This window comes from Hypomesus nipponensis, chromosome 19 (genome assembly GCF_054491055.1).
Source record: "Hypomesus nipponensis isolate SF chromosome 19, ASM5449105v1, whole genome shotgun sequence".
NCBI classification, from domain to species: domain Eukaryota; kingdom Metazoa; phylum Chordata; class Actinopteri; order Osmeriformes; family Osmeridae; genus Hypomesus; species Hypomesus nipponensis.
Genome location: NC_140379.1, coordinates 15,414,890 through 15,545,000, shown reverse-complemented (window position 1 = coordinate 15,545,000; position 130,111 = coordinate 15,414,890). Strand labels below are relative to the sequence as shown.

Here is a 130,111-nt window from a genome sequence, read left to right as displayed (position 1 = left end):
GAGGAAGGCAGCCACAGCAGCTGGCTCCCATCCTGCCGCTGGTACTGGCATCCCTCCTACCCAGCTCCTCTCTGACCTCCTGCCTCTCTTCCTTCTCCTTCCCCTTCTGCTCCTGTTCCTCGCCCTGCTCCTGCTTCTGTTCCTCGCCCTGTTCCTGCTCCTGTTCCTCTCCCTGTTCCTGTTCCTCAGCCTGTTCTGCGTCTGGTTGTGTGGACGGTGACTGGTCCATTCTGGATAACAGACATGGTCAGAGTAAACTCATCTCCTCTCACCCCCGTGGCTGTTAATGTATTCATAGCAGCCTCTGGACCAGGGTTAAATATCACTGCTCAAACCAGGCCTGATGGAATGCCTGTTTCCCCTCCGCAGTACACAGCTAGCCACTGTATCTGCCCCTCAATCCTCTCTTTGTCCTCCTCGCTTTCATCCAGTGCTCTGCTTTAACCTCCACTCTGTCCTGTGGGCCACCAACAAAACCTAATGTGTTCTTAAACCCTAATGACCTCATCAGTCATCATGGATGTGACGGCGACATGGCAGTGCTGTTTGAGGCCTTGTGTTCCTGTACAGGCAATCACACAGCTGGGGGGAAAGATGAATGGCCGTAACGGCAGACCTGAACAGGCGTTCAGACATGAAACCATTGTGTGATCGTGCGTGTGCGTGTATATGGGGTGGCGTGGGAAGTGTTGACAAACCAGTTCATGTAAATGTACTGTCCTGCCATAAAGATAGACAAGCAGCTAAACATATGAAGTCATATCTTTCAGAAGGGTATATCAGTTTCAAAGCCACTGTCTCCGGCCAGGTATTCAGAGCACTGCTAACTGCCTCTACATCCACAGGATAAATGATTCATGCTGCAGGTAGAGAAGAAGAGTGCTGGAGGACGGAAAAACCCCACCGCACACAGGCTCCGCTGCAGCCAAAACAAGGAGTCATTAAGAAGTCTTGTCACAGCTTAAGGCTTCTGCCACCGTCTTTACCTCTGCTGCATAATCACCCCTCCCCCCCCACCCCCGCCACACACACACACACAAATGTTTCTGCGTGTGTGGCATCCCTATTTAATCATGTAACGATTAGTACACAAGAGACGCATGGATCGGTCCGTGGCATTTTTGCATGAAAGAAATCCCTACACAGATATTTGTAATGTCATATTATACACACATTCCGAACAACACTTTAGAGATGAGAGACACATCACAGCTGTTTTGATCTCAAGTTGACAATGGCTGAGGAAGCATCAACCTGTAGGTGGGGTTATTTGGGCGGGGTGGGGGGGGGGGTAGCAACAGGCATGGAGCTGAACAGAAGTTCAGTGCCTAGAACAGACGAAGAGAAAAGCTATAAAAGAGAAAAGCTTACAGAGAGTTTGGACAGCTTGAGATGCAGGCTGGAATGAATGGATGAGGGAGGGATGGAAAGATGAGGAGGTAGGAGGACTGGAGGGATGAGGAGGGATGAGGAGGGATAGAAGAGGGGTGAAGGAGGAGGGATATAGGGATGGGGAGGAAGGGAGAGACGTGGGCGGGGAGAAGGGACTGAATCCTCTCAGAATACGTAATATCAGGTGGTCACTGCTTGGTCTCAGCAAACAGCTGAAAGAGGAGCAGTCTGCTGTTTGCACAAGTTTGTGTCGCTCATGTTTACAATTAACACTCCATTACCTATCCAGTAGCATACTGTACTGTGGCGCTAAACCGAAACATGTATTGGATTAATAACCTCCTGGTTAGACGAGATGTTTACACAGTGGCCTCTGTGTGAACCTGTCTGTTGGGGGAGAAGCAGTGTTGGAACAACTAGGAGCAGCTGCTTGAATACAGCTCTGCTACCTCATCTTCATTTTATCGTGGCTGAGACTGAGAGAAAGAAAAAGAGAGAGGAGAGAGAAAGAGAGCGGGAGCGGGGAAGAGAGGCAAAGAAAAAAAGACGGAGGGAGAGAGCAAAAGAGAAAGAGACAAAAAGAGAGACAAAAAGAAACAGAGATAGAAAGTCACAGAGAGAGAGAGAGCCAGAGAGAGAGAGAGAGTGAGGGAGAGATTAGTAGAATGATTGTGTGTGATTGGTATTCACTAGCATGTTCCCCATCACATGCCCCCTGAGCATCTCTTCTGGTACTTGAGACAGACATATCTGATATCCAATCAATTCCCATCCTCTACTCAGGTCCTTGAAGCAAACATGGGGATATTGAGCAAATCCAATACTGTCCACACCATCCTACCTGTATGTTCACTCGGAGGATATTACGTCTGTGTAGGAAACCAAGCTGTTGCATTGTGTGTGATTATATGTTGATCAAAAGTAACATGAGTCACAACACTGTTTGATAAGAAGATCTTCTTTAAAAAGGAATATTTCCTGTCTACCAGGATCTATCTGTCAGGAATGAATTTAATGACGAAGAAATAGATGACAGCAAAGGACAATATGGAGACATAAACTTCCTTTCAACTTTCCGAAAGACTCAACACACTTCATTTCTGCCTCGGTGCCGTCGAGATGAAAACAGTTGGGATGCTCTTGTAAAGAGGACACTTCATACGCTTCTCTTTAGTTTGGCAACTTTTCACACTCCAATCCACTGGGGTCAAGCTACCCCACTAAAAGTGGAGATCTACAAAGGACCTCAAAAGTTCCTAATTATTCCAGTACATTTCCAGAACATTTTGAAAGTTGGTAGTGACTTTAAAAGATTTGTTTTTGACAGCTCCCCTTTGGTTAAAAACAGAATCTTACGCATTAAAAACCCCAGGTTTGGACTTGAGTTCCACTTGAGGATTGTAGGAGTAGCAAGGAAGAGACACCAGCCTCCACTGAGCAACAGTATTCCATAATCCAACACCAAACTCCCTTCAGATGAAGGAGCTCTCAGCATACAGGGGTCAGGGGTCACCTGTAAGTGCGGCGGGGTTCCTGTGTAACCTTGTCTGACTGGACGGTTGAAGATATGCATTCAAGCATTAGTGACGGAGGCGAATCTGCTCAGTCTGCAGAAACAGGGAGCTTCATTAGAGGGAACCCCAGAGATAAACGCCTGTAGGGGAAAAAAAACTGAACTGGCTTTAATCTCCATTTAAAGTGTTTTGCTTCAACACTTCTAAAACATCTTACGGCTAATTAACTCATTGTGCCCTGAGCCCAGAGTTACCAGAGAGCATACAATGCCAATTAGAAACCCAGTGGGAAGGAAGCGGTTTGGAAGGCAGAATAAACCCAGTTATTTCCTTGGAGATCTGCGAGAAATTATAAAATATAGATATAACTATTAAAATCAAGAAAAAAGAAAAAACTGAATCACAACAGGAGATGATATGAGGAGGTCTGAGGTCTGTGTGTGTGCGTGCGCATGCATATGTGTGAGTAGAAGTATGTGTCTATAGTATCATGGATATCCCACACTTCCCTTCCCAAACTCACAGGCTTGCAAACCCAAACCACAATGTGAACAGTGTCCCAACAGGACACCATTGTACCTCAATGGGATTATTTCTACCCTGAGGGAGCTATAGAGTTGCACTTCTCCAATGCACAATCACTGGCCCAGCACTCCATGTGCAGGGCTGGGGGTGGGGGAGGTCGGATGGCCTGAGAAACTCATTTTTCACAAGCTCCACGCACCTCCATATAGAAACTAAATGTACTCTTCATGACAGGGGATATGACTGTGATCTTCTCATAATGACATAAGGTTCTTATTATGATTCTATCACAGGAGCAGGTACCATGCCAGACAGCCCTGAGAGAGAGGTTAGGTGAGAGCAAGGTCCCTAAGACTGCAGCCTGGATGTAAATGACTACGGGCCTGAGTTATACGACAGCCTCGCTCGCTCGCCGCCCCAACAATCCCTCCTTTGTACTCCGCCACTGCTGGTTTCCACCGGCAACCGGCAGCACAACCAGCCGACCGTTGTCACGGTAGCGCCATGTGGATTCTGGATTCAGCTCAGCCTGTCACAGCAAGCTCCCAGGGGTGGTAGAGTGGGGGCAAGCAAAACCCGAAAACTCCGACAGTGAGAAATAGTCCAATGACTAGGACTTGGACTGAGACATGACTAAGGACATTGGTCATACAGTACAAACACCAGCTCCAGTAAAACCAAGTGCCATGGTTTTGAGAGACTGGAGCAGTGATGAAGCAAAGCAGCACTGGCTCCCCTCAGCGTGCTTAATTAGCTGAGTGCTATAGGGACTGGCCAGGTGGACCATGCATTCAACGACCCTCCCATAATTACCTAAAAGACACACGGGACAAATGTTGGGAAGCTTGGAGAGTCAATGACCGCCTGCTGTAAATCAAATAGACCTCCAATGTAGATGGCCCACTATGCAGTTTCTAACAGCACACCATTAACCGAAGATAATAACAAGTACATCAGCACAATTGAAGCATTCCCCAGTGAGGTGTAATGAGAAGGACAGCCCTATCACAAGGGCAAGCTCCACATCAATCAACAGCGCCTTCGAGTAGCTCACAAGCATTCACACTTGAAGGCATTTAAGACATCCTTGCCCCGTCTCCCTTTTCATTCAAGTTACCGCGTGAATCTAGGTGCCTCTGCGGGGGCTCTCAAGTGGGCACTTGGTCACAACCCAAATCTATGGAATCTAGTTATCTTTTATTGGAATTCTGTTTTTGCTTGGCCTGCCTCATAAAACCGTATTCACCAGTGCCAAGAGCATGGGCCTATTCTGTGGTCTCTCAGTTCTGTTGGGAACTGACTCTCGGACAGTAGCGCAGATGCAACAAAGACACAATGTCCACCGCCAGGAAAACAAGACCAACAACAGGATCCTTCCATCAAGTTGTCGAGGATACAAACAAGGGATTGACTTCACAGCCGTGACATTTAGGGAAACTATGCATCCCTCAACTTCACTGCTTTTCTCTTTGTTCTTGTCATGCCAGAGAGAAAGAGACACACAATGACCCACTTCATGGCACCACACAGTAAAAGTGTCAACGATAACAAATTTCTGATTATGTTTTTTTTATGTGCCTCTTTCGAAACCCAACCCATCTGGCGCCAGTTTATTGCCTCACTTTTCCAGAAGTTTCTACAGTATGGTGTGTCTTTCTTGTGTTACAATGTAGCACGACTAAAATACAACAAGGAAGTCTCCCTGGCATTTGCATACGGGCTTAGCGCGGATGCGAGCTTGAAAGCGTGTTTGTCTGCATTATCCGTTCACGTATAATCTCAAAGTAAAAGCCTCCTTCACAAGCCATCTTCACAAACATGATTACAAGCATGGGAGTACAATGCAGCGTGGCAGGCCCTCTGTCTGGGGCAAGTGGGGCAAACTAAAAGGGGCATGGAAGGGGACAGTGGGTGCAAGCCCAACCAACTTCAGTCTCCCTCCCAGGGGGGAGGAGGAGTCCTAGCACTCGGTCACAATGAGGAACCAAAGCTAAGGCATTTCTAATTGCGTCGCTCTGTTTTACAGTGGAGCTGGAAGTTCATCAGTGTTATCTTGATTTATCTGTTGGGTTTCAGTGTGGTCTGTGTGTCATACTGTGATAAATATGTTTGTCTTAGTACCGAGCCACCTGTCTGTGTGTCAGTTTACCTGCCTGTCTGCCTGCCTGCCTGCCTGCCTGCCTGCCTGCCTGCCTGCCTGCCTGCCTGCCTGCCTGTCTGCCTGTCTGCCTGCCTGCCCCCCCCACAGGCTCCCTGCAGACAGGCATGGTGTGACACGCTGCGTACTGTGGAACCACACAGCAGATGCAGGTGGCCCAACATAAGTGTCTGGATAAAACAAATCATAGAAAGTAGCCAGAGTGGTTTTATTGTGCTTTCTGTTGTGTCACGCAACACTGGCTATTGAAGCTGCCATGAGGGAGGAGAGTGGACACAGAACCAGCCCGGTTGCCGTGGTAGCCAGCACAAGGATTGGTTTGTTGTTAACGCTAAAAAACCCATTCTCCATGGGAATAAACACAAAGAGAACGACTTTGAAAATGTCTCTGCTTCAAAACTGCAATCATGCCATTCGTCTCTGTCACCATGGGAGCGTACCATCCTGCCTCTCTCCCTCCTCTGTGTTCCTCTCCCTCGCTCCCCACTTCTCCCACACGAACAACAAACATGCACGCACACACACCAACACACACCAACACACACTCAGCTAGCTAATGGAGAGAGTAGAGAGTAGATGTCCTGCATATTGGAGAGTGTGAGCTGAATTTCAATAGCTTTCCTCTGTCCTGCTGGGAGTTGCCCTTACCCTCAAAAAGTAGGAGGGCAGATGACATGAGTTAATTGGTATCTACTCTTCAACAATGCTATAATATGCCCAAAACATCTTTCTTCAGGTCAGGTCAACCTGATGTGTATTTCATACTGAAAACAAGTTTATTTGTAGGCTATCTAAAACATATATAATTATTTCCACAGTAAAGTGCATTGGGAAAGATGTCATGGTATATTTTAGTCATAATATAGGATAGCCTATGAAGCCTAGAGGCTGCATACTAAATGCATCAACATGTAGGCTACTGTAGTCCGTTTCTGTACAGAGACGTACCAAATATCAATAGGCTATAAAGCAGCCACATTACAGAATGTTTGACGTTAACTTGGCATCATAACAAGACACCCTAAATCCTGATGCAGCGAGAGTAAAAGGCATGCATGCGACGTCATCACGGCTCAGCCCGCCGCAACAGGACATATTTAAAAGGCATCGTTTTATCCAAAGCCCTGCGCCTCGAAAGTAATCGTCTCAACAGTATCGGGCAGTGTAAAACACTTGAGAATGAAAGTTTGAGTCTTAAATTATCACGGTCCATGTTGCACTTCCCATTAAGCAGACAGAAGCGCCGCACTCACTTGATGAAGTAGCTGGCTCCTTCCTCTGTGAAACCTTCTTCCCATCCTCGAGGTAAATCTAGACCATAAACACAAGGCTGAATGAATAAGATCATTTTCACAGTCAGTGTTTGGAAAAATAGTTTTACTGATGGTTTCGGCGTAAAGACAAGGCTACCTGATCGTATCATGTGTCCGGAGTTGACAGGTTCACCCGTACGAGGATGGAGCCAAGTAGTGATGTGAGTTTTATCACTGAAAAAAGACACCTGTTACTGAATGAGGAAAAGCATGATCTAATTCCGTATATTAATCTGATTGAGCAATGCGATCTAAACTGATAAAAGACAGCAGATTCTCACTTGATGAAGAAGACCCTGCCATCTCGACAGACTCCGTACGACCAGTGGTCAGGTAGAGTGTCCCGCCCGAGCGGTGCCGCCATGATCCCTGTTTCTCGTGCAGCTAGTGCATTCTCTTCTCCGCAGAGTTTCCTGAGGATCCGGATAGACTCCAGTGATCACCGCTAGGGCTGCAGCTTTTTAAAGGGGAAGAAATAAACTTGTAGAGAGTCGCCTGCTGCGCTACAGCCAGCGCGTCTTTGTCCTACCTTCAGCCGACAATAAAGTGTAAAAACTAAGTGTGCGTTCAGGGATGGGGTTGTTGCGCTTAACTCTATTTTAGGCGCACTGAATTGACTTCGTTGGGTCTCATTTAAGTTAAGGAATGTGTTCGAAAGGTTTCATAATTTACGCCTATTTAAATAGCTTAACATTCCTATAAGACGGACTTCGTCACACGCACATTCCGAAGGAAAACGGTGCATTTTCGTGTTGAGGAAGCTTAGCAGTTCTCGTGGCAGGTGGAGCCAATAGGCAACACAAACTAGGCCGTCTTGCAACAGACCATCCTTCTCCGTTGTAGCCTACAGTTCACGTGAGGGCGGGACCTCTCCGACAAGAGTACAAACATGTTTCTATCAGGCTACAAGGTCCAAGACTTGTGTGAAAACGTTTAAACATAATGGCCCTAGTAACTCAAAACACTTGCATGGCAATATTGTGTTGATCTCCAGAGCAGAGCAGTAAACAAACAACCTAATGAAAATAAAGAAGCACAACACGCCATTGTTGTTGAAAGGGCAGCGTGATGGTAAGTTTTTTTTTTTTTACGTCACAGGTTTGATTACGTTTGTAAAAACGTATCACCCCTGGGTGCATCTGAATCTATTAAGAAAGCATATCCCAAACAAGCTCTCAAAACTGTATAGCTGTGCAGGGCAATACACTTGAAGAGAGTGTGTGTGTAGATCTGTCAGCCTCACCTCTTACTGCAGCTAGGCCTTGAGGACAGAGTTTTCCCAAGCATGACACATTACAATAATGCTTACATTGCATCAAAAGGAGCTGCCCAATTTCCTGATGCTGCCCATAAATTTAACCTGGGGGCGTGAGAGGCAAAGCTCAAAGTCACAGTGCAGAGGAAAAGGGCTGTATCATTGGACAACAAACAGCAAGATAGCTCCCTGATTCCCAATGGCCTCCCTCGCATAAACGTACGTTTTGCCATCTGATTCCGGCCATTCTGATTTTTTGAGTTATGGCATGTGAGTTAAGAAATATGTATACATCTCCACGAACACAGGGTACACAGATAGTGTCCCTCCTTTAACCTGACCTAATGCAGGGTTTTAGCAGTCCTTGCTGCACAAGTGGTGTCCCAATACATTCAGCTACCAGCTCCTAGATAAATGGTATGACTCCCCTAAATAATGGGCTGGAGAGTGAAAGGTTATTCATCTCTTTTGTGAAACACCAAAACATTACCCAGAGTGCCCTCCCCTCAGCTAGCAGGGGGCATGAAACCCCCCCGTCTGCATGATAAATATTTGATCGGTGAATCCCTTTGGAGAAGGCTTTGTTGTGTCATCCTGTTTGCTTGGTGCACTTCCTCATGAAAGATGTGTGTGATCAAACTGGATTCCTTCAGCCGCGCCATTTGAGATGGTGTGTGTCCAAGCCAGCTCTTTTTGAAAACTGTCTTTGTATCCTGCGGTTAGGAGTAAGTCAGAGGTTGAGTGGACAAAAAATGTCAGGAGGTTTTGGCATATATGGACAGCGTTGGTCCTATGGTGGTCAATGCTGACACAAGCCATGCAACTCACGTAGCCAAATTAGTCCTGAGACTGCAAACATTCAGGAGGGGAGTTTTCAGTGTTGTGTTTGCTAAATTGGTTTAGAAAATCATGAAAAGAGAGAAGGAAGGATAGAGATTTTTACATGTGAGGAAAATGAAATGAGTGACAGGTTTTGTGGTATAAATGTGAAATGAGTGATTCTGGACCAGGCTGCTGAGGGAACAGTAGGATTGACAGCACTGGTGCCCAAGGGGCATACTGGACATCCAGCCATGAGACTGGTGTGCTGTGACTTAGCTCTGCTCCTTTAACCACATCTCAACACAAATCCAGTTGAAAATGCAAGATCGCAAGAAAGTATATAATCCACCCTGTAATCCATTACAGTGTAGGAAGAAATCCACTTTTCCTTGCTGCTCTAGTGCATTTCTCTCAACGAAAATACCAGCTGTGAACCTGGGACACACACACACTGCAGTGCAATCACACCATGTCCCCAGTCCAGTTAATTGCTCTTATTTGACTTTGCCTCACAATTCATTTCCCCCTTCCCTCCTCCCACTCTCCCCGGCTGCTCCTTTCACTCACTCCATCAATTGGACTTCCTCACGCGCGCGCCGACGATGCGCAGCCCGCTGCAGCTCTGCAGCTGTATCACCTCCTCTGCAGTGTGGGCTCTGCTGAGGATTGCTGCCTCTCCGCTGCCAGAGGCTCACAATGCAGCAAGGTGACTCAATGTTATCGTCCTCTCTGAGGAGAGCCTGCCCCGGCTCGGGCTGAATCACTGTTGACTGAGTGAGGCTCTGCAGCAGACACAATAAAGAACTCCTTTGGTTATCTCACCTGCCAATCTGAACTCACTTGTACATTACGTTTCACCCGCGACGTGATTTTCTACAAATATGTCTGGGTATGAAATCAATATCAGACAGATGCAGGGTTTATACATGCTACTTCATTAATATTGTGTGTGTCGTCCATTATTTTAGTTTCCCAATGGATATTACGAGGAAAAGATTCACATAAATCAATACCTATCCATTACCGGAACATTGATCATGAATCCACCTGATGACAAAACTTCACTTTCATGAAGTACAGTGGTTTGTATGATCTGTAGATCCACCACTAAATAAAGGTAAGGTTGAGTAGTCTCTGGCAGGTGTGTTGCTCCTTAAGGGATGTGGGTGGTAAGTACAGCTTCCAGGTCCTGCTCCTGATCTCCCCCTGAGAGCCCAGTGAAGAGAGCTGGAGGGTGAGAGGTGGGCTGCGGCCCATTAATCACACTGTCTCCTCTCCTGGAGGAACTAGACTGAAGGATGGGTCTGGAGAACACTCGTGATGACTAAACGTCCCTATCCTCTACTGATTGTGTAAGATTGAAGCGCACCTACATAATTACATTTCAAGAAGCACCAAACAGAAAGTGACTCACTGGGAAAGGAACATTAAAAAGTTGTGAATACGTGAAAAGGTAAAACTGCAAGAGCAATTGTTTTATTCAAGGGCATCTAGCCATGTGGTTCAGCATCTTATGGAGCAGTTAAATACTGACCTCTTGTGGCTAACAGTGTTCATAAAGAAGCTCAGTCAGTGTTGTCAAGATCAGTTAATGTACAAGGTCATACCCAGAAACATGCAGAAGAACAGGATTGTGTGTACAAGTATATGTAAGGACTTAAAAAAAATGTTTTACCTTACACACATTTACCTTCAATTGTACAAGTATACCATGCACCCTCCAGTCTACAATTAGACAAACACACACACACACACACAAGTTCCTTCGAAACGTTCCTTTAATGCAAAAATACGTTTATGCCACCAAGGCAGAAGCGGTGGAAGATTCGCTGTGGAGAAAGAAAAAAAAAGGGATTATAAGATTAAGATGACGTTGGCCTTAAAGGCAACATCCAGATGGCAGACTGCTGGTGATCACTTGCCCCCTGTGGAGGCACAGGAGAACCAGCGAGTCGCAGTGAGACATGTGTGAAGGGGACTGGCAGGGTCGACACTGACAAGCCACTCTGCTAATTTACCTTCAATTTCATCTAGCACATCAGAAATATCTCAACTCTTAGGAGGGGAAGAACAGGACAATGAAATGTGCCACGATGTAACATTAAATGTCACAATAAATAGCTTGAAAATAATAATACTTACTACTTCCAGTTTGGTGCCAAGACTCTCTTGGTCTTGTAGTAGCGGGCCAGGCGGTGGATTCTGCTTTCGGTCAAAATCAGACGGAATTTGGCGTCTTTATCCTGCATTAAAAAGGGAGGGGATTTTACACAAACACGTTCCTTCACATTGACCTATCAATATCAAATGTAGACAAACAGTAATGTGTGTAAAAAGGGATGTTAAACTATTCACAGCACTGTTGGCCTCCCTAACCCCAGTCAGTGGTCTCTAGAGAAAACTGTTACTGTGCAGGTCTAAGCTCCAACAGGCAGCTACATGATCCATTCAAAAGTATCAGGTCTCAGCTTGTCCATTTGACTCCATATGGTTGCATGTCCATGAATCTACTACTCAAGTACAAAGGTAACAGGTGGAATCATCTTCCCAACTCCAGAGATACTGACACTACGCCTTCAAGACAAGGCTAAAGACGCACTTGTTCCGGGAGTACGGTACTTAAGAAAGATTTGTTACATCAGATGTTACTTTATTTCCTCCAGGAACACAATGACACTTATTGAGGGACTTGTTGCACTTGTTGGTTAGTTGTAACTGATTTAACTACGTGTACTCACTGTGAATTATATTATTGTTGCTTGCTTTCCTCCAGGTACACTAGCACTTTCAAGGATCAGGTTGTTTAATTGTAATTTGTTTAAACACGTGCTTTTCTGGTTCTACCCATTGGCTCTTATTTGCTTTTCACAATGTATGCTTCATGTTTTGGCTACCCGCAATGTTTTTCGGGCCATCTCGTTGTTTATGATCATTGACCTATGCACTTTTTGTAAAGCTCTTTCTCGTAAGTCGCTTTGGATAAAAGTGTCTGCTAAATGACTACATGTAAATCTAATGTAACAGGTGGATACCTTTCGGTTCCTCTCCAAGTGCTTCCTGATAGCCACAGCCTTCTTGATGAGGTGGTACAGGTCCTCGGGCAGGTCAGGGGCCAGGCCTTTGGACTTGAGGATCCTCAGGATCTTGTTGCCTGTCACGAAGCGTACCTGGGCCACACCATGAGAGTCCCTCAAGATCACACCTGGTCAGAGGAGGCAGGGCAGTCAGCCACTTCTAACCATGGCTGACATATCTCCCTTGGGACTGCAGTTAGGGAATCCAACGAACATGGGAAGGAGGTCCTTCTTACCAATCTGAGAGGGTGTCAGACCCTTCTTGGCCAGTTTAAAGATCTGCTCTTTCACATCATCAGACGCCAGTTTCAGCCACTGTGAAAACAAAGTTTCTCATTTAAAGTATGTGAACGGGAAAAGGCTGAATACCACACATGCACCACCAAAGCATCCAAGTCAAGCAGCTAACGTAATACTTACTGTGGGAACACTGCGTCTGTATGGGAGCGCTGACTGGGACAGGCCCTTACTGAAAAACAAAGACAAGTCATCAAGCTAGGAGCCCGTAAATCAGGCTGGAGACTCAAAACTGACAACGGACAACAATCTTCAATAGTTGTCGAGACACTAATATAGGCGGAGGCTTGATGGGTGGGTGAAAACGTAAACTGGCTTGCTCTGTGGCGCGGCTAAGCGTTTCGCAGACTCTTGCTCGTTGATTGGAGTCACTAATAGCATATTACACACTTACATAATGTTCAAATATTTTAAAATACATAGTTAACTACAGCAAATTAAAGGATATATATACTTTATGCGCTTACCCCGGAGCATGCATACGACCCATGGTGGCGTTGTAGAGAAAAAGAATAATGGCGTCGACGTACGGAAGTAAAGGCCATGTTGGGAAGTGACGTATCTCAGGAACATACTTGATCAGGCTATTAGTTTATTTCAATAATTGAGACACGTGAAATAAATGAATTTTTGCCTTTCTATATTGAAATATATTTAGTTTTTCATCACGTTCAATGAAGACTCGCCAATTATTTATTCTAGATGGGAGGCGAAACGTCCATTCGCCACGTACAATTCGGTGCAACGCATCTTGATAAAGCGTTCTGTCGTTTGACAGACAGCAAAATTACCCAATCGGACATCCATGCGCGTATTTAGAAAATGGGGTGGCAAATTGTATCCAATCGCTACTTACCACTATAATTCTGTTGGCTACTGTAATGTATTCTGCCATCCGATCCTGAAGAGGAACAGCCACCGCTAAAGCGGCACAACAGGCAATTACCTTAACGAACATTCACAAGCCCCAACGTGAGTCTTGTTGGACGTAATATGGACCTACTTACTGTCTGTTTGGTTTTGAATGACAATACAAAGTGTTAGCACTGCTTATAGCTGACACAGCAACTTTAAGTTCTAATCAGACAGCTGTGCATCATTCTAGCATCATCCGAGCTAGCCAAATGACGTTTAGGTATCATGTAACGTTAACATATCCTAGCATTCGTATCTTTGTGTTATTAGCTAGTTCTAGTAGGAATTTAAAATGATGAGAACCCAACAATGAATCAGGTGTTGTTGCTTTATTGCTTAGTACCATGTTGAGTAACATGTTGCCTTTTCTATGTGCAGATGTCCCGTAACTGGGCTTTCCTGTCCAGCTGTCTTGCTGTTGCCGTCCATCTGCTGTGTCTAGAGGCAGTGCCAATTAGTATGGACAAGACTAAAATTGAGCCACTGGAAGAGAAAGTTCAAGATCCTCCGCCTAGTGTTGTAAGTCTCAACTTCTTCAAGCCTGTTAATAGTCATTGTTAATAGACAACGAAGAAACTGTAATAATAGTAGCAATAGATCTAGTACAGCATATTTCCTTGTTCCTTGAATATCTATATTTTCGTATTGGAGAATACGGCTTGATGTTCTGCTGTTTGTGGTGTAACAGGACACTGGACTCCACTATGACCGATACCTCAGGGAAGTCATCGATTTCTTGGAGAAAGATCCACATTTTAGAGAGAAGCTTCACAACACTGACATGGAGGACATCAAGGTATTAGTCCCATCTAAGTCTCATCATTTCTCATGACAAATGTGTTGTTGTTGAGCAACGTTGCAATGTTTGTCTTCAACTAGCAAGGGAAGCTGGCTAACGAGCTCGACTTTGTCGGCCACCACATCAGAACCAAACTGGACGAGCTGAAAAGACAGGAGGTCAACCGTCTACGGACGCTCATCAAAGCCAAGCAAGATGTGGAAGGAGGGAACGGTAGGCCTCCGCCCGGTGATTCATGGTCAACTCTAGGAAGCCCTGAGTCTGAGCTGCACATGTTTGCGTCATCTAGTTGCTTCATATTGCATTACTCAAGTGTAACAGAAAGGTGTGGGATCCTTCTATCTTGTTGAGACTCACATGTGAAACATAAGTAAGTGTACATTGTGAGCCGCAGAATTCCAACACAACAGCAATGGTATGTTACTCTTATCACTAGCACTATCACTACCAGCATAGATGTTAGTCACCAGCATAATTGAGCTTTGACCCACAACTCACTTTAGTACTCTATATTACAGAAACACTATCAGAAATGTTTCTTTTACACTGTTCTTGACAGTTTTCTTGCAATAACCACAAAATAATTAATGTGTCTTGCGCAGTCGTAACTGATGCACAGATGAACAAATTGATGTGTAATTCCTGTCAACATTCTCCAGACATGGTAGTGGACCACCAGGCCCTGTTGAAACAGTTTGAGTACCTGAACCACATGAATCCGCACACCTTTGTAGTGGATGACCTGGATCGACTGATCAAATCTGTAAGTCTCTGCCAGCAGACTAACTGAACATGGCTTGTTAAATACATGTAATAATGTATGGAAAATGGAAGGGAACAGTCACCCTTCCCTGTCTACACAAAGAAGCAACATGTTGTCCTTCTTTTCACAAGGCCACAAATGACCTGGAAAACTTTGACAAGGAGCGCCATGAGGAGTTTAAGAAATACGAGATGATGAAGGAGCACGATAGACAGGAACACCTGAAGACTCTGGACGATGAAGGAAGGAAGAAGGAGGAGGAGCATTACGAGGAGATGAAGAAGAAACATGCCGACCATCCCAAAGTCAACCATCCAGTAGGTCTCCATCGCAGGGTTCAGCCTAAGAGCCATGCAGCTGTGTCTTCACCGGGGCCCAGTACAGTACACTGGAGAACCTCATACTGGAAGACCTCATACTGTGCTATTTCATATCATTGACATGATATATCCTTCACTGTGTTCATATCAGAACATGTAAGCTACTTCTTCTCTGTACAGGGTAGTGAGAATCAGTTGAAAGAGGTGTGGGAGGAAGGTGATGGTCTGGACCCGGAGGATTTCGACCCCAAAACCTTTTTCAACCTGCACGGTAAGCCCTTCTTGGGGGAGAATCACCCAAATGGGCCAGAAGAATAAGATCTAATAAGATCTATCTAACAAGCTTCACCGGTGCATTTATGTTTCCCTTGGTCTTTCACAGATACCAATGGAGACGGTTTCTTTGACGAACAAGAGTTGGAGGCTTTGTTCACTAAAGAGGTAAAGCGCCGCCATGTCTCCCGACGTGCCCGTCGCGTCTCGGAGCGTTTGACAGACGACCTCTGCTTCTTCCCTCCCCAGCTGGAGAAGATCTACGACCCGACCAACGAGGAGGACGACATGGTGGAGATGGAGGAGGAGCGGCTCCGGATGAGGGAACATGTCATGAACGAGGTACGCTGCCCTCCCTCCCCGGGCCATGGAACACTCGTCCACAAAGTGCTTCCACACAGGACCCACGTGTTATACTCTCATCACACAGGTGGACTCAAACAAAGACAGACTGGTGTCGCTCGAGGAGTTCTTGGTCGCCACAAAGAAAAAGGAATTCCTGGAGCCGGACAGCTGGGAGGTGAGGCCCCGTCGTTTCTCAGCTCAGACCTGTTGCGCGTACCGACGCACCGTTAGAAACATCCTATCCGTAACAATACGTAGTCCTCGAAGACGCACTGCGACAGCAGCATGAGGGTTCTGAGGTGAACGGGCCGCCCCGGCGACACGAATAAAGGTTCCCCTGTGTTCCCCTGTCAGACGCTTGAGCAGAACCAGGCCTACACGGACGAGGAGATGAGGGAGTTTGAGGAGCACCTGGTCCGCCAGGAGCAGGACCTGAACCAGAAAGCTGCAGACCTGCAGAAACAGAAGGAGGAGCTGGAGAAGCAGCAGGAGCAGCTCAACGCCCAGAAAGTGGAGCTGCAGCAGGTGAGGGACACGGCCTGGGGACAGTCAGTATGACTGGACGGACCCACACACCCTGGGAGCACACACACACCCTGGGAGCCTAGCAACAAGGCTCCTTGGATGTGTTTGGCATTAGGAGTGACCGTCGCGCTGTCGTGTTTGGCGTCGTGTGTTTTGTGTGTTTGTTCTACCCTTGTCTGTCTTGTTTCAGGCAGTAGAGCACATGGAGCGATTGAAAATCCAGAATGTGGAGGCCCCTCCTGAGGTTCATAGTAAGTGAGCCTTCCTCTCACTCACATCCCCACAAGCCATTTTCTCAGAAAGACAATAGTTTTACATCTATGGTCATTCACTCATTCCGCTGCCTCATAACCATGTCCTCTCACACACAAAAAAAACCGTAACAAATATTCTTCTCTGGTTCCAGTTGAGGGAAATGCCGTCCCTGACCAACAGGTGCATGACAATGTTCTGGCTCCAGGCCACCAAGCTCTGCACCAGGATCCTCCCCAGGACCATCACGAAGAACCCCCCAAAAGTCCAGATTTGCCTCCAGCTCACAGCGATCTACCCCCAGTCCATGAAGCAGTTCCAGAAGCCTTGCATGACCTGCCGTAGGGCTGCAACCCCCCTCCTCCCTCCAGCTGTCTCATAGACTGGTGCTACTTGTGGACACACCTGTGGCGTCATGAAACCACCTCAGCAGACTTCTGACACCACCTCAGCAGACTTCTGTACAGTCCTTACAGCCATGCCCCTGAGTACCAAGGTGGCCCTTGTTGTCTATGTTTGGCTCCTGGTCTCCTCACGTTAGAGGCAGGGATGGAGAACCCACCAGTGTCTCTCTCTTTTCTTGAGGTCACAGAAATAGAATCCCAAAATGTTATGTCGAGAGCTTTTGAATTGTTTTACGTTAGACTGTCAGGGTCAGGGAATTAGGATTTGACCTCCATCAAATCGGCAACGTCATCAATTTCAAATACTTGAAGCATGCTTGATTTAGCCTGCTTGCCCAAGAAAGTGGGCATAGTTTGCACTTCTGAGATTATTTAGATATATGTCTAAATAAATATTGTGACTCAGGTCTGTAGACTAGCCTACATCTGCACAAATTGTTGTTTAAATTATTTTTAAATGTTCATAAATGTAACGATCCGAAACAATGGTCAAGACTTGTGGTAATATGGTTTTAGTATTTTGATACATTTGTTGCCTGATTTGGGAATTCTTACGTGTCAGTGAGTGCAGTTGTGTGTTGAAAGGCTCAGATATGTTTCAGGCCTTTGTTATGAAGAGGGACAATGGAATCATCTTCTTGGTGGACTGTGGTGTTTTGAGGTTATGCTGATCTCAAATAGGTTGCAGTGGTAGGTAGACTGCAACCGCAAAACGAGGATCTATTCCATCTGCAGACCAGTGACAGTCCATTTTTCTTTGTGTTTTCTAGTCATGGTTGCTGTGTGTTTGAAATGCTGCTGGTTTCCTACTGGTATCTCAGTATCCCGACCTCTTCATATCTGGAACTTGAACTCTAGTGGTCTCTAGTTGGAACACAGAAGAGATATGACTGCTAGTGACTGTGCCTACTTAAATACCAGGGGGAATGTTCACATGCTGGTCTGCAACCTACCAGCTGAAGTCCACTTTCCCCCTATTGGCCCGTAGAGAAAAGCATTGACCTCAGACACGTGCCATATCTTCTTTCAAGAAAAAATGTCCCATTTTATTTTGCACAATCGGGTATGCTTTCTCCCAAGATCATGAAAGAAATTAGAAATGTCCTGTACTGGAAGAATTAAAAGCTTTTTTAATTGACTCTTTCGTGTGCATTAGTTGGTGACTGGTGAATGGCAGAGAGCATGTCTGAAAACACAGGCCAGACTACAGAAGAACTGCATATTTATTCAGTGCATCATATATGACAAAGCTACAGTATGACCATAGCACAATGTTCACAGGTATTATTTTATTTTAGCGAAACAGTCCTTTATATGCTTTGTGTCTGTTGTCATTCAATCGCTCAACCTCTGATAAAAGTGTGTTTTAGATCAACAGTCAAAAATGCTCATTTCTTTCCCATAGGCACCAGGACTTCACCAGACTAAATGTCACAACATATTGTTCACATTGGGACTAACAGTCCAACACATGGTCACACTGTGATTCTAGCTTGATTGATTCATCTTGCTCTTTTTCCATACACCTTGTCCTTTTGCAAATGACTTCCTGACAAGGTCCAAACAAACAGTCTACCAGCAAAGGCACACACGTTAGTTTTAAGGCTAGGAGACAGCACATGATTCTGAAGCTTCCAACTGGTCTGAGGGTCACACCACTGGAACCAATCCAGCGTCGGCCAATGAAGATTAGGCCAATGATGAAAGAGTTGGGTTGGCGGTCCAGAAGTCGGAGGGAGGGAGGATAGATGGATTCTCTAGGAGGGTGAGTGAGGAGAGGGTGAGACAGGGGCACACTGGGCCCGACGTCTCCAGGGTTAGATGGCTTGCTGTGCTGTCATGTGACTCGTTCCCACTCGGCCTGCAAGCGCCAAGCAAACATAATCAAGAGTCAGCTTGTCCCTGCTTGTAAAGCAGTATTATTGATGTGTGGCTGAAGGCATGAACTGTATTTAAAATCTTTATCCCTAGCTTACCATTAGAGGCTGATGTAAAGTTCATGCTGGTTCAGTTCTACTTAATAAAGCCGTGGCCAAAAGTATTGGGAGCAACATACAAAAAAGCTTAATGAAATGTGTCTTATTGTAATTCCAGTCTTCTATAGAAACAGGTGAAAACATTTCTCAAATACTGAACCAGCAAACTTTGCAAAACACATTTACCACACACGTTACCAACACTTATGGCCACGACTGTACACACACACACACACACTACTCACAATTCAAAGCATTCCCATTCAGCAACTCATAAGACACATTAAGACTTTCACGATCAATTTGTCAATATAAAAGGACCCATAAGTGCTTAATTTTATTGGGGAGATTTTAGTCAGCCCGTGCAGAGTGGTGTCTTTTGCCAGATGGAGCCAAAGGCAAGAGCATCTGTTGCCAAGGATTTGGAAATAACACCACAGGATTACTTCAAGAGAATTAAAGCTCAACACAGCCTTCTCAGAACAGTAACATGAATGTGTACAGTCCCATTTTTGTCTGTTTGAGAAAAGCAAACATCAACCGCATAAACCCTTCGACCCCAAAAGAGCAGTTCCATCTTCCACCTGAACACAGAGCGAGGAGGGTGACAGAAGCATTCAGAAAGCATTGGAGCAAAGCAGGAGAAAATCCCACTGCCCCAGTGACCCCCAGACCACACTGCTCAGGATCTGGGACCAAGCAAAAGAACGTAGCGCCAGACAGCAGGTAATACAACACATCTTTATTGAAACAGTCTCTCAACGAGTAACATCAGCTTACAAAGAGGAGATGGGAGAGAGTCAGGACGAAAAAATAAAAGAAATGCTATGAGAACCAAAAGCATCGTAAAAGAAACGCAGTAGACGGGGCGGGGCAGTGACAGAAAATATAAAAGATTCTCATGGTTTGGACCAACAGTGGCAGGTTTTTCTTCATTTATTTTGTACAAAAAATAAATTAATGAAATCTTTCAAGTTTACAGGAGTATCTATTTTTTGTTTAAAACACAGACTTGCTTTTCGCTCTGAACATATAGTTCAGCATTGCGTGCCCTACAACAGTAAGAATACCTCAGACATACCAATGTAGGCTTTACTCTGAAAGAACAGAAGAGGAAAGGGAAGAAAAAAAAAAAAGAAAAAAAACTTCACTGATGAGAAACAAACCATATTCGTTTTCTTTTTTTTCTTATAAAAGTGAGCTGGGGCTAACATTCATAGTATCTGAATGTTCAGTGTGGGGGAAGTGGACAGTCCATAAGCGTTTTTAGGATCGCATGGCTTGAGCATTACCTCGAGAGATACCTCGAGGCCCCTGGGCCGCTCCCCGCTTGTACCCCGGCTGGTAGCCCTCCTGCGGGGGAGAGACAGGGGCTTGTTACTGTACCCATGAAGACCAGAGAGACCCCTCTTTAGGGTTACAATACAACAGACTGTCAAGACAATAAGAATAAACAGTTCCGGACATCGAAAACCCCATATTGGGGTTAGAAAATTAAGAGAGCGTTACCCAACAGATCACCTCAGAAATCAATACTTGACTGCACTGCTGCTATGACTAAGTGGTGATGTCATGATGTAGGGGGTAGAAGGTGAGTAGTTGGGTTTCCAGGGAGAGAACTCACCCTCTGGTAGGTGGTGTTTGAGTAGTCCCGGGGCGTGGTGAACTGGGTCTGCCCGTAACCGCTGTTAGGAGTGTTGGAGAATGGAGGGCGGTAGCCGTCATAACCCCCTGAAATAAGGAAAGAAGGAAATGAGTGCACAATTCCAATCACACAGGAAAACCGAGCGATGCCTCTAGGTATAACAGTTGGCTCCGTAAACCAAAAGATGAGATTCGAGACAGCATCACCTTAGGGTGTGTCTGTAATCATACACCAACATTTTCCAAACACTTCCGCATGTGTGGAGCCACCAGGTCCTAACCGCTGACTTGATCTTCTAAGGAGCCCCCAACAGATCCTACCTCTGAATCCTAACGCCTGACTTGATCATCTAAGAGCCCCCCAACAGATCCTACCTCTGAATCCTAATGCCTGACTTGATCATCTAAGAGCCCCCAACAGATCCTACCTCTGAATCCTAACTGCTGACTTGATCTTCTAAGGAGCCCCCAACAGATCCTACCTCTGAATCCTAACGCCTGACTTGATCATCTAAGAGGAGCCCCCAACAGATCCTACCTCTGAATCCTAACGCCTGACTTGATCTTCTAAGGAGCCCCCAACAGATCCTACCTCTGAATCCGTTGGAGCCCCGGTAGCCGTTGAGGACTCCGCGGGCATTCCTGGGCCCCCCGCGCGGCGCCGCGCGGCTGTTGTAGAAGGCCTGGCCGTTCCTGCCAAACCCGGAGGCCTGCTGGGAGCCCTGCTGGTGGCCCCCTGCCTGCTCCTGAGGGAGGAACCCAGGAACTACTGGGGGGGAACCCAGGAACACAGACCATTAGGACTGCACTGACAGACCAGCAGCTGCTACACTGATTTAGTCTGGACTTAACCTTGTAACACTGCACGGAATGAAGCCGCCAAAAGCTCTTCACCATGCCTGATAATCCTATTCTTCAAAATGTATTAAAAAAAAAACTTTAAAAAAAAAAAAAATTTTACTGTTGGCCACTCGATGACCAGCCCAGCCCAGGCCCCTCACCTGACTGGAGTGCTTCCTGTTGGTTGTCGGGCTGCTCTACAGTGAGTTCCGATTGGCTGTTGAAGCTCTGGCTGTAGCCACTGGGGAACTGGCTGGAGTGCTTCAGAGAGTCTCCGTCGTTGGTGGGGGGCACTGGGGCGTTCATGTTGAACACCTGAAAGGAATATTAGCAGCCGTTACAGATCTGTCCAGTAACTCAGGGCTCAAAGGAGTATTTGTTACAGCCTGTAATTACATCACAATGTCTTCAAATGCAGTTAGCTGTGGTTATAAAGCATGCCATACAAACAAGTTCATTGTTTGCTAACTAAATCTCTAGCGAATGAGCTTAGGAGTTAGCTATGAAGGATTGCGTCGACGGGATGGGGGGAGGAGTTATGCGGAGGGGGGAGATGGAGGTGAGGTGGGGAGTGACTACTGTGGGCAAAGCAAAAGAAAGACTTCAAGAACGTCGTTTCATTTCTAATTCAAGCCTTTCCCCCGGTGCTATCGTGAAAATGGACCAGCGCTATCACAAAGTTACACAAAAAGAACCGGCTGCGGCCCGTCTAAGTAGCGCCAGGGGCTGTATGAAGAATGCATGACAACGTGTGCTGTTGCTCCATTGAAAGCCTACCGCTTGCATGGACTGGAATGGTGCTGCGTTGACATTGATGCCTCCGCTGTGGGGAGGTTTGGAGACAGGCGGGAAGGCAGAGGGCAGGGAGGACGGGGCGGGGGGCTGCTCGGACGACAGGGACATCGAGGCCTTGGGAGGGAGTGGGACGGGACGGAGACAGAGACCACACACACACACACACACACACACGTCAATGGGTTTCAGACACACTTTGGGGGGTGGGGAGGGGGCATGATGAGTGTTTGCAGGCATCTCAATCACCTATACACACACACACACGCCCAGAGGGATGTGTCTTGGACAGGGTGGGGGGGGGATTACCTGGAAGGGGGGGGGGGGGTTGAGTCTGTCTAGGGGGGAGGGGGTTCTGCTGAGGGGAAGGGCTGGTAGAAGGGGGAGGTGGAGGAGACCAGTGGGGCCAGAGGAGGGACAGGGGGAGGAGGGGAGGGGGGAGGAGGGTAACACCTAAGGCTGCCTTCATTTGGTGCAAGGCGGTGGTGTACGTTGAGGTAAGCCTCAAGATAGGGTTTTGTTGAAGCTCAATTTGTCAAGGATGTGGCCCCCAGCAGTACTCAGAGACTGTTTTTACGTACTTGCGTGGGTTCGGGTTGTCCTGGAACTGTGCCTGTCTGAGGAATTCTGGACTCTGTGTGGACTGCACAAACAGACAAACAACAGATCATTAGTATGGAAAGCACAGATGTCGGTCTTACACCAGAACCCCCCTGATGAGCCAGACTGTGAGGGGTGTTGCATGGTGGAGAGGAGCTGGTGTTCACCTGGGACACAGGCCAGCTGCTGCAGATCCACAGTGTGGCCAGGCTTCATGGGCTGGGCCGACACAATGGCCGGGTCCAGGGCCTGCCCATCAAACTCCAGCATGGAGTCCTGCACAGCCAAACACCACACATGAGCTCAGACTGTCTGCGACGCCAAAATAAGACTTGAGAGCCGGGACCTCAGAGGACTCAAACAAGAAGAGGTACTTGCTAAGCCTAATCACATTAAATGGCAGAAGGAGGGGGCCTCTGACCTGCATGAAGTTGTATGTGCCCTGCATCTGGGCCATGAGGTCTTGGACGGCCTGCTTCCTGACCACAGGGTCCGGGGTGGAGGCGGGGGACGGGGAGTTCACAGTGTGGGGGGGCTCCTGGGCCAGGGCCTGCTGCTGGAGGGAGCTCACTACCTGCTCACACAAGAGGGACACACACACACCCACCATGTCAACATATGGACTACTGCAACAGGACGATGGCTCCTGAATGGGAGTTGTTCCTTCTCTGCCCATGTGTGGCCTGTTTGTTCTTGAACATACCTGGGCCTCGGCTGCCCACTCCTCTACTTGGTCTTTTTCAGTGCTGCTGTACGTGCTGTCTGGAATGAACTGTCTGTTTACGAACTGCAAGAGACAGACAAAACACATGGATGATTACCACACCTGGGAAGGCTCTATATCTCGCCGTCCCAGCTTAAACGGCTGGAAGTGTCAGCAGTCTCACCTCTGTGGCCTCCACCTCTATGGTCTCTGTGTATTCTTCAGTCACTGTTCCCTCTGGGAAACAATACAATGAGTCACACAACAACATGACATGCCCTGGCTCTGACTGGCTTCTTGGCTACATGGGTGTGACGGTCGTTATGACAATGGTTACCGGGTTCTGCAGGCTGGTCTCCTGCCTCCGACTCGTCGGGCGCTACAGCTTCTTCTTCCTCCTCCTGCTCCTCCTCGTCTTCCTCCTCCTCTTCTTCCTCCTCGCACAGTCCGTTCTGATGCGGCTGTACTCGGTCGAAGTAGTCACTCAGCAGAACCTTGTCCAGGGTCTCCTTCAGTGCCTTGTCTGATTGGGAACAGGAGGTCAGAGGGAGTCAGGTGGCTGAGCCGTTAGGGAATTGGGCTAGTAATCTCAAGGTTGCCAGTTCAATCCAAATGACGTTGTGTCCTTGCGAAAGGCACTAAATGTCCCTGTACTTTAAGTCGCTCTGGATAGGAGCGTCTACTAAATGTAAACCAAGACAGAAGGTCGAGCAACGTCTCACGTCAAATCTATACATTGAAACTACCGAACTGCATAATTAAGTGGTTACTCCTTTAAGGGAATAGCTGCATCCGAGCTTGTCCGATACCATCGTAAGCAGAAACCGTAGCATAATGCTGCAATGCCGTTTGTGGGACCTGCTAACACGTTTCTGCAGGGTGCAATCACAGCTGTGCCCCATTCCACTACCCAGTGCTGTGCCAGAAACCAGCAGCTGCCAACTACTGTAAGCACTTTCAATATAAATACTTGGAAGTTACTGTATCCAATGTTGCCATATGATCAGATGGGGTGTGTGTGTGTGTGTGTGTGTGTGTCTGAGTGCAGGGCCAGGGAGTGTCCTGACTTGCCCTCATCATCAGGGTTGATATGGAGGTCCTGAACACCATCCCTCTACTCCCCCTCCCTAGGCTGCCTGAGAGAAGGGCTCCAGCTAACGGCTTGTGCTCACATGGCTTGGCAGACCAGCCTGCTCTCTTTACTCTGGGGGCTCGGTGATGGATGATTCCAGTCCTTGCAGGGAGGCCAGCTCAGCAAAAAGTACAAGACTGTGCTGCTTAGAGAAGTTTCTAAGGTTTCCTCAAGCCCTTTCTCCGAGTCCCTTTATTTAGAAACGTTAAACAGCCATCAACGTCTCAACGATAAAACAACTTACACGTGGTCCCGGCCACAGCCTTGTCCCTGCCCTCCAGCAGCTCCCACAGGTGCAGTGAGGCTTCCTCATACTGGTCTGTCAACCTAGAAAACATACAACGCTTACTACCACGCAATGTCAACCACAGTAAGCAGCAACACAACCCATAGGTTAAGTGAACTGCACAGAAACATTTGCAACAGAAAATGTGTATACTAATTAGTCGGGAATTTCTCCGCAAAAGAATAGAACACGACAAGGAAGCATACATTCGGAGGACAGGAAACGCAAGATCCTAAATTGTTTTCCTGTACTGGGAGCGTATTCAACACAGAGAGAGACAGAGGGAGAGAGAGAGAGAGAGAGGGAGAGAGAGGGGCGCACCTGACGTCATGGTCCCGTTCAGGCCCCACCAGCTTGTAGAAGTGGTCCAGGGCCGTGAGGTCGGCCTCACTGAGCAGGGGGCTGCCCGAGGCGTCGGTCCTCTTCAGGTCCTGCCTCACCGTGTCGTCCCCCAGCCGGTCCAGCAGGAACTGCAGCTCCAGCACCGTCTTCAGCCTCCGCTGCTCCGTCTCCTCGCGCTGCAGCTGCTCCCGCCGCGCAGACTTCTTCACCGCCTTCTGGATCTGCGAGGGAGGAGGTCGGGGGACAGGGAAGGAGAGGCAATGACTCTGGTGGTTTAGATGTCTGGAAATAAACGCGTCGACGAGTGTCGACCTGTGATTCTGCGGATGTGCGATCACTGAGATTACTGAACTCACGTCTTGTCCCAAAGTCAAGAAGCTCTTCTGTAGCTCCCGGGCAAACTCCAAGTTGTTGGTGATCTCTTGGAACTTGGACAGGGCATCCTTCAGAGAAAAAACAATGGAAATAGACAAAGTCAGCAATGATGACGAGCTTGGAATCTCAAACAATGTATTTATGACTTTTCTGCATGTACATCATATAAATGAGAATGAATCATTGCATTAACAGAACAGGGAAAACACGAAAATTAGGTTTTGAGAGAGTCTTCCATGACTATGGGAATCCTGATTCAAGCACAGCAGCAATGTTGTCCAAAGTGTTACATGCTACTTACCAGCTGATCCTGATTCAGCCGATCTCCTTTATTCTTCTTGGCCTGGTAATCGTCCAATTTACCCTGGATGGAGAAAGGAAAACACAGCACGGTTAACAATGCACTGAAATATAGCTGATCTGGTGGGAGTGCAGCCACAATAGAACATATGATATGAGGTGTCTGGCTAAACTCTTATGGACACAATTAATGAATACGACACTCTACACCATGATTTTTGTGTTTGAAGGTTATGTGACCTAGGTTAATGTCTGTTGATGATGAATGTCATTTATACTAGGCTAGAACGAAGTTTTTATGTTTGGGTGAGACAGAGGGACCTAACTACCTTTTTCTTTTCCATGTTGCGGACCTTCTTGTCGATAAAGCCCAAAACTTGCTTCATGACCTCAGAATGGTTTCCAGATCCCAATTCTGGACTGGCGGACTGAACAGCATTGTTGCCAACCATCGCTGAAGGCATCTGCAGGAGAGGGTTAGCAGCTCTTCACATCTAGTTGTAGGAGTTGGTGAGCTTCATAGTATATGGTGTTTCACAAATGACAACGAGACTGCTTTCCTTTGACTACTATATTACTTAATGAGTTAGTGTGAGAGTTCTTCGTCTTAACGTGATTAAATTTGATTCAAATCATGTGTATATCATGAGATATGCACATTATTGAGTATGATTCACATCATAAGATATTCACATTAAGGCCAGTGCTATGGGGCTGTCCTTAATAGGTCGTTTTGTTAACTCTGAAACTCAGGACAGTCTGCGTAATTTGCGATTTAAGTAACAAAATGTATCACTAAACTTCAACCACCACAGCTTAACGATGCTCCTCTTCATTGAAGACTACAACAAAGAAAGATCAATGTGGATTTTTAGCTATAGCTAACTAGCTACCGAGTAGCTAACAACGATTTCGACCTGATCAGTACTTTAAAATAAACCAGGCTTAACATTACTGCTGACTAGCTTGTGTATTAAATACGAACATTGTTGTGTGGTATTGAGCATAAACATTAACGCTAACCTGTGTAAACAGTAGACTAGTAGCTAGCTGACACTTGCTAGCAATACTACTCAAAAGAGATGGTCTTCAAATTAGGCTTGGCTAGGTAGCCTAGCTACAACGGCGCTACTACAACTACTATTCGCCCGGCATTGGACGAAAGCTAACTAACTAGCCTAAACTTATCCCCCCTAGCTCCATGCCCATGGATTGTCCAGGGCCATTGTGGTAGCTAGCATTTAGCCATCTACTGCTAGGCTCAGGTCTCTCAGCCAGCTACCAGGTAGCTAGGTTAGCTAGTACCACACCATCATTTCGCATTGTTTCGCTGGCTAACACGATTGACTGTATCTTATCGGTCTTCTGTTTCTACCCTTATTTGACGAAAGCTAAACACCTAGCTAAGCTTTAAGGCACGTGCGGTGTCAGCTGTGCAAATAAAGCGTGTAGTTTCATCTAACCATTTTGGGGATGACTGGACATAAGCCATGCCTGACTCTTCTTGGCTAGTTTATTAGCAAACTGGTGCGAGTTAGCCAGACTGTAAGGAAGCAACCTAGCTTGTTAGCCACCGACGTCGACTTTAATGTCGCGCATGTCGTTTCTTACCTTTAGTCTCTTGTTGTTCGAATATATCTTCTTCAGATGTAGCTACTATGGGTTTTTTATGTTTTGTGCAATGTAAATGGTAGTCTTGTCTTGTATAAAGGATGCCACAGCCTCACCGGCCTCACCGACAACTGCGCCGCTTCTACAAAGCTGAATGATGCTGCTGTTTGCAAGCTTGGATTGAGCTTTAGGTCAACTCGTTCCTGGAAAAATAGAAAATTCCCATCACGTGCTCAGCCGAGCGTTGCTTTGGAGTACATGAGTGGACCATCGGATTTAATTCAGTCAGCAGCAAACACCGATTGACAATCTGTTAAAACGTTTGTGCTTTGTCCAATTGTTGGTTGTCCCAAAATAGTTTGATTCAAGGTAGTTAGGATTCCCCCGTCAGGAGGAAGTCTATTGTAATTATTAGTATTCTTCAATATTATTCTAGTAACCTATTCCGCCCAAAGAACTCAAGCTCTCAATGGTAAAAAGTTTTTATGTACCATATTTCTTTGAATAAACGCCGCCCTCGAATAAACGCCGCCCTCGAATAAACGCCGCACCAAAAATGAAGGTTATTCAATAAACGCCGCAGTGTTTAGTCGAAGAAGTACGGTAATTGTTATTATTCTTCATTATTGTAACCTATTCCGCCCAACAACTCAAGCTCTCTTTGGATAAATGGCCCACATTAGACCTTAGGGGGCGCCACAGGCCACGCCCAAATGTCAAATGTTCAAAGTGATGGCTTTTCCACCCACATTCTCAAATTCTTATGTAACTTGGTGTACATGACTCAGGACCCATAAGGTTAACCATGATGTATTTTGCGTTACAGTGACAATTTGGGAAAAACTAATTATTTTTCTTTTGAACCGTAGGTCGAATTTACTTGACATTTCGTACAGATGTGTAGAATTTATGTCTTTCCTTGTTTTACCTATTAAATTCTAGAGTGTTTGAAAAGTAATTGAACACATAACAAACGTGTCATTTACCGTTAAAAAGTTGTGGTTGTGTACACGAAAAAAGATAATGCTGATGAGTTATGATCATTCATTACATGCAGAGAGGAATTGTTAAGTGCTGAGTTCACAATAGCAAATCTCTCTCCACATCATAGTAGTAGGCTACCACTAGAAGGCGTAAGCGCATAGTTTATAACTGATAACACGCAGGGCATGCATGTATTCTTCATACATGCACATGTACACGTTTTGCAGGCACTGTTCTAGAGACTGTGGTCTTGCAATGTGGATTGGAGTAGCTAAATGTCTCTTTTGTCAACTTTTAATTTATGTGCTTGTTATTCTTCAGTGTAGCGTGGTTTGGCGCAAAGCTTCTCACCATCTCATTTGTAAGATTGATGGCTTCAGATATGTGAGACTGTGTGAGATCTGTTTCATAACCCAACCCCCTTCTTTTATTGATGAAAAATATACTCACTGAGTGCATTTTTGAACAGCAACAATCTGCCAACGTCAAACTGACATTACTAACACATTTACGCTTTCGGACGTCTGAGAACTGTTCAGAAAAGCTTAATTAATGATCTGAATACTGTCCTCTGACAGTAAAAGCTTGCACAACCTTTGAGCTGTGCTTTGGGAGACTATTTATGGCTGTTGGCTGCTGCTGTATGGTGGTGGGGTGGTGGGGGGGACACACATCTGAGAAGAGAATTCAGTGTGTCTTGTGGTCAGAAGGACTTTCATGTAGAATAAAGATGAGGCTAAAATCATCCTCTGTGACCTTTTCCCCAGTCGTGCCTGTCATAGCGCCATCTCCTTGTGAGCCCCCTGCCGTCTGTTCCCCTGACAGCTCCTAAAGACCCAGCTCCTGATACACACACACACACACACACAGACACGAGTAATCCCTGATGTCTGAGAGCTCATCAGGAGGAGGCTGTGGCCCTCTCTCTGATGCAGCGTTGCTGAGAGATAGATAATTGCCCCCATGACGGCCATATTCTTTGAATTTGTGAGGTCCCAGAAAAAGAGTTTAAATCTGTCGTAATCGGGAGGAGTTGGAGGAGCGGGAGTAACTGACACAAACAAATGGTTAGTGCTTGGATTGTGAAAGGATCGCAGCCACATGAGAGGGGATGATGTCCCCTCAGTGTGGAAAGCAGGGAGGGGACAGAATGATTGAATGAGTTCTGATCGTGCTCCAAAATAAACGGGTCCAATATTCTGTCTCGCTCTTCACGCACAATGAGGGCCCATGTCTTGGATATACTGTGTACATACAAACATAGTGGTATACAAAGCTCAGCTCACATCGACCATACACAAGGCCTTGAAAGATGTTTGCAAAATGGAAGAGGCCAAAAACCCACACAGTCTCCCAGGTGATTGATTGTATCTCCCAATCCTGAACAGGGCATTGTGTGACCTGCATGTGTGAGTGTGTGTCAGGGTACCCAAGCCAGCCCCAGGCTGAAACACCTGTCTTCAGTCGGGCCGTTGAACAAGTGCACAGGGCTGACTGACGTCTGCCCCGAATCAACCCTTTCTCTGTCGCTGGAGTCCATCAGGCTTGGAATGGGAAAGCCAGGATCGACGGCTGTTTTCATCATAGCATCCAGAGTATAAACAGAATGTAAACCTCTAATAAACTATACAAAGTGTCTGGTTCCAATCCTGGGTCTTTATACCCAGAGTGGCATAGGAGCCTGGAAGACAGAGAGACTGCATGAGCTGGCTGATAAACAGAGCTCACTGCTGAGTTCATGTCTGTGACATCACACTCGTCCATAAGCCAGCAACATGGGGCCAAGAGTGTTAACACAGGGTGATGGAGTCAGTTGTATGGAAAAACAAAGTAAAGGAGAAAGGATTTGTGAGTTTGGATGTTGTTTGGCAGAGGGAAATAGGAAGCTGCAGCATCCGTAAGGGGCAGAAGATGGCGCTAACCACTGATTTGACGTTCCTCATCAAGAGCCAGGTCTACCTCATTGAAACTGTATCAGCTAAGATAATGATTTAATGAGAATTATGGTTTAAATAGCATTTTAGAATGTATAACTTGGAACCAGTATCATGTTTTTGTTCTGACAATACTTACAAAACAGGCATTTTTTAAGTAAAGAATTGACAAATTATGAAAATGTTACCATTAAGAAGTTCCAACAGTTGAGGATGGATTTAATTGTTTACTGTAATCTCAGTGAATACCCCTTAGTATCACGGCAGACTGACTGTCTGGACAGACACATTTAATGACTGTCACTCTGGAGCTCTGAGTGAATGACCTGTGAGTGTATGGAGCTGTTCAGAGTTCCAGACCTCTTCACACCTCTGTGATCCAAGCGGCTGGCCCTTTGTCTCGGGCCCTGGCCTGGGCCTGGACCCATGGTGCGAGGGGAGGCGGGGCCGTATGAGGATCCCCGCTTTCCCCTCTCATGTGGGCGGCTGAGTAATGGCCGCACATCCTTCAGCGCTCCTCCACTGCTGCACATTCGGACTGGATTCAATACGTGCTGAGGATTTATTGGCTGGAAAACCACAGGGGCCCCACAAACACTTCAGTCCAGCTCCACGTCCCATACGGGTGCAGGAATTCAACAGCTGCCCCATCGGACACTCCTCTCGCCTCGTCCTCTCCTCCCCTTCCAGATCTGCCTCTGTTATCTTGTCTCCATGTACTGGATACCTCTCTCCTCTTTCCTTCCTGACATCAAGCAGGGCCTCAGGTTGTCCTGTCAGCCTGTCGTGCTTTGTTGGTCTTGTACGTTCCTGTCACTTTCCACATATATGCATGAGTTATGGACATGCTCATTCTAGCCAATGCTACCTTAATCACAGATAGAGGGTGTTATCACCATCATGCAGAAATTGTGAGGTTTTTTATCGTTTGGATTTAGCCTTTAGTTGAAGCTACATCAAGAGGATGTAGCAACAAGCTATGGCACGGGGAATGTGGATGTGTTCAGTGTGTGCTATAGGCATTGAATCTCACCCCCCACCAGGAGAGAAACCAATGGCCAGTCATAACAGAACACAATGAGTTCACATATACCCCACTCTGGGGTAGAATCCCCTCTCTGTCTGTTGGTGGTGCGTGCCGATCCCTTGGCCTTGCTGTTGAGATGGCGTCCATTAAGGGGACGGGCAGGATAATCCCTGCTGGTAATTACTTCAGACATCCTTCACAGGACACATACATCCATGTGGAGTCTGGGGATAAGACTGTGGTAGGCCTACCAGTACACACAGACACAGTCTCTTTCACTCTCTCACCCCCTCCCAGTCTCTCTCCCCCCTGTCTCTTTGTCTATCTCTCCCTCTTTCTCTTTCTTATTCTATCTCTTTTACTGTTCTTCGCTTTCTCCCCCCCTCTCCCAATAACTCTAAATTTTTCACTCCCCTTCACCCCTTCTGACAGACTTTGTGGGGATTCGAGAATAGCAGCCCAGATGGGGGACGGCAGCAGCATTTGGTGCCAAGATGAAATCAAAAAATGGAATATTCGCTCACCACGGGGGAAAGAGAGTGAGAGTGGATGAGAGATGAGTTCTATGGATAGGGGGATCTGAGGGTTTGTTGGTGTGTGTGTGTGTGTGTGGGGGGGGGGGGGGAGTGGGAGGGTCTGTTCACCAGCTGCGTTGTACGAGATGAGGTGGTGCTGGTGGTGGCGGGGGGAGGTCCTTCTTCTTCCACAGCATCATGGGGGTGTCCGCCTCTGAAGTTTGGAGTGGGCTCCGTTGACCTGGTCAGCTGGCTCGGCTGACTCTGACTCTGACTGTGAATGTCCCTCAACCAGTAGAAGACCCCACAGAGCGCCCTGGCTTCAACCGTGTGAGCTAAGAGCTTGTTTATCAACTATCCGATTAAAGGGCATTGATATACAGCTTACATGCACACCATCTGTCATGCATACTGCCGATCCACAGTGAGCATTGTACTCTCTGTGGTGCATCGCTGAAAGAGTCGTTTCGACAAAACAGGATATAAGTTTATTCATAGAACATGGATTCATGACATGCTATTGTAAAAATGGAATCACATAGTAGAAGTTGCATTATGTAGTTAATAAGTAGTCCGCTCTGGCATGCCCAGCCCCTCTAGTTCCCAAAGAGCCAGGAGCCAGTAAACACCCTCAACTGGCTGTGAACTGGACACCTGGAACAGACAGTGTTTCCTGATGACACCCATGGTGATCCGGGTCTGCTCTGATCTGCACCGCTTTCTCTGGGTCGAAATGAGCGGGCATTACTTTTCGACATATTCCATACACACAGGCTCTGTGACGCTTCGGGTCGGAACCACTGCGGTACGCTGCTCTTCTCGATGCTGCTCACATCCTCTCTAATGCTGCCCTGGCAGAGCGTCAGAGGTCGGGATCAATACGAGCTCTCGACATGCGAGGAACAAGACTGAAATGGATATGACAATAGCATTGTTGGTACAGTACATTGCTCTCAGGATTTTCTGGGAGCGTCGAGGAGGAGGACAGAGTCACGTTGGGTAAATAAAGCAGCCGAAGGAGAGAGCCAACGTTGACCTGGCTTCCTGTCCTTTCCTGGTTGCGTGACTGGCTTTGGCTCCTGAACCCCAAAACCCAGGCCTCCGCAGCTGCTCCGGAGGGGTCAGCCCTAACCAGCTCTGGTCAGGGAGAGGAATCCACACACGCGAGGATCTTATCTGGCAGCGTGAAACCAGAGCAGGCCCGGTGTGCCGGTCCAGCCCAGCCAGGCCCAGAGGGCATCATGGGAGCTTCTGGGATGACTGCCCAGGGAGGAGAACCGTACGCAGGTCCAGAGGTATGTGACGGCCTCCCAGACTAGGTTTATGAAACCATCTGTCAGTCGGGATTGCCCCTTGTCCAGGTGCAATTGTGTCTTCAGCGAGAAAGCAGTGAGTGCATTTAAAGCACTGTGAATTCCAGGGGATTGTTGGATGAATGTAACATATACTGACAGTCGACAATTATATATATAAATATATATATATTTTGAAAATGTTGTAAGGAATTATGTAATGATATCGATACTGACATTGGTCATTTCATTTGACCTCCTTTTAAACCATACTGCCTATTTCATTTCTATTTGTAGATCTGTTTCTACTGCATCTTCATGTCACTATATTTCTCAATGTCTCTCCTTCTCTTTCTCTCTCACACACACATACCCTTCATCTCAGATCTAGTTCTGGACACACACATTGAGGGGTCAGAGAGTATAGAGGTTGTCTGTGGCCTCTGGCTCTAAACAGAAAGATTCTATCTTGACGGGCATCAAAGCCCTGAAATGTTTAGAAACCTGTGCAACCAATGAAATCCCATGGGCCACACAAAGAACAACAACAGGAGGATTCTTCATATTCTCAAAGAGGACAGCGATGAGTGGAACAGAAATATGTAACTCTATATTTCGAAATAACATTCTGAGGCTTTCAGCAAAACGTTCATTTTGGCATAAAGGCAGATGGAGTATGTCATGTTTACTCTGAGTTCAGAGATGGGAATCTTTTTTGATGGAAATCTGAACCTAAACTGGGAGCTGGATGGCCTGGGCCGCAGGTCTGTGTTTGTTCTTGAGCTTTATGGAGGTTTTAGACTACTTTTACCTCGGGTGAAATCAATCCATACTGGAGAACCAAAACAAAACTGATGTGGAGATAACAGAAATGGACTTTTCATTGAAACAAGTTCAATGAGAAACATGTTAGGATGTGGGTACCTAACGTTCATGTTGCTGCTCTCAGCTCATGAAAAACACTTTTTGCAGCAATACAACAAAATGCAGCAGGAGACTTGTAAGTACTGACCTGCACAGTTTTCTTAGCATTTCTACTATATATATTATAAATACTCACATTGTGTTTTATAGCTGTGGTGATGAGTTTGAGAGAACAGGCGTAAGTTTAATGGCCGCATTTCCCAGATTCGTTAAGTTCTTAATGCTTAGAGCTTCTTAGGAGCGTTCTAAGAGCGTTCTAGAGCATTTTTAGAACGCTCCTAAGAAGCTCTTAGCGTTAAGAGCTTCTTAACAAATCTGGGAAACATGGCCAATAACATTACACACAAATAGAGGAAGAGGACAAAGTAAGGAGGAAGAGAGTAATAAAAAGTGAGACAAATGTGTCAGGACGAAGAGCAGGAGCCAGGAGAGGATTGCAAAAAGAAGCCTCACGGACTGTTTGAAAGATGGAACATGTCTATAGCAGGGGTTGAAACTCTGGTCAAAGACGCCTACAGTAGGACCTATTCCATGGCAATTCAATAGGAGTAATTGAATGTGCATCAGGAGATGTGCTATAAAAAAATGATTCAATTCAAATGGGATCCTAAGGAAATTGTTCAGGTAAATCTGGAAGGAATAACAGTAAAAGAACATCTGAAACCAGAAGGTTCTGTCCATGACAACAGAGCATTGAACAGAACCGAGCCTTGTTCGTGAGGGTTTCTGATGAGTGAGCTAACAGCAGCAGGACACACAGACCTGGGTCTGCTTCCTATCCTCCCAAAGACCAACGTATCGTGACTCCCATGTATCCCAGAATTCCCTGGGCCTCTGCGGTGTCCCTGTGAGCAGTCTGGACAGAAGAGAGGAGATCTGGAACGTGTCAGGATATCCTCAGAAGGAGACTGCAGTCATACAGACAGGCTTAATTCAATCAACTTTGCTTGTTATTCTGAAAAACATGAATAACATCAACCCCTCCCTTTCACTGCCCTAGTTCTGCAGGGAAGGCTCTCCTGGGCTCCTGAGTAGCAGGACCCTGCGCAGACCAGGATATTGCCCAGCTGAGTGGGTGCTGTGTGGGGACCAAGGACTGAGATGGCAGGGCTCTGTAGATGATCTGGGCTTGGAGTGGAGATTGAGACTGATGGGCTGTTGAGACAGAGTTAGGATTGATGTTAAGTGGTGGGTATGTGTCAGCAGGGTTGGGTCTCTCAACCCAGAGTACCAAGACGCCATGCTAGGAATACACACTGGCAGGCGAGGGTAATGGTTAAGAACAACATGGACATTGCCCACAAGAGCCTATGGAATTGAGTGTAGAGACAGTACAAACAGCTAGCTTCATGGTGCAGATCCACCTTGTTGTGAACGCAGAAGAAAATCAACTGTTTGGCCTTCGTTTGCATCTCTCCGTGTGTTTGTGTGTGTAAGAATGTGACCTCAATCATTTGTGGGCTGTATGTAAATGTTGGAGTGAGTTTGCATGTGTGAATGTGTTTACGTGTCTGTGTTACAGACCAACATCTGAGTCAAGACGGTTCATTATGTAGTTAGAGTTGTTTCACAACTGCTGGTGATGTGACCATGCATTCATTGTTGATGACTGGCCTGGCCCTGTGTTAGTTCAGGTAAAAGTGGAAAACAAGGACTTGGAACTTGGCAAACCTCCCCACTTGATTTTATTCAAAAGTACCACACTAGTAACTGTTAAGCAGTCCTTATTTCTGGTCTTAAAACGGTCAAATTGAGCCCACAGCCAAATGGAGCATGGTTGTCTGGCTGTTTCTGATGCAGAAAGTCTTTAACGAAAAACAAAAAGATCACCACCACTTATCTCATTTTATGCTGTCCGATACAACAGAACGGTACAATAGAATAGTTCTGACACATTGGTTTTCTCAGAATGTAATGTAAAATAAACCTGATACTACCACTTAACCTAAAGCAGTCAAAACAGAAAACACTTCATGTAGACAGTGTGTCACTGTAACATCAATTTGATTTCGTTTTAAGAGTAAAATGACGTGAGAAACTCCACTGTAGTATGGTATAACTGATAGTAATCTGGAATGAAAACAAATTCATTTGAGAAGACAAACCCAGTTTGCACATCACGACCCAACTATGACAACACCAAGCCACACAACCACAGTGTGACCCCTCCCTATCTATGAGGCGACACTATGGATCACAGTAGATCAGTGTTTAGAAACACTTTATACAGACCATCCCCATGTGGTTCGGACCACTTTTTAAAGACCAGCCCCATTTTGACTCCTACTGACGACATACCTGTCAACATTACCAACAATCAGATGCATGTATGAAAGGATGCTGTGTGGGGGAACAGCAGTACATTCAACATGCATCAACCTGTTACCAGCAAATGAATGGACAGATAGCAGGTCAGCCAGAGTCTTGAGGAGAGGGAGAGAGAGAGGTAAAAAAAAAGAGATCAATTTGTGGTTCTGAACAGAGTAACAGGTAGCAGGGGAGTGAGGGGGATGTGTTGGACGGGAGACCATGGGCAGCGTAAACACACCACTTCCTCCTTGTCCTCATTCCCAGCAGCATCCTCCCCCTCTCTGGGCCTTCTCAGGGCTTCACTTCACCTGCCCACAACCAACACACACACACACACAAACCGACACATACCGACACACATACACATACACACATTCTCAGTCTCTTCCTTCCTCTCGCACACAATCGCACGTCCACAAACGTGCACAAACACATAAACAAACACCACACATAGTCCTTTCCTTTTCCTAACACATGACCTTGCTTTTCCCCCAAAGCCTCACTGGCCAAGCTCAGTACACATTACAGTGTTCATCCCATCCATGTGACTCTACAATAATGTTTATCTCCATTGTAAATCAGTTGCAATGCATACCCAATATCCATGTGTGTAATCCATGTGTATTCCAAGATGGGCAAGGACAAACTGATGATCATGGCCTTACAAATGCAATCAAGAGCCCAGCTTCCTCCAGCACTTTTCCTCTCTCTGTTCTTAAGCTCATGTGTTTCGCTGCTTGTTCTACAACACAAACAGAGACGTGCAGTTGAAGCAGTGATTACAGAAATCAAACAAATCCTCCACAGGACGTGAGCGCATGGGCCTCCGGGCTGGATCAGCTTCTAGGGAGAGGGTGAGTCAGGCGGGCAGGGTGGACGGCGGTGAGGGGCTGAGCCGGGTGGGGGTGCTGGGGTCTGTGGGTGTGAGGTAGGGTCCCCCTTCATGAGAGGTGTCAACCCTGGACAAGTGGTGTCACCTCTCAAGCCTGCAGTGCAGACCGGCTCATTTTGGTTCCATGTCTGTCATGGGAACGTTGGCAATATTTTCTTTTCATTACAGGACCAATCCCTCTGCAATCTTTCCAAACAACGGTGGAATAACAGATTATTTGCTCTGTGTGGCCTTAGAGGAGGGCGGAGTGATTGTAGTGGCGCTGAGGTCGGCCGGATCCTCTTTGTTGTTACGCTTGGTCCTCGGCAAAGGTGGAAACAATCTTTCCTCTCAGTGTAAACTTAATCAGTGGGAAATTGGTGAACCATTACAAATGTAATTTTTCCCACGCCAATAAGCAGGCCGGTGCATTCTGCAGGCTGGTTCATGACCTGCCTGCTCACACAGGTTCATAGATGTACATAGATCAAATTTAGAGTTCACCGAAACGGATAATAGACATAAAGATATAATTCGGTGATCTGTCTAAAAAGAGGGGAAATCAAATGAATGCAGATAGGAATAAGTAAATGTGGGGAAATAAGGACTGTGTGACTGAATGAAACGGACAGCTGACATATGATTTGCCTCGACTCTTCCTTTGATAGACTCGCTCTCCGCTTGGGTGGAGCGGAAGAGGACGAATCAAAAAGGAACAGATTCCCTTTGGTGCTTTGCTTTAAAAAGAAAAGGAAAGAAAAAGAGCACAATTAAAGTTGATTTTGAAAACGCCATCAGTTGGAAAACATGAGCAGATGTTGCCCTGTCGAGGACTGTTAGGCAGCGCAGGTGAGTGATGGAGAGTGGCATGGCCTGGCACGCCCACGCCAGCCTGGGCACCATCTACTTCTAACTGGCCTTCCCACACACAGAAGTCTGCTTCAGATCACAACTGACAGTGTGTGTGGGTGGGGTGCATGTGGGTCTGCAGAAAGCTGGATACACTTGTATGCCCTATTTGTAGGTCCGTGCGTGTCTGTGTGTGTGTAGACAACTGTGTCTGTCTCTGTGTGTGTGTGTGTGTGTAGCAGGCAATCCAGGGTAAGGCTCTACATACATGTAAAACAGTCCAGGATCTGTTTAGTGTTTCCCTGAGCATCGGTTTATGATCCATTTAACTCCGCTAAAGGGTTTGGCTCACATACCTGGCAACGCAGGCACGGGTCAATTGAAAGAAGATGATGATGACATGATATCTGTTACAGAAGAGATAGCACCACAGAGGAAGCCAGGCCTTGAGGTAAGAGCCACTGGACTCACTGCCAGCATGGATCAGTGATGGTTTAATCTCTCAAAATAGACCCTGTATTGTGTAAAACGTATTTCATGCCTGACTTCCAAATTCAACCCAATTTCTGGGATACACCTGTGGTCCATAATCATGGTGTTACAGGTCAAGGCAAACCGTCTCTTCCCGACCACGCTACAGTCAGTCAAGGGTCAATGTTTACCAGATCAGGTCTGCTAGAAGGCAGGGGACCAGCGCAACCTTGAGACAGTTTACAGCCTAAATGAAATGTGTGAACAAGACTAAAATAAAGATGAACCTATCATTAACAGCAATTGTTAACACCAAAGAAAAGCTGGAAAACGTCTCAGTTTTGACAAAGATAATCCCGGACTTTTTTTCTTAGGGAATCAAAGAGGGAACATTTTGACCATTATCGAGGCCATTGAAGTTGGTGCATGACTCTATTCTCCAGATATTCATCCTCGTCTTTTGAAATGGTCAGACACTCTATGTAGCCTTTTCTCCTTGGCTTAGCTTTTAACGTAGCTGTGCTCAACCACAACAAGATTTTTGAGGCCCAGCGTTCATCCCTCAAAATCCCGCTGAACGTGAGTAGTTTTGGAATTCCGGAGCATCATGCCAACCGTGAAGCCTCCCTGCCTCTCACCCGGCGCTGCACGGAGAGGCAATTTTCCCCCGGCTGAGCTTCCCAAAGCTGCCTCACCTGGAACCAATCTGTAACACAATCGAAGGGTCCTGACTTGAAAGGCTGTTCCCTGGCTTTGATAGTCTCCTCCTGGTAGGCTGCATGGCGCTGGAAACAGTCCTTTTGTAATCTGCAGATAGAACAGTCAGGGGGGACGGGGGGGATCCAGCCATCAAAGTCAATTATGCAAATAGGACAGAAACAAAGCTCAGATACTCCTTGTATTTCCTGGGACGGAAAGAAAAAATGGGGACATTTTTAAAATAAGGACATCCACGATTCCATCCTTGGTTTCTTTTATTGTTCTCTGTTGGTTAAGAGTCATAGTCTGAGTGTAGATAAATCTCTTCATCCTCATGTTGACCTCTGGCAGGTATGAGGTCAGGACAGGATCCTCATCTGATCTGTCAGGGATGTACTAAGCTGTGAACAGGGGTCACATTAAACACATTTCCTTCCCCGGTAGCTCTCCAATTTACCCCTCCAGAGCTCTGAGGACTCCCCAGATAGGCGAGGCCGACAATTAAACTTTAATAGCTGTCCACTGAGGGTTCCTGGGGGACGTAGTCCTGAGTCAACATGCCAGACCACATTTCCCCTTCCTCACGTCTTCATCTGAAAGCAATCTTTCTCTCCCTCTGCAGATTAGTCTAGGCCCGGCCCAGCAATTCAATATTTAGGCTTGTACTGTAGGGGGTTGAGAAGCCCAGAGAAGGCCAGAGAGAAGGCCAGAGAGAAGGCCAGAGAGAAGGCCAGATTCTGGGTAGACTGGAAAACAGAATGGGAACAGTGGCAGATGGAAATGTTCAAACCTGATGGTAACTAGGTCTATATATTGAGTAGGAAAGACAAGAAAAACAATGTATGTTGTTCTTCTCTATGAAGTGGACCAAATTATCTTTGCACAAATGTCAACATGAGAAGGACATCGGGCTGTTTGAGATGATTGGGCCAGTGAAGCCCTGCCAGAAGTCAATTCTCTCAGCCAGACATTTTGATGGTGGAAAAAAACAAATGAGTTATTTTGGAGTTGAGGACCTCAAGAGAGGGTTATTTACTTGGCCCTACTGCATGTGATTTGAATTGAGTAATTAGCTGTAATTGAATCAGAGGCATAAGGGCAGAGCGTATGGATGGAAGGCCCGGAATAAAAACACAGACTTCTGAGGGAGGCTTTTGTGTGCCAGCTCAGACCCAGCCCAGCCCAGCCATGGACCCCACCTCAGACTGCCAGGCAGTCACAAGTCCATCTTGGAACGTGGCCAACTGACCTTCTGGTCTGGACCACTGCACTGTCCAGAAGCACAGTCACAGTGATCTATGACACCCTAATTCACTTAGTCCCCCTGCTCTGCAGTACACTTCATAGATTCTCCTCTCACATGCACACACACACACACACATAAATACTGGCATGTGTGTTTCTTTAATCTTGTTTCATATCCCTTAAAGCCACGAGAGAAATTCTGGACCAACATTCGATTAACATAGATAAACTGTCATCTTCTACAAAATGTTCAGAGAAACAAATATGGCCTAAATTGTGTAGGAAAAGTTGTTACCTACTTGAGTGAACAATAAACCAACGCGCTACAGTCACACCCCTATGAATTTGATATACACATAGTAACATACCTACATAGACTTACTTACTGAACCTACAGAGTTGAATGAGTAATTGTAATGGTCAAATGTATCAGCATGCCTAGCCTACCGTATGGTGCCACCATTTTGGGAATTTGCCAACGTTAATACAATTGCTACGTTATGCCGTTTTAGAAAATCATCAAATGTTATGGAAAAAACATATGTTTCCAGTAATCCAAAGGCTGTTAGCTCTGAACAGAGCCTGAAAGCACAGCGCCGAACATCCAGTCCTGTGGAGTCTGCTGTTGCTGATTGGTTGTTAAGTTTTATTTCAAATCACAGCTTCTGATTCCCCAGGTAGGGTGTGAGGGTTTACCACCATGACAGAAGGCACCAAGACCCAACTCCACTATTAGTCTACCACATGCTGCTGCCCCCTTTCACTACCTATTTGCTCAGCACAGCACACATACCCATTGTCCCAGTCAAGGTAAACATTGCTTATCATGATTGACTGCCCTTTTTGAGCTTTGTGCAAACACGTTTCTCACAAAATGTAACATCTTTATATTTTAAAAGACCCTTGAACTTCCTACGAGGCATGGCTGCCCGTTTGAAAGGAATGTCATTCAAAGCAAATTCACTTTAGTCCATAAAGTAGTTGTTACAGTAATACAACAATAACATTGTCATTGCACAGGCAGTAAAGCAACTCTGTGTGACCCAAACTGGAACAGGATGGAGAGGGCAGAACGTGGCGGTGGGTGTGCTGGAGGAGGACAGAGCAGGGACTGAGGACTGGAGACCAGGCATCTGTGGCCTCCATTGTGAGTGTAGAGGCTGGCCTGAGGCAGGACAAACCTAGACCCAGCTTCCACTTCCTAAACTCCCCCCCCCCCTCCCCTCCGGTTCACCTCACCCTCTCACTCTGCGGATGTCTTAATATACTACAGCTAATGGATTATCCTTGCCTTCTTGCTGCTTATCTCCATGTGAATCTGATGCATCGCATGATTTTGCCAGACCGTGCTGTATATATCTGGAGCATTTTTATGTCTTCTGGAGGATGAGGGGGTGGGGGGGGGGGATCCTTGAGTCAAAAGTGATTCTTTTGTTCAAATGTACTTGCATCAGTTGGCTGAGAGACAGCGTAGAAGAGAGAGGACCCAGTTCAGAAGGAATCTCCACCAGCAACATCAGACTCCCTCATGTGAGACCTGTGTGACCCCAGCCTCAGTTAACAGCACACGTAGCAGTAATTGAAATCACTTGCACCTCCCGGGCAGGATGAACAGGGCTTTGTTGCCAATATGGCAACATCCCCCGGAACCCCAGACCCTGCTCTTTCAGAAGGCTCACCACACCACATGGCCTGCTGAACAACCCACTGAAGCTTAGTTTAACCTTGCCCATGTTCTCACAGGTCATCTTTGTTTTGCAGTTAAATGTTGGGTTGCATGGAATGTAAACATTCAGCTGCTGACCTCACAACATTGGGAGAACATTTCATATCAAACTCAGGATTCGTTCACCTAGCGGTATATAAGGGTGGTCTACTTTTTTAGGATAGTAGCCAATGGAACACTTTAACACCTAATGGTATCACTAAATCGCTTGCTCAGCCGTCAGAAAAAAACCTGCTAGACGGAGAGGCAGACAAACAGACAGGCAAACAGATGCATGCAGACAGGCGGACAGACAGATGCAGACAGATAGATACAGACAGGCAGATACAGACAGGCAGACAGGCAGACAGACAGACAGACAGACAGTCTGACAGGCAGGCAGGCAGGCAGGCAGGCAGGCAGATGCAGACAGACAGACAGATAGACAAAGACTAAGCAGTCATTCTTGTGTTCCTCAGACCTAAGTCTCGGAATGACAGAGATGTGAACAATGGGCATCTTCTTCTGTCCAAGTGTCCCTACAAATTAAATAAGGAATATGACTCCGATTAGGACCCTGGTTGAAAGGCGTCCTTTCTCATAGCTTCCAGAACATTCCAAGGTATTAGGCCCATAAGGGTCCACTCTGTTTATTCCTCACAACGACCTCAGCCTTAGAGGTCAGCTGTTTCACCATACCTGACAGTTTTGTTGCGTGGACACGCAAAATACACATGGAATACATGCAAAACACAAGCAAAACACGTGCAACACACACAACCACTGTCAAGATCAACCGAGTCTGCCTTATCAGGATGAAAGACAAAAGATAAAGACAGAACTCAATGATGTCTGACTATGATGTTCACATCCGTCAGAGCCAAAGGCCTTTGATCCTCATGTTCTGCTAAGGAGACTTGTTTCAGTCTTGTTACATCGAGTCCTTGAATTGCACTCCCTGTCAGAGACGTATAATAATATCATTGAAAGGACATTTCGTCAGGGTATGATTATTACATCTCTTGGAGGACTTTGACATTTCCGTCAATTTTCTCATTCAAGGATGTTCCTCAGAAATATCGCACAAAATCCTGACCAAGTACAGATCTTTTTTCACCAAGGTTGAGAACGTCGGTGTAGGATTTCGAAGGCAGCTCAACTCCAACATTGAGCCAAACGAGAGCAGACATTTTTATGACACAGCTACAGACCCAACGACTGCAACTACTTAGCAAGATGGGCTACTGGCCCCTATTTACACCAAGGACATAGGGATGGCTCTGTGATGTTACCAACCCTGAGCCTGATTCTGTCCATAACAATAACAGTTTCAGAGTGTAAAAATTCCCTTTTGGCTCTCTGTGAGGAAACCTCTCAGAGTAGTAATGTCTGTGCATCTTCACAGTGGTGGCACTGGAGAGGTATGGAGTCTTTGAAGCAGACGCGTCGAAACGACCAGCCAGTTTGACTCCGACTGCCCCAAGAGAAGTAGCAGAAGAGAGACGGAGGGAGAGAGACGGGGGATTTATCACCCAAAAAATATAGTTTCAGAGGGAGAGCATCCCAAAACAGGATTTGATATTTTAAAAAGAAGCATCGTTTCTGACTGCCAGAGACTGGGAGGGAGGGAGAGTCAGATGGCTGAGTGGTTAGGGAATCGGGCTAGCAATCAGAAGGTTGCAGGTTTGATTCCCGTCAAATGACGTTGTGTCCTCGGGCACTTCACCCTACTTGCCTCTGGGGAATGTCCCTGTACTTTCTGTTAGTCGCACTGGATAAGAGCTTCTGCTAAATGTAAATGACAGTAGAGTGACGTGGTTCAAGAGAGTTTAGTCTTGTGCAGTGTGTTTGTTTGAGGGAAGTTTTCGGAAAATTTCAGATTTATCTGGTGCAAGTCCATTGAAATTAGGCACTCTGTATACCAGTATTCATGTTGTTTCACTATAAACTGTGTGTTGTGGTGTCATTCATGTTGAAAGTGGTAATGTGCTCCACTATGAGCTGTCTAGCCAGAATCACATCATCACATGCCTTTGATAAATTCTGAACCCTCTCTGTGGCATCACACAAGAGTATTTTATTCGGAAACCCATGAAAGATGAGCTCGCCATCCAGACTATTTACTACTGATGGTCTTTTTCCAAATAAATAATTTTAAGCTCTTCTGGTTACGATAACTGTCAATATGAAGATGACTGACACAAGGGAAAGCAAAGAAATGGACACAATGTCTCATGATAATCAATAATAAACAAACAAATGTACAAAACAATTAACATTGTCCATCACCCAGATGTATCTTCTTCTCCCCATTCAGCACACTGTAAGTCAGTGTGTGTGCTGTGTACTCTCAGATCCCCAGTTGGATCAAAGTTATACTCCTGGCTTACATTCTACAAAGACTGTTGTCTTGGTGCAGATTTGACAAATTGGAGACAGATGACTTATTAGTGCTGAAAGCCCCTGTTCCCTCTCAGTCCAACAAGTGTACAGTCAACCACACAGGGCTATTATATAACATATAATTGTTCTCTGTGTTGCCATTACAATGATTAAGACACTTTAAAGGAGGTCATTTAAACATGTCTAATGGAGAACAAAGCACTCTGAAACCTCAAACATGACACTATTTATCGGATGGAAATGCCTGTTATTACATTCTGCTGAAACGTTACAATTGCTCAAAGCCCATCCTTGACATGTCTTTTTTTTAATATGTAGTTTCCAATTTTTTCCCAACACTTTCCAATGCTGTCTTCTTTTGATAAAAACTTGAAATGTTCTCCCGAGAATATCAGTATCACTCTTAGTTTGGACCCAGATGAACTCCATGCCCATGACAGTTTTCATCTCAAACGTGGCTGAATGAGCTGCCTCAGGTGACACATCGCTGGAAGACCTCCTCTCACCTGCCTCTGATCTGCCGGCTCCCCCCCTCAACTCCTAAATGACACCAGTGGGATGTCGGAGGGCCTAAATGAGGAGTTGAACACCCTAACTCCAAAGTCATTTTTCAAGTTGATTCTCAGGGACAGTGTTTGTTTGCAAAAAAGGCCAAACCTCTCTCGAAGCAGACAGGAAGAAAAGAAGACAGGATGAGAGAGAATTGGAGAGGAGAGAGAGAGAGACAGAAAGCATGAGGACGTGTATGAAATGTCGTACCGTGTCTGCCAGCTGCTGAGTGACAACCCAATTTCAGCTGTGTTTGTTTGACCTTTCCCCTATCTCAGAACCAAATGAAGGCCAGCAGCGTTGAATACAGTTTCAATGAGACGACACGGGCAGGATCCCAGCCAAGATGTCTCTGCTGACAAGTACACCACACCCCTCTTCAATGATAATGACAGCTTTATATCAGCCAAATATCAGTCCTGCCTGCTCAAACTCAACATTATGTGAAAAGAAGAGTTTCTCTAATGGAGCTAATGTACTGCAGCCTCGCACTGCATCAGACAGATAAAACAAGCACTGCTAATCTGGGAGCCGTCCAGGCCGACATGAAGTCGGCTTTCAGGAAGTCCAAACCACACATCAAGCCAACGGTTCATCTAACGCATTGCAGTAATGCCAGTAATGAAGAGAGAGAGTTCCACTTCCTGCCACATGTGCACCATGGGCCAGCATCCCTGACCCCTGACCTCTCAGTGAGTGTCCAAGGGTCTCCTGCGGCCCTCTCCTCTGGAGTCCTGGGGATGGCCAGCGGCCGGGGTCAGGGGTCACAGCGATGACAGCGAGCACCTTGCTGCGAAAGTCCTGCCCGCCCCGCAAACCAAACAAATGAGGGTTAGGGTTCGGGTATGGCCGACCCCTCCTCCCCACCCCCTGTCCTGCTCCAGCCCAACCTGGCAGATAAAACGCCCAGGATCCAGCCTCCTCTTATCAAAACACTGGAGAGGTCAGGGGTCAACCTGGGAGATCACGGTACACTTTCATCCCTGCGACGTGCTTCCAGGGAATGTGGCTTCACCCTGGCCAAAAGAGAGTTTTCTGTTTTCCTAGACCAGGCCCTGTCTGCCTCTAGAACATTTTTGCACAATACAACACAGTGTTTGAGAGATCCACTGTGTTAATCGAGTTTGAAATATCCTTCATATTATTGCATTCATGCCTCAGGACCCTTAAAAAATAAGATGACTCATCTCAAAGGGATTTCACCCCACAAAACAACCTGAATAGCAAAGGATAAAACATGACCGTTTTTATGGTCTTGGGAGAGAAATAAAAAGACTTGTGTAGTGCAGAGGGTGGGAGCCCAGATCCAGATCTACAACTCTGAACTTCACATAGCCTACTACTTCACAGTTCAAACCTTAGGGGAACCATCCACACAGATTGCTTCTCACACATACCAAGACAACTGGTTTGTGCATGTGTGCGTGTGTGAGTGTGCGTTTGTGTGACTACACATGATTCCCAGGACACTACAAAACTACATAAATACAAGCTGGCCAGTCCAACACGCTCTCTATCCTCCTTCCACTCTCCCCAACACACGTACCACAAAGCTTCCTGTGACAGGAGAGAAGAACAGGTGTGTCAGGGTTGTGTATTAGCATAGGACGTCCTCTTGTCATTAAATCCATGACCCGAAGAGACAGAACAATGTTTATACAACAGCTACTGGTAACTGTATCCCTGTGGTTGGGTGCCAGGTTGAGAGAGAGACACCTGTGTACTGATGACCACTGCTCACCAGACAAACGGCTACTTGGAAAGCTCTGGCTATAAATAGTGTTGTCAAGGCATTCTGATTTGTACCTCATTTTCCTTACAAGTGCTTCCATATGGTAGTCACTTGCAGAAGGGAGAGGGAGCGAAGAAGAAGAGAGACGACTATCCTCTCCTCCCTGAATTCTTCTCTCCTCCTCCTGTGCTTCTGGGAGCTAAAACACACACACACACAGTAAGAGTTGTGAAATTCTGATCTTGAAGGGGACATTACATTTACGATAAGGTGCTACTATTACACTCACTTTCCCCTTCTGTTCAGCCAAATTCAAATATCCAGTTTAGTTAAGTATGCATTTGTGTTTAGCAAGAAAAAGGAGTTGCCATTTTAAAGTTAGTTGCAGAGTCACGCCGAATGATTGAAGATTGAAGAATATTTATTTTCACCCCAAAACAAGGAAACTTAGCATGTGAGTGGCAGAACAAAATGCGAAACAAAACAAGTAAAACCTTAAATACGACATACCCACGCACAGACGCGCCCCTCCCCCCCTTCCAACAATTAGTAGGCACACAGTCCATCGCACCATCACAGTCACTAAACTACTTAACTACAGCATCCATATTGCATACTCACACAATACATTATTAACTAGAATAACTATATCCACAATTATTCCCTGTCTGACAACACAATTATAAATGTATTCCAAACACATGTCAGAACATTGTTGCTGTAGCCGTGGAAACAAAGGGCGATGTTAGGAAAGGGACAGAAGCTTCCATATTTGGAGTCAACAGTGCTGAAAATAGCTACATCAAGCTGGGAGGCCCAATACTGCTCTGTGTGCTACGTTCACATTGTAGTCATTTGGCTTCCCATTAGCTGTGCTTCATCGTAGCTTCAGAGACTTATGAGCCCTACTGTTTTTTTTAGGGGGGGCAACTTGGCCTTTAAGTACCCTTGTGTGTCTCTAACCTACACTAGTATGCACTTGAATTGTTTCCCAATGCTCATGTACATATGGGGAAGGGAGGGGGGGCAGTGGATGTGTGTGTTTGTGTGTGTGCGGGTGAGTGTGTGGGTGCACACAACCAAATTGCTGATCATTTGTGTAATTTATTCAGAATGCACTGGCATTTAAATTGCGGCCTGTAACCTATTTGCACAGCATTATCAGTAAGAACTGGTTGTGGAGAGTCTGGATGGCCTGGTCTGTGAGGTGTTGCTCAAGCATTCAGTTCTTGATCTCTCCCTCGCCGAGAAGAAGATCTCCCAGTCCTTGCACATCTCTAACCCACCATCTTGTGTTAAACGAAGGAGAACATGCCAGTTAACCAGCATCATTTCAGTCCCTGATAAATACATAAAACCTACACATCCATACCACTCTGGCATCCACATTTGATAATTGACTTGTGCCTGATGCCTCAGTTGGTGGGTGTTTGTATTCGCTGACAACCCCCCTTCGGGGTAAAACACAGAGGGAGTCCACAGGCTGTTATCTAATGAGGAGCCATGTCGACATAGCTGTGGCTCTGGGCTCCTGGGACTGTGGCTCTGTCCTCAGGGCCTTCCCAACAGCCCCTCTGACCCATGTGACCAGAACGGCCGCTCATGAGTGCTAAATTATAGGTAGGGACCAATACTACGCTCCCTCAGCCAGCCAAGCATGTGCGGCATTAGTTCTGTACATACCAGTGGGTGACTGTTAAACTCTTCAGAGTATGATTAATGGTTGTCCTGCCCACATTTTCTGTGACGGCTGGGGCCTTTATGTGTCATGCGAGTTTCAAGATTTTGAAAAGATGGGTCGGATACGCACACGCACACACACGTAGACACACACACACACACACACACACACACACAGTGCATGCTGTGACTACTTTGAATGAATGCAGACTGGAGAGACACCTTCTTGTTGTTTCCCCTCAGACCTAGGCTCCACCCAGGCCTCTTAGATAACAGATTATGATGAGGTATTATGACCACATCTAGGTTCATCTCATGACTCACATTGACACCGCTGAATGGCATATTGTTCCTGGTTTGACCGGCAATGCCTCCCAGCTGTAGCCAGCTCCAGCCTTGAGTCGAGGCTCACGGATGGGGCTCCAGTGTGCCACAATGCCCCCCCCCCATCCCCTCCACCCCCTCCCCACCTCAACCCTGTGTGCAGCCGGGTGTGCTCTGAATTTGATGAAGTGGGATAATTCACCCAACTGATCATATCACTAAAGGAGGAATCCCAAGATCAAGAACAGACAGCCACGCCAGTCACATATGGGATGGATTTTTCCAAATCCTAATAAACTTTCATCTGCCGATTGTGAGGGGCGGGGTGGGAGTGGGCCTAGTGGATGGTGGGCATCAGCTCCAGCCCCCTAGGAGGTCTGCAGGCCAGGATGGACGAGGTGTCTGAGATAGAGGGGAGATAAAACAAATAAAGTGGGACTGATCCACGGCCAAATCCCAACCTAGACAGTACACTCTGTCTCTCATCCAGTGAAGGATAAATATATACAGTTTATATACATATATAAAAAGGAATCATCAAAATGACAACACACAAATGAGAATTTCAACAAATCCATTAGAGAAAATGACCTACTACCATGGTTTATTGAGAACCGGTGATGCTACAAGGGAAGTTTACCTGTTCCATCTTTTGAGCCCACATGCTGCGTAGGAGAGCCAGATGTGAGTCCCGTGGCCCAGAGGAGTCAAGCACATGTTTCTCTGTTGCTGCGATGGAGGTGCTCAACATGCCTCACTCTACTGCTGTACCATGAGGGGAAAACCTACTGTGACCACAACCAGAAAGCATATAGATCTTAGATCACGGTGACAGAAGACACCGAAGATTCGTCTTCCTCCCTCCTTGGTCCTGTTGTTTGAATTAAAGATCAGTACAACCACCGACTCTGTTTTTTTTACCGTCTTTTTCGGGTTTAATTTGATCAGAAAATCTGCTGACGGAGGCCGCCCCATCGCTCATGTGAAACCAATTTCGGCGGCACATAAAACTGTGGTGCTGCTGCTGTTTCTCCAAACAGGCAAGAGCACATCCTCACCCCAGAGACACTGATACGTCTGGGGATGTCCCGGCACTCTGTAGCAGGGTCCAGAGGACCAGGGCTTACAGGCCAACCCCTTCGCACATGGTCATGGGGGAAACAAAGACAAGCGAAATTGACCTGGGTGGTGACACATCTTGAGGAAAAAAACGTCAGTATTTGGTGGACAGAAATACGCATGACGGCACGCCAATGCACGGCACGCAGGGTGGGATGTACATGGCTGGAGTGACGGCTGTGTTTCCTGCGTCATGCAATCAGGACCGCAGAGTGACTATGGTAAGGCTCACCATCTGGTTAGTGTGGTGAGGGGAGGGCAGGATCTCCAGTCTTCCAGCGCCTTCACAAACATCCCATAGTCACACACACATAGACTGTTCTGTATACTGTATAAACACCATGCAAAGAAACCAGAGGATCGACTATTGTCCAAAAATCTGCAAGAGACAGAGAATCAGAACAAACTGGGCGCAGATGCAAAACATTTTCCGTGGACAGTGGGCGACACAACCCAAACGACTACTTTAGACATATTCAGTACGTGAACAATGAGTTGATAACTGCCACTACGATCTCTGAATCGGTCAGGTACACCACTGCATGTGGCACACAGACAGAGCCCCCTGTAACAGCATGTGGCGCTCTCATCTGGACAGTGTAGTGGATGTCATCTGTGATCAAGACTAATTACTAGTGTTTACGTCCAGGCCAGGGCTGGTTTCACCTCCACTCCTCACAGACCCGCCTGACATGTAAACCAAGCTCACAGGATAGAGAGTCCAGCTGAACCTCAAACCCAAACACAGACTGTGAAGGAGAAAAGATAATCCACCCTCTTCCATAAAATGGAGCAATTCTATAATGTCCATCAATTTGGCTCAAACCACCAGCAACATGACTGTATGAAAGCAGATTAAATACTAAAAATGTTGACCAACAAAAGAGGATTGGATGTAGTCTTGGCACAGTACGTGATTCTCAAATAGTCTCTTCCTACTTGGAATCTCTCCTTAATGTCAAATGAAATGAAATCCAAATTCATGACTTCAGCTATTCCTGTTCCTTTGTCCGTTTACGTCTGTTAGCCTATGTTGAACAAAGCTGTCAGTTATTACTCTCTCACCACGCTTGGTTACGGCCCGTCAAATCAAGCTGCCTCGCCACAGGCTAGAAACCAAAATGGCAGAGCGAGTGAGGAAGTGGGATGTTGTCTCATCCATGTCCCTGGGTTGTCTCTTAACTTCCCCTCTTACAAATAGCGTTGACTCGTCCGGTTTACTGGAAGTAGGCACTAAAATACAGCAAACAGAAGTGGCAGTGTGACAGTCTCTCCCCTTGTGTCACAGAGACAATGTCAGGGATGTTACCCTGGGGTAGGAATAGTAAAAATAATGACTTCATTATAGAGGACTAAAATGGTAAATTCCCTCCATTCTATCATAGATTCGGCCACAGAGACTGCTCTATGAGAGTACGAAATTACTACACAGAAAGGTATTTGCTGTTTTTTGTCTATTTTCATTTGTTCTCTTTCTCTCTCTCTTTCTGTTTCTCTGTGTGTGTGTGTGTGTGTGTGTGTGTGTGTGGGGGGGTGTGTGTGTGTGTGTGTGTGTGTGTGTGTGTGTGTGTGTGTGTGGGGGGGGGGGTGCATGTGTGTGTGTGTTTGTTTCTTTATTCAGTCATACAGCTCATAACAGGTCATTAACATTACTCAGTACATAAAGGACTCAACCCTTTCTCTAAATGAGCTAAAGTTCAAAATGTTCTACATAATAGGAATCAGGCTGATCGTAAAGTGCAATACATGTCTTAACCTTTTTATGCCTTTTATATCTCATTCCTTATGTCTCTGCTATTCTATTGATGTGAATTGAGTATTATATTTCATTGAAAACACAGGAACGGTTAGCTATAATAAAGTTTTAATAAATCAGTAAATTGTGAACATATCACACGCTTTGCAATTTCAAGAGCCAGTGTTATGTGGACTGTGAGACAATAAGTCAGAGAGAAATGTGTTGGACCATCCTCAATGTGCTGGGAACAGAAGCAATCATCCCTTTCAAACAAGTATTAATTACACATATCAAACAGAAACTGTGATAGTTCAAACAACACAATGGGAAGAATTTGATTAATCCGATTATTTCATTGATAAGCTATGGTTAAGTGTGTGTTGATGTGTATTTAAATAGAATCAAATGGCCTAGTTAGCAGATTCCTACAAAGTACATCATACGTATGGTCTGTCATCAGGGAGGTAGAGACACATGCTCTGAGGCTCCTACTGGAAGAGTGACAGAGCATTCCCTCAGTAACACAATATCACAACTTAAACACATTCTGTCCATTAGAAACCTACCAATTAAGACTGAAATGTTAACACACATGTGACACTCTACTGCTGTAATTATACATTTGGAGCGTTTGAGTGCCCTTCAATCATACTCAGGGATGTTGTTGCAAAATGAAGAGTTACTACATGACTGTGGACTAGCGTGAAACCTTGTAAAAACATGAATGTGTATTCCTTGCAAGAACCACAGCGCTCTCGTTTCGAAATGACATGGTGATACATCGTGGCAAGTGTTTCTGTTCTTTGTGTGTATATACTTTCTGTTTTATTAAAATGCCACACTCAATATCCAGGCTGCCTTATTCGATGCAGGTGGGCTTGTGGTCTAAGGGAAGCTTTCAATAGTTCTGCCAGAAAGCTGACACGTTAATAACTTTTCAATTGCCAGGAGTGAAATCTCTCGCTGGAGTCATCCACGCTGGCATGGTTTTTATAATAAAACAATTACAATACGTGAGACTGGACTTTTCCCTCTGAAAGAAAAGGGTAGAAATGACGCTTGTGGTCAAAGCATGAGCCATGCTGTAAACATGCCAATGGAAATAGAGAATCTATACTGATGGTGCCTTCTCTTCCCTCTTCCTGCTAGAAGAGCATGTTGCTGCTGCCTGCTTCATTTCTACAGTTTTGCAACAGGTAAGCTTTTAGCTGCTGAGAGCTTGGCCGACTAAATGTAATCATCCCTGACATGTAGGGACAGCTATACATAAATAAACAGGCACCTTTTAGCTGACGAGCTGGCCTTCAAATCCACTCAGGTGAATTTGTGTGTTTGTGTGTGTGTGTGTGTGGCAGTGCTGTTTTGCATTTGTTCCGCTCCAACTTTAGATCTTCCACTCTCTCTCACTTAGTGTGCCATTTATACATACCTCTGGAGCCCATAGCCCAGCTTCCTGCCACCCAGGGTACCAGCCGCAGATCTGGAACCCAACTTGAGCCCTGACAGCAGGACAAATACAGAGTGTGACATCATGTCTACAGGCAGCTCCATCTCACCTGGCCAGGATAGCAGGAAGGCAGGCAGAAAGATAGACTGAGAGACAGGCCAGCAGGCTGGCAGGCAAGCAGGCAGGTAGGTTAGTGTCTGCAGAAGTGAAGGGGGGGCCCTCTCAATTCTAAATTCAGAGCATTTAAACTTGATAGAATTGTGTGACTTCCCTGAATTATACAAATAACAAGTTCCTGGGTGTATTATTTAAATAAGGATGTATATATTTGATCAGATTTCCTTGCTCTAGCAATGTTTATCAACTGAAACTTTACCTAACAAATAAATACTTATAATCAATGTACTATTTTATTATACCGCATAATACAATTATATTTAAAACACATAGAAAACTATATTACGTGAATTTTGAAAAAACAAAGAAAAAAGTAGAAATTGTGTACGTGTGAGTATTTCTCAAGAGTGTTATATGCAGTGAAAAAACTATTAGGCTTTAAAATACCTAAATAGCCTACATGTAGCCTGTCATATTCCTATAATATTCAGTACGCACCAATATACCCTTTCACCGTTTGAAAATAAAATGATCTATTTTGTCTTCAAGCCTTGTGAAATTATGTTCATTGTTCAATCTCTGGGAAACTATTTTACCAAATGTCACTGATACTCGTGAGACTCAAGTACTGTATGTTCCGCAAATGAGAGGCAATATGGAGATATGCTCTGTTTACTTTTATATGGAAGGCTTTGGTTAAACGTGTTTTACAGTGTCATTTAGGTCTCGTTTGCCTCCGTTTTTATTATTGACGAATGGCATTACTGTTGACGGTCAATCTAGCGGTTTAGATTGGAACCAGGATTGATGTTCATTAAAAAAGAAAATATATTTTAAAAACATCTCTCCCTACGAATCACTTGCATACAAACAGTGAGCACCCGGAGAGAGTCCTTAGGTGTAAGTTTATGGTAATTTCTGTAAAGGCTTCTGATGAAGAATTTAACAACTTTTTTTACTAGGCTGTATTCCCATAATATAACAACTCACCAACAATTTGAACATTCTAAAACGAAAGAAAATCAATTCAAATTTAAAGACTTCGAATGACTTGAGCTTTCAAAAATATTTTCAAGATTCATATGGATTGGATTCAAATAATGTTGTTTGATTGCCTGAAATTGAATAAATAAATAATAAGTAAATAGGATACAGCCTGTTGTGAATATGATATAGCCTATATAATTAGGACCCAATACATGTACACTGATTCCACACATACAGTCAGTCTCGGCCAACAATTTATAATTTATTGTTTAAGTCTCTGCCGATTCATAAATTATTGTTAATTTGGAAATCGCCCTAAACAACGAACACGTACACACCGTATTACACGTACCACTGATTTGGCCTGATTCTGTACTGAATATTGTGGGCCACTGCCAAAATCACCTTATTTTTTTCTGCTCGTATAGGTTTCACTGTGAAACCTACGAGTGACGCCTGGGTGCTATTACAGCTTATGGACCGCTATTAATAAATCAGTGATGTAGCATATGGGAATAGGTAAAGCTCATTGGAAGAGCATTTGGATAGCTTAGATCAAGAGGTCACACGTTAAAATCCCCCTGTAAGTCCCTCTGGATAAAAACGTATACTAAATAAAATACAGCATGCAGGTGGATGAACGTTGTTGTTATAGAAGAGAAATGGTAGGCTAGCCTACTCTGACGCAAAAAGTTATGATCTACACAAAATTACACAAATGCCAATATTAAAGGACTGAGACATATACCCCAATTCATGCACGACACTTCATGACAAATTTCTTTAATTTTCCAATGTGATCAATACAACCATTTCCTATTTATCAAGCCCTTGAGAGTTTGCTATTCAATTTCAAGCAACTTAATGAAGAAAAGGAAATCACAACATAGGCCTATGATTACAGGTCAGGGTTCAGAAGTTGTGTCGGCCAATTGTTATAGGCTATTTGGGGTTTACTTCGTGCCTACATTTGATGTGTTTTTAATATGCAATTAAGTCTCACAAAGAAGTCTCCCGATATTGGCTGAAAGATTCAGAAGTTTGTGTCCTGTGAAATGTGTCTTGAATGAAGTCCCCTTGGCGAACCATTGCAAATCATCCATGAAATCGCCCCCTCGATGCTGTCCTTCACTTGACATGGGTTATATATTCATCCCTAATTACATCAATGTCATGTGTTAAGTCCCCCCACATATTTTCAACAAAAAAAATTATTCTGAACAAAGCTCTGACCTCACCCATTCATTTCATCTACTTAATCAGTGGAGAGGTCTTGATTTAGTCCGCTGTACCCTGAGTAGTTGGCTACATTAGATAGATTTGGGTAGCATCTTAAGAAATAGCCTACACAATTTAGTTTTTCTTTTTGACTGGAGTTTTTTTTAAGGTTTTGGTCAGCGAGAATTGTTACTGGAAGACATCTGAATCGTTTTATAACCAAACCCAGCTGCATCGCCATTGCTTGTGTGTAGTGTGTGTGTATGTGTGTGACTGTGTAGCCTATGTGTGGGTTCATCTGCGTGTGGACGAGACAGACAGAGAGAGAGAGAGAGAGAGAGAGAGTGAGAGTGTCTGTTTGCCTCCCTTTCCGAAAAGGAAAGAACCAAAAAAACTATTGGACGTATTTTTTGCCGTGCAACTTTTTTTAGGAATGAACGCAGAGACGTGCGTTTCATACTGCGATATGACATCCATGGATTCATATTATAGTCCTTCTGCACCCCAAGGTAGGGATCACCCGACGAACCCTTTTAGGACATTCCAAGCGAGTGACACCAAATACAGCTCCACTTTCCTGCCCAACAAAGGTCAGGCTTACGGAGAAAAGTCACGGAGCCCATTCCAACAGGAGTGCCAGTCATTGGATCCCATAGCTGGTGAAGGCACCTTTAACAAATATCACCTCTACATGCAGAGGTCCTCTTGTAAAACTCCCCCCGAAGGCGGTAAACTGCACCAGGAAAGCGGACACAACGGAGCGCTCATCCCTTGCTATGGTGAGTATAAACACTTTCGATAAGTCATATTTCTAGTGTATGACTCCGACAAAAAACAATGGGTGACAGAAAACGATTGAACATTCCTGTCATGTGGTGAATCTTCTTAAATGTCTCGTAATATTTATTATGAATTGTTCGTTGTCCTTGAAATATTTTGCTTGTAGCGTGGAGCTTGGCTATCAATATTGCTATTTCTCTGTGTTCCCGGACGTTTCAAGTAGCTTCTAAACAAAACGAAATCCGTAGCACATCAAGGGACAGTCTCCGTGGTGTTAGAATGACTATAGCCACACAGGAACATTTGCCTCTTCAAGGGTATTTAAAAAATGAATGTGCTGGACTTCACAACTTACTACCAATATTATAGACACACAACTATCCCTGTAACACAATTACTGGGAGGCATAACCCTCCCGTCTATCAAATTTTCCCTTTGACGATTGAGTTAGGCTATATTTAATGCGATAATCTGCATTACAATCCTTAATATTGGAACTGAATCGGACAATTAAATTAACAGGTTTTCAGCATGAATAATAACCGAGCACCAAATTAATAGGGAACATTTAGGCTAACTGGAAAATGTCTTAGGCCAATCCGGCAGCAAATGGATAGGCTAATTGATACGTTGTTTTGGAAATAGGCCGCCTTGTGCAACAATGTTGATTGAAGATTTTCACAAAATAAAATAGGCCTACGTTAATAGGTCCGAGGAGTGTTCAAATGTTTTGACAATAAAGTCACTTTGAAAAGGTAGGCTATGAGTGAGAGGGGAAATTATTCGACTAAGATTTAGGAGCATCCCCATCTCCTTGCTCGGAATGCATTTGAGACGCACTCACACACACACGAATCTTTGGTCAGAATATGATTGCAAATCTCATCGATACCCCTTAATCTAATAGGCCCCTATGGCAACACGTTTTCTTTAACACAATGTTAATAGCCGGACTTACTGAACGGAACAAGTGCAAATAAAATGTTGACCGGATATTTGCCAAGTTTTTCATTTTACAATTGACTTGTTTACTTCGACCTGTTTGAATTATTGCATGAACAAGGACAATCAAAGGGAGGTCGAAAACAGGCCAAATCCCCAATCCTGTATTTTGTGTAAATAAATAGCCAAAAAAAAAAAAAAAAAATAAAAGGCTACAGTAATCTACTTGTTGAGGGTTCTGCAGAGGCCACATCTTGAGAGCAGGGGAAAATCCACCCAAGCTATAAATTTAACACAAATACCGCAAAATCCATCGCTTTCTCCAGCCATGTGCGAGCAGCTTCGGGGTGAGATCAAAAAGAATGCGTGAGATAATTTAGAGAAGGCCTGAAAATGTTTCAATATTGTGCCTGAGAGGTAGCCTAATATTTGGAGCATCGTAATAATAATAATTTTACAACTTAAAAATTCTACAAAAGCATTGTAGTGCTTATTTTTCTTTTGACATTAACTGTGGCAACTTTCTGCTATACGCATAGCTTTATGCACAGACACTATGACACATTTCGTATTGATTGTTAATGCAGAGAAACGGATTCAGTAAATGCATTCTTCGTAGGTTGCACTACTCATTGTAGCTATAAATAGGCTAATAACGTAGGCTATCAATAGGCCTACATGAGTAAAAGTTGTCATTTAAGTGATGGCAGAATTCAGTGTCGGCCCTATTATATCAACCTGTAGGCTATTCGGGATCCATAAACTTTGGGTATTCTATCTCATTTCTAAACAGGATAGCCTATACTTTTTACAAGACGTGATTTTGTTATGAGTGTAGAGTCGTGCCGCGTGTTTTATGAGGATGTGTGTGTGTGTGTGTGTGTGTGTGTGTGTGTGTGTGTGTGTGTGTGTGTGTGTGTGTGTGTGTGTGTGTGTGTGTGTGTGTGTGTGTGAGTGAGAGAGAGAGAGAGAGACATGACCAAAGAGAATGGCCTGAGACAGAGTTGAGACGTCAATAGAAAAGAAGAAGCATATAACGAATGCTGTCAGGGAGAAGACATTGATAAATGATTTTGTCTTGCGGGCCAACACACTAGAAAATAGATAGGTCAGTCATGAAAAACCGATTAAGTTGTTTCAAGTTAAACGATGCCATATTTACAACCGAGCATACAGCTTATAATATTGATAACCATATATGATGATGGTTATTTAGGCTATTGTTGTTGATATGATCATTTAATAATCGAAAAGCAGCCGCACAGAACCAATTAGGCCTAGTTGAAGCATAAATCAAACATGAAAGACGGATTCAAGCAAACCTGCCAAATTAGGATTCGTATAAATCCAAATGAAAGCACATAAAGCAATCAGTTCTTTCCGAGTGGTGTAATTAGTTAAAGCGGATGACGTGGGCCATTGTAACTTAGCCATCAATATAGATTTAATGACGGTCTGTTACGCAGATGTTATCAAATCTTTTTGGTTTAATCAAATACCTTATTGGCCACAATGCCCAAACTTGAACTTTTAATCACTATATTTGTCACTTGATTTTCAAATGTGTAGGCTTATTGATAATCTCAAAACTATATAGGCCTAACTGCCATAGCCTAATGGATTTGTAATGACATAGCGTAGTCTTTATGATATTAAAAAGATGAATTATTGGCTACAACTACTACAACAATTATGTATTTATTTAAATCAGGCACCTGGTCCATATGATAAACCATAAAGTAGGCCGATAAAATAATTTAGAACATACATTTTAATTCCGATTTTTATTGTAGCCTATTGACTAACCCCAATAAGCCTATCTGAGCACTTGTAGGCCTATTGAAAAGGGATTTTAAAACCCAACATAATGTCAATCGAATATGTTTTAATCCTTTAGATTACTTAAACACATTAATATAGGCCTGTTAATCTGTTTTTGTGATGTAGCCTAGGTATTGTTCTATGTTGCCTTCTGTAGTCTAGCCTACATTGCTAAACTGGTCCTGCACTCCACATGCGGATGGCATGCCAATTACCGCACATGAAAACCTTCTAAATGTCTAATCAACGAGAGTCATTTTGCCGTTTTTATTTTAGACGGTAGCCTATCTTTTTATGTTCAGACTTGGAAAAAAGCACTTAAGGCCTTGCATGACAGAAAGACATGGGGGGTGAAGGGCGGTTGGGGGATGGGTGGATGATGGTGAATTAGGCCTGCTTCAAATCTGTCCGGCTTGCTGGAGCCCTACAATATTTGTGTTTACAATATTCCACCTCGACACGAACGGTACTCTTTTTAGATTAAACTTTTTGTTTTATTGAATTGAGTGACCCAAAACCGCACCGCATTCCAAATTAAAACTATTCCCGTCAATTCCGTACACACTTATCAACGGTTAAGTGAAGCCGTCGGCAAATTCACAATTTCGCTTATTAAAGCAAGACACGAAACTGCAGTATTTATTAACTGCCCTGCTTACTTATCACACGATCAAACTGTCTGATGACATTTTTAGATAAACTATAGGCAAAGGTCATGTCACGTGAAGTCAATTAATTTATCAGCAGAGTGCCAAGATTGACTGGCGATATATTTAATAAACACATTTTTATTATTGCGCCAGACCGTTACAGAAGGTCGCCTGACCACAGGTATGACTGACATCCTTTATCGAAATGAGCGAGCGAGCGTTAAAGGAAAGGCAGGAAAGCTTGCCTCTGTAGGGGACCACGCCATTAATGCAACTCAGATGTACAAAAGCAGCTCCTTCAGTTATTTTCATTCTTTCAAAGACCATCTCCTTAAGATCACATCGAGTTCTAGAGTGACCAGAGATGACCAGTTTGTCTAACCTTGGTCAATAGATGCCTCATACAAACACAGTGTCAACAATGAACGTTGTTTAACATGGTAATATGTTAAACATAATTCAGTCGCTAGTAAATAATTGCACGCTGACCATGCGCTGTGAAAGTAATATGTACAATGTTTATACTAAAACTTTCTATCCAAAGCCTTCCTTCCAATACTCGCTTTCTCATTTAGACTTGCACTTTTATTTCAGTGTAAACGAGGAAGCAAGTATTAAATTGAGAGGCAGTATGTCAGTGGATATTCTAATATTGAGCCTAACATTGGCTTCTACTGTTTCATTTTTTCTGTAGGCTACACTTGAATACCTTTCACAGGACATCAACGTATTGCAAACAAGTCATGTTTTCTCATCTTAGTTGGTAGTCCTCCCTGAGGACAAGCAAGATATCTCTAACTTTGCTTTCTTGTCCTACACTTTTTTGAGGAAACTGGTCATAGTGAGGTGATCCCACGAGAGAATATATTTAAAAGGGGAACCCCAGCATATATTAGCACTCCTGTTGCACTCCTATGGAGTTCCTTTACATTTCAGACATTACCTGACTGACACAGGTCCGTCAGAGAACATATAAACAGTACTTTTCTATCGTACTGAACTCATAACTGGCAGAATGAAGCCTGAATCACCGTGTGTTGCACATCTTTACTACATTGTTGTGGTTACAGTTCACGGTTTTCACTCATGAGCAGTCAAGGTGTGAATCAACTGTCCTGATAGATCCTCTCATGCCGTTCCAAAGCCTTTGATATTCCCCATCATGGTCTGTCTGTTCTAACTGTCTTTTGTAGAGCATAGCCATTTCAGCCTGCCTTTATGACCATATCTGCTGATTGAGTTGAGCAGTGTAGTAATGGAAACCATCCAAGAGAGGGCTGTGCTATGGGCAGGAGAGGACCGGAGCAGCCTAGAGAGGGCTAGCGAAGGCTGGGGAAGCAGGGCACACTTCGGCAGCAAGCTGCTGACATGACTGGAGGTGACAAGGACCCAGTATCAGTTTACTAGTTAGCTCACATTTTGGCACAGCAATTTCCATTAGGCTCAATCTACATGTGGGAGCCCGACAGGGCCACAGAGAGGCCCGTTCTCCAGGCTGTGTTTCAGGACGGCCCTGTGTAGAGTAATACAAGCCACCATGGATAAAGCTATAGGAGAGAACAAATACTTTCTCTGATGACTACTGTAGGCCTGGTAATATCTATCATGTTTGTAGGGGTGCTTCAAACGGTGTAACTTGTAAATGCAATATTCAGAAAAGAAATGTATATTTTGGGAAATTCTGAAATACATTTATTTATGTATGAGAATTTAAAACATTTTGAAACTATTTTGTGGATATAAAATGTATATGTTGATGTGGTACTATTTTGTTTGACGGTTTTGACTATTTCCTTTAGTACTTGGGTATTTGTTTGAAAACAATAATGAAGTCTGTCAGTTACAGGATGGAGAACTCTTGAAGCAGTAGAAGGATGTATTTCCTCAGTATTGTTCATGTGGTTTTATTCTTAGATTCCTTTTACTTCAGGGTATGTGTGTGGGATCCACATTATCCTAAGATGACAGGGACCAACTCAAGCTTTTTTACCATGAGCTTTCCCTGTGAAACAAGTGTTTGTCTCATTGTGGTTTTAACCCCCCCAGAGAGGCCGAGACCTCAGTAGGATGAGAGGATGGACACACAACAACAACCACATCAACTCAGAATCTCCCAGTAAAACGTGAGAGTTCAACTGTAGACGTAGACACAAGACTAAATCTTGTCTTGTATCTACCCGACTCAAACCCAAATGTATTACAATCATTTTCCTTCCATTTTTCAGTTCAATGTTATTTTTGGTTTAAATATAAAACATTCTCTAATAGTTTTTGGATTGTGTTGAAATACCAGCTGTGGCAAGCAGAGAACGTGAAAGGGAAAAAAGGTAATTTATCTTATGTGGGTCTTTGTGGATTCTCTACCATAGCAGTTGTTTTTTCACGCAGCGTGTGCACTTTACAGCAGCCCGCTGAGATGATTCATGTCTCTGCTCAGCCCGTGGAAATGGACTTCAAAGTCCATGGCAACCTATCAGAGATGGTAGCACAAACAGAAGGCCTACTGTAGTTCATGGTTATTTACAAGGTGCTGACTGGTGTGAAGTTATGGCTTAAACATGCTCTTGTTAACTCCCCTGCACATTTTTAAGACTTTTGACTGGTGTAAATACAGTAGAGGGCATGTTATAACAATCCAATACCTACAAATTCATACATTTTTGATAGTGTGCTTGCACCTGTTCATACAGGTAGACCCTAAAGGGGATTATAAAGTATGTGTGTGTGTGTGTGTGTTTGAGATTGGGTGCTTATACTTGGATACATACAATACATTTGACATTTAATTTAATAGATACTGTTATCCAAAACCATGTACAAATAGTGAATATATTCAAAAAATCTGAAGTGGATAGTTCCATATAACAGTACTTTGGTGGTCAAGGTAAAGGAACAATCTATTTTTAGCCAGTACAAGTCTGTGTTACTATTTGTCAGTTCTGTCTAACCTTGAACGGCCCGATGACTGCAACTGACACCGTACGGTCTCCACACTGTCATGCTATTCATGGAGATGTCATTGTGCTCTCCATTGGAAACAAGGTCATTTAGCTGAATCTCGAGAGCTGAGCCGGTGAACTCATCAGTCTCTGGGTAGCAGATTAAGTCTGGTTTTGAGAATTGGTAGCCCAGGCCTGCTAACAAGGCTATCCCAGTACATGTCTGTTTTCACAGTTACCAGCAGTTGTTTTCTTTCTCTCAGTATCAGTTTCTCAATATCAATTTTAGTTGTCAGTTTTGACAGTTATATCTCAACATGAAAATCACTTTGTCCATTTATTGTTTTATCTGCAAAACACTCCTCACATACTGGAGACTGCGTATTGACTCCAAAACAGGAATCATCAGTTTTGGCTGAACTTCACAGAAACTCCCCGATTACGGTCCAATCCATATTTTAACTAGGGAAAATAAACCAAATTAGAGTTACAAATAAATGTTAGCAGAGAAAACAGCTTATACTAATTTCCTCCGCTTCCAGCGTCCAGTCAAAACAAGTATCTATGAAAGCCAGACTACTTACACTCCATCTCTGTTATTTATGTTTTCTAATATTTGGGATATTATTGTTCAGGTCTTGGGATATTTTGCCATTAGTCCCCCTTGGCCACTGCAGGCAGTCTATTTTATAGTGTTTCTCTTGAATGCTGTGAGCTGACCTCAGCCATCCCGTTCAATAAAAAGCCAGGAGAGGCGCCCTGTCGCTTTACAGCCAGTTAAATTACACTTTGATGTCCCCCCTTCGTTTTCAACAGCGACTTAACGGCAGTCCCCACTGAAGGCTTGACCTTGCCAACTTTAAGAGGTCTGACACGGATATCTTGGAGGGGAGAGCTATTGTCTTCTATCCCACTTAAAATAGCCAATGGTGAGGCCATACCTGCCCTGTGCTACTTCACTAACATGCTTCTGCTCTCTGGTGTGTCTATAATCATAGAAATGCGCATTAATATGAAATATGAACAGTTTGGGATACATGTTTAGGGGTAAATGTAGACACTGTTAAAATGGGTTTACAAGACCCTTTCTTGCTCTGCAGGCAGGTGTGAATACTCTTAGGGTTAAACTGCCAATTAGTTCTTCAGTTGAACCTCACCTCTTTTCTTACCCACTGGTGAACTCCACCCAGCCCCAATCGTTTCAGGTACTTCTGGTCTAAGTGCTTAATGTGGTTCTCAATCTTATTAGCTGACACAATTGAGCTTTTACCTTCCCTGAACCATTCATCTAATAATTTAGCAGACACTCTTATCCAGAGCGACTTACAGTAAGTACAGGGACATTCCCCCGAGGCAAGTAGGGTGAAGTGCCTAGCCTAAGAACGTAATTTCTGGGGGAATCGAACCGGCAACCTTCTGACTAATAGCCCAATTCCCTACTGCTCAGCCATCTGACTCCCTATGAACCCAGAACACAGAACAGTGACAGACTCTGTTCCATGGATATAAGATGAGAACCTGGTGCTTTTCGAATGACAGTGAAGAAGTGCTAGTGTTTTGTCTGATAACAAGCCAGGGGCCTACAGTAGAGGTGAAGTGTGAAACTGAGCACGGTTTCCTGTGTCTTCGACTTGGCACATATCCTGGAGATAGGGGTGGGAAGCTAACAGGTTGGACTTCCCCCCTCTGGGACAAGCACCATAATGATGAAAGAAAGTCAGTCTTTTTAATCAGTTTACAAAGTATCTAGATATTTATCCAGACAGGAGTGATTTATGATGACTGATAAGATTTTCCTTTCTGTGTCATGAAGGAAGATATTTATTCCTCGGTTGGAAGAGCAGATCTTTGCGTCAGATCTCACCTCTCCATTTTCAAATTCTTCTGGTGATCTCAGTCTAAAAACCCTTTCTCGCTGGAATCCTCCCTAATCCAGCCATGTAACCTTAACAGGAACAACTCTGCCCTTCCATGTCCCCCCAGAGGCTACGCTCTCACAGCCCCCCCCCCCCCCCCTCTCCAACCCCGCCGTTCTCCTGGCTGACATGGTTTTGCATTGAGGCTTTCTCATGTTCCTGCTCCATATGGCAGGACCTGCGGGAGGCCCCGTCTCTGTTCACCTTGGGCAGACGAGAGCCCCGGGGGCCGGGCCGGGCCTGCGCACACGCAGGAGAAGCGGGAGACTGTCACAATACCCCATGCCTGCCAAAAACCATCAATGACACAGGGTATAAACAAGAGGCTTTGATCAGTAAGAAACGCTTGTGTTTCAACCAGCCTGACAGCCTCGCCTTGTAGGGACCCTGGGTGAAAGCATATAAGGGAATAACTCAAAAATATTTACGTTGGGGTGAGCCCACTCGCTCCTCTCGAGACTGATTGGACGTGTCAGTTGTGAGCAGTAAGCAGGCAATGTGGGAGCCATTACCCCCCCAGACAGACCCAGGTCCCAACACCGGCCCTGCCTGAGATCTCGGCCCAGCTAAGGCCCAGCCAAGGCCTACAGGCCCACATGCCTCCAGCCTCAGTCCTGGCCTCATCACGGTTGTCTCACTGACCTTGGGGACCCCCGGTTGGAAAACTCACATAGTAAAAAACGTTGTACTGAGAGTGTCTGAAACTAGTCAACAATATCTGACAGCTCACATTCGCAACTTATTTGGGAGGACTTTCCCAGTATGTGGGCCACAGAGTAAACAAACCTTTCAGCGCTAGGCCTGTTTCCCAGGTGTCATGCACTGCCTTCAGGCTTACGGTTGGCATGGTTTCCTGAACCCTAGTCCTTGAAGGGTTAGTGTGTAGCACGATGTGTGTGTATTGCATGTGTGTGTGTGTGAGATTGGAAGAGTGTCTGTGTGCCACTAGATGCTCTATCAGGTACACTCACTGTGCAGTCCATGACCCAACATGGTAGTGTCTGTATCGCTGTCATGCTGGGAGCAGTATCTACCCCAGAAGCTCACAAGAACACATACCCCCCCTGGCTCTAACGTGACAAGGCTTTAACCAAGCCCTGGATAAGAAATGAGCACATCTCAACCCCCGGTTCCCTAAAATAACCACCCATCTCTCGGAAACCATGAAACCATCTGAGCAGAGGTGCAGTGCCTAGAATCACCACTAGACTGGGCCAAAGGAGACCCAACTAAGCGGGGGGGGGGGGGGCGGGGGAATGGGATTGATGTATGGGAGCTGTTTCCTTTTTGTCTCCGGGCCAGATGCTGGAGAAGCTTAAAAATCACTATATGCTTTTCTAATGGGGAGATTTTTGAATTCATTACAGTGTGTGTGAGAGGCCCTAGTCATTACAGAGCTACGTACTGAGGCTGGAATGGAGAAGGTTTAATGAGCCGCAGGGATCAGGGCATGAGACAGAAAGGTGAGGGCTTACAGTGTTGGCATGGCAAAATAACGAATGCCATACTAGAACAGGCTAGCTCTAAGGGAATTTATGATCAGTAAGCTGACTGAGGTTTCACGGCTAGTCGGCAGTATGTGTGTGTGTGCGCGCGCGCGTGTTTGTGTGTGTCTGTATGTATTTTCTTCCCCTGGCTACAAATTAATGGCCAGCAAATTGCCACTGACAGTCTTGTTGCCAGGTTAGTATAGTCATGTGCCTAAATGAGCGTCACTTCGCAGCCACAACACACACCACACCCATGCCGGCTGTTGAAGACCTGAGCTCTCCAGATTAGATGGGGAGGTGTTTTGTGTGAGAGATTGTTTATGTGTGTGTCTGTGTGTAATATGGAGAGACATTGACATAGAGAAAGAGAGAGAGAGAGAGAGAGAGAGAGAGAGAGAGAGAGAGAGAGAGAGAGAGAGAGAGAGAGAGAGAGAGAGAGAGAGAAAGGCATAGTGAAAAGCTATAATTTTCTAACCGTATGTGATTATGGACTGAATGTCTGTTAACCGTGACATTAGAGAGGGATTTATGGTCAGACACTGGCAGCAGTAGCCAAGGAGATTTGTCACAAAGATAGATTATACATGCTACATACTTATAAGGACACATTTTCTCAAAGTTTCAGATTGTGGCCAAAAAACATATTTTGTCCTTAACAAACAAAACAACCGTCAGTTCTAATGGATTCTTCATCTATTGGTCTGGTGTCTCTTCCCCTCCAGGTAAAGACAGCTCAGGGCTGACCGATTCTGACCTGCCCCCAACCTCTGACGCCTCTGTGATGGACGGCAGTTACCTGGGTGTGAAGGACCAGGGAGTAAAGGGACCCTCCGACAGGCCCGGCAGTGACCTGGCCAGCGCCATGGACAAGGGCGAGGGCGAGAGCAACAAAGGCAAGAAGCGACGCAACCGCACCACCTTCACCTCCTACCAGCTGGAGGAGCTGGAGAAGGTGTTCCAGAAGACGCACTACCCCGACGTGTACGCCCGCGAGCAGCTGGCGCTCAGGACCGACCTCACGGAGGCACGCGTACAGGTGAGGCGTTTACCCCGCGCTCCGTTTGTTTAACCCTCCTTAGCGAGTTCCATTGACAAGCTTGGCGTGAGCCCCGATTAAGGTACCCAAACGGCGACCTCCAAGAACAGGCTGACTTCACTGACTTGGCCTTATCCTGTCAGATTGATACTTTTCCACTCGAGGACGAGTGGACACAGCTTGCGGACGGCGTCACATCAATCCCTCCACATCTGCAGCTAGAGATAACGTCACCCTGCTCCCAGGGGTAGAAATGTATCTGGTCGTGTGGGAGGACGAATGGGAGCAGGGGAGCGGGGGAGTGAGGGAGGTGCGTGGAGGAGTAGGGGCCAACGCAGGGCAGGGGGCCTGCCTGCCCGCCTGCCTGAGCCTCACATGCTCACTGTCGGGGGAGTAGACTTTCATCAACATATGAGGAGACACGCTCTGCTCCTCTGATCTTCACTGCTCAGCTCAGCTGTGCTCCTCTACCCGGACTCTGAACCCTGGCTCTGCTAGCGGCTAGTCAGGCCCGAGGCTCAAACCCCACAGACCTGGAACCTTCCTGTGACCTTCCGGGCTGATTTGCATATAATCCTTCCATGACCACTGCTGCATTCCTGCTTTGGTGGATAGACTACGACGCGGCCCTTGCGCCCGTATACACACACACACACACGTATACACACATGCATACACACACGTGTGCCCATAGAAAGTCTAGAAAAAGCCCCTGGATTCATTCTGTTTTTCTTTCATTAACATCCTGTTCAGGGAAGAATGTGTCCCTCCTGTGCTCTCCAGCAGAGGTGTGAAATCCTTCCCATGAGCCTCTAGCTCTACTCCGGGGGTCAACATTGGACCAGCTTTGTTGATTTAATTGATTCAATGCTATACTCTGTCTCGCTCCTTTAGCATATTTATATGATCCATAAAAGCTCAAAAACGGTGATTGAGAGGCCCCCAAACACACTGTTGTCAGTAAACAGCAGCTTCATGTTGAAATGAGTTAGCGTTGTTTACCACTGTGAGAGTCTGGATGAAAGATTCTGAGGGATGAGATCAGCTCCAGCCTTTTACATGACATGTGCTGAAGCAGTGGCCAGAAACCTTGCAGTGAAATACAGGAAGTCCCTAGAGCCAGAGGGTTATAACTCAGCCTGGAGGTTCTGGAGGTATGCTGCTCCCCTGCTCTCTCTCTCTCTCTCTCTCTCTCTCTCTGTCTCTCTCTCTCTCTCTCTCTCTCTCTCTCTCTCTCTCCCTGTCTCTCTGTCTCTCTGTGTCTCTGTCTCTCTCTCACAGGGGCCTGGGTCTGCCCCAGCCTCAGTCTAGTCTCAGCTGGGCCCTTTACAGCCCCCAGCTCTCCCTGAGGCCCTCTTAAAGCACTCGAGTTAAAAGATAAAAGACTCAAGATGCCTCGTCAGTCAGAGAAACAGACTTGACACTCTTTATCCAGGTCACTTACACAAGAAAGGAACTCACAGCTCGTGAATTCTGGATCTTAAGTGGACAAACAGGCTTGGACAAACCCCACAACCCTATTTCCCGTTTCATATGCAGCTCTGAGTGGAAGGTTGCTATTGTTAATCCATTGGCATGCTGTTGAAACCTTTGTCTGACTGTTTTTAACATCTGTGAACAATGCCAAATAGATTCCTTTGTCAATTGATGCACCACCGATGATAAATCCTGATATATTTATGGCTATTTATTTCTTATATGAAGCAATTGAAAACCACATCAAAGTGGAAACAATGGATTTAAGCATGGTCTATTCAAAATGTCAATATCCTGCAACTATCTCCACCCTCCCTGTCCACTTAAAACTGACGAAACAAGAGGAGCTTGTAAAGAGGCCTAACTATAAACGTGAGCCTGGGAGATGTTTGCTTTTCTAGTCTACTGGTTTCAAAGGGAGGAAGTCAGTTTAGCCCTGAGTCATATGCACCCCAGATACATGGTCGGATCAGGGGTCAGTGGGTTTCAAAAACACCACGTCCCTCCTCTCTGACTGGTCCTTTTGTCATTCTGAAGCTCTGTGGTTACAGGGCAGTGTTGGAAATGGAAGATGGAAATACCGGGAGAGATAGTTTGCCAGTGTTACACCTGGGTGAGGTTCATACTAAATACGTTGCTTCCTTATTGTGCTGGTTCATTGTGCAGGCTGTGTGTTTTTTCTAGAATGGCGGGGGACAGAAGAGCCAGTTCAGATCCTGTCAGCTGGTTTCAGACTTCAAAGTCTCTGTCTGCCCGGCTCCCCTGCTAGGGCCCGTTTGGCGTTTCCCTGCTCTTTCTCTCTCTCGCCAGAACATAAATAAAACATCATAGTCCATTTCTAAGCTAGTTTAGCTGTCACGTCTTTACCAATTACTGTCACTCCTGGCCAGCGTGCACAGCAGAGATTGGTTTTAGGCTCTGCAGAACTACAGCCAGAGCAGGATCTGGACACTGCACAGGTCACCAGGCTTGACTGAATGACAGAGATACGGTATGGCTCAAGATATGACATGTAACAGTCCCTTCTGATTGTCCCTGTGACCATGTGGTTGAACACCGGAGAGACGACAGGGACATGGTGACGTGAAAGGGATGACATCAGCAAAAAGAGAAGGTGGGCGTGCAGAGCTGTCTCTCTCGTCTGCGCGTCTCCCTCAGGTCGGGGGAGGGCGGCATCAGGAAAGCCAGGGCTTTAGGCGTCAGGAAATTAAACACGAAATGAAAACAAGGTTGAGTTGGAACGTTTTCCCATCTCACTTTTCAATTTCCCAAATTCCCTACCTAAGATTTATAGAAAGTAGGATGAGTGTGAGTCAAGAAATCCAAAATTCACAAACGAGGAGCGAGAGATAACGTCAGCGGCGGGACGTACAGGGAAACGTTTGGCAACGCACGGAGACACAGCTATTCAATAGGACAACACAAAAAGCCCTCTTATATCACAGCGCACACTAAATCACCCATGTGTTCTCTGACCACGTATTTATCTGCACAATCAGTTAGCAAAGCTTTCCAAACAGATGATGTGAAGACCAGGGACAGTACTCTGGGCTCTGACATTCACTGCAATCACAGCCAGCCGGGCCTATCGTGTTACCCCGCTCTGAGATAGCAAGCTGGGCCTGAACACTGACACGGTGCAGAGGTGGGCGCCAGAGCTAAGCTCTTCAGAGACTGGCTGTATTTACATGCCTTTCACCCTCTTTGATGGAAATTCAAACACAATAATGCTTTCAATAAACAACTGTTTTAGGCTCCGATGTCAGAGGTGATTACGGCACACTTTGGTCAGGAGAAGATTGCCCTATTTTTTGTCCGAAAACAAAGGAGAGAGGCGGAGAGGGTCTGTAAACGTTTTGTTTTGAGGACTCTCCACTACTTGTTGTCTGTAATGGAGGCCATCCTTGTCTTTTTTCTTTTTTCTTCTGATTGCCTGTTCAGCCATAAGGTTCGGCGCTTTGTAAATTCAATCTCTTGTTTCTCTTGAACGTCGGTGCGTGTTTGATGGGTGTTTGTGTGTGTGTGCACGTAGGTGAATGATATGTGTGTGACCATGAGTTTGTGAGTTTCTGTGTGTAAATGTGTGCGATATATAATCCAGCATCCATACTATGTGCTTTGATTGGGAAATTTCCCATCAGTATCTGGGCAAACCACAGACTGATTGACCAAAGGCTCATCCTTCGAACCAAGTTCAAACTGTGACGAATCAAGATTGCAAAACAAAGGAGATTCTCCCTGTGAAAAGGCCCCCCTCTTCCCTGAATCAATAAATAAATAGAGTTAAGCTGAGACGAAGAATAGATCACAGGAAATGGAATGTCTCCCTGCTTCTGAGACAGTGAGTCTAACATCTCCCTTTATCTGCCATGAAGCACACAGTTCTGCTTTCCACTGTTTCAGATCTGTATTAATGTGCTGAAGTTATCAGATATGTTTTGGCTGAAGTGCTTGGTATCATTTTTCAACTGAAAATAATCATGTTATTTGTAACTAAAGAAGAGGTGAATTCGAAAACGACTTGATGAAGCGTTGTTATTCAAAGCCACAGGCTTCTAGGGGTTTGAGCTACCTCCTACCCCCATGTGTACTTCACACCACACACACACACACACACACATTCGCACATGTACACACACACACTCCAACCTCCTGCTGCTGATCGTACTGATAGGAGGGGAACTCAGAGGAGGCCTTCGCAGGACCTGTCAACTCCCCCAGAACATCAAAACTCCTTCCAGCTCTCAACTCTCTCTGTTCCCTAAGCTGCGCACACTAACATAACAGCACACAGCCAAAAAGGCCAAGACCAGAATCTATACTGACAGTGGTACAAAGGCCCAGGTCCAGGGACATACCCAGACCTAGACCTAAACCTGAACCCTGTCAGCAACCCAAAACCCAAATCCAGACTTAACCCCAACCCCAAACGCCAGCCCCTATGTTTCTTAGTCTTGACCTTGCCCTCCCCCCCCCCCCTTCCCGCCCCACAGGTGTGGTTCCAGAACCGCAGAGCTAAATGGAGGAAGAGAGAGCGTTTCGGGCAGATGCAGCAGGTCCGAACACACTTCTCCACAGCGTACGAACTGCCTCTGCTCACCCGGCCGGAGAACTATGCACAGGTAGGCTTGGGGAGCAGCAGTACAGGGGGAGACAGCCTCAGCATGTGGGAAGGCCTTTCCCAGCTCTCGCTCCCTCTCCCTCCCTTACTGTCGTTGTCTGTTATCTAATGACAGACCAGTGGGTTCAGAGGAGAAAGAAATCCGACCCCCTTGGAGAGTAAGGTTGACAGGCCAGACACACCCTCACAGGGACCTGGAGAGCACCCCCAATTTATTATTAGTCTGTGCAGAGGGTCAAAGGGTGAGGGTGTGTGTGTGTGTGTTTGTGTGTGTGTGTGTTTGCGTTTGTATGTGTGTGTATGTGTTTGTGTGAGAGAGAGAGACGCTGTGGAATGCAGTTTTGTGCACATCTGGCTCCTCAACTCCACTACTCATCTCATACACTCCCACACACACACACACCTCCCTATCAGCTCCCTGAACAATGCTGCCCTATGTGGAGGGGGAGACAGGAAGTAGGGATTTTAGGGGAGCCAGTCAAGGTGGTGGAAAGATGCCTTCTCCTTGATCTAATGCTCTCTCTCTCTGGTATTTGAAGTAACCATCTCTCCTCTCCTCTCCTCTCCTCTCCTCTCCTCTCCTCTCCTCTCCTCTCCTCTCCTCTCCTCTCCTCTCCTCTCCTCTCCTCTCCTCTCCTCTCCTCTCCTCTCCTCTCCTCTCTCTCTCTCTCTCTCTCTCTCTCTCTCTCTCTCTCTCTCTCTCTCATTCTCTCTCTCTCATTCTCTCACTCTCTCACTCTCACTCTCACTCTCTCACTTCTGCATCTTTATTTCTCTCACCCTCTTCTTCTCCTTTCTCTTTTACTCACTCTCTCTGTCCCTCCCTCTCTCTTTCGCTTTTCCCTCCCCCTTTCAGATCCAGAACCCATCGTGGATTGGTGGCAGCAGTGCTGCTTCCCCCGTCCCGGGCTGTGTGGTGCCCTGTGACACTGTCACCTCCTGCATGACCCCTCACCCCCACGCCAGCAGCGCCGTGTCTGACTTCCTGGGCGTGCCCAGCCCTGGGGGCCACATGGGACAGACACACATGGGCAGCCTGTTCGGGGGGCCCCAGGGGGTGGGCGCGGGCATCAACGGATACGACCTCAACATGGACCCTGACCGCAAGTCCTCCAGCATCGCCGCTCTGCGCATGAAGGCCAAAGAGCACAGCGCTGCCATCTCCTGGGCAACATGATGCCCCGGAGCGGGAAGGACAGGGGCCCCTTGGAGCCTCCGGAGCCCCAGAGTCCAGACCAACCCATCCACAACAGAGATAGGTGGGGATCTGTGTGCCACTGTAACAGCAATAGTGATGACCTAGAATAATGATGACAAAAAGCCATAGAAAAGCCCATAGCCAACTGCTGGGTGCTGCAACTAACTGAAGAGGAATGGACAAGCCTCTGGCCTCATTGCCTTATGAATTTACACAGTGGACTGGTCGTGTGAGGGACGACAATTACAGTTTAAGTAGGAATCTTTCCATCAGAAGACAAACGGATTGGTGGCTTGCTGGGAACAACTTGTGGTACAGTGATCATAATTTCAACTAAGGAAAACCAAAGGAAAAAAGTTGATTCAAACCAATCCCTGCACTTATTCACAACATACAGGAAATGCTGTAACACACATATTATTGAGTGCTGAGATGGCTTTTCTGTTCAGGTGTTGTTATATTTGATTGTTCTTTTCTAGTATTTAAGTTTCAAGTGTGTTTTTCTCTGGATAATTTAGCTTTTGGTTTTGTCACAGATTCTATCCTCCCTCAAAGCACATACATATTAATGCAGGACTTATGCAGGATATCTCAACACAAACTTTGGACTAGAACAGATTGAACTAACATCTCCACAATGTCTTGGTAACAGTCAAATACAAAATAAAGCACAGACTACTTTTTCGTAGGAAAAATATTTGAAAATGTCAGAACTTTCCATGAGAGATGAAGAGCATTGTTTATTTTCAGTGTTTGGGACACAGACAGACAGACAGACAGACAGACAGACAGAAAGACACAGAGACAGCCAGACAGACCCTTGACAGACAGACTGCCCCTTTGACTTGACCAGCCTGTTACAGGGTTGCAGTAGCCTGAAGTGGTGAGGTGGGGAGAGGAGGAGGAAATGGTGTGTGTGGGGGTGTGCGAGGGAGAGAGAGAGAGGGGTTGGTTGAGAGGGCGGGGGTGGCTCAGCAGGCCTGCTGCGCACTGGGCTGTGGGGGCCTGGGAGCCACACAGGCCTACCTCTGTCTGCACAAGGACACTCCTGCGCTTACCATTTCCTGACCTGGCTTTTTCTCACCTCACATTTCCACTTTCAGGACGTCCAGGAGAAAAGGCCGTTAGTGAAACATCCAGAAATAACACCTCAGTCCAGCAGCGAGCAGTCTTGGGCCGTGTGCAGGCTACACTGACGCTACCGAAGAAAGATTTAAACCCAGAAAGGAAATCAGTGGTCAGCAAGTGTTTGATCCTTGCATGTCATCAGCTCTGACTCAGTCTAGCTGTTAGGTCCGAGTGGTAAAGGATATCCCTGTGGGTTGCCACCGACTGGGCATAATCTAGCTTTCTCTATAGCTGTCAGTCTGTTTAAGACCGGAAAAGCCCGGTTCCTTTCCACCGGGAGGAAGCTTTTGAAGTGAATCCCATTGAGGACAACTTGGCACTGGCCACACCTCGAAGAACCAGAGCAAATGTTTGTACAAAACTGTACAGTTTTCCTTAATCTCTCACCTGTTTATGTTCCTGTTGGAGAGAGTAATCACAAGGTACTTAGCAGCTCTACCCTACTCCTAAACCTAACCCTGTACAACCCCTTCCAGACTGCTATGTGCCTTATGTCAGTAGGCTGAGTCAGGGTGGACATGGACTGCATATTCAGCGTGCGGCCCAGGTTGCTGATAGGTCTCCATGTGCGAGGTGTTAGAGAATGTGACCAAGGAGGATGGAGATAGAACAGAACCCAAACACAGAGCTGGGGAACAGCATATGTCCAGAGCCTAACTCAGGAGTCAGTCATCAAGACGTTATTGCAATGTTGCAGCAACATGAGAACAGCAGAAGTGGTGATACAGCTATGTTGTCAGAATGTTCCATCCTCTCCAGGCCGGTCTCAGGACAGCTTCAGCACGGGGAGTGGGCTTGAGCAGGATGTAGTTTGAGACCAGCTTCATTAATTAGTTGGCTCAGAGTCAGAGCAGGATCACTCCAACACAAACCAGCAGCATGCCAGTATGGAGATCAGATTCCCTGTCCTTCTCTTTCTAAACCCTCCTGGCTACAACTAGACACACACACGCAGACACGCACACACACACACATGAACACACACACACACACACATGAACACACACACACACACACACAGGCCTTTGGGGGAATGGGAAGTTGGGGGAGAAGGAGGAGTACAAACCAACATCTGTGCCTTCAATTGTTCTGTGTCACGATGTGCAGCTGTGACAGACATAGAAAGTGTGCTCCACCATGTTCTGTATTACAGGCGCTCTGTTTCTCCAAGGTCCGATTTTGATCAAGTCAAAGCAAAAAGCTTTTTTAGATCTGGTATGGAACCTGATACCCACAAGCACCTCAAGCTGAGGGACCATCTCTAATTTCTTAACCTGAACCACATTGAGGGCCCTATCTACCTCCAGGTAGTTATGAGTTTGAACCAGGATGTTGAGTTTGACCTGTCAGAATATCAGTACAAGGACGGGCCATAATTCTTTCACATTAATTACAGATTCAAGTTGGTTTTACATGACAATCAGATATAATATTTGCCCATGCTGCTGACTCGACTACAGAGACTGACTCTAAGACCCGAGGGGGGGGGGGGGCTTCTTCCTGAGGTCTGGACACTGAGGCCCTGGCCCCGGCCGCGCTGAGAGGTTGCTGAGAGGTTGCTGAGAGGTTGCTGAGAGGTTGCTGGGAGGACGAGCTGTGGTTGGGCCTCAGCGTTCCGGCGTTCTGGGAAAAGGACAGTCCACACAGCTGTGCTCGGGGGGGTAAATGCAAAACAAACATGCCTCGCATACGCTTCCCCTCAGCTGTCAGGGCTCCGCTTTCAAAGAAGCCCCCTCACTGAACAGGGCTCTCTACCGCAGGCTGGCTCAGCCTCTCTCCCCCGGCCCTCGGCCTCTGTCCCGGGCCCCAAGACCCCCAGGCCCTGAGGCCTGCAGGCACAGCCGCATGGACAGTCCACTAGCTAGGCTTTTTAATGAACGCAGACATCTGTGGGCTGAGGGAATGTGGGATTGTGTGACAGAATAGACAGACGGCTGTGACTGGTGCTTGTTGGCCTGTCTGTTTTTGATTGTCTGACTGACCGGTTGAGTTAATAATTTGATGACCGACTAGAAAGAGCTAACCGAAGACTTCACGGCTCAGGTTGACATTCAGATTCTCTTTATAGTTCTCACTCCTGTTTGCATACTTTTCTGTTCTCGCATGCATTTGTGTACGTTTTATTTATGGACTTAATCTCTCATTGTTTGTAGGCAGTCCGGGGCTTATTGAATATGCTAACGGATTACATAAAGCTCAAGGTTTTCAGAGGCAGAAAAAAGCGATCTGATGCAAAGTCTTCAAGGAGACCAACAGACTGACATGTACATATATTTTTGTAACTCTCTACCTACCATATATCAAGACATAGCTAGGGCCTGAGGGCCTGAATGATCAAATTGTTCTAAGAAGCAGTATTGAGAAGCAGTCATGTACATAGGCTCTCCTTGCTGTAGCCTGCAAGGCTCCATCCCTCAATGATGATGTCACACCACCCTCTTTCATTTTCGAATACTACTGAAGCAGGGCAATTGAAGTAAAATGATAATTATAATATAAATGTTTTTTTGTTGTTTTTTTTGTTGTGTGTGCATGTAAAATTCTATGTAAATTGGACTGATTTACAATGTTAAGACCTTTGCAAATGTTACTAATTTGATGAAAATAATTGTTTTTGTGTTTTTGAGTTAGCTATGAACCAGTTTATGTAGTTTTTTCAGAGGTTTCAATTAGCTTAAAGCTACATTGTACGGCTTTTTGACATTGATATACTTTTACTCGTGTTCCATATCTCATGTATTTTTGTGTGCTATTAAAGTAAAGTAAGTTATTGCACTTACACTGCATTGGAATCTTTTTTTCATTTCTACTTGCTTACACCTAGCACACCTCACAGTTAATGTGTCACTCCTGTTTAGGCCCATTTATAAATCCTTCTGTATGTCAGTTCCTTTGAAGGGACACGAGTGCTGAAATGAGATCGCAAAACCCACAAGAATGTTCCCCTAATTGAAGTGGACAAAAATACTAACAGCGCCCTTTTGAACCGCTGACATTGTGCAGAGTGGATTAGGGAGTGGATATTAACAACAGGTGACAGGCCAGGCTAAACAGTGGAGCAGCACACCAGCAGCTTGGCCGATAGGGATGTCGGACCTGGCCAACACGCCACCCTCCCAGGGTATCAGCAGGGCACACCATGTCCTTCGGTCTTTCTCACCCAAACACACAACGCACTGCTTGATACCCCAAGCCCATGAGTGAGATAACAAGACGCCCCTTTACGGTGGCCACAAACACCATGGTCTTTATTCATCTGTATTCAGACCATTTCTTTACAAAGTCCTCGTGTTTTACAATAGATCTTTATTTTGAAGCCTCATTTTTCATCACAGCCATTGTTCCTTAGGAAAGTAAAAAAAGGGAAATAAAAACAATGACATCCTTTAAAAAAAATAAACATGGTATCACAAGACCTAGAAAATACTACTCGAAACCATACAAAAGTTTAAAATGAAAGGAAAACAACAATGTTGTTATGGAACGCCCTGTTACCAGTGAGTCAGAAAGGTCCAGTCTTGGTAGTGATCCCACAGTAGTGCACCTGGATAGTGAGCGGGACAAGCAGAGGCATCGCAATAAAACGCTCCAGTAATCATTTAGAGGAAATCGCAAACAATGCGCCAAGTTCCTTTCAACAACCAGATACCAAGTGGTTCTCGTCAAAGAGCATTACTTTGCAGAAACATACTCAAGCCCCAGTAATGAAGTCCTCCAATTCGAGACCAAGTTGACAGTACACTTGTGTGCAGCAAGCACACGACATATCCCCTGAAATAACCCAATTGACTTGTCAAGTGTTTAGCTTTACAAAATACATTAAAAGAAATGCTGGCTTGTCGTCAGCTTTACAAAATACATTAAAAGAAATGCTGATACAGTTAGTGATAAATGACTCGGGCTATAGCATCTCTACAGGTTGTCAAAACGTCACACAAACATTGAAGCTAGCGCTTCTGTACACTAACCTGAACAAGGCTGTGTGGTTGCCTCTCCCCATGCTACAGTAGGCCAGCCAACATCATTGGGATCAATATACACACATCCCAGTACAGCCAAGTAGCCCATAGGGCCTTAGGCAGAAGGGGGGCTGGAGGGTACCTCCTATTACTATGAGTGGACCTACAAGGATAAGATGCATACAAGCATGGTAGTAACCTACATTAGCCAAGAGGAGGCTAACAGCTGTACAGTTGAATCCAATCCAATTAGATCTACACAAGTGCCGATAGCGTAGCCAGGATTCAAGGCCAGTGTCTGCTCAGTCATTCCATCCCTCAGCAACAACACGACCCTACAAGCTCCCGCCAGTCCAAACCCACCAGCCCCGGCGGTGACTCCAGGGAGGGTCAGTGGCCCTGGGGAGTCTGAGTCTTGGAAAGGAGATCATTATATACAGTATGTACGCCTGTCTGGTTGTCAGGGGGAACGGTCCGCGGCGGTGCCCGGTCACAGGCTGCCGATGTTGGGGAAGCTCTTGAGCTTCTCTGGGAAGTCGTCCTTGTAGAGGACCGGGTCGGCCCGGTGCTCCACCACCTTCAGGGGCATGGTGGCAAACACCGACGCAAACTTGTTGATGCACTCGGACCTGGGGAGAGGGACGGAGCAAATCCAACGTTTGGATCAACGTTTGTCCATCGCACGCATAGAATACAGGATGATCACTTAGCAGGGGAAATGCTCGCTTCGGAACGCCTTCGGAACACGACAGTAAAAGGTATTTACGAAAATGGAAAAACAACACTGTGAACAGAAGTAAAAGAATGTACGAAATAAGTCCCCTGTACACTGCAATCGACCAAACCTCAGCACACTGGAACCTGTCTCATAGAGAACCCCCTCTGACAGAGTCCTGCACACAGCCTGAGCCGACGTCCTGAGAGGACAGTACACCCCATGATGTCCACGGTGTCAGTGAAGGTGTGCGCGAGTGCGTGGGTCCTACCTCTCCACCATGTGTGTCTGGTCCAGTGACAGCCCATCGATGGCTGTGCACTCTGGGCACTTGAACTTCTTCCTGGGCGTCACCTGACAGGACGGTAAGAGCACATGTTACAGTCTGGCTTGTCGCCCGGCCTGGCAATTCATGTTCCCAGCGGAGAAACTTCATTTCCTGCAGTCCGAGGTCATCTCTGTGTGCTGATGTATGTGGGGTGATGCGGAGACGTGTCTAAATAACTAATGCCCCTACAACAGTCCAGTGCTGATGCTGGTCAAAGCTCAATGAAGGTGGGGTGGAGGGGGAGGCTGGAAGCTCATTAAAAGGGGTGATGTATGGCTTTCCTCTGTCTTACTCCCCCTTGCCTCCGCCAGTAGCTAACCACATGCAGAAGACTACAGACCTCTGTGTGTGTGTCTGAGATGTGTGTATGTGGGGTCGGGGGTGGGCGACGGGGGGGTGCCTGTGCATGCCCCGGGGAAGCGAGTAGGCGAGGGTGATGTCTTAAAAGCAGTGTGTGTGTGTGTACGTGTGTGAGCCCTGGTGAGCCTAGGAAAACATAGTGGGAGTGGGAGTGGCAGTGAGTGACACCCAGATAAGGGAGGTTAAGGCTGGGCTTTGGCTGCTGCCTCTGCACCTGGACATGGTCAGTCTGAGGGGAGGCTCTGGGGGTGGGGGGGACACTGCCGGGTGAGAACTGATCTAAGACAGGCGCTCGAGCGGTCAGAGCAGCCGCGCTCTGCCCCGTCTCCTGCTCTACTGTTAAGAAGTCTTGGCATTCTCTCCCCCCCCCCCCGCTGATGTATGCACGGTGAAAACCCGTGGCTTGGGGCTTCCAGTTTTCGGTTCTGTGCGACTGTACGGTGAGCGGTACCTTAATTGGGGCTTTGCCGGTGATGTTGGCAACCAGGAAGTTCATTGCGATGTCTTCGCAGTTCATATGAGCGTCCACCCAGTTCTTGATGTCTCCCGGCATCTTATATGTGTAGAGGTGGTTGAAGTACTGGGAGGGGAGAAGAAAAACAAGATCGTATCAATAACCAGAAGCGGAGGTCGTCGCCGTGCGGACAAAACATAACCAAAAACGCAGATTCAACAAACTCGGGGTACATTTGCTGCGCCAAAACATGTTAACTAACCTAGCAAGCTCTGCCATGGTCAAATATCCCTTTGAAGTAAGCATCCCTGAGATTCGCTTTGTGTCGGCGTACGGGCAGTTGGGAGACAATGAGATAACCTTTCACCTTTGACTGAACTCCTGCTCCTCCTCCCCTCTCATCTATCCTCTTAGTCTGTGCTACAGAGCCCCCCCCCCCCCCCCCCCGACACACACACACACACACAGAGGCCCCTCGTCAGAGACGAAGCGAGGAAGAAGCTCCCGGCGTACCTTGTGGTAGAAGGCGGCACCAGTCAGCACCATGGAGACCTCGTTGGTCCACTCCGACTCATACTTCCATTTGCCCATCTCGTGGTCCCACAGGTGCAGGCGGCCCGGGTAGCCCACCAGCCTGTCCGGGAACTCCCTCCACACCTGCAGGGGGCGGCAGAGGGACAGGTCAGGGCCAACACAGGCCAGACGAAAACCCGAGGAGAACCTCGGCCACATGGACCCGAGTTGGCCAGGAGACAGAACCGCCATGCAGAGCCGTCATCGTAACCTTCATTCGTAGACATGAAAGCAGGCGCGGAATGATCCCGGGGAATCATAGCTAATCATAAGAGCTACAGGCTCTCTGTTCGTCTGGGATCTCTCAGGGAGACCGGCTGGGATACCGGAGCTCAGACTCCGGCAGCCAGCCCAGAGACTCCTTCACGCACGGCCAGACAGCCTTCTCCACAGCAGCCTGCCTCCCATTTGATGTCATTATCTTCAAAACGCTCCTCAATTGCCTCAATTGGCTCTAAATGGCTCTTCAGGTGAGTGGCGGACCAGGCCGAAGGCATGGACAACCTCAGCTCAGAGCTGTCACCATCCCTCACACATCAAACACCTCGCCACCACCAGGCAGCCCTCCGCCGCAAGGCTGGGGCCTAATCGGCTGGGATGACTTTAAACTGGGGTGGGGGGGGGGATCAGCTCTAAGTGGCCCGGAATTACCTTCCGTCAGAGGGAGAAGATGAATGGAAAGTGATCGTTTGTCATCGTCAAGGCAGAATTTTCTTTTTTTTTGGGGGGGGGGGGGGGGGGGGATTTCTCACCTCGTATCCAAACTGCAGCTCGTCGGACGTCAGCATGATGATGTCGTCGTCTATGGCCAGCACGGCCTCCGTCTCGATCTCGTCGTAGGGGAAGAAGCGGTTGCTCAGCTTGTTCTCCTTGGTGCGCACCACCTTGAGGGGCACGGCGATCTTGGGCCAGGCAGACTCTGAGGAGACCATGAGGAGGAGGCGTTACGGCATGACTCACAGCACTGACTCACTGGGGGCAATTACCGGCGACCGACTTTTAGAAGGTCAAACATTTCACTGCACTGTTCGGGAGCCCTCGCGAGTCGACTTTCGAACCCGAGGGAGGGAGACATTTGAAGATGGCGTCCTCTATGGAAAACTCTCGCAGTAAAACGTTCACGTCTGACCACAGTGGCATTCTTGTCGAGGCAGAGCAACAGAGTCGGCTTTTTCAGAGCCGAGTTTTAGGAGCTTGGGACGGGTCCACAGCACGGAGAGACAGATGGCACGAGATGTGTCACCCTCGTTCAGCCTGGAGCTGGGGCCCGCGAAGCTGTCTGACAGGGCTGAAGACTCAACTGTCATCCCAAGACTGGAGTAATATGTGTGTGGATCTTCTTTTTCTGTTCTCCCTGCAACGGTTTTCTTCCAGAAAACAACGTCTTAGGAGAACACAGCGGGGGAGAGCTCTCTTACGACGCACAAAACGAGTACAAAGAAAAAAACCCCGTCGGACCAAACAGAGTGGTCCACACACAGAGCGCACACCCAAAGAAAAAGAGAAAATAAATAAATACAAATAATGGGAGACTCCTTGATGCCGGCAGCACCTTGTTAAACTGTCAAACAGGCAGACCTGTTTGAGGACGAGGCGGCTCCCAGAGTCGAGTCAGGCAGCGTCGAGGATGAGGAGGAAGTCCTGGGCCAGAGCGGCCTCCACTCACCCCCCCCCCCCTCCTCACCCCCAGCCCCAGCCTCCGCCCGGCTCCTTGTTAACTCTAATGGTTCACAAAGCTCAAGCCAGGCTGGGCTCACGCCTCTAATCAAAAGGCTAGGCTGGGGCCATTAGAGGCCACTTCAAACAGGCCCGAGCGCTTTGTTCCATTAGCAGCCTCGTCCGCTGAGGGAGGAGAGATCCCTTCGCAGAGCTGTCAGTGCTAAGGGCCTCCATAAACAGCCCCCCAGCTAATCGCCTCGTTAGGGGGAGTCGTTAGAGCCCAGGACATGGTTAATAGCGGTTCATATTAGGGCGAGTCTGCCACATCCCTAATGGGCTTTAAATGACCCTTCAGAGAAGAGATGGAGCAGGCTGATGGACAGAGAGGTAAAGAGGACGGGCTGGTGCCGTTGGCGTTGTGCATCGTCTTCGCCGATTAATCTGGCTGGGCGAAACTGAGCGACAGAGAGACAGAGAGAGGTAGAGAGACAGAGAGTGAGAGGTAGAGAGAGTGTTGTTGACATGTCCAGGTGAGGTGAATTGACTACACTGCGAAGGGGGTAGCTCTCCACCGATACTAACGTTACCATTTCACGGTGCTGTGTTTTCCATTTTCCTACTGACAGCCACTTGCCACACTGAGCTACTCTGGTTTCATCCTATTCCTCAGGCCAGAGCAGAGTCAGTCAGGGGAGATTTGGCTGCAGAGTGGAGCACGTCAGGCCTTTTCACTGTCTAACCTTCTGGAAAGAGAGAGATGGAGACAGAGAGTGTGAGAGACAGAAAGAGAGAGAGGTGGACAGTGCAAGAGTGAGAATGAGAGATAGTGTGAGGTAGAGGGTGCGAGAGAGAGAGGTAGAGAGAGAGAGAGTGAGGTAGAAAGAGTGAGTGAAGTGAGTGAGTGAGTGAGAGAGGTTTGGCTCGTCTCTCTGTTATCACTCATCTGTTGTGCATCAGGAGCTGCTCTAGGCGCTAAAAACCACCATGGCATAAAAGAGAAAAATAAAAACTTGACAAGGACCATTCAGCCACTTTCCCTACTGTGTGTGTGTGTGTGTGTGTGTGTGTGTGTGTGAGTATGGTTCTGCCAACTCTCTCTACACAGAGAAGAAAAACGACTGAAGGAGCACATATTCAACGTGGCATGAGAGTCTTCCTAGGTAAGTAGCCAGTCAGAGGCCAACACTGAAACTGGGTTCTCTCCCAGCTGAGACTGGGCAGGAGGGGGGAGGGAAGGGGGGGTTGCTGGTCTATAGTGTTTGAAGATCACCTTCTGGAGGACTCTTGTTCTGGTTGTTCCACACCACCAGCAGCTTGGCCAGACTGGGCACCTTGGAGATCTCCGTGATGACCCTGAAGAGGCTCTCGATGCGGTCGTAGGTCAGCACCACGGCCGTGAACCCCGGCTGCCTCGGCGGGATGAGGGGCAGGAAGAGGGGGCTGTTGACACTCGACCACTTCTGCAGACAACCAAACACACAAACAGGACGGGTCAGCCCGCAGGTTCCACACCACACGCTCCCTCTTCCACAGGTCTCACATCGACGCCATCCCCGGCGTGGGCTTTTTTCAGTGATTTAAGCGAGCGGCGAGGCGGCCCGTGGTGACTTCCAGGCGAGGGGTTTTACGAGGGAGCAGGGATCACTTCTTCATGCCTTTCAAAAGATTCACAGTCAGACACGGAGATGCCAGGCCCCCAGAGAGAAGTGACCTGAAACACCATGCACACCGTAAAAACCCAACAGCAGTAGCCGTAACTTGAAAGAGAGATAGAGGGAGAGAAAGAGCAAGAGAGAGAGAGCGAGAGAGACGGAAAAACGGACAGAAAGCGACAGAGAGAGAGACGAAAAAGGAGCAAAGAGGAGGCCGATCGAGAGAGAGGCTAGGCTGCAGGCCGGCTCCCCACAGGCAGGCAGGCTGGCAGGCCAGGGGAGTGCTGGGTCCTGACTCAGATAAGGGAGCTGTGGAGGGAGGGCTCTCCTCAGAGTCCGTCACGGTGCCTCTGGCTGCTCGGGGGGGGGGGGGGGGGGGTGTTGTAAAGAGTGGTGCTCCATCGCAGAGCTGTGGAACTGGTCAGAGCCATCGACAGCAGGGGTCCAGATGAGCACTGAGACAGGGAGAGGGAACAGGGGGGAGGGGAGAGGGGGAAGATAGGAGGATGGAAGGGGAGAGAGGGGGAAGGGAGAGTGATGGAGGGGGGAGGGAGGGAGTGGGATAGGGGGAGCTTGGCTCCTAGTCCTGGCCATCTTTCTTTCTTTTCTTTTTTTAAACGGTCCATAAACTCTGGAAGATGCACATGAGCTGAGCGTAGATCAAGTAACACTGTAAAAGAAATACTGGCAGTGCCGAGAGCTCTCTGATGCTGGACGACACACGGTCGCACACACACAGTCGCACACACACGGTCACACACAGGGTCACACACACGGTCACACACACGGTCGCACACACACAGTCGCACACACAGTCACACACAAGGTCACACACAGTCACACACACACGGTCACACACACGGTCACACACACGGTCACACACACGGTCACACACACACGTTCACACACACACACGTTCACACACACAAACACAGGAATTTTAAAGGCACATAAAAACCTCAGGCCAGGTCTTGGGGCTAACATAATACACAGCAATATTATAGTGCAGCTACCTAAACATGTATTTTGCACACATTGATAACAACAAAATGGCAAAACTCTTTACCTCTGGAGCAGTAGTGGGCTAGCGGATGGGACAAACTGGTTTTACACCCTTCGTTAACGACTGAGCTCAACAAAAGTAATATCAACTAATAAACCAAACCCAGTGTTGGCTTCATCCACGGTCTCAAAGACCCCCCACACGCCACAGAACACAAACACGCTCGGCTTTCTGCAGCAGGTTTTTCCACGCGTAAATGTAAACCTGCGGCCGCCTTGAAGTAAGCCCTCGTCTGTGCTCCCGCCCAGCTGTGTCAGGTGACCACAGACAGGCCTGGTGGCTCGCTGGCGGCCGTCCGTCAACGCGGGCCCACGCGCTGTTCCCCTGAACACCCGACATCAGTCGGGCCTCAGCCAGTAAAAAGCCTCTTTACTGGCAAGTGGAAACTTCCTTGTGGTTGTTCTGACACTGACATACAAGCAGAGGGGGGGGGGAAATAATTAAACTAACACGGTGACACACAGTGGCGAGAGACATAAAAGGAGGACAGGCACCACTTAAGTCATTTGTCTGGCGGAGGGAAGGAGATGAAAGAAAAGCCACCACTTCGATGTTAATTAGTTCGAACCAGTTCGCCGGTTGGTTGCGTTTCCCTCTGTACAGCAAACGGGAAGGTGGAGCCACTTGGGGCTCCACACTACAGTGGTGTTGTTATTACAGTAAGACACACACACACACCTCTGTAAACTCTGTGGCGCCTTAAGAATCATGTGAGGGGCCGGGTTTCAAAACCTATCGATTGTAAACAGTAAATATGTCTGTGAGAATTGTGAGAACTGGTGGATTCTTACTGTGTGCAGTTCTCTTATCCGTCACTGCGATGATTTATCGGAAGCCCTGCGTCATTAGCTAGCTGCGGAAAAAAAAGACCACAACAGCGGAATGCAGGCTAATGACTGCATACCTGCCAGCTCTGCCCACCTCTGCTGCTAAACAACAAGCAGCCTGTCCCTTCTGCCTCGGCAGACCATCTCCAGGCACCAGCGGAGCCTGTGTGAAATGTGCTTCCAATTACAACCCTGAAGGACACAGAACAGGAGAGCGGGAGGGGGGAATGGGGGTAGGCTTGATTTATATAGTGCTCCGTTCCAATTCCTCCTGACGTCTTTCCACTGGATACGTCGAGAGAAGCATTTCATCTCCCCGCAAAGGGTGGAGCGGCCGAAGCCGTGCGTCCGCCCGGCCAATCCCGCTCCTGAGGGCCTGGTCCCAGCCAGAGCCAGAGCCAGGAGCCCTGAGTGATGCTGACGGCTGTCAAGTGGAGCCCTCTGTACCTGCTCAGACAACGAGTGACACCTGCTTTGAGCCACGGGCTGGCCTGGCGTGCCGTTAAGACCTGGAACCCTGCACTGCTTTGAGTTCGACTGAAACCCCCATATGTCAGGCACCCTATGGAAGACAGACTGCAAGAGGTTCAGACGAGCAGAGCCCGACTCCCTTTGCATGCCTAATGCCCTCCACACACACACACACACAGTTCCTTTGGGGAAGAAGGCAGGGCTGATTAACAGCCCCTGAGAGGTGGCCACTCAGCCAGGCTGTCTGCGTCCCCACACACTGCACCAACCACAGGCACACTGCACACAACCACACACACCCCCTTCCAAGACTATTCCGACACAAAAACAGCAACACACACAGAATGATTGAAACACGCAGGAACAGATTTTTCACCACACTGGAGGCATCCTCCCAGTGAGAAATCTGCTGACTGGGACTCTTTGGCCGTTTCAGAGCAGGGTGTTTACTGAGGCGAGGCGAGGCAGGGTTAGAGGCAGGCCCGGCCTGCTATGCTCCCTCAGAACAATCTAATCCAAATCCTAACAGCCTTTTATCCAACACAGAGTACAGCACAGGGGGAGATGTTGAACCCGCAACCCCTTGATCCGCAGTGCTCTAACCACTGAGCTATACCCGTCCCCTTTAAGAACGATAAGGAAACTGTCATACCCGTCACTGAGCGAGTGCGTGGTCAACGCTATATTCAGGGCGGATCCATACTGCCGACCAGGTCCATACCAGACTGCAGACCAGCTACACTACCATAAACACAGCTCCCGTCTCCACCAGGACTGAGCGGTTCACCACAGTCAAATCCATAACCACGCTGTCACAGGCGGAGCCAAAAGGCAAGAGGCCAGGCCAGGGCCCGCGTTGACATTTGCCTGAGCGTGATAGACATGGTAGGTAGGCGAATTTCATCCGTCTGACGTGTTTGAGGCGGCTGGGCGGGGGAGTACGAACCACGACAGGAGGGTTGTTCCACTCCTCGTAGGTGCGGGCCGCGTACGGGTAGATGCGGTCGTTGATGATCTGGAGCGTCGTCATGCCGATGGCCTTCATGGAGCTGAAGTACGCGTCCCAGAACCACCGCGCCTGAGGAGAAAGAAAAACACTGTGGTTGCCACACACTCAAAAAAGCAATTCCCAGGAAACCTTGTAATAACATGATCTGGAATTGGAACGAGACAGGGGAGAATAGCTTTGGCCAGGTGAGAGGAGTAACTCCTCGCAAACTTGACCAGAACAGAGGTGGAGGCCCTGGCCCTGAACCATCCTTCATGCAGGCGTCACGACCATACTACAACCCCAGCAGAAGACACCTCCACATCTGGCCACCACAACCAGGCCCAGCCCAGGGCCCAGCCCCAACTCCGGTCCAGCCCCCTGACCCCCCAGCCTCCCGGCCCTGCCATCCGGCTCCCTGAGGGAACTTCAAGGACTGGTGGAAGGGGGAGAGAGAGAGGAGCCTGTAAGAGTTAATGATCCCTGAAACAGCCCCATCTCCAACCAGGAGGCGCCATGCCACTGTGACCTGCCCAGCAGCCTCCTCTCTCCAGCAGCTTCTGACCGGGCCCACGACGCCCCGCCTCTCGGATGTGTTTGATGGGCAGAGAGCCGGGCCAGCTCCAGGGAAGACCAGGCCAGGCCAAATACTGTGGGAAGTCGGCAAAGGGTGTCTTTATTCGAGAGCCACAAGCTGACGCAGCTGGGCTTTGCGCCTGCTAAAGCCTGCTGCAAGGCTGGGATTGGAGAGAGGACCGTGCCCTCAGCGTGAGACCAAAACACCCCCCTCGCCCCCCCCCCACCCTGCCCCGCCCCACCCTCCCCACGACCCCCTTTAACACCGGAGAAATACAACAACACAAAAACAGCTTGTAGTTTTATGGAAGGGGGTGAGGAGTATTCGGAGAGACTTTCTAATCTCGGGGGGATCCCGGCGGCCCATAAATCAGCCGGCGATGAAAGTTTCCTTTCCGACCGGGATGAGGCAGAAAGCAAACGGCTCCGGCTCCAGAGGCCCGCCCCCCCCCCCCCCCCGCCTTCTCCCAGCGCCTGCAGGAATTTTTATGAGGAGGGAAGAGGAGACCGAGTGGCCGCGGAGGAAGAGGACGGGCTGAACCACGCCGCTGCTCCTCCTCCTGCTCACTGGCAACCCATACAAGGACTCAGTCCACATCACCTACTGATTGCTGAGGTGACAATTAGCCATGGACAACGCTGATTCCATTGGTCACAATAAGTAACAACTATTGCAGACTCATCGACTTGCATCTGCAGACAGCTTACTACGTAAAGATATTTAAATAAACGTGCACTGGAGTACTGGTCGACACTTTTCCTGGCTTTCCCACATATTAGGCTGGGTTCAGACAAGCTTCCAGGAGCTCACAGCCAGCCCTGGGATTGCAAAGGACTGACTGGGGCCCTGCTGATAGATAAAGGACTGTCTTCTATGGAGAGGGTTTGAGCCAAACAGGGTAGGACAGGATTCAGGAGCCTGTGTTCACCACCACCACCACCTAGCAGCTGCTTAGCACACAGCTCACAATGTAGAACCTTAATGAATGCTACCACATCCATATTTTGTTCTTCTTCAATGAGTCTTCCTGACGTTTTGTAGGCAGCTGATGGCTGGGGTAACTGCCCTGATGACCTAATCCTCTGCAGGTCTGGGATCGTCCGTCTCCTCCTATAGTCACCCAGCCCTCTGGCCTTGCAATGTTGTGTGTCAAGAGTGTTGGATAGGCATTTCTTCATCAGTGAGGGCAAACTGGCCTGATAACGGTTGGGAGATAATAGTCTGCACCACTTATGAAGCAACAACAGAGCCCTCTATTGGTCGACGTGTGTAAAAGCATCAAGGGTTCCTCATTTTCAGGTTTCAAACGTTCCAAAACAGAAACAGGCTGAAATTGTGAGCACGTTCGGAGTGCACATGTTCCAGAGACAACACACGTATCTAAACATAGACTGGTTCCAGTTGATTTGGTATGGCATTTGTATTTCAGTTGGCGTGGTTGTCACTGACTCCATGAAATGAATAACTTCTGCAAAAACAAATTGGGGTTGGGTTGCATCCACACAGACACACAAGGCCTTATTGACAGGACTTTGACGCCTGACCAGACTGTAGAGGGAGGCCAGGCAAGGCCTCTGGAGGGCTAGCTGTTCTGTCATCTCACTGTTCAGACAAGGGGATGTGTCAGGGTGGGATGTTGGGGGTCCCCCCTCCAGATGTGTGCAGGCGAGGCCTGACATGGAATGGACCCAGCACCACCCCATAAATCCTGGAGGAGATGCAGGGCCTGTGTGCAGACGTGTCCGCCCCACCCTCACAGACACCGGGCTGGGCTGAGGCTCGACATCCCCCTCCCGTCAGTCCTGGGGGGGCCAGGGGCACGCAATCCCAGGCCTCACCGGCCCACACGGACCCACCCCACGACCAATCTCAGGCCTCACCGGCCCAGACACCTCACTAGACACCCCCCTACCCCAAGAGAAGACAGAGTAGACCAGGGAAATCAAGATCCAGCCCTAGCAGCATCCAGACAAGGGATCCATGTTTAAGGCTTGGCTGGTGCAACCCACCCCCTGGTGGGTCTCTCAGCTATGGGTCTAACAAGTCTGTTTGGCAAGTCTAATTGGTAAATTGACCAGCGTTGATACAAGGAATGAGAAACAGCTTGAACTAGGGCCGCTCTCTCGGTGGTGCCTTCACCTCGGTTTAAAGTGGCTCCATCCAGCTATTGAGGGAACAAGGAGAGGAAGAGAGAACGAACTAGAATCAACACGGCACAATCTCCGTAAGAGTATTTTTCATCGGGATCGGGTGAATAAATGGTCAGTCGTAAAAAGAAAAGAGCGTCCGTTTGGTCGGGCGAGGAGGGGGGGTGGGGGGGGAGAGAATGTCTTGAGGTAATGGCGCTGTAACGTGAGTGTTTGTGTCTCCGCTCCTCTGACCTGCTCGTCACACCACGTTAACCTGACAGAGCAGGGCCCCCCCGTTCTCCCAACGCTGATTCAGACGGACGTGGCAGGCGGCGCCGGCAGCACAAAGAGAGTAGAGAACTCTACGGTATGGTGTCAGTCACCAAGGCAGCATGAGGGCCTGTTCCCAGGATGCTGGGCGTGCGTCTTATCCCCGTCGCATTTACATTTTCCATATTGATGCCTTCGCCTGAAGTCGCATACATAGAGAGCATTACCTGTCTCTGCATCTCCTCCACCTGCTTGTGAGGTATACTCTTCAGAATGGTGTACATCTCTGGTAACTTCTCCTCTGGAATGACCACCGAAGCCCTGTACGGAGAAAGACAAACCATTTCTCCCACAGAGAAAATCTGGATCCTAATCAACAACAGCCAACCTGTTCCACTTCAGTCCAGTTTCAGAGCAATGCGTTTGGGAGGCAAGTGGCCTGGGCTGGATGGGGGCGAACCTCTTCCAGTCCAGGACCTCAGAGAAGGGCAGGATGTAGGAGTCGGCCAGGATGACGGGCACGCAGCCGGCCTGCAGCACGTCGCTCAGGGTGGCCTGGCCCAGACGAGCCCCGCGCAGCACCACGCAGAACGACGACTCCTACAACACACGCACACACACACGTTTAGTTTAGCCATCTCAGAAATAACCTGTGCACACAACCTAATCTATTTCAACTGGCTTTGCACTCCGTGACACCGTTACAACTGACTGACAGCACCCCCCCCCGGCCCCTCCCTCTCTCCCCCTGGACCTCCGGCCCCCGAGGCACCACGGTGGGACGCATCCCAGATGTGCACCCCCTCCAACACCAGGCCCCGTTGATAAGCCTACTTCCTGTCTAGACAAGGCATGAACGGGCTTGGAGATGAGCTCCGAGTGCATAGTAGCTGACGCAGCCGTGGTCTAGCGCCACACACACACACACACACACACACACACACACAATTTGAGTGGAGATTCTCTTCCAAGCTGCACTGCGGTCTTGCGGATGGACCGCAGGAGAGGATTGGCTCTGGCGTGTGTGCGCGTGGGCCGGTACCTGAAGGATGTGGGGGTAGTCGAAGGCGTGTCCCTTGGAGCAGCGCTTGCGGGCGGGGGCCGAGGCGGAGGACGCCCCCTGGGAGAGGTCGCTGCACTTGTCCAGCAGGAGCACGGCCTCCCCGTTCTCCTCCTTCAGCCTCTCCAGCTCGGCGCGGTACTCGCGGTGGATGGCCGTCTGAGACGACAGGACGAAGTAGCGCCGAGGCCTAACAGGGGAGGCCGAATGGGGGATTATGGGGGGTAAACAGGTGAGATCCAGACCACCAGATGGGGGAGAGACGCGGCGGGGATGGGACTGGACCACTGTCTAGGGACGAGCTGGCCGTGTGCTGTGGAGACCTGGACTGACTAGCCCCACCACACGAGGCGATGAGTGGGGACATGCTTTGAGTCGAGCTTACCCTGGCTGTCTCTCAGGCAGCTCCACATCTGCTGACAGCGGGCTGTAGACTGGGATGCTGACATCATAACCCTGTCGGTAGGTCCATGTAGAGAAGCCTCCACCGGCAAGAAGCGCCCTGAAAGACACGCACACACACATACTTATAGGAGAACCTCGCAATTCTCATTGTGTCTTCCCTGCATGTAAGTACAGAGTCTCTCACTCGCTGATCATAAAGTGCCTGGAACATAAATACACACACAGCTGGTTCTGATGAGGCTGTGCGCCAAATGGACCCCAGCTGGACGAGCCCAGGAAATTCCCTTCAGCTTCAGATAAGTGTTCACGGTCTCGGTGCTCTGTGTTCGTAAAAACCCACCTTTTCCACCCGGGAGCAGAGAGCAGCCAAGAGCCAAGCTGGGAAACATGCACTCTGAGCAGATAGCCCGCAGCATGCCTTTCTGCTCAATGGAGGCCACTACAGGTTTGGTCATCTTATTCATAAGCAATGCTCATCGTGATCACATATTCAAGAAACCGTTCATGGATATTTGGTTGCCTAAAGCCTTTTGGTTCTTGGCAAAAAAAACTGATTGTATTTGAATCTGATTATCTAGTATCAGAAAATATCTGTTAAAAAGGTAAAAACATTATAAACTCAATCTACAACCCATGAAACCAGCCTATATTGAAAGAGCAGTTGAGACTAAATCCTTAAGTATGCTTCCCTCTAGTGGTTTGAATGCAGTCTCTGTGATTTGTATATTTTTTGACAAATGTAAGTGACCAATACCTTTTTCCAAAAACAACTAATGTTTTATCGTCCCAATTTCAAATCAAAAGAGACATACATTCTTAATTGTTTTAGCTTAGCACATGAATTAGCACATGAATGCAGAGAAAAAAAGAGTTTTACATGCATAAAAAAAAAAAACGTTTTTCAAGACGGATACTGCAGTCTAAGTAGCACATATTCCCATGTCAAATCGTGACTTGGTTGTTGATGCAGATGCATTCATCATTTACTTGGAGGCATCAGCAGTCAGGTCAACCAGATCACTTCAGATCATTTGACATGCATGCAGCATGTGGGTGATTGTACCTGTCTCGAGGCACATCCAATGCTGTGTTGTAGTCGGGAGGTCCTCCAGGTAACATGTTGAAAAGCAGGTGGTTCATGCCTTTGTCCCACCTGACAGCAAACAAACACGGGTATCAAGGCTTGGATGGAATCCCAATGTACCTCATGTGAGAGGGGAGCAGTAGTGTTTCAGTACAATAAAACATCTTAATCCTGTCTATTTAAGCCACATGTAGGAGTGAGTCTAACCCTTCTTCATGCCCTTCACTGTCACTAACGACAAACTAAAGAAGATAAAGCTATGCAGGGCATGAGGCTTTACCGAGGCAGCATGGCCAGAGCCTGGGCCGTCTCCCGGATGCGCAAGGAGTTCTGGTTGAGCACGTCGATGGAGGGGACAAACAGACACGCCCTAGTGACATCATCGGTGTAGAAGTCGCTGTCCGAGATGGCGGTAAGCAGCTCATTGTACTCCCGGGAGAGGCCTGTGCTGCTGATGGGAACCCCCATATCGTCCACGAAACGCTGCAAGGGGTAGATATACACCTGCCAGACACGGGAAAGAACAGTGTTTAAAATGTCGGCCTACTTTATCTTCTAGCTGGTGGTCCCGCCCACAGAGTATTCTTAAAACCATAAGCCAAAACACTGATCCCACCTTGATTCTGTTCTTGGGGTTGTAGCCACATCGATACACGTCAAAGCAGGTGTGCATGCGGCAGCTGAGGTCCCCTCTCTCCGGGATGGGGCAGGAGATGGGCAGCTGGACCAGGGGCGAGTCATGGACGCTGCGCTTGTCCAGGCTCCAGTCTGCAGACGACTCGATGGAATGCGGCCAGAACTGGAACATGCCAGTAGCAATGAGGCCCAGGAGAACCAGGGAGAAGAGGGTGATGTAGTAGATACGGTGCTTGGTCTTCATTCGCGGGATCAAGGCGGGACCCCGTGAACTGTATTTTCCAGAGGCACACATGCTGAGTCTGACTTCACTCCAATCAACCACTAAGAGAACAGAAAACATTTTAGTTGAGTTTTGATATGAGATAAGAGTATTGTGCTTTTCTTTGATTGGTTGCCCTCGCCTTTATACTGCTCCGGTATGAAGATACAAGCTAACTTACAAACTACAACCACAATAACAGGCCTATTCGAAATGACAATCCCTTTACTTACATGCTAAGGCCATTTCAAATCAAAAGCTAGCTAAGACTGTTATGGTTAGTGACAGCTGACAACACAGCAGCCGAGCTACTGACCAGACTGTGCTAGCTATCTAATCAAGCTATCGTTAGCTTGTCATGGTTATCGTTATAGGTCATGGTTGTTTGTACAACAATTTTCAAGCGAGCAAGATAAAAGTGACGTTCAGGTGACATAAAACCAATTGGCTAGGTATTTCAAGGACACATCGTTTCTATTCAATCTAGAAACGTGTTCAAATATTCAGCACGGATGCCTCTATTAGCAAGGAAGCTTGTGCTGGCTTGCTAGCATTACAGTTAGCCACTCGCTACCCCTAACAGTGATGAGCAATCTCAGCTACACAGTTTAATCTGAAGTGTGTCTTACCTTCACGTTTGACCGGTGAGAAGTCGACTACAATATATCAATTCATACCCACTTAATTGACAATGAGAAATTCCTGATGATTCATAGACTGGCTAAAATATGTTTTCGTGTCGATGAGATTAGCGGAACTGACTGACTTCTTCGCATACTGTTGTGAGGCGCTACTGTGCACGTTGATTAGTGCCTCTAGTGGATAGCGAAATATTCCACAACTGTATTTATTTATTAATTCATCTTGATTTATATTGTTGCTCACGGGGTATGTGGGTGTGTCGACTTCACTTGTTTGGCATATTCGTTTTTATACATATCTATATACACAAAATATTGCTAAAACGTTAAATGAAAATATGTCGGTACAGCCGGGCAACCCGGGAATAAAAAACAGATCCACATTAAGTGAGGTCAGTCTGTCAGCTGATCTTTGAAACCAGGATTGTTGGCGTAGCACGATTGGACTAAAGCTAGCACATTCCAGACTGTTCAGTTGTTTACATTGGTAGCAGGTCAATTGCATCAACATTTACAATCAAAAGGGATATTCGGTTTTAGGGTTTTGACATTAAAACACGTCTGAACGTCATGGCAACTACCATTAGCACCCAGCGAGGACAGGTATGTTACTAAAAAGGATGACAAGAAGTTGTGTGGACTCCGATGCGTAAGCTTCCGAGTTCTGTTAGTGCTAGTTGTAGCTATCTGAAGATCATGTCTACTTTGTGGCTAACTCGAGTGACTAATCTAAACCCCTTTACAGCCATCTATAAACTAACAATCTTTCCCTATGTATACACTAGTTGAATAATTGGTAGTTATCATACTATTTAATCGTTCGGCTAGCTAGCTTCGAACCTTACGACAGATTTGTACTATGCTGGCTAGCTAGGTACTAAATATACCGTAATAAGGAAGTAGCTAGCTAAATTAGCACTAGCTAACTAACTAACTAGATTATTTTTGCTAATCGGGGGATTATTGATCCGGGTTGACAGGATATATTTACCATTTCGAGCCAAATATATATATGTGTATATAATAATATATAGTTAGATGAAAACATGAATTGCGCTGTTATATATTTTGGAATGGTTTTAAAGCCATTACTAATTAACACAATTTACTAGTAGTCCTACATGGCTCGTTTTTAACTGTGTCACCATCAGGTGTACATCGGAGAGCTGCCCCAGGATTTCCTGCGTATCACTCCGACTCATCAGCAGCAGCTGGTGCACATGGACGCCCAGGCTGCTCAACAGCTGCAGTATGGCGGGTCGATAGGCACCGTGGGACGGCTCAGCATCACCGTGGTGCAGGTATGGAGACCCGGGGATTGCTAGGGCCTTATTTACAAAATGTACAACATATTCCAGGGAATCGTAGACAGAGAGCTCTGGTTGTACTCAAGTCAAATGTATTAGCCGTCCTCTGAGTATATCCTGAACCACCCCTCTCTTTCCCCCAGGCCAAGCTGGCTAAGAACTACGGAATGACCCGTATGGACCCATACTGTAGGCTCCGCCTGGGCTATGCCGTCTATGAGACTCCCACTGCCCACAATGGGGCCAAGAACCCCCGCTGGAACAAGGTGATCCAGTGTACGGTACCCCCAGGGGTGGACTCTTTCTACCTGGAGATCTTTGATGAGGTGAGGCCTGGCGGGGAGAGGGAAGGTTGTTTGTCTTTGGGGATTCTTCTGGAACAGCTCATTTGCTAGTCACTGGTCCCTGAACAGGGAAGTGGACGTGTTGTGTGGTGTTCTGTAACAGTAGAGAAATGGATACAGCTGACGCCATTGGTGTTCTGTGCTATTCCAGCGGGCGTTTTCAATGGACGACAGGATAGCATGGACACATGTGACCATCCCTGAGGGCTTGCGGGAGGGCAGTGTTGTCGATGAGTGGTTCAGCCTCAGTGGTCGCCAGGGAGACGACAAGGAGGGCATGATCAACCTCGTCATGACCTTTGCTGTGAGTTCACCAAACAGTCACGCGCCTAAACGCCAGATGTGCCTGGACTTCTGAAAAACGTATACTAATCCATACCCTCTCTCTCCCCCTCTCTCACTGTCATATTGCCAGTCCGTGCCAGCTGGTATGATGTCTCAGCCTGTCGTTCTTATGCCCACTGTCTACCAGCAGGGGGTCGGATATGTACCCATATCAGGTGACATGAACGCACACGCACACACACAAAGTTTATAGACCACATGCTCTTTTTCACGGGTAACACACTCCTCCATATTGCCCTTGCCACATCGTTATGGACCAGCACCTTTCCTGTATAAACACGTAAGCACTGTACATGCAAATCCACACAACCAAAGCTAACCCTTTATTCACTCAACCCTTCCTCTCAGGAGTCCCCACAGTGTACAACCAGGGCATGGGGATGCCCATGGGGGTGCCCATGGGGATGCCTGCAGTTCCCAGTGTAACTCCACAAGGCGCCCCGGTCAGTGAAGAGGATCTGAAGGCTCTGCAGGATATGTTTCCCAACTTGGACCCTGAGGTGATTCGCACCGTCATTGAGGCTCAGCAGGGTAACAAAGACGCCGCGATCAACTCTCTTCTGCAGATGACTGAGGAGCTGTAGTGGTACTGCTGTAGGGTGGTGCCATCTACTGGTCACAACTGCATAGCGCAGGCAGGAGTCTACAGCTGACCAGAACATTTGCCCATCACTGAACTACCATCCCCAGCACCTACAGACTGTACATACACACTCAGACCTGCTAGCTCTCAACTGTCCCACACTCACTCAGCTACAAAATACTGTTGGCTATATCTGAATTGTCACGCATTATTACTATATCTGGTAGAAATCATTCACATCCCCATCATTCAGCACACAGATTAGAGCCCATTTCCACATGTAATGTGTGACAGACCCAGACTCAAACCCCAAGTTGGGTTGACGCACGAAGGTTTGTGACATCTTAACAGCCTCTCAGTGTTTCATTCCACTGAACCAGACGGTGTGAAAGGTTATCTGGTCATTGCTTGGTCATGCAGGAGAAAGCCCAGTTGGTCTTTAACCAGTTGGGAGCTCATCTCTGTGTACTTGTGTTTGACGTAATCTGTATAAATTTATAGTTCTATATATTGAAAGAAATATTATAAATGATTATGAAGATATGAGATTTATGTCCTACATCGGGAGGGGAAAGAGGATGTTTATATGCAGATGTGCTCAGTCACTCATTCCCCAAAGGCAACAACCTACCCCAGATCAGCAGTGCATAGCCTGTTTGGTAGTATACAATTATTGGATACTGTTGTGGAAATGTAACCACATCACTCCATTTCTATTGATTGAAATAGCTAGGGCCTCAAACGGCAAATACAGTTTAGACGGGTACTCATTAATGTTCATAAACAGGAAGGAATTGCTTCCCACCAAGCTCTTGGGCGTGTCTCCAAAAGTAACAGTAATTCCCCCAAATCTTTTATACCTGGTGTGATATCAATGAGACATGTTGTGAATGACATGAGCACTAATCTGTAGGAGGAGAATTTACCAGAGAGGTAAGACATCCTCATGTTCCCTGTTTGTCTCAGAGTGTGTTGGCTTCGCCTTGTGAGCTGTAATATACTGCTGTTGGTGTGGTATGCCTCAACGCAGCCCTGACACAAATGATGTCTGTTCATATAATGAAAAGCTGTCACCTTTCCCCGAGGAGACTCTCATCTGCTAATATGAGGTATTGAATGTTGCCGTTAGCCAAAGGTCTGATTCTGGTTTTGATTTGATATTTATATTTGCTTAATCTTCAAAGATGTGCATATATTTTTCCAAGGAAATATCCTGTGCTGTTATCAGTGTGATTCCTAAGTAGTAGTGAAGATTCTACTGTCTCTAAGCCATGATGTTCCATGTGTCAGATGTACAGACACTGCAGTTTGTTGGGCATAGGATATTAGCCTAGAGAAAAATCGACAAACCTGTTGTTTTGTTTCCTGAGACGCAAGCACTTTTAATTTAGTCAAACTGTCTGTCCCCTAACGTATATCATGTCACACTCTTGTTGGATGTATGTTACAGATGTGTGTCCTGTTTTTTGGGTGTGCTTGAAATGTGGTAATATACCTGAGTGAAGGAACTGCATCCCTTGGTATGCACTGTTCAGTTGTCTAATCGCTGTCATGATCATGTGATTCCATGGCATGCTCTGTAGAGATGTGGCCCAGTCGTCTGCATCACATGACCAGTGTCATGTGCTACAACAGTTCTAAAATATGGCTCATATCTGTACAGCAACCCATTGACACTGAACTGTTTAAGTATGATTGGTTTTCTTTCAAATGTGGAAATAAAGTGTTTATCTACAAAGTTTGTCTGTGTTTTGTCTATACAAAAATATCAACCCTATTTTATCCATATTGTATTGAGTGTGACAATGTTGAATCAACGGCAGCCGAAGGAAACAAGCAACAGGACACATTTGGAGTTTATGTTGCTATTATTTATTCAAGCCTACAATTCTATACTACACTGTTAAGACAATATATCCTACATACTTTAACATAGATGGTATAAGACTAGTTTATACCAGAAAAACCTCTGCGAAGTTGTCGAAATGTGGATGGGTTTAAATAAACACTTGGTCAGGGAAATAAAAGGTCAAAAGTCCCAAATCTGTTCTCAGCGTCTCCTCCGGCGCTGCTTTGAGGATGTCGGGGCGGCCGTCGCCCCCTGCTGGCAGTCTGTGACGTGGCAGGAGCAGGTGTTGATGTGGATGTATGTGTGTGTGACGGTGGAGCCATCCCCACACTTCAGCTCCACCTGCCTCTGACTGGTGCTGGCCTCCTGGCAACAGGAGCACTGGTGCGTCACCACGTTGGCTTCCATAGAGTAACTGCTCACACGCCACAAACACAAGCGCAGGAGACAGAGGAAGGGTTGTTAAATCGACAGTGGAGCAGCAGTTGTGTGCATTATATTTCGTATTCCCCAGCCGTCCATTATGAGGTATAATGGAGGACTCACATGGACGATGTTTGACAGGCTCCAGCACAGGAAGTGATCTCCACAGGCAGGGTGGAGTTACAGCCCTTCATCACCAGATGGGCGGAGCTTGTCTGAACCTCACACACACTGCGGGGTGTGCCTGAGACAGAGCATAGAACACAGGTTAGGAATCAGTCGGCACATGCTCAGCTTCTATTTACTGATGTCTTCTTGTTCTAGACATTAACTTACAAGTTCTACAGCAACCGTTTGCATCAGTGGTCTCTGTGCCCTGGTTACGGAAAGAGGATAAAAAGATTTAGCTCTGACAGATGATACTGTTAAATCAAAGCGTCTTAGAAGAATTGTACTCCACAAAAGAGTAAGAATGAATCAGATTCTCACTGGGATACAGTTCTCTGGGGTGAAGGCAGGACACAATGTTTCCGTCATCTTTGGAACGTATTGGCCGTTGTTGATCTCACATGTGTACTTCAAACATTTATCATTAGGTGGCGACCATGTCTCGTTCATCTGAAAGACACACAAAAGCGAAATCAGGTCTCCAGAACACATACAGGCAACACAAACACACCCACACATACACACATTGTCACACACTTACTGACCTGAACAATGTGTGTGGTGTTGTCGGAGAGCATGACCACACAGCTGGTCTGAACACATTTCCCGCAACACTGACCAACCACAGTCTGGTATTCATAGCCCTGTGGAGGGTGGGGGGAAGAGGCTTACGTCAGTGAGAGTGAGTGAACAGATAGAAAAATGACTAGATGTGAAATACAAGTGACAGGTAACTCGCTGCTCGCTGAACGTGACTGGTTGTTACCTGAGAACAGTTGGTTTGGCATGTAATGGGGGTACAGGTGATAATGTTCAACTGGGTCATGGGGTCCACGGTAGAGCCACAGGTACACTCCTCACATGACTTACTAGGCACCTTGGAACCTGGCTGCAGACACACACACACACACACACACGTTGGAGTACACAACTTCATATTATAGTTGTACATCTAAGGAAGATGGTACCTTCAACAAATGCAGGTCTGCAGCTGGACTTTTCATGTCACATGATGTCTCTTACCTTGTACTCTACGTCGTTGTAGACACACACACCCTTGGGAACTGCAGAGGGAAGAACAGAGATGAATTAGACTGCCTACCAAATACCATCCCATGTGACTTGCTTTTGTCATCTAGACGAGGTCACCTACGCCTCCTGAGGTAGATGCACTGGACTTACCACACTGGGTGGTAGGACAGCAGGTGGTGTCAGTGGAGATGATAGCCTCAAAGCCTGGTTTGCAGACCACCGTGGATGCAGGGCACAGCAAGATGTCACACTCTGTTGAAGAGAGAAAACAAAACAGTTGTTCATATTGTTAGGGGCAACCCCAACCCAATGTTGCCTGGTATATGACCCTGACCCAAACATAACTCTCACCCTCTATCCCATTCACCTAGAGGTTTTGTATCTTACCACATGTGTAATTCAGGCAGCAGTCAACTGTCTTAGTGACCAGTTTAAATCCAGGCTCTGAGCAGGTGATGTTGGTGGTTGGGGGGCATGGGATTGGCTGGCACTGAACACTCATGGATCCCTTGTCACATGTGCACTGTTTACAGCCACTCGTCCACGTTTCACCATACTGGATGGAGAATAAGGACAGTCCAGTGTAAGGATGAGGTCTGTACAATGGAGTCCTGATTCAATACTATAGGAGTACAGTTGGTTGATTTGACAACAAATGTGAGTTTTGTATGATAATGCTAATGCAGTTTGATGTGTTACTTTGATGTTTCGATAGCATAAGATCGATACTGGAGGGAGCGCTGCTTACCTGTTTAGGTTGGCCATCAGGACCAGTGCAATCTAGGAAATTGCCACAAAGAATGATGAATGTGAGATGGAAAGAATAGGGTTGACTTTTAGTTCCATTACAAATAAAACCCTACTAGTGAAAACATTGATTCAAACGTGATGTTATGACAGGTTTTTGGAAACCCATTTCCTATTCTTTTCTTTTGACGGGACTAGTCCTATGTTTAGGTGGAGGTCAAATAACTGGATACCTAGTCTGAGAATAGGCCTACTGAACCAGCCTTACCACAGGAGGGGACACAAGTGTCAGAGTAGCTACTGAAGAGGATAGTTCCAGATGGGCAGAAGCAACCTTCCGTGGTCGCGGAAGAGGCGTTTGTGGACAGGAGCTGCAACCTGTGTGAATAAACGACAAATATTTCCCATGCAGTACAAGTGTTTCGTAAAAGGTCCCTACATGTTTATAGCTTATTCTATATAGGTCAGAGACAGAGGAATGTTGTTTACCTGCTGCTACAGGTTGGTTGAACTACTGGACCACATGGCATGTAAACTTTAGCGTTGGGGCAGATATGAGCTGTATGGAAGAGTAGAAAAATATTCATTTCAAATCTGTCATTCTGAATTAGTTTAACGTCAGTGGGGCCAGATGCTCATGCTGAGCTGCTTACCACACTGTCCGTTGGTGGCATTCCTCCAGTCAATGCAGATACCAGCCTTGGAACATTCAGAGGCGTAGGCCTCCAAGCTGGAACAGCTGTTGTTTGCCCCACTGCACACATCTGAGCGACATGCCTCAATGAAGGCGTTGGGGGGCACAGATGTGTGGCACGGCTCAAACACCCTGCAAAGGACAGGGACAGGCTTGGAATGGAGCAAGACTGGATGGTCTGCACTGTACACAGACTGGAATTGAACAGCAGTGTGGTTTATCTGGAAAATGTAAGGTTTTCTAACAACTCTCAGGATTTGGTGCAGGTCATACAGAGGGCAACAACGGAGCAAGGCATGTTTTTACAGTTTCCTTACTTGCTGTTCATGATGTCACAGATGGCTGGTCTGCAAGGAGCAGGGGTGGATCCCGAGCCAGCGCTAGTGCTGGATGGGGCGGAGGTGGTAGGAGGCACCGTTGTGGGAGGTGTAAGACAGTCTCTGTCGCTGACTTGCCACTCAGGAGCAGATGTGCCACAGTTTTGCATCTGTCCGTTAGGTGATCGGCAGTCGTTGTCCTTGGAGTTGTCACATGTACCTGGGAGTGGAGGAGGAAAAATGTACAATAAGTTGAGTAGACGTACAGGGGTTAAATCTGTAGTTTAGTTTTCAGATTGTAGAAGGGCTAGTATTTGGTGTGGTGGTTAAACAACTCACCACACTGTCCCTCTGTTTTGCCATGGAAGAGGGAGTAAGGCAGGTTGATACTGAAGGAGCCCTTGTAGACCACCTGGGCAAGGATCGCTGGGATGCCCAAGGTCAGCTCCATGCCAGTACTGGTCAGGTCAAGGCCGTCTTTAGAGTAGGGTGGGTAAACTCTCTTCTGGTTTACATAAGCCTGGAGGTTACATAGCCAACCCGACAGAAAAAGGGAGGTTTGGGGTCAATAAGCTTTCTGTTACCATCTTTAATGCAACAATGTTTTTTTTTTTAAGCATCTGGTTCCCAAGATCTGTTTGATTTGAATAAGGTAACCAAGCTGCTGGAGTAACATGTTACAAACAGTATCCTCATACAGCATACATGGATAGATTTATATCCATGCTGACAGTCATGCAAGCAGAGGTGTGTCGAATGTGTACAAACCACATTGGTGATTGTGTTGTCAGAGTTCAGCTGTGTCATGACAATCTGGGAGGACTGGTAAGAGATGATCAGGGACTGAGGACAGAAGGAGCTGCCAGATGCTGCACAGTAGTTGTTATCAACAACAATGCTCAGGTTGTATTTAGGGAGGATCTCCTTGACCAGATAGTAGGAGCAGTTTTGTTGGAAGTTGTAGGATTGTCCATCGAATGTAAGGTAGTGGCTCTCTCCCCACACGCTGCAGACACCTGTGCAAGAAGAATTGAAACATTTTTGTACTTAGAACAGGCAGAAGAAAACAATTTTCCAAATTCTAATTACAAAATGTAATTACAAAATGTACCATATTTTCTGAATTAAAAAAGAACTTGCACCAATCCTAGTGTTGAGATGGTGACTTACATTCACATTCATATTGATAGCAACATCCTGTTGCATCAAAGTTTTTGACAGGTGGCCGTCCATTCTCACAGCTTGGGGTTGTCACTGGTGGGCAAGAAACTGGTAACTCAATAACCTTGCCACCGACGCAAGTTGCCGAGGTACATTTGTTCACCTCCCAAACGTCTCCTTCCTGTTAAAAACATATTATTAGCAAAGGAAATGGCATTTGCTAAGTGTTTTTTTATTTATTTGCTTATTCAACATAGAACAGGTGGACGACCATTAAATTAGGCAGGACATCAAAATAAGTTGTATGTTTTGTAGACAATAAGGTTGCATAGTCTCAAACCTTTCTTGGTGGCTGCAACTTGGAGCAGTCGAAAGTATTTAAAGGTGTGCTGCTGGCTGGGGATGTTGGTTTAACTTCTGATGGGGTTGTGGGCAGGGTCTCAGATGATGCACTGTACTGAGTAGTAGTTGACGTGGGTGGAGCAGTGGAAGGACATGGAGTTGATTTGACTTCCACTTGGCAGGAAGAGTTGCAGTGAGCGGTGTAGCACCAGCCAGCTTCATCAGTTACATTATACACAAGGTCACCTTATAAGAAAAAAAAAGGAAAAAAGAGAGAGGTGAGCAAGACAAAACAAACTTCATTTCCTTGTGTAATATTCAACATGTTTTACTATACTATTTAATAGGAACAGCAGACAAATTAATTACCTTGTTGATATATTTTGCCGTCAGCAATGCAGAAGCACTTGGTTGTGGTTTGTGCAGCTGTTGATGTGACTGTTGTTGGTTGGGCAGTTGAACTAAGCTGACCAGATGTTTTGGGAGGTGCGGCTGTTGATCCAGTCTCAACCAGCAGAGTTGTAGCTGCAGTTGTAGGGCCTGTGGTCTCTACTTTAGGAGGCACTGTGGATGTTGATACAATAGCCTCAGTTGTGGTTTCCGCCTGTGTTGTAGTTTCACCTACGATGGTAGTTGTTCCCAAGGTAGATGTAGATGGTACACTGGTCGTTGTAGTAACTGTAGTTGGTTCAGCAGTAGAGACAACCTGTCCAGTTGTTGATGGACTTGCTGTTGAGGGCTGTTCTGTAGATGAAGTCTCAACCACCACCGTTGTAGCTGCAGTTGTAGGGCCTGTGGTCTCTACTTTAGGAGGCACTGTGGATGTTGATACAATAGCCTCCGTTGTGGTTTCTGCCTGTGTTGTAGTTTCAACCACGATGGTAGTTGTTCCCAAAGTAGATGTAGATGGTACACTGGTCGTTGTAGTAACTGTAGTTGGTTTAGCAGTAGAAACAACATGTCCAGTTGTTGATGGACTTGCTGTTGAGGGCTGTTCTGTAGATGAAGTCTCAACCACCACCGTTGTAGCTGCTGTTGTAGGGCCTGTAGTCTCTACTTTAGGAGGCACTGTGGATGTTGATACAATAGCCTCAGTTGTGGTTTCTGCCTGTGTTGTAGTTTCAACCACGATGGTAGTTGTTCCCAAGGTAGATGTAGATGGTACACTGGTCGTTGTAGTAACTGTAGTTGGTTTAGCAGTAGAAACAACCTGTCCAGTTGTTGATGGACTTGCTGTTGAGGGCTGTTCTGTAGATGAAGTCTCAACCACCAACGTTGTAGCTGCAGTTGTAGGGCCTGTGGTCTCTACTTTAGGAGGCACTGTGGATGTTGATACAATAGCCTCAGTTGTGGTTTCTGCCTGTGTTGTAGTTTCAACCACGATGGTAGTTGTTCCCAAAGTAGACGTAGATGGTACACTGGTCGTTGTAGTAACTGTAGTTGGTTTAGCAGTAGACACAACCTGTCCAGTTGTTGATGGACTTGCTGTTGAGGGCTGTTCTGTAGATGAAGTCTCAACCACCACCGTTGTAGCTGCAGTTGTAGGGCCTGTGGTCTCTACTTTAGGAGGCACTGTGGATGTTGATACAATAGCCTCAGTTGTGGTTTCTGCCTGTGTTGTAGTTTCAACCACGATGGTAGTTGTTCCCAAAGTAGACGTAGATGGTACACTGGTCGTTGTAGTAACTGTAGTTGGTTTAGCAGTAGACACAACCTGTCCAGTTGTTGATGGACTTGCTGTTGAGGGCTGTTCTGTAGATGAAGTCTCAACCACCACCGTTGTAGCTGCAGTTGCAGGGCCTGTGGTCTCTACTTTAGGAGGCACTGTGGATGTTGATACAATAGCCTCAGTTGTGGTTTCTGCCTTTGTTGTAGTTTCAACCACGATGGTAGTTGTTCCCAAAGTAGATGTAGATGGTACACTGGTCGTTGTAGTAACTGTAGTTGGTTTAGCAGTAGAAACAACCTGTCCAGTTGTTGATGGACTTGCTGTTGAGGGCTTTTCTGTAGATGAAGTCTCAACCACCACCGTTGTAGCTGCAGTTGTAGGGCCTGTGGTCTCTACTTTAGGAGGCACTATGGATGTTGATACAATAGCCTCAGTTGTGGTTTCTGCCTGTGTTGTAGTTTCAACCACGATGGTAGTTGTTCCCAAAGTAGACGTAGATGGTACACTGGTCGTTGTAGTAACTGTAGTTGGTTTAGCAGTAGACACAACCTGTCCAGTTGTTGATGGACTTGCTGTTGAGGGCTGTTCTGTAGATGAAGTCTCAACCACCACCGTTGTAGCTGCAGTTGTAGGGCCTGTGGTCTCTACTTTAGGAGGCACTGTGGATGTTGATACAATAGCCTCAGTTGTGGTTTCTGCCTGTGTTGTAGTTTCAACCACGATGGTAGTTGTTCCCAAAGTAGATGTAGATGGTACACTGGTCGTTGTAGTAACTGTAGTTGGTTCAGCAGTAGACACAACCTGTCCAGTTGTTGATGGACTTGCTGTTGAGGGCTGTTCTGTAGATGAAGTCTCAACCACCACCGTTGTAGCTGCAGTTGTAGGGCCTGTGGTCTCTACTTTAGGAGGCACTGTGGATGTTGATACAATAGCCTCCGTTGTGGTTTCTGCCTGTGTTGTAGTTTCAACCACGATGGTAGTTGTTCCCAAAGTAGATGTAGATGGTACACTGGTCGTTGTAGTAACTGTAGTTGGTTTAGCAGTAGAAACAACATGTCCAGTTGTTGATGGACTTGCTGTTGAGGGCTGTTCTGTAGATGAAGTCTCAACCACCACCGTTGTAGCTGCTGTTGTAGGGCCTGTAGTCTCTACTTTAGGAGGCACTGTGGATGTTGATACAATAGCCTCAGTTGTGGTTTCTGCCTGTGTTGTAGTTTCAACCACGATGGTAGTTGTTCCCAAGGTAGATGTAGATGGTACACTGGTCGTTGTAGTAACTGTAGTTGGTTTAGCAGTAGAAACAACCTGTCCAGTTGTTGATGGACTTGCTGTTGAGGGCTGTTCTGTAGATGAAGTCTCAACCACCAACGTTGTAGCTGCAGTTGTAGGGCCTGTGGTCTCTACTTTAGGAGGCACTGTGGATGTTGATACAATAGCCTCAGTTGTGGTTTCTGCCTGTGTTGTAGTTTCAACCACGATGGTAGTTGTTCCCAAAGTAGACGTAGATGGTACACTGGTCGTTGTAGTAACTGTAGTTGGTTTAGCAGTAGACACAACCTGTCCAGTTGTTGATGGACTTGCTGTTGAGGGCTGTTCTGTAGATGAAGTCTCAACCACCACCGTTGTAGCTGCAGTTGTAGGGCCTGTGGTCTCTACTTTAGGAGGCACTGTGGATGTTGATACAATAGCCTCAGTTGTGGTTTCTGCCTGTGTTGTAGTTTCAACCACGATGGTAGTTGTTCCCAAAGTAGACGTAGATGGTACACTGGTCGTTGTAGTAACTGTAGTTGGTTTAGCAGTAGACACAACCTGTCCAGTTGTTGATGGACTTGCTGTTGAGGGCTGTTCTGTAGATGAAGTCTCAACCACCACCGTTGTAGCTGCAGTTGTAGGGCCTGTGGTCTCTACTTTAGGAGGCACTGTGGATGTTGATAAAATAGCCTCAGTTGTGGTTTCTGCCTTTGTTGTAGTTTCAACCACGATGGTAGTTGTTCCCAAAGTAGATGTAGATGGTACACTGGTCGTTGTAGTAACTGTAGTTGGTTTAGCAGTAGAAACAACCTGTCCAGTTGTTGATGGACTTGCTGTTGAGGGCTTTTCTGTAGATGAAGTCTCAACCACCACCGTTGTAGCTGCAGTTGTAGGGCCTGTGGTCTCTACTTTAGGAGGCACTGTGGATGTTGATACAATAGCCTCAGTTGTGGTTTCTGCCTGTGTTGTAGTTTCAACCACGATGGTAGTTGTTCCCAAAGTAGACGTAGATGGTACACTGGTCGTTGTAGTAACTGTAGTTGGTTTAGCAGTAGACACAACCTGTCCAGTTGTTGATGGACTTGCTGTTGAGGGCTGTTCTGTAGATGAAGTCTCAACCACCACCGTTGTAGCTGCAGTTGTAGGGCCTGTGGTCTCTACTTTAGGAGGCACTGTGGATGTTGATACAATAGCCTCAGTTGTGGTTTCTGCCTGTGTTGTAGTTTCAACCACGATGGTAGTTGTTCCCAAAGTAGATGTAGATGGTACACTGGTCGTTGTAGTAACTGTAGTTGGTTCAGCAGTAGACACAACCTGTCCAGTTGTTGATGGACTTGCTGTTGAGGGCTGTTCTGTAGATGAAGTCTCAACCACCACCGTTGTAGCTGCAGTTGTAGGGCCTGTGGTCTCTACTTTAGGAGGCACTGTGGATGTTGATACAATAGCCTCAGTTGTGGTTTCTGCCTGTGTTGTAGTTTCAACCACAATGGTAGTTGTTCCCAAAGTAGATGTAGATGGTACACTGGTTGTTGTAGTAACTGTAGTTGGTTCAGCAGTAGAGACAACCTGTCCAGTTGTTGATGGACTTGCTGTTGAGGGCTGTTCTGTAGATAACGTCTCGACCACCACCGTTGTAGCTGTAGTTGTAGGGCCTGTGGTCTCTACTTTAGGAGGCACTGTGGACGTTGATACAATAGCCTCAGTTGTGGTTTCTGCCTGTGTTGTAGTTTCAACCACGATGGTAGTTGTTCCCAAAGTAGATGTAGATGGTACACTGGTCGTTGTAGTAACTGTAGTTGGTTCAGCAGTAGACACAACCTGTCCAGTTGTTGATGGACTTGCTGTTGAGGGCTGTTCTGTAGATGAAGTCTCAACCACCACCGTTGTAGCTGCAGTTGTAGGGCCTGTGGTCTCTACTTTAGGAGGCACTGTGGATGTTGATACAATAGCCTCCGTTGTGGTTTCTGCCTGTGTTGTAGTTTCAACCACGATGGTAGTTGTTCCCAAAGTAGATGTAGATGGTACACTGGTCGTTGTAGTAACTGTAGTTGGTTTAGCAGTAGAAACAACCTGTCCAGTTGTTGATGGACTTGCTGTTGAGGGCTTTTCTGTAGATGAAGTCTCAACCACCACCGTTGTAGCTGCAGTTGTAGGGCCTGTGGTCTCTACTTTAGGAGGCACTGTGGATGTTGATACAATAGCCTCAGTTGTGGTTTCTGCCTGTGTTGTAGTTTCAACCACGATGGTAGTTGTTCCCAAAGTAGACGTAGATGGTACACTGGTCGTTGTAGTAACTGTAGTTGGTTTAGCAGTAGACACAACCTGTCCAGTTGTTGATGGACTTGCTGTTGAGGGCTGTTCTGTAGATGAAGTCTCAACCACCACCGTTGTAGCTGCAGTTGTAGGGCCTGTGGTCTCTACTTTAGGAGGCACTGTGGATGTTGATACAATAGCCTCAGTTGTGGTTTCTGCCTGTGTTGTAGTTTCAACCACGATGGTAGTTGTTCCCAAAGTAGATGTAGATGGTACACTGGTCGTTGTAGTAACTGTAGTTGGTTCAGCAGTAGACACAACCTGTCCAGTTGTTGATGGACTTGCTGTTGAGGGCTGTTCTGTAGATGAAGTCTCAACCACCACCGTTGTAGCTGCAGTTGTAGGGCCTGTGGTCTCTACTTTAGGAGGCACTGTGGATGTTGATACAATAGCCTCCGTTGTGGTTTCTGCCTGTGTTGTAGTTTCAACCACGATGGTAGTTGTTCCCAAAGTAGATGTAGATGGTACACTGGTCGTTGTAGTAACTGTAGTTGGTTTAGCAGTAGAAACAACATGTCCAGTTGTTGATGGACTTGCTGTTGAGGGCTGTTCTGTAGATGAAGTCTCAACCACCACCGTTGTAGCTGCTGTTGTAGGGCCTGTAGTCTCTACTTTAGGAGGCACTGTGGATGTTGATACAATAGCCTCAGTTGTGGTTTCTGCCTGTGTTGTAGTTTCAACCACGATGGTAGTTGTTCCCAAGGTAGATGTAGATGGTACACTGGTCGTTGTAGTAACTGTAGTTGGTTTAGCAGTAGAAACAACCTGTCCAGTTGTTGATGGACTTGCTGTTGAGGGCTGTTCTGTAGATGAAGTCTCAACCACCAACGTTGTAGCTGCAGTTGTAGGGCCTGTGGTCTCTACTTTAGGAGGCACTGTGGATGTTGATACAATAGCCTCAGTTGTGGTTTCTGCCTGTGTTGTAGTTTCAACCACGATGGTAGTTGTTCCCAAAGTAGACGTAGATGGTACACTGGTCGTTGTAGTAACTGTAGTTGGTTTAGCAGTAGACACAACCTGTCCAGTTGTTGATGGACTTGCTGTTGAGGGCTGTTCTGTAGATGAAGTCTCAACCACCACCGTTGTAGCTGCAGTTGTAGGGCCTGTGGTCTCTACTTTAGGAGGCACTGTGGATGTTGATACAATAGCCTCAGTTGTGGTTTCTGCCTGTGTTGTAGTTTCAACCACGATGGTAGTTGTTCCCAAAGTAGACGTAGATGGTACACTGGTCGTTGTAGTAACTGTAGTTGGTTTAGCAGTAGACACAACCTGTCCAGTTGTTGATGGACTTGCTGTTGAGGGCTGTTCTGTAGATGAAGTCTCAACCACCACCGTTGTAGCTGCAGTTGTAGGGCCTGTGGTCTCTACTTTAGGAGGCACTGTGGATGTTGATAAAATAGCCTCAGTTGTGGTTTCTGCCTTTGTTGTAGTTTCAACCACGATGGTAGTTGTTCCCAAAGTAGATGTAGATGGTACACTGGTCGTTGTAGTAACTGTAGTTGGTTTAGCAGTAGAAACAACCTGTCCAGTTGTTGATGGACTTGCTGTTGAGGGCTTTTCTGTAGATGAAGTCTCAACCACCACCGTTGTAGCTGCAGTTGTAGGGCCTGTGGTCTCTACTTTAGGAGGCACTGTGGATGTTGATACAATAGCCTCAGTTGTGGTTTCTGCCTGTGTTGTAGTTTCAACCACGATGGTAGTTGTTCCCAAAGTAGACGTAGATGGTACACTGGTCGTTGTAGTAACTGTAGTTGGTTTAGCAGTAGACACAACCTGTCCAGTTGTTGATGGACTTGCTGTTGAGGGCTGTTCTGTAGATGAAGTCTCAACCACCACCGTTGTAGCTGCAGTTGTAGGGCCTGTGGTCTCTACTTTAGGAGGCACTGTGGATGTTGATACAATAGCCTCAGTTGTGGTTTCTGCCTGTGTTGTAGTTTCAACCACGATGGTAGTTGTTCCCAAAGTAGATGTAGATGGTACACTGGTCGTTGTAGTAACTGTAGTTGGTTCAGCAGTAGACACAACCTGTCCAGTTGTTGATGGACTTGCTGTTGAGGGCTGTTCTGTAGATGAAGTCTCAACCACCACCGTTGTAGCTGCAGTTGTAGGGCCTGTGGTCTCTACTTTAGGAGGCACTGTGGATGTTGATACAATAGCCTCAGTTGTGGTTTCTGCCTGTGTTGTAGTTTCAACCACAATGGTAGTTGTTCCCAAAGTAGATGTAGATGGTACACTGGTTGTTGTAGTAACTGTAGTTGGTTCAGCAGTAGAGACAACCTGTCCAGTTGTTGATGGACTTGCTGTTGAGGGCTGTTCTGTAGATAACGTCTCGACCACCACCGTTGTAGCTGTAGTTGTAGGGCCTGTGGTCTCTACTTTAGGAGGCACTGTGGACGTTGATACAATAGCCTCAGTTGTGGTTTCTGCCTGTGTTGTAGTTTCAACCACGATGGTAGTTGTTCCCAAAGTAGATGTAGATGGTACACTGGTCGTTGTAGTAACTGTAGTTGGTTCAGCAGTAGACACAACCTGTCCAGTTGTTGATGGACTTGCTGTTGAGGGCTGTTCTGTAGATGAAGTCTCAACCACCACCGTTGTAGCTGCAGTTGTAGGGCCTGTGGTCTCTACTTTAGGAGGCACTGTGGATGTTGATACAATAGCCTCCGTTGTGGTTTCTGCCTGTGTTGTAGTTTCAACCACGATGGTAGTTGTTCCCAAAGTAGATGTAGATGGTACACTGGTCGTTGTAGTAACTGTAGTTGGTTCAGCAGTAGACACAACCTGTCCAGTTGTTGATGGACTTGCTGTTGAGGGCTGTTCTGTAGATGAAGTCTCAACCACCACCGTTGTAGCTGCAGTTGTAGGGCCTGTGGTCTCTACTTTAGGAGGCACTGTGGATGTTGATACAATAGCCTCAGTTGTGGTTTCTGCCTGTGTTGTAGTTTCAACCACGATGGTAGTTGTTCCCAAAGTAGATGTAGATGGTACACTGGTTGTTGTAGTAACTGTAGTTGGTTCAGCAGTAGACACAACCTGTCCAGTTGTTGATGGACTTGCTGTTGAGGGCTGTTCTGTAGATGAAGTTTCAACCACCACCGTTGTAGCTGCAGTTGTAGGGCCTGTGGTCTCTACTTTAGGAGGCACTGTGGATGTTGATACAATAGCCTCAGTTGTGGTTTCTGCCTGTGTTGTAGTTTCAACCACGATGGTAGTTGTTCCCAAAGTAGATGTAGATGGTACACTGGTCGTTGTAGTAACTGTAGTTGGTTCAGCAGTCGAGACAACCTGTCCAGTTGTTGATGGACTTGCTGTTGAGGGCTGTTCTGTAGATGAAGTCTCAACCACCACCGTTGTAGCTGCAGTTGTAGGGCCTGTGGTCTCTACTTTAGGAGGCACTGTGGATGTTGATACAATAGCTTCAGTTGTGGTTTCTGCCTGTGTTGTAGTTTCAACCACGATGGTAGTTGTTCCCAAAGTAGATGTAGATGGTACACTGGTCGTTGTAGTAACTGTAGTTGGTTTAGCAGTAGAAACAACCTGTCCAGTTGTTGATGGACTTGCTGTTGAGGGCTGTTCTGTAGATAAAGTCTCAACCACCACCGTTGTAGCTGCTGTTGTAGGCCCTGTGGTCTCTACTTTAGGAGGCACTCTGGATGTTGATACAAGAAACTCAGTTGTGGTTTTTGCCTGTGTTGTAGTTTCAACCACGATGCTAGTTGTTCCCAAAGTAGATGTAGATGGTACACTGGTCGTTGTAGTAACTGTAGTTGGTTCAGCAGTAGAGACAACCTGTCCAGTTGTTGATGGACTTGCTGTTGAGGGCTGTTCTGTAGATGAAGTCTCAACCACCACCGTTGTAGCTGCAGTTGTAGGGCCTGTGGTCTCTACTTTAGGAGGCACTGTGGATGTTGATACAATAGCTTCAGTTGTGGTTTCTGCCTGTGTTGTAGTTTCAACCACGATGGTAGTTGTTCCCAAAGTAGATGTAGATGGTACACTGGTCGTTGTAGTAACTGTAGTTGGTTCAGCAGTAGACACAACCTGTCCAGTTGTTGATGGACTTGCTGTTGAGGGCTGTTCTGTAGATGAAGTCTCAACCACCACCGTTGTAGCTGCAGTTGTAGGGCCTGTGGTCTCTACTTTAGGAGGCACTGTGGACGTTGATACAATAGCCTCAGTTGTGGTTTCTGCCTGTGTTGTAGTTTCAACCACGATGGTAGTTTTTCCCAAAGTAGATGTAGATGGTACACTGGTTGTTGTAGTAACTGTAGTTGGTTCAGCAGTAGACACAACCTGTCCAGTTGTTGATGGACTTGCTGTTGAGGGCTGTTCTGTAGATGAAGTCTCAACCACCACCGTTGTAGCTGCAGTTGTAGGGCCTGTGGTCTCTACTTTAGGAGGCACTGTGGATGTTGATACAATAGCCTCAGTTGTGGTTTCTGCCTGTGTTGTAGTTTCAACCACGATGGTAGTTGTTCCCAAAGTAGATGTAGATGGTACACTGGTCGTTGTAGTAACTGTAGTTGGTTCAGCAGTAGAGACAACCTGTTTAGTTGTTGATGGACTTGCTGTTGAGGGCTGTTCTGTAGATGAAGTCTCAACCACCACCGTTGTAGCTGCAGTTGTAGGGCCTGTGGTCTCTACTTTAGGAGGCACTGTGGATGTTGATACAATAGCCTCAGTTGTGGTTTCTGCCTGTGTTGTAGTTTCAACCACGATGGTAGTTGTTCCCAAAGTAGATGTAGATGGTACACTGGTCGTTGTAGTAACTGTAGTTGGTTCAGCAGTAGAGACAACCTGTCCAGTTGTTGATGGACTTGCTGTTGAGGGCTGTTCTGTAGATGAAGTCTCAACCACCACCGTTGTAGCTGCAGTTGTAGGGCCTGTGGTCTCTACTTTAGGAGGCACTGTGGATGTTGATACAATAGCCTCAGTTGTGGTTTCTGCCTGTGTTGTAGTTTCAACCACGATGGTAGTTGTTCCCAAAGTAGATGTAGATGGTACACTGGTCGTTGTAGTAACTGTAGTTGGTTCAGCAGTAGACACAACCTGTCCAGTTGTTGATGGACTTGCTGTTGAGGGCTGTTCTGTAGATGAAGTCTCAACCACCACCGTTGTAGCTGCAGTTGTAGGGCCTGTGGTCTCTACTTTAGGAGGCACTGTGGATGTTGATACAATAGCCTCAGTTGTGGTTTCTGCCTGTGTTGTAGTTTCAACCACGATGGTAGTTGTTCCCAAAGTAGATGTAGATGGTACACTGGTCGTTGTAGTAACTGTAGTTGGTTCAGCAGTAGACACAACCTGTCCAGTTGTTGATGGACTTGCTGTTGAGGGCTGTTCTGTAGATGAAGTCTCAACCACCACCGTTGTAGCTGCAGTTGTAGGGCCTGTGGTCTCTACTTTAGGAGGCACTGTGGATGTTGATACAATAGCCTCAGTTGTGGTTTCTGCCTGTGTTGTAGTTTCAACCACGATGGTAGTTGTTCCCAAAGTAGATGTAGATGGTACACTGGTCGTTGTAGTAACTGTAGTTGGTTCAGCAGTAGACACAACCTGTCCAGTTGTTGATGGACTTGCTGTTGAGGGCTGTTCTGTAGATGAAGTCTCAACCACCACCGTTGTAGCTGCAGTTGTAGGGCCTGTGGTCTCTACTTTAGGAGGCACTGTGGATGTTGATACAATAGCCTCAGTTGTGGTTTCTGCCTGTGTTGTAGTTTCAACCACGATGGTAGTTGTTCCCAAAGTAGATGTAGATGGTACACTGGTCGTTGTAGTAACTGTAGTTGGTTCAGCAGTAGACACAACCTGTCCAGTTGTTGATGGACTTGCTGTTGAGGGCTGTTCTGTAGATGAAGTCTCAACCACCACCGTTGTAGCCGCTGTTGTAGGGCCTGTGGTCTCTACTTTAGGAGGCACTGTGGATGTTGATACAATAGCCTCCGTTGTGGTTTCTGCCTGTGTTGGGGAATTTGTTGGCAGTGTTCCTGTAATATAAGGCAAGGTTTTTGTTATAGGTGCAATTGAAGTTGGAGGGAAAGTAGTTGTGAAGAAAAGTGTTGTGAATCCAGTATTTGTTGATGTTGGCAAAGTGCTTGTTGATGTGACCGTTGTTGGTTGGGCAGTTGAACTAAGCTGACCAGATGTTTTGGGAGTTGCGGCTGTTGACCCAGTCTCAACCAGCAGAGTTGTAGCTGCAGTTGTAGGGCCTGTGGTCTCTACTTTAGGAGGCACTGTGGATGTTGATACAATAGCCTCCGTTGTGGTTTCTGCCTGTGTTGTAGTTTCAACCACGATGGTAGTTGTTCCCAAAGTAGATGTAGATGGTACACTGGTCGTTGTAGTAACTGTAGTTGGTTCAGCAGTAGAGACAACCTGTCCAGTTGTTGATGGACTTGCTGTTGAGGGCTGTTCTGTAGATGAAGTCTCAACCACCACCGTTGTAGCTGCAGTTGTAGGGCCTGTGGTCTCTACTTTAGGAGGCACTGTGGATGTTGATACAATAGCCTCAGTTGTGGTTTCTGCCTGTGTTGTAGTTTCAACCACGATGGTAGTTGTTCCCAAAGTAGATGTAGATGGTACACTGGTCGTTGTAGTAACTGTAGTTGGTTCAGCAGTAGAGACAACCTGTCCAGTTGTTGATGGACTTGCTGTTGAGGGCTGTTCTGTAGATGAAGTCTCAACCACCACCGTTGTAGCTGCAGTTGTAGGGCCTGTGGTCTCTACTTTAGGAGGCACTGTGGATGTTGATACAATAGCCTCAGTTGTGGTTTCTGCCTGTGTTGTAGTTTCAACCACGATGGTAGTTGTTCCCAAAGTAGATGTAGATGGTACACTGGTCGTTGTAGTAACTGTAGTTGGTTCAGGAGTAGAGACAACCTGTCCAGTTGTTGATGGACTTGCTGTTGAGGGCTGTTCTGTAGATGATGTAATATCTGTAAACAAGAAAACACTGAGTCTGAAGACTGAATTTTGAGGTAATGCCTGTCACTGTTAATACTCATTCATAAGAACAGTTATCCTAACAATTGCAGTGTCCCACATAATGGGAGTAGTAGGATAAAGTAACTTTAAAACCAATTTCGGAAAGGTAATCTATTCCTTTAATTGCCTTACTAGGTGTTGAGAATGTAAAGACAGTTGTGGGTCTCAAGGTAGTGGACACTGTAGGTGTTGAGCTGGCTGTGGTTATGGTCACCGGAGTGGTTGATGTTGGTGGTGCAGTTGTTGTCTGACAAGGGTACAAATTCCTTGTAATTTCCCCATTGACTCCACAAACAGCTTCGATGCAGTTCCCAATGCCATCCGTGGTATTGTAGATTGTCGATCCATATGGGTAGGTTTTACCATTGTACAGACATGTACAAGCTGAAGGAAATACATGTAATTTGTCAGATGATCAATCACTGTGAACTGTTACAATTTTTAAATCTTTTTATTCCGATATCTGGGCTTGTTTGTCTTACCTTTAACATCGTAGCTGCAGCTTACTCCACTCATCGTACAGTAGCTATAACAAAACAGATTGATCATTGTAGTATATAACTGTATATTGCATTCATGTATTACAGATTTTTGTCAGCAAGACCATATATAACAACTTACCAAGTGTAACAGTTTTGTTCTAAAGTTGGAACTCGGGCTCCATTGCTGTAATGGTTTCCCTGGTAGTCATAACAGCCACACTGGTCAAGAGGCACACATGTCATACTATCCTGGTTGAAGTAGGCTTTGGAAGGTGGGCAACTGGGATAGCAACCTATAGCACACAAAGAGTACGTATGAGCATTGTGATTATCCTGCAATACAAAGCAACATTAGCTTCATACAAATCCATGTACACCTCCAAACTCTGTGGTTGAACGGGAGTATTGAGGAAAGCAGGTCAAACAAGCCTTTCAGCGCAGTCGGTTTATTGTGTTCTGATGAACATTGCCAGAAACGTCTTACTGCAATTCCCACACAGTCTTGATTTATGTTGGGTAAGCTATGCACTTACCCTCCAGAGCAGGGATGAGGCTAGAGCAGTTTCCAGAGGGGTTCCTGCAGGTCTTCATACAGGGAGCTCCACATGGCTTGTAATGCCACTCACATCCATCAGGAGCATTGTAATAGTCGCAAAACAAGGCTGCAATAGATGACACAATGAAGTATGCAATAACACACTGTTCTAGAATGAATAGATCTGCTGATTGACAGTTTATTAGGACATGACAGCAGTGATTGGGAACCTCAAGCAGATCCACCTAATAGGGCCCTATTTTAACGATCTGAAACACAAGTATCAAAATGCAAAGCGCAAGTAACTTTGTGGGCGGGACTCCGGCTCGGTTGCTATTTTGCCAGCGGGATAAATGACTGCGCCTGGCGCAAATCTAAAATGGGCAGGTCCGAAGTAGCTACATTAGTAATGGGTGTGGTTTGGGTGTCACGTGAAATAAACCAATCAGTGTCATCTCACATTCCCTTTAAGAGCAGCGCTTGTTCCATGGCGAATTGCTATAATAACGGCGGATTTGCCAGGCGCACGCCAGGAGTGGTTCACAGCCGAGGAGACCGACGTTCTCGTCAGGGCCGTAAAAGATAGAGACATGACATTGTATGGGAAAGGCAGAGCAGTTTTCTCATTACATTAAATTATCTTTTAAATTGTTAGGCTATATTTTTTAATTGCTTAGTTCTTAGAATTATTTAAGCTATTGTACTTTTTTAACTTAATTTAAGACCAGTAGGCCCAATATGTTTATTGTTTGCGCCTTCCTGCCACAGTCAATTCCGTGTTTGGGTAACAGGCTACATGGCGAATAAACCGAATTCTGATTCTGATCCTAATGGAGATGGGAGAAGAAACCCACCCAAATTAGCTTCGGTTAAACAGGGGTGGGAGGAAATTGCCACAATTGTTACTAATCAGGTTCACATACGTAGAAATTTCTTATGAAAATCTTTTTATAATCATTGAAGAAATGTAAGAAGCCATAATTCAAAACAATGTAAGGTAGCTTCGCTGAAAGAAGACCCTGGCCTCGCCAGCAGTGCGCACGGAGCTTGCGCCCTTAAAATAGCATCTGAATAATGCGCCATTGACTTAAGACCACGTTTTTCCTGGTCAGTAGCGGAAGTTTTTCGGAAACTGCAAGATAGCACCACGGAACGTTTACGCCAGAACACGCCTCCGTTTTCGCTGAACCGCCAACGGGAGCGCAAGGTCATTTCAACTTGCATCTTTAGAGGGAATAGTCGCCTTTGTGTCGAGTGCGAACTAAGATTGACACTTGCGTCGTCAAGATCGGGCCCTTAGTCTCTCTCTGTTTATAAGTGAGGCTGATTTTGAACAAACGTACGGCATATCTGTGGTGTTCTCCAGGACACACACGCTCCAGCTTCGTTGCAGGCCTCGGCATAAGCAGCCACAGCGGTACAGAAACATTCACAGTCTCCTCCGCTGTCACAAGCACACGAGTCTCGGACGCAAGCTTCATAATATGGAGTTGGATCCACCTTTGGGACAAAATGTTAAACACAAGGTTAACAAACCAAATGAGCATGCTACTAAGTATACGTATTTCAACATTCCCGATCTGTTCCTGTCATGAACTCACCTGAGAGTGACATGCTTGGAAGACTTTACTCTGGAGGATACTGCACTTCTTTAAAGACCAAGCTTGTCTGTAGGGGTTGGTGGTACAGGCCGGTTTGCTGGACACAGCGTTAGGGCAGGTGGGGTTGTTCTTCCAGCTGTTTCCAAAGTCCAGTGGGTCCACCACTGTCTCTTGATTTCTAGTGGTTAAGTCGTTCTGTCCGTTGCCATCATAGTTACCACACAGACCGCAGACCTGTCCCTGAAGTCAACAAACAATGGAGAATTCATGAAGTTCCTATAACAAACTTTTAAAGATAGCTTTTAGTGAATTGACAGAAGAATGACAGAAGAATAACAGTAAAATACTGAAGAATGGCATTTAAAACCAGTGGCTTTGTGTAAGTGTGTGTCTATTACTACTGTCTAAATGTAATGTAATGTATTACATGTGTGTACCTTAAACAATGGGCTCATCTTGATGAACAAGCTTGTCTTTGTGTCCCACATCAGGATGAGTCCAGGCTGCACCTCAATGACCAAATATATTCCCATCTTACTTATTTGCTGGGGAAATGATCCTCCATTTTCTCGAATGACCTGGTACCCATTGTCGGTCAGCAGCAGTTCATTAGCCTGACATAAACACAAAAACACACCCATAAAAACACACACACACAGAAATACAGACAGTCAGTCTGCAATGAAATCCCACGGTAGATGACTTTGGACATGTTTGTCTGCCAGACAGAACGGTTGTGCATACCCCCATGTAGAGCTTGATGTTTTTAGAGCAGGTGGTCCCTGTGGTACCGCAGGGCACATTTTCGGTGTTAATTCTGAAGCTGTTTGAGGTGAGATTGCCACTGCAGGAGTTCTGGTGAAGACATACACAAGCGTCAAGACCAGATGATCAAAAGCATACGCAGAATTGGGCATAATCTGACTGCTTACACCACACAAACACTGGCCACCAACAGAGACACATACCTGTAGCAGAGTGTATTCACATCCTCCATTGAAAGTGTACCGTACATTGTCAAAGCTTATATAATTTCCATCTCCGTACATGGAACATACTTGGTCACACTCCTTTGTAGTGCACTCCCATTTCCTGGCCTTGCATGTGCTGTAAACAACATGTAACAGACACACACACACATACAGTACAGATAGTCAGGTACTGGAACGTTGGTTAGCGTTTGCGATGTCTGCGAGGTACCAGCTGTGGAGATGCATGAGGGCAGCTGTAGACATACCAGGTGTTACACTTTTCTTTAAGGGTTTGACCAGGCTGGTATATAGCTCCATTGTGGACACAGGGACAGTTGTCCTCCAGGATGCAGCCACCTTTTCCATCAGCCACCAGGCCCGTGGGACACATACAGCCTGATGTGCAATCTGTACTGATCTGCAGTGTGAACACACCAAAGTACAACATGGATACACACATACCACAGCAGGAACACAATGTAAGTTTGAATGTGATGCACAGCATTCACAGTATGATGTCCGTGGAGTGTTTTTTACTCACACAGAACATGTCCAAGGTCTCACAGCTCTTCTCACACTCAATTCCAGTGGCTCCGAGTGGTTCATTGGAACAGTTGAAGTAAACCATGGGAGCAATGCAGCCTTGTAGCGCTGAAAACACAAACACAGTTAAATCAATTCAATAGTCATTAATTACTGATATGATCTGGAATTGACGTGACTCGTCTCTCGATTTAAAACCACCCACTGAAATACAGCAGCTCATCAGAATCAGGTCTGGCAGAAATGATTACGCTTACCTTCCAGTTGCCCTCCACAGCTCAGCATTCCGTCTTTACAAACACTGTAAAAGAGCAGTACATATCGGAGATATGATGCTTTTTGCGACAATCCTGAGAGGTACCCTTACCCCAAACCTGACCTGACCCCATTTGAACATGCCAACCCTGTTTGTTTCTCCTCACCAGCTGGCTCCATCCTTGCTGGTGCTCTCTCCCGCTGGGACGATGGTGTCCTTGTCGTAGCAGGGGCAGTTGCTGGCCTCCACGCACTGGCCCGCCTGGTTCAGGTAGGTGCCCTGGAGGCAGCCACAGCCGTCCACAGAGGTAAAGTCCTGGCCGCAACTGCGGTCAGTTTGGCTGAGAGAGCGGCAGGTCCGTCCACAGCTGACCATGTTGTAGTCGTAGACCGTCCCAGGGGCGCAGGACGAATTGTACTTAGCTGAGAAGAGAGAGAGAGAGAGAGAGAGAGAGAGAGAGAGAGAGAGAGAGAGAGGGATGAGTGCTGCAACTGTGTTAGACGCGCGTCACAAGTGTGTTGGAGATGCGTCCGTGTTGGACTCACAGCAGATGCCGTCCCTCCAGCCATGGAGCATGATCCCCGCAGCAGCACAGGCGTGGACGTAGGAAGAGACAGCAGTACACATGCAGTCCTCACTCTTCTCACAGTTACAGCTGTCATACATGCAGTTCTACACAGAGACAAATTTGGGTGTTCAGAGAAGGAAGGAAGGAACAAACCCAAAAAGGGATTCACAGGTATTTCTCAATTTGAGTGTATGTATGAGTTTAGTCTATGTAAGAATTTACTATTTTATAAGGTGAGTGTATATTCATGTTGTTTGGTTATGTTGGTACAATGTTGTCACTATAGGTTTTGCCATATAGTTACATTAACAGTAGCAGGCAGTTAATTTACTTGAATGGGAAGTGCTGCCATGTGTTAAATGCACAACTGCCTCTGTGAATGATGAGTCAGTGTGAGAAGGACTCACATCTTTGTAGGTCTCCGGGTTGATCACTGAGTGGCAGGAAGAGAACGCCCCTTGTGGATCTGTCAGCTTGGTGCACCAGAACGTGGCATATTTCTCTGTGAGTCAGACAGGCATATTGTCATCACATTCGCATATCATTATCGACGTTATGAAGTTGTGATTCTTTTCATCTGTGGACTGCACTCCCAAAGAGATGGCTCTGCGCCTTACCGTTTTCCACTCCCAGACTGCAGGGATTTGAGAAGGAGGTGCTGACGTCAGGACAGCTGGCCATGGTCTTCCACGTGTTGGCAAAGGCCACAGGGGTGGCCTCCACTAGTCCACTCATCACCTTGAAGTCATCACCAAGGATGTCATTGAAGTTCCCACACAGACCTGCAGTGGGGGGGGACAGATAGATGTCATCAATATAAGATGGAAATGAGGATATGGAGATGAGGAGAAGGCAGAAGTAGAAGGAGAAAGAAAAGGAGATGGAGTAGATAGAGAGGTGGAGGAGGACCGGGAGAATGTGGGGGGGAGGAAGAGACGGTAAACGTAGGTGGACGGTGGGGCAGGGCCGTACCGCATGTCGAGCCCTTGAGGGCGGGGCTGGCGGTGATGTAGAGCTGCATGTTGGGAACGAGCTGCACCTCCAGCTGCAGACCTACGGAGGTCTGGATGAAGATGAAGAAGGAGGAGGGCTGGAAGATGCTTACATCCGCTGCAGCACGGGGAGAGGACAATGATCAGACGTTGGTTTACCAACCCCTTTGATGTGTATCATTTTAGTCACCACATGCGATAATATGTCAAGGTTACTAACCGGTGTAAAGAGGAAGTTGCGTGAGAATCTGATTGGCTAAGACATTCCCACTGGACAGGACTTTGATCACCTGTAAAATGGTGTGTAGACATGCTGAATCAGACTGAGATTACATCTTTAGAGGTTTCTGGAACATAGACAACATTCTAGAAACCATTGTTCTCGCACGGTAACCACATTTTCAAAATCAAACAATGGTCTCCTGATTCCTTTTGGACTGAGCAGCAGCAGCAGTGTCTTACTGTGGGTGGGCTACCCAGAGCCAGGGTGATGGATCTGAGGCAGGTCTCTGTGTCTGACAAGCCACACTTCACCAGATCTCCCTGCACTCTGAACCGGGACCCATTACATTCCTGCAACACGGCAAACACACACAGACAGGGTTAGCATCAGAGAGATCGAGGGACGTTTCAGTTCAGAAACAAACAGACTGACAGACTTACTGGACAGGCAGCACCTAGTTCCCACAACAATTTAATGAAAGGCCTGAGCTCTGTAATGAAGAGCGGCGTACCTTAGCCAGCACGTAAGAGCAGGCTCCATGGAAGGTGTAGAGTTTCCCATCGAAGGTGTTGATGTGAGACCCTCCCTCCACAGAGCACGTCCCTGGACAGTCCTTCTGCTGGCAGCTCCACTGACCACCAGAACACATGCTACATAGAACAACACACTGTTATGAGACAGAGGAACACATGCTACATAGAACAACACAGTGTTATGAGACAGAGGAACACATGCTACATAGAACAACACAGTGTTATGAGACAGAGGAACACATGCTACATAGAACAACACAGTGTTATGAGACAGAGGAACACATGCTACATAGAACAACACAGTGTTATGAGACAGAGGAACACATGCTACATAGAACAACACAGTGTTATGAGACAGAGGAACACATGCTACATAGAACAACACAGTGTTATGAGACAGAGGAACACATGCTACATAGAACAACACAGTGTTATGAGACAGAGGAACACATGCTACATAGAACAACACAGTGGTATGACACATAGACATATGACACATGAGACATATGAGACAATACTTTGACTTATCTCATTTTACCTGCATACATGGAATCATGTATTACGGTAAATGTGGACCATACTTGCATTGTACACAGATGAGATATAATGTCCTCAGCTAGACCTACCAGTCTTTACATTTGGTTGAGTAGGATTCTCCTGTGCCGTATGTTTGTCCATTGTGCAAGCAAGGACACTCACGTAGTGGGATACAGCCTGTCTTATTTACGTCATCAAAGACAGAACCTGAGGAAGCAAAAGAGATGGAAAGAGTGAGAGATGGAGAGAGGCAGAGAGAGAGGGAGAGAGATTATTCACGGCCACAGAGTATGACCATTACAAAGATATTTTTATTTAACCTCCATTTAATATGGAGGAAGCAGAAGCAAATAACCCAACTGTCCTCTTAGAATGCACAAAATAATACAATAATAAAACATTTATAATAACATATTTTCCTATGACATTTCACTAAAACAGATTTTATTTTCCCATGACATTTTAATAAAGCAGATTGTATTTTCTAATCATTCTTCATTTGGGTTAGGTTACTCTTGTCGCAGAGGTTGTGAGGGTAGTACTGTGTGTACCTGGAGGGCAGAAGCAGCCGTCGGTGCAGTGACTGTTACAGAGCTGACTGCTCTGGGGGTTGGAACAGGAGTCAGCGCAGGGGCTGCCACATTCCTGGTACACCATGTTGTAGGGACATTTCTTTCCTGTGGAAACATTGTTTAATCAAATTCACGATTAAACGGAACTTTCTTAGTTCAATCTTTTCCCACAAAGATAATATGGGATGGTTGTGTATGCAGTGATTGTGTAAAAATAGTTTTCATGTAAGAATTCAGAATTGTATGGATTCATACCGTCATTCGTTCAATTATATAAATGTATTCTAAAATATAGTTATTATACATCCATATTACCTGAGAGGATGCTAAACAGTGCGTGTGTTTTCAGGAAAAACTTGACATGGCGTAGTCCCGCTTGACTTACCACAGAACTGCTCTGTTCTCCACTGCATGGGGGAGCCCCCTGCATGGACACACTCGCGGGAAAACTCGGAAAGGGTGTCACATAGGCAGAAGGAGGTGTTGTTGTCACAGTGGCACATGTCTGCCATGCAGGCTTTGACGAAGGATTCAAAGTCCAAGCGGTTGGCACAGTCTGCAAACACTGGGGCCTTGAAAAGCGACTCACAAAAGGCCTGGAAAAGAATCAAATCCCAATAGCGTCCTATTAGTCTTGTTGCCAGTTTGCGTTGCAATTTTGTAGGCCCCACACAGCATTTTCTTCATAGTTAATCTATTAGCAGGGTAGAAGGATGAGTGACTTTGAGTGATGAGTGATTTTTCTAATTGTGGGTGTAGGCCAACAACCGACTGTACAAATCCAGTCCGAACATTTTTACATAAAGTTGCTCAGTAAACTGCTTATCACATGAGAGATTTACATAGGCTTAACATTACCATATCTCCACAGCTCTCCGCAGAATTGAGTACAGGTTCATAACACGTTTCCAAGGGATCGTCTAGCTTCCACTGCTCTCCGTAGGATGACACAGATTGCTTCACACCTGATAGAGCAAAGCAGGATATTAACCGTTAACATAAATATAACTCATAGATTAGCACTTTACATAAAAGATAACTGTTATTATTTTACCATTCTTGATGAACTCGTCATATGTCTCAACTCCATTGAAATCGCCACAGAGCCCACATGTCTGATTGTGGAATTTCGGGTTCATTTCGATCTGCAAAATCCAAGTCAAGATCATCAAGAAATTCAATTATGACTGTCTTTGTGCTCTAATGTCTTTAACATCACTATTTAAGGTCTAAAAACCTTTAAATTCCATCAGCCATAATTGTTAGCACATTGGGTGTTGGGTTAAATAAATGCTTTGTGGTATTTGCGTTGGTTATGTTTTCAGAGTCTGCCTATGTGCACTGGTGTTTGCTTTCCTAACATTCGGAACCTGTCAAACTGTTCACTTGACAATCACTTTGCGTTCATCTGTAAATATTTGTTTTAACTTTATCTGTTTTACAGATCACAGAATGTCCTATTTGTTCATTCAGTGTTTTAGCCTGTACTAATAAAGTTCTCATCTTACCCGTAGTGAGTCTTCCAAGTTCCAGATAAGCAACAACCCCAGTTTGGACTGGACTGTGATGGAGCTCATGTTTTTGATTGACACTCCAGAGTACACATATGGCACAACCACCCTGTAATAAAGGGGACAGATTTAAAATATTGTCAGTATGAGTGACCAATAATTTGAGACAAACCTGCCATGGTTACCTGTACAGACTCTGTCTGACGGTATCAAAGTGGGATTTAACACATTCTAACCGGAATCAAAATTGTTTAGGTAATTTCAATATGCAAAGCAAGAGTGGTACATTTGCATACACATCGGAGGCAGGGAAACTTTGTCAAAACCGGGTTTCCAAACAACCTCTGTTAGTGATTCACAGAAACTGATATTGCAGCTTTATATTAATGAGGTGAATAGACTGAGATGTCGTTTTCGCCAACAGCCAGAGAAGTCAGCGAGACAGAGGAGTCATGCAACTATAGTGCAGGTTTTAAATGTATTCATTCCAATGGGAGAATTGTGCAGCAAAAGAACATTCACAACAAAATGGAACTCTGGTCACCCACTAAACTGTTATTCACATTCTTAAATGATCTTGTCAGCTGTAGTTCTAAGTGAGTAGTGTGTATCTGTGCAGTCGTTCCATGAGTGAGTATAGAAGCAGACTTACGTCTTGCCGTTGACCAGGATGGAGTCCTTAGAGATCTCCACTGTGGTGCCGTCCAGCATCATGGTGATCTTGCTGATGGTGGGTATGTTGTTCACCACCTGTCTCCTCATCTGGATGTTAAAGTCCTCATAGTTGCTGCTGCTGCGGCAGTGAGACGTAAGGATGTGGTTGCAGGTGGAGGGCAGTTGGAACATGTCCCCGTCAAACGTCTTGAAGTGGTAGTTGCCCCATGTACTGCAAACCATGTCCAGGTAAGAAGAGTTTGCCCCTAGAGAGAAAACACCATTTGAAACTGAGGGGTGCCCAGCGACGGCCCAGAATGTGTTTGGTATCGGCAGTTCCTGGCTGGAATGTGTAGAAGTGTGTGTGCGTGTCCGTATGTGTGTGTGCGTGAATCTTACCTGACAATTGGGTCATCAAAGTTGTTGTGGGGAAGACAGAAACCGTTGTTGGAATCACTATAAGAAACAGAAAGCAAAGAACTGATGACGATCCCAGTACTTTTTATTTTATAAGATTCTATCCCAAAATTATCCAGGTTTCTAATCTTTATTGAGTGTTTTTTTAATCCAATTATTGAGTTGACCATAGAGATTCAATTAAATCATTACCTACTTTGACTTCTTAGATCTATTTCACGGTTTTGTTTAATAAAAAAATATATATATACATTTCATGGAGTATTTAACAATGGACCAACCTGTTTGTGTTGCGGCTAGTGTGATCAGCGTTGCCAGGCATGTCAGCATATGTGGTTGTCTGTCCCCTATAGTCCCCATGATGCTGCTGTGTGAGTCCACAGATCTGCAGGTATGAGGAAGAAGCTACACCTGGGCCAGGGTTTTATACCTGAACTCTGTCTATAAGGAGGGACTACCTTTTCTCTTACCTTTCTCTCCTCCTTTCCTCTCCTCCTTTCCTCCTCCCCCTCCCCTCTGCTCTTCAGGATGGGCCCTTTCAAGTAACCTTCTTCTGACGTAGATCTATCCGGAATGTTCTCGTACACTTCTATACACACGTGAACACAATGGGTCGCTTTGTAACACTGGATTTTGCATGGAGAGGTGACAGTAATTTGTGTTTAAGAATTTAAAAGGAGTTTAGAGACAGATGGTAGAAGCAAATGTATGAACTAGAAGTTAATGTAAGCTATTGAAGGCCCAAGCCTTTTGAGTCACAACAGGTACTGTTTCATTGTAAAACTGTCAGTCAGTCCATCATTATCATTAATGATTACACTGGTCCGTTTACTGGAGTATACAACCGTTTACATACTGGTGGAGGCAAAAACAAGTATGATGAGGCACATTTCATGAATATGTGTGTATCTAATATGTAAATCACATTTATAGAGAGAAGACGTCCATTCCAGCCATGTTGGCTAGGCTCCAGTCTCTAAGTATCTTCAGTTTCTCCCTGAAGGCCTAACCCTACCCTAATGAGTCCACGTCTTTGTTTCTTTCACCATCCCACACTCATTGAATAAAGGTCATGCAATGCATCAATCACTTGTAATGGTTAAATATCAAGAAACGTTAACACAACATGCCATATTGTACTGATGCAAACATTACTGCTGAGTGGTGTTGCTTCAAGGAGGAGCAGACAAGCTCATGGAATGACGAACCACACCTATCCAGGATCTGCATCCTGATCTCTCTTCACTGGGAATCTTTTATCTTGTTCCACAAGAGATCTTTGTTCTCATCCTCATCTCAAATTCATGGGACATTCTGTGTCTAAAGCCAGAATTCCTGCCTGTGACATAACATGTGTTGACCCTTCTCAGCTGCTGGAGAGCCACATGGGTGTCAAAACTGCATCTCCATTCTGCTGTCAACCTCAGATAAACACAGCGTGTTTGGATATAATGTGCATAGGTGTTATCACATGTTTTTCTTCTTTCTCAGACACACACACATGGGGCCACATAGTAAAGCATAGTGGTGATGCTTATCAAGTAGAGCTTGTCTCAGACCTTGGCTGTCTCTCCTCTAGGTTAGTACATTTTACTCTCAGCTCCCTTCCTCCAGCTGCCAAATCCCCCCCCCCCCCCCCCCCCCCCCCCCGACACCCAACACACACACATGCACACACACAACTTCCTTGGCGCTTTAAACTTGACCTCAAATGTAACCCTGCTATGAGAAACTTTCCTTGGATTTTTCACAATGGCAAGTGTTTTGTCACAGGGATAGGAGTTTGGCTGGAACAAGCGTCACAGCCTTCTTGTTGTCCCCATGGAAGCATTACGACACAAGCCATGAGCAAATATACTGAGCTGGGAGCAAACTAAGGAAAGGATACAGAAATTATATCAAACAGAGAGCATTGATTGGAGAGTGAAGTGTTTCTGTGTGGATCAAACAAATTCTGATGATTGATGGGATGTATACTGTTAGGGCTAGTCCGCGTTGCACTTCCTCAGAGAGAGAGAGAACATTTGCATGGATGCTATATAAATACATGGCTCCAGGTTGGTCCATAGTTATTAGCTTCTCATCAATACTCGGATCACAGACGGACACAGATCACATCAGTGGCCACGTTGCCATTCATCTGGCTGATTTGGAGATTGAGTCAAGTCCAGTTTCATGATCCGATTAGGGGATATTTGGTTGCATTTTCAGGTATTAAAAAACACAATCAATCCATTATAATCCAAGGAAAATAGAATACCAACACAGAGACAACCACACAGTATGGTACAAGATTACTTAATGTGAAGACAAAGTTGAGTTTATAACAGAGTGCAGAAAGTGCTTTGTGCAATCATTTATACAAATCCAGCGTACTAATTGCAAGGTAAACATAAAAAGTCTTAGAATCTTTTAGTCCTATGAGCTGGAACCATATCTTCTACCTGAAGGCAGACATTCAAACTCCCCCTGCAGGGGGTGGTCAGTAAAGTCAAACATGGCAGTCAATGACCAGTTTATGACCAGCTGACCAAGTCTTTTTTTTGGCCAGATTCCTATACAAACAGACAGAACTCACTCAATAAAACTTATGTTGAACAAAGTCATTTTGGTACACACCTTAAATCTCTTTTTTTTTTTTTTTTTTTTTTTTGTGGAGTAAAGATGTTGTGCCTTCTTAGATATGGCATTTGCATTAGGTTGAAAGTTCAACCTACTATCAAACACAGTGCCCAATTAACTGTTGGTCTCCTCCAAATCTATATCAGTCCCCTCACAACTGTAAGTTTTGGCATGGGTGCAGACCTCCTAAAATCAATAATCATGTCACAGAATTAGCATAATCAAACTTGAGATAGCTATTTGTGAAAAGATGAAGGAAGGGGAGAGAGTGCATGTCCTTAGGGTGACCCAGTGGATGAGTGGAGCTTGAATGAAAGGGCACCCTTAAATCCCACACTTGAATGTTTTTTGTCATAGTCTAAAGTCAAAAATGTATTCAGTGAAATCAGTATGAAAAGATCGGTCAGAAGTTGCTCTGGAAGCAAATGTGGCTGTGTGGCGCAAGCAGAAAAAAAACTCTGACCACAAGTCTGGAGATTGACGATTCTCTGCAGCCTCAGGGTGGCATCCTGCTCACCTCTGCCAGCTCTATAAGCAAACTGCAGAGGATCTAAAGAACCCGGCACTTGCTACTGAACAGCCTGCTTTCAGCTTGCTGATTATGTGCCACAGGTTTAAAATCATTTGATATCTTTGGCTTTAAACATTTGGCAACGGAGAAATTATTGAATGTTTACAGAATACAGGTATCTTTTGTTGCTGAAAAAATGTGCACAAAATATTAAAGAGCTGCTCAGCACAGGTCTTAAAGGAACAGTGCTATTAGATCTTACCAGGGAGTTTTCTGCTATGGGTGGTTCTAAACAACAATATCAACATCAATGGTGATGTTTTGACTTAATTTCATCCTGCCTCTCAGACCATGTTTGTTCTGCGAAATCTTGTTTATTAAACCACAAGTAGAACTCATTCAAACTGTCAGCTCGATATGTATCAGAGTTCAAACCATCAAGACCAACTGCTTCATTCCCCCTTCACTTTTTTCATGGCATTCCAGGCAGCTCTTGAGTTATAGGAAATGCCTCTTTTCACATGTATCACGTGTGTGGATACAGCCCTATCATGAAAAGTGGACAACCAATTAACAGTGTCCTAATAGAGTGTAGTAAGTTCAACATGAGGTTCATGTTGTTTAATTGTAACTTGTTTAACTACATGCTCTTATGGTTCTTCCCTTCGGCACTTATTTGGTTGTTCACAATGTGTGCTTCATGTTTTGGCTACCCACAATGTTTGGGGCTATTTCGTTGTTATGATCAGTGACCTAATGC

At 46.4% G+C, this 130,111-nt stretch overlaps 8 protein-coding genes and 1 non-coding gene across 18 annotated transcripts in view; 3 read left to right on the top strand and 6 right to left on the bottom strand.

Moving 5' to 3' along the window:
* plekha7b (pleckstrin homology domain containing, family A member 7b) overlaps nt 1-7,392 on the bottom strand; it is a 72,511-nt gene extending 65,119 nt beyond the window's left edge. The window contains exons 1-4 of the mRNA XM_084681927.1: nt 7,184-7,392; nt 7,000-7,076; nt 6,843-6,900; nt 1-230 (exon numbers count right to left, since the gene is read on the bottom strand). The exon at nt 1-230 is cut by the window's left edge and continues 100 nt beyond it. Coding sequence (XP_084538053.1) covers nt 1-230; nt 6,843-6,900; nt 7,000-7,076; nt 7,184-7,266 — 448 coding nt within the window. The 5' untranslated portion in view covers nt 7,267-7,392. The remainder of the gene's footprint in view (nt 231-6,842; nt 6,901-6,999; nt 7,077-7,183) is intronic.
* Nucleotides 7,393-10,739: 3,347 nt separating this feature from the next.
* Nucleotides 10,740-12,912, bottom strand: rps13 (ribosomal protein S13). Its single transcript, XM_084681547.1, has 6 exons — nt 12,818-12,912; nt 12,474-12,522; nt 12,290-12,368; nt 12,012-12,181; nt 11,122-11,222; nt 10,740-10,808 (listed from the first exon to the last, which is right to left on the bottom strand). Exons 1-6 carry the CDS (start codon nt 12,838-12,840, stop codon nt 10,775-10,777), a joined length of 456 nt encoding a protein of 151 aa, XP_084537673.1. The 5' UTR covers nt 12,841-12,912; the 3' UTR covers nt 10,740-10,774.
* Nucleotides 10,942-11,070, bottom strand: LOC146247205 (small nucleolar RNA SNORA19). The gene has a single exon (XR_014734345.1). It is a non-coding gene; the product is annotated as a small nucleolar RNA SNORA19 (small nucleolar RNA).
* Nucleotides 12,913-13,162: 250 nt separating the features above from the next.
* Nucleotides 13,163-18,084, top strand: nucb2a (nucleobindin 2a). The gene is made up of 13 exons (XM_084681546.1): nt 13,163-13,322; nt 13,644-13,784; nt 13,954-14,061; nt 14,145-14,277; nt 14,724-14,827; nt 14,959-15,144; nt 15,328-15,418; nt 15,530-15,588; nt 15,670-15,762; nt 15,851-15,940; nt 16,120-16,290; nt 16,481-16,541; nt 16,697-18,084. Exons 2-13 carry the CDS (start codon nt 13,644-13,646, stop codon nt 16,885-16,887), a joined length of 1,428 nt encoding a protein of 475 aa, XP_084537672.1. The 5' UTR covers nt 13,163-13,322; the 3' UTR covers nt 16,888-18,084.
* A 62-nt stretch (nt 18,085-18,146) lies between these two features.
* On the bottom strand, nt 18,147-28,015 carry caprin1a (cell cycle associated protein 1a). 8 transcript variants are annotated; one of them, XM_084681540.1, is made up of 18 exons: nt 27,548-28,014; nt 26,266-26,400; nt 25,938-26,000; nt 25,618-25,704; nt 25,241-25,482; nt 24,878-24,960; nt 23,839-24,024; nt 23,686-23,738; nt 23,502-23,585; nt 23,220-23,372; nt 22,966-23,074; nt 22,780-22,841; nt 22,184-22,315; nt 21,568-21,721; nt 21,159-21,332; nt 20,547-20,653; nt 20,215-20,275; nt 18,147-18,807 (listed from the first exon to the last, which is right to left on the bottom strand). In XM_084681540.1, exons 2-18 carry the CDS (start codon nt 26,398-26,400, stop codon nt 18,764-18,766), a joined length of 1,929 nt encoding a protein of 642 aa, XP_084537666.1. In that variant the 5' UTR covers nt 27,548-28,014; the 3' UTR covers nt 18,147-18,763. The 8 variants fall into 8 exon arrangements, with proteins under 8 accessions (XP_084537666.1, XP_084537664.1, XP_084537665.1 ...); XM_084681538.1 differs by having other exon boundaries at nt 21,159-21,335; nt 27,548-28,012; XM_084681539.1 differs by lacking the exon at nt 27,548-28,014 and adding an exon at nt 26,960-27,299 and having other exon boundaries at nt 21,159-21,335.
* Nucleotides 28,016-55,563: 27,548 nt separating this feature from the next.
* alx4a (ALX homeobox 4a) lies at nt 55,564-76,929 on the top strand. The gene is made up of 4 exons (XM_084683046.1): nt 55,564-56,466; nt 66,948-67,261; nt 71,731-71,859; nt 72,715-76,929. The coding sequence occupies exons 1-4, from the start codon at nt 56,121-56,123 to the stop codon at nt 73,033-73,035; spliced, it is 1,110 nt and encodes a 369-aa protein (XP_084539172.1). The 5' UTR covers nt 55,564-56,120; the 3' UTR covers nt 73,036-76,929.
* A 544-nt stretch (nt 76,930-77,473) lies between these two features.
* Nucleotides 77,474-94,436, bottom strand: ext2 (exostosin glycosyltransferase 2). Of its 3 annotated transcripts, XR_014732296.1 has the most exons (17): nt 94,286-94,436; nt 93,375-93,718; nt 93,039-93,262; nt 92,738-92,827; nt 91,655-91,771; nt 91,252-91,459; nt 90,670-90,809; nt 90,437-90,530; nt 87,192-87,323; nt 83,503-83,692; nt 81,326-81,492; nt 80,514-80,657; nt 79,998-80,126; nt 79,130-79,212; nt 78,153-78,772; nt 77,680-77,728; nt 77,474-77,528 (listed from the first exon to the last, which is right to left on the bottom strand). XR_014732296.1 is itself a non-coding variant. In XM_084682810.1 (15 exons), exons 2-15 carry the CDS (start codon nt 93,687-93,689, stop codon nt 78,634-78,636), a joined length of 2,172 nt encoding a protein of 723 aa, XP_084538936.1. In that variant the 5' UTR covers nt 93,690-93,718; nt 94,286-94,436; the 3' UTR covers nt 77,474-78,633. The 3 variants fall into 3 exon arrangements, 1 of the variants encoding a protein (XP_084538936.1); XR_014732295.1 differs by having other exon boundaries at nt 77,680-78,772; XM_084682810.1 differs by having other exon boundaries at nt 77,474-78,772.
* Nucleotides 94,437-94,540: 104 nt separating this feature from the next.
* On the top strand, nt 94,541-98,614 carry tollip (toll interacting protein). Its single transcript, XM_084682811.1, has 6 exons — nt 94,541-94,900; nt 95,449-95,598; nt 95,748-95,930; nt 96,100-96,252; nt 96,364-96,448; nt 96,642-98,614. Exons 1-6 carry the CDS (start codon nt 94,868-94,870, stop codon nt 96,875-96,877), a joined length of 840 nt encoding a protein of 279 aa, XP_084538937.1. The 5' UTR covers nt 94,541-94,867; the 3' UTR covers nt 96,878-98,614.
* A 111-nt stretch (nt 98,615-98,725) lies between these two features.
* On the bottom strand, nt 98,726-126,216 carry LOC146247198 (mucin-5B-like). The gene is made up of 57 exons (XM_084682845.1): nt 126,201-126,216; nt 125,800-126,067; nt 125,145-125,256; nt 124,691-124,781; nt 124,495-124,601; nt 124,022-124,232; nt 123,616-123,741; nt 123,154-123,271; nt 122,506-122,644; nt 122,234-122,344; nt 121,992-122,061; nt 121,752-121,889; nt 121,397-121,561; nt 121,187-121,281; nt 120,757-120,883; nt 120,378-120,633; nt 120,207-120,256; nt 119,954-120,063; nt 119,679-119,830; nt 119,410-119,548; nt 119,186-119,296; nt 118,879-119,055; nt 118,442-118,681; nt 118,184-118,340; nt 116,839-116,967; nt 116,445-116,598; nt 116,306-116,349; nt 115,956-116,207; nt 115,656-115,774; nt 113,757-113,891; nt 112,245-112,883; nt 110,508-110,555; nt 109,767-109,859; nt 108,483-108,539; nt 106,515-106,775; nt 106,221-106,364; nt 105,735-105,827; nt 104,430-105,323; nt 103,979-104,255; nt 103,608-103,855; nt 103,277-103,448; nt 102,875-103,122; nt 102,446-102,626; nt 102,107-102,326; nt 101,749-101,921; nt 101,585-101,654; nt 101,364-101,473; nt 101,097-101,128; nt 100,736-100,904; nt 100,499-100,600; nt 100,340-100,380; nt 100,083-100,205; nt 99,862-99,960; nt 99,638-99,766; nt 99,485-99,524; nt 99,272-99,392; nt 98,726-99,140 (listed from the first exon to the last, which is right to left on the bottom strand). Exons 1-57 carry the CDS (start codon nt 126,214-126,216, stop codon nt 98,927-98,929), a joined length of 9,117 nt encoding a protein of 3,038 aa, XP_084538971.1. The 3' UTR covers nt 98,726-98,926.
* Between the last annotated feature and the right edge of the window lie 3,895 nt (nt 126,217-130,111).

What these genes read in the sequence shown, in the direction of transcription:
- tollip (XM_084682811.1), top strand. Translation starts at nt 94,868, where the DNA reads ATGGCAACTACCATTAGCACCCAGCGAGGACAG. An exon ending in ACCTGGAGATCTTTGATGAG is followed by an intron (nt 95,931 to 96,099) that starts GTGAGGCCTGGC and finishes GTGCTATTCCAG; the next exon opens with CGGGCGTTTTCAATGGACGA. An exon ending in ACCTCGTCATGACCTTTGCT is followed by an intron (nt 96,253 to 96,363) that starts GTGAGTTCACCA and finishes TCATATTGCCAG; the next exon opens with TCCGTGCCAGCTGGTATGAT.
- caprin1a (XM_084681538.1), bottom strand. Translation starts at nt 26,400, where the DNA reads ATGCCTTCAGCGATGGTTGGCAACAATGCTGTTCAGTCCGCCAGTCCA. An exon ending in TCTTGACTTTGGGACAAGAC is followed by an intron (nt 25,483 to 25,617) that starts GTGAGTTCAGTA and finishes CCTCCCTCGCAG; the next exon opens with ATCCAGAAGGCGGTGAAGAA. An exon ending in GGCTGTGGCCGGGACCACGT is followed by an intron (nt 24,025 to 24,877) that starts GTAAGTTGTTTT and finishes GTTCCCAATCAG; the next exon opens with ACAAGGCACTGAAGGAGACC.
- LOC146247198 (XM_084682845.1), bottom strand. An exon ending in AGTTGCAGCCACCAAGAAAG is followed by an intron (nt 103,449 to 103,607) that starts GTTTGAGACTAT and finishes TGTTTTTAACAG; the next exon opens with GAAGGAGACGTTTGGGAGGT. An exon ending in CCCCAGAGAACTGTATCCCA is followed by an intron (nt 99,525 to 99,637) that starts GTGAGAATCTGA and finishes TTCCGTAACCAG; the next exon opens with GGCACAGAGACCACTGATGC.
- rps13 (XM_084681547.1), bottom strand. Translation starts at nt 12,840, where the DNA reads ATGGGTCGTATGCATGCTCCGGG. An exon ending in GGTCGTATGCATGCTCCGGG is followed by an intron (nt 12,523 to 12,817) that starts GTAAGCGCATAA and finishes TTTGTTTTTCAG; the next exon opens with TAAGGGCCTGTCCCAGTCAG. An exon ending in ACTTGGAGAGGAACCGAAAG is followed by an intron (nt 11,223 to 12,011) that starts GTATCCACCTGT and finishes TTTTTAATGCAG; the next exon opens with GATAAAGACGCCAAATTCCG.
- alx4a (XM_084683046.1), top strand. Translation starts at nt 56,121, where the DNA reads ATGAACGCAGAGACGTGCGTTTCATACTGCGATATGACATCCATGGAT. An exon ending in AGCGCTCATCCCTTGCTATG is followed by an intron (nt 56,467 to 66,947) that starts GTGAGTATAAAC and finishes CTTCCCCTCCAG; the next exon opens with GTAAAGACAGCTCAGGGCTG. An exon ending in TCACGGAGGCACGCGTACAG is followed by an intron (nt 67,262 to 71,730) that starts GTGAGGCGTTTA and finishes CCCGCCCCACAG; the next exon opens with GTGTGGTTCCAGAACCGCAG.
- nucb2a (XM_084681546.1), top strand. Translation starts at nt 13,644, where the DNA reads ATGTCCCGTAACTGGGCTTTCCTGTCCAGCTGTCTTGCTGTTGCCGTC. An exon ending in AACCTTTTTCAACCTGCACG is followed by an intron (nt 15,419 to 15,529) that starts GTAAGCCCTTCT and finishes GGTCTTTCACAG; the next exon opens with ATACCAATGGAGACGGTTTC. An exon ending in AGGCTTTGTTCACTAAAGAG is followed by an intron (nt 15,589 to 15,669) that starts GTAAAGCGCCGC and finishes TTCCCTCCCCAG; the next exon opens with CTGGAGAAGATCTACGACCC.
- ext2 (XM_084682810.1), bottom strand. Translation starts at nt 93,689, where the DNA reads ATGTGTGCCTCTGGAAAATACAGTTCACGGGGTCCCGCCTTGATCCCG. An exon ending in ACCCCAAGAACAGAATCAAG is followed by an intron (nt 93,263 to 93,374) that starts GTGGGATCAGTG and finishes CGTGTCTGGCAG; the next exon opens with GTGTATATCTACCCCTTGCA. An exon ending in GGAACAACCCTCCTGTCGTG is followed by an intron (nt 83,693 to 87,191) that starts GTTCGTACTCCC and finishes GGTTGTCTGCAG; the next exon opens with AAGTGGTCGAGTGTCAACAG.